The 143,751-nt window shown below is 39.7% G+C and overlaps 3 protein-coding genes across 10 annotated transcripts in view; 1 reads left to right on the top strand and 2 right to left on the bottom strand.

The window, feature by feature from the left end:
• The first annotated feature begins 22,229 nt into the window (after window positions 1-22,229).
• BRD7 (bromodomain containing 7) lies at window positions 22,230-35,162 on the top strand. 2 transcript variants are annotated; one of them, XM_038147931.1, is made up of 17 exons: window positions 22,230-22,362; window positions 22,710-22,918; window positions 23,298-23,427; window positions 23,810-23,867; window positions 24,996-25,140; window positions 26,312-26,422; window positions 26,755-26,939; window positions 27,686-27,809; window positions 28,424-28,499; window positions 29,035-29,142; window positions 29,761-29,893; window positions 30,654-30,765; window positions 31,190-31,246; window positions 32,070-32,181; window positions 32,326-32,469; window positions 33,551-33,694; window positions 34,648-35,162. In XM_038147931.1, the coding sequence occupies exons 1-17, from the start codon at window positions 22,314-22,316 to the stop codon at window positions 34,710-34,712; spliced, it is 1,962 nt and encodes a 653-aa protein (XP_038003859.1). In that variant the 5' UTR covers window positions 22,230-22,313; the 3' UTR covers window positions 34,713-35,162. The 2 variants fall into 2 exon arrangements, with proteins under 2 accessions (XP_038003859.1, XP_038003860.1); XM_038147932.1 differs by lacking the exon at window positions 22,230-22,362 and adding an exon at window positions 22,379-22,614.
• A 1,225-nt stretch (window positions 35,163-36,387) lies between these two features.
• On the bottom strand, window positions 36,388-96,845 carry ADCY7 (adenylate cyclase 7). 7 transcript variants are annotated; one of them, XM_038147925.1, is made up of 30 exons: window positions 96,415-96,845; window positions 94,797-94,960; window positions 90,188-90,374; window positions 78,329-78,480; window positions 68,794-69,329; window positions 67,319-67,519; window positions 65,102-65,263; window positions 64,183-64,332; window positions 61,788-61,936; window positions 61,348-61,459; window positions 58,922-59,049; window positions 58,551-58,709; window positions 54,877-55,009; window positions 53,465-53,650; window positions 52,563-52,606; window positions 51,844-51,924; window positions 50,905-50,977; window positions 49,997-50,094; window positions 49,277-49,361; window positions 47,588-47,725; window positions 46,396-46,458; window positions 45,681-45,719; window positions 44,151-44,308; window positions 42,903-42,984; window positions 42,172-42,327; window positions 41,359-41,505; window positions 40,809-40,916; window positions 39,930-40,044; window positions 39,280-39,404; window positions 36,388-39,162 (listed from the first exon to the last, which is right to left on the bottom strand). In XM_038147925.1, exons 5-30 carry the CDS (start codon window positions 68,962-68,964, stop codon window positions 39,016-39,018), a joined length of 3,210 nt encoding a protein of 1,069 aa, XP_038003853.1. In that variant the 5' UTR covers window positions 68,965-69,329; window positions 78,329-78,480; window positions 90,188-90,374; window positions 94,797-94,960; window positions 96,415-96,845; the 3' UTR covers window positions 36,388-39,015. The 7 variants fall into 7 exon arrangements, with proteins under 7 accessions (XP_038003853.1, XP_038003855.1, XP_038003851.1 ...); XM_038147927.1 differs by lacking the exon at window positions 90,188-90,374; XM_038147923.1 differs by lacking the exon at window positions 94,797-94,960.
• A 10,481-nt stretch (window positions 96,846-107,326) lies between these two features.
• TENT4B (terminal nucleotidyltransferase 4B) overlaps window positions 107,327-143,751 on the bottom strand; it is a 41,046-nt gene continuing 4,621 nt past the window's right edge. Inside the window, exons 2-12 of the mRNA XM_038148039.1 lie at window positions 127,115-127,238; window positions 121,988-122,034; window positions 119,092-119,212; window positions 117,968-118,075; window positions 115,916-116,044; window positions 114,421-114,634; window positions 113,816-113,942; window positions 113,600-113,703; window positions 111,942-112,129; window positions 111,199-111,363; window positions 107,327-110,002 (exon numbers count right to left, since the gene is read on the bottom strand). Of these exons, the coding sequence (XP_038003967.1) occupies window positions 109,823-110,002; window positions 111,199-111,363; window positions 111,942-112,129; window positions 113,600-113,703; window positions 113,816-113,942; window positions 114,421-114,634; window positions 115,916-116,044; window positions 117,968-118,075; window positions 119,092-119,212; window positions 121,988-122,034; window positions 127,115-127,238 (1,507 nt within the window). The 3' untranslated portion in view covers window positions 107,327-109,822. The remainder of the gene's footprint in view (window positions 110,003-111,198; window positions 111,364-111,941; window positions 112,130-113,599; window positions 113,704-113,815; window positions 113,943-114,420; window positions 114,635-115,915; window positions 116,045-117,967; window positions 118,076-119,091; window positions 119,213-121,987; window positions 122,035-127,114; window positions 127,239-143,751) is intronic.

The raw sequence follows: 143,751 nt of genomic DNA, 5'->3' as shown, positions 1-143,751 counted from the left end.
ATTTGAGTCAAGTGGCAGGCATGCACAGTAAATATGACAGCAGATTAGATGGGCTTTTGCTAGACTAAATCTCATGGACCCAGTTAAAAACATTGCTAAAGTCACCTGGCACTAACTGTATTGAGGACTACAAAATGAGATAAAACCCATTCAACAGACACACAGGTTGGCTGCTGCTCCTTGCTGGAACCCTACACATGACATCCTTGCCTCTGCTGCTACTGAAGATTAAAGCTAACTCCAGTACACATAGATGGGCTACAAAGGCACCAAAATTTTGATGTGTCCAAGTGGCTCAATCTCACTTTCCTAAGCAATGTAGGCATTCACAAGTGGAAATGTTTCCTTGAAAGCCACTGGGACTGGGGCATGTGAGCACTTCACCAAATTTCTGTTCATACAACCAGTCTGCATTTTTCATTTTCCTTAGACACAACATGTTTTACTGAACCTGTCCTACTTCTTTGTTGTAGTAAGCAGAAACAGTAGCTGTATATACTTGGAAGTTTGGAAATCAGCTAAACAGTGCTTCTATAAACACCACCCTTGTTAGAGTCACTGTTAAGTCAAAGTACATGGGAGTTCAGAATGCAGAAATGTATTTAGCACAATAGTACATCAGCATTTTTCAACTCTCAGTTAACAAAGCTGATACTGAAAATCTTTATACAATGCATGTTATTCTGACTTGTACTGCATACAATATATGTCACAAACAATTATGCAATTAAGTCTTACTTCTTTGTAGTGGCACTTGGGGACTATTTGGATTAAATATAAATTTCTTAATCACCACTTCAGTGAAAAGATTTAGCCACTGTTTTGACATGGTACAGCATATCACAAAGTATCTTGATCCTCACTTACTCGATTTACACAGCCATGTCTTGGGTAAGCAATCACAATACATAGACATCTGTTATCTTTCTTATTCAGACAGCTCCAGAGGGAAATATTATTATACAGTGAGATTTTCAAAGGTAGAAAGGGAGAGAAGTATTCAGTTAATACTGATTTTCAGTCAGATGTCTAAGTGCCTTTGTAGCTTCAGAAATTCTCTCATACATATTTAGGTAGTCCTGTGAGGAGCAGGGAGTTGGACTTGACGGTGCTTTTGGGTCACTTCAAAGTGAGATGGTGGTTTATGATTCTGTGATTCCATCCTCACCTGAGAGCCTGACCCCTTCTGGCCAGTATCAAAAAAGGTAACAGATACATCAGGGGATTCATCAGTGTAATGACAGGGTCAGCACAGAGGTGAAAGAAGAAATAAGATGATTTGTGATTTATCTTCAAAATGAAAGAAATACAAGCTAACAAGACAGAGATTTTAAAGTAACATGAATTATAAGTCAGATACTGTTTTTTACTCACCTCTTTAAACAAAAAACATTGTCTCACACAATAAGATGAAAGACAATATACCTAAATTTTCCAAAGGCCATATTATTTCCAGGCATTTTTTCCAGAATAATGAATTGATCAGTACTTGCCTCTGACAGTGAGAAAAGTGAAACTTGGAACCAAAGTCAGTAATATCATTTCATAGAAGTAAATGACATTATTCTTAGTACCAGTGTATCAACCACACATGAGGATTCCAATTATCAAGGAGCTTTAATTTTCTGTGCCATTTTGTAACTGTACCCAAAACCTTACACCCTTTAGACACATTCCTAATACAATCCCTGCAATCATGCCCAACATTGCTCAAAATTGGTTACTTTGGAAGCAGATAATCTACTAGCACAAAGCACAGTACAAGTTAATCCTGAAAATATTTACTTAAAACCTCAGCAAGTGTTACCCCTTCCCCAAAGTTCTGTGAGGGAATCAGTGTCCCAGGACAGTCAATTTGGACATACCCACCATACACTGAAGTCCCTATATAATGATTTATAATATAAATAATTATAAAAAAAATGACAACTGTATAACACTGCCTCATGCCTGATACTTTTATCATTATAACAAAAGAGCTTTCACTAGAACTTTAAAGATTTGAACGAAGAAAATTTTTAGAAGTTTACAGGGCATAAATATCTCTTAATCAAAGGCATCTTGGAAGAAATCTTATAGGCTGTATGAGATTTACTTAATGTCATTTTTTAATGAAAACTTGGCTGATAAAGGTGGAAGGCACAAACATAAAGAACTTCAATTGCTGTGAGATTTTTGATGCATAACTGTTCTTAATTCCAATTAATAATAGAACTAAACAGGCAAACACATGTGAATTAAAAACTGAGTCATTATTAAGATGAGATTAATCTGTGGTCAGTGGTTTTTCATGTTTTCAACACTAACAAAGAAAATGCACAAATACTGATAAAGTTTGCAGGTGGCAATACATGTAGAACTGAATCATAACAAGAACCAGTCATTTATAATAAAAGAACAGCTATAAAGAAAGCCAAATCACAGATCTTGAGCACCTCCTTTTTGACAGGATTAAATACTGTCTGGTGTCACACTTGTCTCTCTTCCTCCAGAGGATATCTGAGTGTCCTTCTTTTGAAGCAAGAAAATGGAAACTCAACAGAAAAGGAAAACAGTTCATAAAAGAGAAATACATGTGTTTATACTCCCAAAGGGATTGTGGAATTGTGTCTTTTTGACAGTTTCTTAAAAACAGAGAAACAAACATGCTTCTACAAGTAAAATTAGTAAAGTAGAATGTGGGATGTGCTTTCCTTAAAGAACAGCAAAACAATTGAACCAGCTTGTTTTTCACATCTTCAGTGCAGAACAAAGAAGTGTGACAGTTTGCTGGAGGTCACAGAACACCTGATAGACTCATCTATATAGGATACTGTTGGGCAGAGTGGCTACTACTATATACAGATCTAGAGGGCTCCCTGTTGTCAGGCAGATTGCTGTTGAGAATTTTAGGATGCTTAGAGTAGTTAATTAAAGAGAAGCATTGGGAGCATTGCGAGGCCATAAATTCCTCCCTCATAGCTTATGGGGCTCAGTGCTGGAACTTTCCATCTGGCTGTTTTTAACTGGCATAAACTTGTTTTGACCTTAACCAGCATTTTAGGCTAACGCTACACAAGGCAAAGAGAGAAAAGGTGGGGAGAAGTTATTAGTCAAAGGGGCTTGCATATACACTCAATTGTATATACACATATATAATGGGAAAATCAGCACTCCTGATTTATCCACTGATACGTTAAAAAATTCAAAGACAATATGGCAGTTTATAATCTAACTGTTCTACAAGCACATAAATTAACACACATTTTGCAATCAAACCAGCAAGCACTTGAAGAACAGGTTTGTTGTATCTGTAGATATCAAATATCATAAAACATAAATTAACGAGTCTGTAGATTATTAAATGACAGTTGAGATGCCAGCTTTCCTTTTTTTATCATGGAAGATATTCCCAGGATCTGTGACATCTGTGGTGGCTAATCCCCCATAGAGAAACTGACATTAAAAGGAATTCACACTGTGGTAAAGCCATACACCATTACAATGTTAGCTATGGGTTTCCAAAGCTCTCCTGGATTCTACACTGCAGAGCAGAACTGGAGTGAAAACTGACAAGGTTGGTTTCCACATTTGCATTGCAAACAATGGCTTTATAAGCTGGGACTTTGAACTACCCCACTGCGGTGAAGATTTCCAACATCTTTCACAGGAAAAAAGAAAAATTGCTACACACCACTGTTCTCATCTGGTATCCTGAATGTCTTGCATCTTTCAGGAAACATTTCTTTTCAATTGCTACCCGCTTCATTTTCAGCATTAAATGTGATTTTTTAAAGTTTGATAAAAATGGGAAGATATCACTATGAAATAACACTGTAATCTCTAGAAACAAACTGTGTAATTGACAAAAGTAGTCACAACAGCTTCTCAGACAAAAAAAAAAAAATCACTAAGAACAAGGAATGATGAAGTCAACTTTCTGTACCTCCTCATCTCAGGCAGTTAAGCTTGGCCTTGCTTCCAGTCCAAAGTCATGCCTCACTGGTCTTCTATTCCTAACAGGAATGCCTGTTCTTGCTTTCTCTCATAAAACCCTTCAATTTAACTACTTCCTTCATTTCATTTCTGATAATGACAGTGTCATTAGCTTTTGTTTTCCATCTTGTGCCTTTGGATTGCAAATCTTATCTCTGCATCTCCTCATTCTGATTTCATCAGAACCCTGCTGCACGAAAAGCCTTCCAGTAGAAACTAGCTCAAAGTGTGACCCTTCCTTTTGAATGGAAGGTTAATCTCCAGTGATTCTGTCATTCTTCCCAAAGGGAAGAAATCCAGAAACCAGCAGATCACTTCATAAAACACCACTGTTTAAACTGAAACTATTTGTCATTTCTCCACATCAGCTGTACACAGCCAGGTGGCTTGTAAGTAGCTGGGGCAGCAGTGGTAAACCAGCAACTAAACAGGGCAGGCATCAGGAAGAAGACAGGCAAGAACCCCCAGAGTAAACTGTGTCAATAAAAACAGAACAGCCACAGAACCCGGCCTCATCGGCATCCAGCATTTGCCTCTGCTAGAAAGACTTGAAATAGGAAGCTATTTCTGCTCCATTACTTTTAGAAATAAAACTTCTAAAAGGGACATGACCTTTAAGGATTTTATACAAGGGGCTGTAGAGCTCAAGCTCATTTACAACCCAGGACTAAGTCTTTATGGTGGTATGGCAGTAACTCCACACATAAAAACATCAAAATACTTCATTTCTACAGCATTAATCATACTTTCTGCTAGCCTTGAAACACAGCATTCTTTCATCCAAAACAGCATCCCCAAAGTAATTCTACATATTTTAACTTTGCTGCTATGATGAGAATAGCAATAACTGACTATGCACATACTTTCAACTTATTTAGTAAAAATTACCCACTCTTTCTAAAGTGATGTATTTTTGCTGGCTTATATGACAGCAGATATACAAATAAGACCATATTCACTTCTCATGTATGTGAAATCACCCACTATGTTTATCTGAATTGCAACACTCTCCCTTCATTAAATATTCATATCTCACTAGACCTTCACTCTTTTCTTCACTACATGAAATAATTTCTCAATGACTGCTTCACAGTGCAGTGTATTATATCAAGACTAAAGCATCAATAATTAGCACTGAGGAGACATAAAAAATTTCAACCAAAAGTCTGAAATAATTAAATAATTAAAATAAATGTTCAAATTACCTCAGTGGAATCACATCCAAAGAAAGGCTGAGACATGATATTCTAAAAGTATATAAACAATGTAAATAAAACACTGACATGATTTTGTTCTCCCAGAAACATCTAAGAAATTATACTCCAAGTCATCGGCTGGTAAACACTCTAACACCACCAGATCAGTCCTAGTCTGCCTCAACAAGGTTCTGCCTCATCACCCCAAACTCTTTAATCTGTATAAGCACAAAACAATATTAATTGTTCCTTAAAAATACTGGATCTGCTGGGCACAGTGACAGTCTCAGGGAACTGGTGGTCCCTGAAAGCACCTGTGTCACTGCACACAAACACAACAGCAATCCATGCAGGGCTGCACTTTCTATTTACTCTGTATTTCATTTATTTTTAACCCAGGCACATGACAGATCACACAAGCAGAAATCTATGGACAAAAGCCATTTAAGTGATAAAAGCTTTATATTTCTGCTGGGAGCTGATGTAAATCACATTTTGAATCACTGAAAATACAATCAGATAAAGTTACAGGAAAATATTCTGAGCAATAACAACTCAAAACATAAAAAGTTGTAGCTCCACTCTGGTTTGCTTTAAATGGCAGGATATTTTTGATAAGGACCATCTTTCTGTGGGTAATTATAACACCTAGAACATTGAGCCCTTGACTTATATAGTAACAAAGCAGTTACCAGAGCACACATCAGACAGACAACCTTTCAATTGTTATATTATAATGTTAGCTGAAGCAAAACAATAGAACTAGGGATATCAAAAGCCATAAAAAATATCTGAGAGTTGTCACATGGAGATGAGGTCCAACATGCTGCTAATTTGGTCCAATAATCACAAAGAATAAGAAATTGTAAATTCTAGATGACAGAATATAGATGGACAAAATATATTCTCCCAGCTACTAAGAAAATGTGCATCTGACTGTGAACTACAACAATGAAATATAGAACTTCAGTTCCATTTAAAGCAGTAGTTGGTATATTATCAAATTTGAAATAATGTCTGATATCCTTGCATTTATATCCAAATCTCAGCATTTCTGAAGAACCAATGCTGACCTAAATGCTGAATATTATTCTCAAACAAAATTGGTCAAAAACAGGATAGCACAATCCTGACATTCCCTGTACACAAAAGCCTCCCAGTCTTCTTCCCAAAGTCCTTGGGTGCATGAGCAGGTACTTGAGCTCTTCAATGGCCTCATGGATAAACTCTTGTTTTACTGAAGATTAGGCAGCTCTCTAGGAGGGGGAATTGACCTAGTGGTGGTTTTCTCAGATGTCTGCAGACTGGCAGGTACCAGAGATACGTGACATTATGAGAGCAGCTCAATAGACTTTTTTATGGTAACAGCCAAAAAAGGCAGACACCATTCCCAACAGCCCTAAAGTTCTAGGAGTTGGGCCAGGTGGACTAAGTTTTCCTTCACGTTTCAATGCTAAAATCAGCCTGAAGATTTTTGGCAGTCACATCCAACTATATAAAGGCAACTTGAAGCAGCCAGAGGCAAAAAAAATAGTAGGCGGCTGGAAAGTCAAGGGCACAGGAAGAAAGGCATCGTAATACATCCCTGCAAGAAAGTATGAGAGCTAGTGCACTCCCTGAAACAAAGGACTAGGAACTACAAGCCAAGAAAGTATTTGCTGTAGTTTGATCCCAGCCATGTTTAGATAAGCAGTACTACAGGTATTTTCTGTGAATAAGGAAATACTTTTTTATGTGTCTTAGCGTATGAAAATTTCTTCTTTTAGCAGAAACAGTCTATAAAACTCTGAACAAGTAATAAAGCTCTTTGGCTATTAATAACCTACATTTATGAAGTACCAGTTGTCATCGAGAATACTCAGTGTGCCAGTCACTCCCAGAGTCACAGACCCACCATTAAATATCCAGCAAGTGGTTGTGTGAACAGTAAAGGACAGTGAAACAAACATTTGGCTAAAAATAAATAGGGAAGAAAGAATATGACCAAATTTTTTATGGACACCCAAAATTTCTACATTTCTGTCTTAGAATATGTTCTTCCTAAGTACCCATATAAACCGTCAACAATATCTACATGTTCTAATAAACTTAGATAATGTATTTTAAAAGAGTAATGTGATTTGCCATAGCACATGCAGTAGATGTAACACAGAATTCACACTGAGAGGTCACTTCAGCATTTTCCTTCAGGAAAACTCTTTTATCCAAAAGATATAAATAATTCATTCTAATAAGTAATATATTTTAGGTACTACTCAGTAGCAGTGGAATTTACCAGAATTTCCCTTTCCTGCAAACACTTCCCAATCTTCCCTCTTGTGCCTTCACATTACACCAAGCTCTAAAGCAAAGGCCTCACAAAAAAATCCTTATTTGGTGGAGGATTCTCCATTCTCACAGCCTCTGCATCGTGAAAGCACCTGGAGCTGTTTGGAGCACCTGGAACTCTTCTTCTAAATTGCAGTGTTATCTTGCATTTAGATAAATTGTGTGAGTCTTTTGTATTCTTAGGAAGCCACATTCCCCTGGTCAAACAAACAAGATCCATCTCTTCCAGTTACATTGACCAGGAGAATTCTACGCACCCAGTGCTCTCTAATAAATATCCTTCCACTCAAAAGGGTAATCACTTAGCAGGACTAACCTGAGAAGAAAAGCTCGTGTTATTCTAAAGTATTAACTAGAATCTGTGCTGAAATGAAAAGGAACACAGCAACCCAGAAGTCCAATATAGTTGCCAACATTTTTCTCCTTTGGTGTGTCCTGAAGAGAATGACCCATAACTGAACCAGGAAACCAACATAATAGCATGAACTGAGGTTTCTTTCATCTAAAATGACCCAAAATGCCCTCCTGGAAAAAAAGAGAAAAAAAAATAAGGTTGGTGGAGGAACTTGTCTTCCCACAGTACTGCTAAATCTCTGGGTTAAAAATCCATGCAAATCTAATGCAATGAAGAAATGTGATGAAAATGAAATTAATGTACTTTTGTACATTTGAGGATTTGGAAGAATCCCCCTTTCTTTTGAACATATAAAATGAAAAGATCCACAACACCCAGAAGGCTGTGAATAATTATTTTTACTAACAGGACTGCCAGAAATTTTTAAACACTTACTAAGCACAAGATTTCAAGATTAAAAAAAATTAACTTTTAAGTTTTTTCCCCAGATTCCTTTCCTCAACAGACTTCACATAAAGAACTTATTTCAATTTTCCCCTCTATTAAAAATAGATGACATTAATAAAGCCAAAGAGGAGGCATTTCTATTCATCTAAATTCTGCAAGGAAGCATATTTACGCAGATGGATTTGGATGTGAGCACTACAAATCATTCAGAAGTGTGGCTGCAGTGCCTCAGGTTTGGCCTTCCTTGGGACGTAAACAATAAACTCAGTCCTGCTGTTGACTTACTGATTGCAGAGGTGTCACTCTAACAGCATATTCTCACAGCTGATACAAAACACATCATCTTATTTCTTGTGAACTTTCAGTAGCTGAAGCTCTGCATCATTCAGTGGCAAATGAAGGCTACAGCACAGAACTCAGAATTATTTATAATGAAAGCCAACAGAGAGCTCAAATTCTTCTGTTGTTTGCACTGAAGTAATCCTAAAGTAACTTGATTTCTAAAACAAAATTGAATTTTGATTGAATTTTGTCTAAAATACTCCAGGAGTTGTGTTAACAATTAACTAACTGTAAGAGTAAAATAGTCTTTTTTCCCCTTGTGCTTCCCCTCCTTCTTCCAAGGAGAAAGCAGTTAACCATTTATGAACTGCAGCATTCCTGAGGAGAAACAATCTAGCCTGTTTTGCTCTTCTCACTTGCTGATCAGCAAGTATTTCTATCAACTTATGATCTCTAGAACATGTTAGTGTGGGCTTGGAAATCCCCAACCACCAAGACTGACAAAGATTCAAGTATTTTTACCCTTTATAAAACGTGATCTCAGTTCTCTTATGTGGCAGCCAAGATGGTGGCATAACAAAAACAGAAGCTCATCCTCTCTGCAAAGTGCCTGTAATCTTACATTCACAGAACAAACTTTCTTGGTATAAGGAAAATAACAGAAAGCCTATGGTCAATGCTGATTCTAAAACAGAGGGCTTTGTAATCTATTAGCAGAGTCTTTCGAACTGAACAGGTTTAATCAGCTGTTGGCTAAAAGAGGTCATCACAGTTACACCCTTGCTCACTAATTTAGCCAAATCAAACCAGGTGCTCTTTTTCTTTGGTTATAATTGTAAAAACAGTGGGTATCTGTCACAGCACATGTCACAGATGAGAGCACCCCAATACACAGAGAATCACCATACAATTTCAAAAGGCTTTAAACATTCCCCCAAACAGAGAAACACCTTACTACATCAGAAGGCTTCGGGTGCCTGCTCCAACAGAGCAACAGCAAGTCACTTCAAAAGGCTGCAAGCATCTACCCTTCTTGCTCTTTAGCCCAATCTTTTATACCCTCATTGTTCATGCACTGCACCTGTGTGCCCTCTGTTCCCTTCGGTGGTTGGTCAGTGCCCCTGGGCACTCCAGGGCTCATTGCTGCCAGTGCTGCTCACCTGCTGCTCACAGCTGTGCCCACTGGGGATGAGGCTGGGCCAGCCCCACTCCAATCACCACAAACTGGGTACCTACAGGTATCTAGCAGCCTATACAGCAAGACAGGCAGAACTCTGTCAGTGAACAGCTGCCAAAAACTTAAGAAAAAAATGTTGTCAATATTTAAGAACAGCTCATACAACTTATTTACTAAAATATGAAATGTACTTGAAGCATACTCAAGGCGATTATTCACCTCTGTAAACCAGGTGAAAATACTGGGACTGTCATCTGGATTTCAATTCCAAATTTACTCTAGAAAAACAACTACTCTAGTTTATTAAATCAGTTTATAAAGTGTGTAAATCCTTGATAGAATGATAAAGTTCTGACAGTCTGCAATAGCCTGGGGAGACTATTTGATACATCATTGTGCTAAGGAAGTGCTGTACTTCTGTGAAATGCTTTAGTACAGTGATATTGACAGGACCAAGAGAGCCTAAGGTAAATAAATGTTGTCTCCCTTTTGAGAAAGCTGTTTACTTCATGGTATCTTCATCCTTAATAAATGCTCAGATTCACTTTATGAGTTACAGTTTTTTCACAAAATAAGGATTATTTTAATCACTTCAGTTAAATACACCATGACACCTCCAGGCGGGTAAAAAGGTGTTCAGGCATTGTTGAGTCAGGCATCAACAAGCAGCCATAGAACATCTGCATGTTAGTTTTGAAGACCAGAGCCTTTCATAATCTTTATATATCCAAAGAACAGGATAAACCAAGAAATGGTGATTTATCTACCCAGCAGTTTTTTCTGTATTATTTCTGTATTTGTCTACATGGGAAACTGTAGTAAAAGCAGAAAATAACTTCAAATCAAGTAGAATAAAGCTGTTCTACTTCACACCCTTCAGTTTTTAGCAGATATTATCATTTCACAGTACAAGCTGTTACTTTTTGTTTATATTTAGTGTTATACGTCTTTCAAGATCATGTACTGAGCAACAATCTAAAATAAATTAATACACTCAGCAAGAGATGAAAGAAAACAAAAATAATGAAGAGGCAACATGGTGTAATACTTGTTATAAAATAAAGAGTTTGTGAGATCAGAGGGAGGAAAAAAATCAGTGTAACTAAAGGTTTAGGTGAGATTTGGGGTCAGACTCTATGTCTCCTTTGATTGCTATTTCTCAACAGACCTGCAGCCCCAACATATGTGTGCCTAAGACAAGGCACCTGTATAATTGGAGATGTTCTACCTACCCTGGCTCCCTGTCCATAGTGGGCCTCTCTGCCTTAGCTCCGACATTAACTCCTCCTTCCACCACTCCTTGGCAAAGCTGATTAAATATAGAGCATCTTAATGGACTTAATGGACTACTGCTACATATATATACACACTAACTTCATCTTTATTGTACAGTATATAAAAATACAAATGAAAATAGCTAAGCCATATGTAGGAAATACCATTAAATATTCTAGTATATTAAAACCATAGAGAATTTTATGCAAGAAATTTCAAAAATTGCACAACAAAATTGCACATACTCCTTTTTCCTCCTACCCCAGCAGTGTAAAAGAAAATATCACAGCCAACATTGCATGTACAATTATGCCTTTGAATTCTGAACCCTGACTCTTAAAGTCAGGTTTAACTGCTATCTTGAGCTGCGAGTAGAGTTTCTAAATTAACTATTATTATTTTTGTCTGCACTCCTTTCCTGTTTATTCCCAAGGCACCATGGCAGCTTGCAGTTTACCACCGGGGGATTGGTAGAAAGCTGTTAAAACAGAAGATTTTGTAAATCTTAGGTAGAGTGGCTCCTACTGCTGCTGTGGTAATAGAGCAAACCAAGTATGTGACAGCAACACAAGAAAAAGTTCTGCAGAGACTGTGATTTAATAGTGTCCACATCATTTCTGTCTCCACTGCTGCTCTGTCAGATGCACCAATACAGGACCAAAACACCACTTTGGTACAAATCACTATAGGTATTTAATATCCCTTCACCCTGTCTCATCTGTGTGTACTCACATCAAGCGCAAAGCTCCTAATTTTTGTTCCTTCTCGGCTGTGAGGCTGGCTTAGCAATACACCTCAGGAAAATGTTCTAGTTTTCACCATGTTACGTACTGCTGTACTGGCATTATTCCCGTCCCTTGTTTGACATCACAAATTATGTCAGAATAATAATGAATCAAATCAAAACACAGAATGACAGTGTTTACCTGATGTGAACATGCTCTGAGAGTGAAATTAGACTTGCTAAAATGCCCATGCATAAAACTCTCATCTTTTATATACATCATCCAGTGTTCTTAAAAATATGTAAGTACATATTATGAACAGTGTAGTTGAGCACAAAATGAAACCATGCTGGACCTGCTACAAGTTCAGTGTCCAACAAAAATTAGCTTTTACATGTTTTGGGAACCTCTTGCAGTATAGTTGAAGCCTTATGGATTTTTTTTTCTATTTTGTCATATCCTTTGCTCCATGTACCAGGACATGCTCAGCTATGGCCTTCTTCCCAAGCAATGTTTTCTTAAAGCCTTGTTATGTTCATTCATTTCTTCCTCGAATAAAGTAAGTCTGTGAAACAAGGTCATTTTAAGTATATTACCTGTCAAGTTTCAGTCATTGCTATGTAAACATGTGTTTGTCTTCTCATGGTTGCTCAAATGAGTGGTAAATTGAGTCAAGTAGAACTGAGATCCTAGCACTTTCTAAAAACTACAATTAGACTGATAAGAAATTAATGATCTTGCAACCTACTGGTGAAAACTCTCATTTAAATTACAGTCTTGTTAACTTTTCTTTCTTCACTCTAGTAAAAGCCAAACATGTAAATGGGGGGAAGGAAATTAAGTAATAGAAATTATACAGAGATATGTTTAAATGGTATTCATCAGTACTTCAGTTAAATATCCCCAAACAATCATTCAGAGTGGTTTTGATGTTAACATCTTTAATCATTTTGCATATCCAGAATAGATTCTATGACATTTTGACTTCAGTATTTTGTTAAAAACAGCAACAAGCAAAAAAAATAGTGTTTCAGTAAATATTATCATAAAATATTGATTTGAACTTAAACAAAAAAAGCAACCTGACTGGCAATCAAAACATTAAGATTAAGAAAAACACTGTAAACTTTATCTTATTTCATCCTGCAATTCTTCTCAATAACGTTTGTTTATAGCAAAAAAATAACTATTACAATGTGCTAGATAAGAATATTTTAGGGTGATTAAATAAACCTAGTGTTATTTTATCTTGAAAAAGAGATCAGACTTGCAAAGAAATACTCATTAGTAATTTGAAAACCATGCTATGCTACACTTGCATTTAATAAGGTAATGATTTACATTTATGCAGTACCTTTTATCCCAAAGCAATTTACAATTTACAGCCAGAGATTATCACTTCATCTCCAGTGGAATTCAACAAATGTGAAGTGTACAAATTCCGGTAGGTAACAATAAATATAAGGTTTCAGTTGAATAACTGACTCTTATATTTATGCCTCCAATTAAGTCAAACAAAAAAAATATTGAATTATTTTTCTGAAGATGTATTGCCCTTTTTGTCTACCATCCACTTGCAACATGAGAAGCAGGTTCTACAAGAAGCAGAAAAACATTTTCCCATTACAGATTATCTAAAATACAGCAATATTGGTGGTCCAGCAAGGATTCTGAAAGCACCATCTAAGACATGGGTAACACTTCTTCCTGAACTGCTTCCTATGAACAATAGTATTTATGAGTAGCTTGGGATCAAAAACCACATTTAGAAATAACTCTGATATTCAGACATGTCAATGTAGACAATGTTTAAAAGAAAAAAAAGATAGATATACAAAGCATTCAAAATGTAACAAGTTCAACTTTATCCACTAGAACGACCACATTATTTTAAAACAAGTTGTATATTCCATTTTCTGTGAATTTACTCTCTGGAATGCACACTTTCACCTTTAGCCTGTATCCACAAGGATGAAAAATGGCTCCTTTAAAAACAAAGAAACAAAACAAAAACCACTGGAGGCAAGAAGTTAAATGACAAAAAAAACCCCATTGGTTTTAGGATAAAAACACTGGCTAGCTTGCTCTAAGGTTAAACAAAATCAGTTTTGGTTTTCCTAAAAATTTTGGCATGAGCGTAACTACGACTGATATTTAGGCTTTCCTGTAGAGAAAAACAAGGATGTGAATGAAATGGACAAAAGCACAGAACCCTGACAAATGTGAAAACACCCTCTTGTTCAATCAGCCTGTGGAACCACCTGACACAATATATGGTGAAAAACAAAACATGAGCTTAAAATTTCAGACACCAGTGGATCGTTTCATCCTCAGCATGCAAGACAAAATCCTTCAAGAAATAAATGCCCAACATTGGGATGTAACATCCAGACCTGACCACACTACCACACACTTAAATTGCCTGATGCAACTCTATGTAAACTTTCATAAAATGCTAAGCAATTTTTAGAATTTGTAGTCTCCTTTGGAGACACAATGACCACAGAAGGGAAAGAAGAGTTGACAAAAACCTACATAAAAACTCCATTCCAGTTCCAGGATCAGATTCTGATTCTTGCCCTGGGCCTCCAGAGGGCTGAGGTTCTGTTGACCTTCTACCAGAGCGGGGAGAAGGATTCACTGCAACAAGAGGCAGCTCTCTAAGAACCTGCTGGTGACAGAACCAGACAGATCACTGACCTGATTGATTTCATTTCACAGCACACACAAAAGTCCTACAAGAAGTGGCCATATTGTCATTTCTATGTTTTAAATTAATAGAAAGAACAAGTAAATCACTAATTGATCATCTACTGTGAAAAGATCTGGAGAAATACTTAAAGCAGCAACGTGAATACCCTGTCAGAATAAATTATAAAGCATGCATTTCCATAAATATCTCAGAGAGAATACTTCATGCAGTCTGACAAGGCCATTTTGAATTGATCACACCCAGTTCTTCTCAGACACTCATGCATAAACACTTGCTACAACAACATTAATGAGCAATGACATAAGGAATTTTGGTCTAACCAAACAGACTCCATCTGAACAGTTCCATGCTTAAACTCTTAAACTTTTTCCCCATCTCCCTTTAAGCAAATTAGGGTTTTTTCTTTAAAGGTGAAAAAAATTGATCATATAGCTGTCATTTCATACCCTTTTTTTTCAGCAAACCCTCTCAATAGAAGCACAGTATGATAAACAGAAACATAATTAGGCCTCAGCAGAGCCATGTTCCTCCTCACAGACTGCATCCACCTCCCCTCTCATTCCACATCAGGCTAGTTATTCACAGAGACTTTGAAAGAACTAAAATTGCTTCAGAGTTTTAGTAAATCAACCCAGCCAGACAAATCTCTCACAGTTTTAATTTTAATTCATTTTCTCTGCAACTGTCACTTTCTGACCTGAGCCAGTCTTTTCTAAAGACTGTATTCTGCCATGTGGGTTTAGAACAAAACAAAACAAAAAGCAGACAACACAAAAGTTCTTAGTAATTTTTATGAGATTTATGGTTTGCACCAGGTCCTAAACATCTGGATATTGAAATAATATTCTTTTGGTTACATGTAATGAGTAATCTAAAGGGTCAAGTAACCTTACAGTACATTCTTTTTATGCTGCTCTCCTCCAAACTTTCACTCAGAGAACAAAATTGCAGAGCATATCACAGGAGCTATAGAAGCATGTTAGAAAGTTCCCATCCACACTACATCTTCGGGTGTCAGTGCCACTGGGAAGTTTCAGGAGGTAATACACATACTTCTTATGTGTAACATAAGAAGATCAATTATCTGCCACTTGGCTTGTGGTGGGAAAGCTAAAAATATCCCAGCTCTAATTTATGCAAAACTTTGTGAAGTGCAGAAGGTATTCCAGGAGAATGTGATCCAGGAAGCCATTATCCTTAAGAACAAGCATTATAAGAAGCAGATCACCATCACTGGTGTTGTCTGTCTTCTGAAGCACCAGAGTACAGCCTGCATCAATTTAAAGAGTTGGCCCCTCCTTACAGACAACATGTGAAGGTCTCACTTCTACTACACATTCTGGATTGGCAGGGAAATGTAGCAAAACCTAGGACAAGGTACGTTGGTGCCTACTGGGACTGTGCTGGTTGCTGTTCTTAGCATGAGCAACTACTGCTACTTAACTACTACTGCGACTTCTTTTAGTACCTAAATATGGTACTGGCATCAAGGAGAAAGCTAGATCAAATCTTCAGTTTATTCAGCCCAAGCTGAAGTTGTTCCTAATGTGTTTTTTTTTTTTTTTTCCTAGGCTGTAGACTAAAAAGCCAAACCAAACTCAAGCCAAATACCAGTCAAAACATCTTTATTTTTTCCTTCCTCAATCTGAAAATAAAACATAACTGTTAGTTCAATGTTTCTGTCAAACAGGAATGGAAATTTCTTCCTTTTTCCCTCATTTTTTATTTCCCTCAGAACAATAGTTTGACTAACATTGACTTTCCTTAGTGGACTCCATTTAGCACAGAAACTGTTTACTTCTACTAGAATTTGCAGAGTGGCATCCTACTAACTTAACTTCATTAACTTAATTTTTCTCCCTTCAAGTGAACACCAATACATGCAATATAAAATTTAGTCTCTGCACACATCGTTCTGCAGACCCTGTGGCATCCTGCTGAGCTCAAACACCTTTCTTTCTTAAAGAAGTTTAAACTAAACAGAAGGCTGGAACTTTAATTCTTCTTATTGCATGGAGAAATACAAATAGGCCCCAACAACAAGCCCTTGCACACATCACCCTCCCCTTCGGTGCTCCCTGCACAAGTGTCCATGTGTTTCACCTGCATTTGCACAGGACTCTCTTGGCCATTCCCTCTGCTTTGTGGTCACAGGCTGTGCAGCTCAAGCCACCCCGAAGCGCTGCAATGCCACGGCTCCTCCCAGTTCCTCAGTCAGTGCATGAAATACAAACACCTGGGGAGAAGCTGCTGCACCTGTTGGCAACGTGAATGAAGGACACCAGACCCCAGCAGATGAAAGCCAAAGCTGTTACACAGCGGGGGGACACTGCAGATCCCATGTGGCCCTCTCCATTTTTAAATTATACATTTCCCACAGAGAACTGTATCAGGGTTTCTGAAACAACTAAGAGACCATTAATAGCTTGAATGCAAACACCTTCAGAAAGAGCTGAGCTAAACCCAAAATTTATCCTACAAAATCTGCTTGGCTACTTGCATGAAATTAAAGGTCTTCAAAAAGTACCCATTCATGTAATGTCTTGTACTGTGCTTAATCAGATAATAAGCAAACAAAAATTGTCTATTATGTAAATTTCCTTCCCTCGAACGTGACAAGTTGCTTTTCCTTTGCATATTACACCACCAAGTGGCATAATGCTCTTATTTTTTGTTCAATATATTTCCTCTAGAGACACCACTACACAAAACAAAATTTAATTTATAAAGATGAATTGATACCTAAACAAAAAAATTAGCTGAAGTATCATCTAAGACATTCATCTAGACACTTGTTTTAAACTTTCTCCTATTATAGCTTACAAGTGCAAATTTAATACAAGTACGAATTTCATCATTGCTTTTCCTCTTACAGCACTTAAAACTTATTAGGAAAAGGTTTCTTTCCATATTATTTGGGTAACACATATATCTAATGGAACATTGTGATGTGCCTGCTAGGAGCACAAGCATTTTCAGATATTTTATTTAATTTGAAACATGAAAAAGGTAATTAAAATGCATAGGGAAAACAAATGTTTAGGACTTTAACTAAAGTCTGGCCAAGTATGTAAATCGAGGAAGTTCAGAACTGGCTTTTAATATCTTGATTGAACAAACAAATCTTGTATGTATTTGAAACGAGCAGGACTACACACATGAGTGAGGGCAATGGGATCAGGCTTAGAATCATGAGTAAATATAATTTGGTTACAGCTCAAAGGATCCATCAGTTCAACCTAGAGTTCAGACTTTTCATCCTCAATTCCAATGCCCAGCCTTGCTGCTACCAGATGCTGTGGTTTTATCTGGAAATCCACTCCATATTTTGACAAAAATATATATATACATATTATCTAGTGGCCTCTGCCAGTAACATCTCTCCTCCCCAAGGAAATTACCTGCTGCAATTGCTAAGACAGGCTTCAGTTCCAACTTGCTTGCTGTTCAGGTTTCTCCCTTCTTTTGCTCCAAATACTCCAGTTGACTAGGGAAAAGCAGGGATGATGGATAAATCCCATTTGTCCATCAATCACCTCTCATGAGGATCCAGCTGAATCCTGTTTAATTTTCCCTACCTGTGCAGCAATAGCAGCCAAGAACCAAGGTCATAAATGTTTAAATTTCATGCAATTTATGCATGTCTAGCAAAAATTTTGCTATTTTAATTCAGAGGTGTGCAACAAGGTATTTCTTCAGGTTCAAAAAATCATTTCAAAAGAGAGTTATTAAAAGAGGTGCCAGCAGGATTTGGGCAAGCTCACAGGAAAGATATTTATAAAGCACAGACTTGTACAAATATACACACACAGAGATCTTAGAGCATGATCTATGTGAGTGCTTCATGGACAGTAAGATAATCATCCCTATGACTGAATTACAACCTTATTATAAAGTTTATTACAGTCATAAGGATCTTGGGGTAGAAACAGATAATTGCCTATTTTCTTGAGTAAATGAATGAGACACTTCAGTGCTAAACTGAAAAAAGAAGAAATGCATAATAATGATGAGACTGTCTATTCAAATTAAGGGAAAAAATTCCATCTGTCACAGTGGATTTTATCAGGACATGGAAAATGACAATGTCCCTTTAATACTCACAGAATCAAAAAAAATATTCATATTGGTCACATTTTCAGCTAATGATTAACTGATTCAAAAGTCATATTAATAACTCAAAAATCAATAAAATATTGACAGCATTCTTTACTTCAGCCACATGTGTTCAGGTATTTTTAGAAAGGTGTGTTGGGGTAAAACACTGGTTTAAAATTAATGTCTGTCACAAAAACTTTACTCCAATGTTTCCACGTGTCACAGCCTACAAACCAAACCCTCTTATGAAAACCTCCCAGTGACGTTAGCATCCCAGGTTTCTACATGCTTGTGCATTCACAGAAACCTGCTCCCAAAGACTTTGGCACACTCTCTTCCTGTGCCTTGCAGCATACTCTGCACCTTTCTGCTGTTACCAGGATCTACCTCTTCCTCCTGAAGCAGTGATTAAAGCAACAAGGTTTCACTAAGTTTTTATTATCTCTGTTAACACACTAAATTTTAATGCCTATGCTACATACTCACTGAGCAAAGACAAATCCACAAATAACCCTGCTTATTGCATCCTTTTTTTTTTTTTTTTTGGGGGGGTGGAACAAAACAAAACAAAAAAACCCCAACACATTACCAATTTAAATAATTATGGTATTTGATGTCTAGCTAAATGATATACACTAATAAGATCATATGCTTTCCACAGGTTTCAATAAAAGTTCTTTACGAGATGGAAAAGGTATGTGTGCAAACTTGGACATCTTGGAAGTGTTGAAGGCTACACTGGCTGGAGCTCTGAATAACCTGCTCTACTGAAAGGTGTCCCTGTCCATGGCAGAGGGGTTGGAACTAGGTGGTCTTTAAGGTCCTTTCCAACCAAACCATTCCTCACTCAATGATCTATTTTCAAACATTTTCTCTGTTAGGGGCTCACAGTGATAACAACACACACTATTTGTCTCTCACTCTTAAGTGCTAGTTGCTTTAGAAACTTGACACAGATTAAGAACATGACCCTCAGAAAATATGCAATGAGTTGAAATTCTTAATTCTGCACATTCAACCAACAAGAACGAGACCTCACCTTTCTATTATCAAACAGTGATAACTCTTCATAGGCTTACAAATGGTGTTAGACACTATGCCCAGCTAGGGTAGGAGGGGTTTGGGGCAGGAAGAAATGCTAATCTCCTGATGGGAAAGCACAGCTAGAGACATGGATGGCAAAGCCAGTGTGTGTCCCAGGTGTGTGTGAGGACTAACTGTTCAGAAATATCCTTCTCTGACCCAGAGGATGCTGTTGAAGGGCACATCTAGCAGCTCTCAATATTGGCCAGGTCTCACATTACTCACTTGTGTGTAATTCCCTGAGATTTTATTAAATTCAGGGGAAGATTAGTCAGGAAATTTCAGAATAACAATTGAACAAATGATCTTACCATATGATATCTAAAAGAAAAAACCTTAGAAACTCTGCCAATCTTCTTGTGGGAACAGAGGATATAGCAACATTTTTTCATTCTATAAAACATGTCTTTTAAATATTTACTAGTCTTGTATTTTCTACATGTGGCCATATCCCAAGCAAAAGCCCTCTCCCTCTCACTAAAGTATGCTTAAGAACATTCACTGCATATGCAATAAGAGTTTTAAAGGATCCAGATGTGAATTAGAAAAACAACTGCGTCCATTATAACTGAATTTCAAACTACTGGAGTAAGATCAAGCAGGAAAGCTGTGGTTTATTCCAGAGCACCACCCACACAATTCTCTGAGTAGGATACCAAATGACAGTAATGTAACCAGCAAAATGCAAAACAAAGCTGTCACATCTGATTACACTCCCAGTGACTGAATGGACAACAGACAAGAGATTTTCTCGATCTTCACAACCTTTCAAAATAAACCTCATATCGCTGTACAGCCATACATATCATAAATTTCTAATTAACAACTTTTTTTTTTCTTTTTGGCTATAAAACATCACTTATGATTCAACAAACTTGAGGAATACACAGGACTATTGTGTGGGAATAAATGAAATCTTCTCTTTTGAAATAGAAATAGTTTATTTTTGCACTCCAGGCTTCAGAGAAGTGAAATTTCAAGATGCACTACTGAAGAGGTCTTGGCAGAAAACAATGCCTACACAGTGCTGTTGAAACAGTAACGACTGCAGCTTAAGCAACAACAACAAATACACTATTAACTTTGAAAGACTATACAATCAGCATTGCTTTTAATTTTGAAAATCAGTTGCTTGCTTTGAGAGCACTCTCACACAAGGCAAATGGGCGACTTTCAGCATTTCCAGGAGATCAGAATTTCTTGGTTTTGACCTGTAACGGACAATATACATACTTTCCTTAGAGTTTTAACCTAATTGTAGAGTATCTGCTTTCAAAACTAGTGGGCAGGTTCGGGCACTCAGTCAGCAAGGCGGAGCCTGTCCCGGGCTGTGCAGGACAGGCACAACCATCACTGCCGTTTGCCAGGGCACAGGAGAGACGCGTCCCTGGGATGGGTACAGACTCGACATACCTCTGCCAAGCCTTCCTCGGGTACACGCATCCTCTGCTCTTCTCACTGGTACAAATTTAGGCACAGATTCTCGGACTCCAGGAACAGCAAGCCTTTGTCCGGACTGAGGGTCTGTGGTGAGCCGGAGCTCCCGCCGGACGTGCCCGGCCGGCAGCAGCGGCCAGGTCGATGCCACATCGCAGCCGAGAAGCCGGCGAACCTCGCAGGCCCCTTGGCACCCAGCCCGGTGCAGAGTAAACTCTGCTGTCAGAAGGACAGACTGCCACAGCACCCCGCCCGCTGCTGTCACCTTCGGCCCCTGGCACAGAGTCACGGCAGGGGACATTCTGTGGGTTCTGCCAACACAGCAGCACTCAGGCTGAGTTCTCGGGCGGTGGAGTCACCGTCCCTGGGGGTGTTTAGGGACAGACCGGACGCGGGCCTCAGTGCCAGGGTCTGGTTGGCACGGTGGGGATCGGTCACAGGAGTGACTCGATGGCCGCAGAGGTCCTTTCCAGCCTCAGTCATTCTGTCACTCCGTGAATCCTGCCCAAGTCTCTGAAGCGCTGCACTGGCCCGGCTTCCCAAGGGTGGGATAAGGCGGGCAGGGATGCGGGCACGGCGCGCCTCAGGCCGGGAGCAAGGAGCACCGCCGGGGGTGCAGCGAGGAGCTGCTGGCGGCTGCGTGAGGGGAGAGGGCGCGGGAGGCTGCGGGCAAGCGCAGGACAGGCGAGATCAGATAAGTTATTAGAAAAAAAAAAACATCACTATTCGGGTGATCTGGCATGGAACAGGCTGCCCAGGTAGGTGGTGGAGTCACCATCCCTAGAGGTGTTTAAGAGGTGCGTGCATCAAGGTGATGTGGTTTAGGGGTAGCGCTGGCTTGACAGCGGGACTTGATGCTTTTAAAGGTCTCTTCCAGCCTTGAGCATTCTCTGATTCGGTAGGATGCCGAGAGGGTTCTGGAGAGGCGACGCTGCCCGGGGAGCGGAGGGGGCTGCTCACCAGGGGAAATGCCCCGAGCTCGCCCGGTACAGGCGCGGGGCGGATCGCGGCTCGGGGATCGCGGCTCGGGGACCGCGGCTCGGGGACAGGGGATCCCGATGCCGCCGCTGCCCGGCCCCGCCGCCGCTCACCGCCCACGCTGCGCCAGACCTCCAGCGCGCCAGGGGGCGCTGCGGCGCCATCGCCCGCTGCGGGCCGCGCGGGGCCGGGCCGGGCTCCGCCTCAACAGCGCGGCCTCTCCCGGGCGGGCCGGGCCGGGGCCATGGGGAAGAAGCACAAGAAGCACAAGTCGGACAAACATCCCTACGAGGGTGGGTCCCTACGGGGGTGGGCGGGCAGAGACCGCCGGGCAGCGCGGCCCGAAGCGGACGCGGGCCCCGGAGCCCCCATCGGCGCCCGCCCCGCCCCGCCGGGCCCAGCGCCGGGGCGGTTCGGACGCTCCGGGCTGAGGCTGCGGGGAGCGGGGCCCTCGCTCCGCCGGCGGGCCCAGGGTCGGGAGATGGGCGGCGGGCTCGGCTCTGCGCGGGGGAGAAGCTGCTGCAGGGACTGGAAATGAGGAAATGGTGCGGTGAGGAAGAGGAGCAATCGCGCGGGGTTCTTGAGGACGGGAGTGTGTTTTATTTAGTACTCACACAGCCTGTTTCTCTGCTGGTTTAAGAATACGTAGAAAAGCCACTGAAGCTGGTGCTGAAAGTTGGAGGAAATGAAGTTGCTGAGCTTTCCACTGGAAATGCAGGACTTGATTCCAGCCTCTACGAAGACAAATCTGAACATGAAAAACACAAGGACAGAAAAAGGAAAAAGAGAAAGAAAGGAGAAAAACAAGTTCCTGGTGAAGAAAAGGAGAAAAGAAGGAGAAAAGTTAAGGTATGTGTTCATGCTACTGCATTTTAGAAAAAAAAATGTTTTGACTTTCTCTAGGTTTCACAGCAAAAAGTCAGCAGATATGACTGTAACTTGTATCCTTAAACTGGAATACATTCAGCCTCAGTGCGTGAGGCGTTCCTGTCTCATTTTTTAAGGATACACACCAGATAGCTGTCACATTTTCTAAAAAACTAATTCAGTGATATATTGCATTGTATGGTTGAACTATTTCAGTGTCCAGCAGATGGAGACAGTACATAAAGAATACAGAATTTTTAAGCACTCACAAACTAAATGTTTTGAAAAATACAGAGAGCATTATGTACATTAATAATGCAGGGTTTGCAGGTCTCTTACATTTCCATAACAATCTTTCCAGGAGGATAAAAGGAAACGAGATCGAGACCATGGAGACAGTGAGGGAGAACAGGACATGAAGTGTCAGACCCCCGTCAGAATGGAATTGTCACCAGAGAAACCACTGACGAGCACTTTATCCAAGCAGGAGGGTAGGGGGAAAAAAGACATTGCTTTTGCTAATTCATGTTTTCTGTAATTGGCTCATGTTTTATTGTTCTTTATTTCTGTAGCAAGTGACTTGGCATTTTGTGCCATCTCAGTGTTTTTCTCCATCTCGTGCAAAAGTTTGGAATTAGTTTGCTGTACACTTCCTTTGCAGAGTGGTATCTGGTACTTCTGTTGGAGTGAGCAGAATGTCAGATAAGGGCAATAAGAAAAGTAACCTGTAGGTATTGTGGGGTTTGCCGTGGTGTTCTTTCCTTTATACTGAATTCTTGAGGTGCATCAGTTTTGTTTGGCTGATTTCTAATATCTTGGAAGTGCAGTCAGTTCTGCCTCACACTGTTTCTCTCCCCCTTGTTTTTGGTCTAGAGGTGGAGCAGACACCACTTCAGGAAGCTCTGAATCAACTCATGAGACAGCTGCAGAGGTAATGTCTGTGCTACAGGCTTGCAGAGCTGTGAAGTGAAAATAGCATCCAGTAAGGGAAGGGGCACACACAAAGCTGAGTGAAAATATTGTTGGTAAATATATTGCTGAGAGAGCTGTTTTAGGAATTTAAGTGCTAGTTTAGGAAAGTGTACTTAGAACTTCTCTTCAGCTTAGGCTTCTTGTGAACACCTCCAGTTTCAAGTTCATAGTAGTTTTAAAAAGCTTTCAAAACCAGAAAAGTTTTCTGGTTTTGAAAACTTGTTAAAATAGTGTGAGGCTTTCTTTAGAGGAAGCTTTTGAAAGGAAAGCACAAGAGATTATAATTAACTTGCCAAAGTTTCTTTTACCTTGAGTCCTACTATTTTAGCATTATTTACTATGAAAAGGAAGTATGCGCTTGAAAACTTCAACCATGTTCTCTTACTATTTTACTAACCACATGTCTTTTGGTTAAAACAATCAAGTCTACAGTTCTTTCAAGTAGTTTCTTATTTAAGATAATATTTCTTGACTTTAAGAGTATCTGCATCTTGTACAAGAGTGGTTGAAAGATCTTTCCCTTCAGCTGTCTCACCAGACTGAGCTTGAAACTTTGTTTGCAAGTTTTCTCTTACCTGTAAATTTTCAAGACCTAGGTGTGGTGTCAGTTTCAAGAAACTTAAAATATCGAAAGGTGCCTGTGTTAGTTTTGGCTCCCTTTCTGTGCATACAAAAAGCAGCACCTTTGATTTTGAATCCTGTCTCTTCCCTTCTGATAATTTCTGAGTAAGTGAGGAAGGACAAGAATATTCTTATGTTCTGTATATTTATTTTTTAATTATTTCTAAAATGGTATAAAATGCCGTTGTTAAAATGTAAAACCTTAAAAAGAATTCGGTTTTCATCTTCTGGGCAACACAGATAGTTATCAAAATATAGAAGGAACTTCTGAAATACATTTTTGGTACATGGGTCTGCATAGGAGATCTTTTCAACCTTGAAAGGGAAAGATTATGCTGACACAAGCTATTTCTCTCTTTATAGTTCTGATTTCTTTTCAGCTTAGTTATTTCCTTTCTATTTAATTCCAAACTCAGTTCTTTGTTATAAGTTGAAACATAAAAAACCATCTTTCATGTCTTAACAGAAAGGATCCAAGTTCTTTCTTTTCATTTCCTGTGACTGACTTTATTGCCCCTGGCTATTCCATGATCATTAAAAACCCAATGGATTTTAGTACCATGAAAGAGAAGATCAAGAACAATGGATACCAGTCCATAGAAGAATTAAAGGTAATGCTTTGAATTTTGTTTTGACTACGGAGATGTATTGTGCTCAACTGATTGAAGGCTAGTATTTTATGGGAATAGAAAGATGCCAAAATGAATCAGTACTTCCGCCTCAAGGATACTGTTTCTTCTTGAATTTTTGTGAGCAAGGAAGTTCTGACTGTAAAAGAGCAAACACTTCTGGTTTGTAAATGTGCATCTCAAAAAGATGCAGATGGTTTCAGGTTTTGTGCAGGATTGCATGGAATCTGTGTGTTTGTCCTTCAGCATATTTTAGATCTATTACTTGTCCCAGGCTAGTCTGGTCATGGAGATCAAGTGAAGGCACTGTCAGCTTGGTCCTGTTGACAGCAGCCACTTGTCCTGGTGCTGTAGTGTGCCTAATGGATTCAAGGGCCTGGTTTGAAAGCCTCTTTGAACTTTTAAAGGATGTGGAGCCTGGTTTTGTTTTGTTTTCTTTGTCAGAAATACTCTAGTTCTTTACTGGGCTAGATGAGGACCTGAGAGGTGTAATTTGTGTGTAATCAACAATTAGGCACATGTTAGTTAATAGTATTGGTTGTATTTTCTTGCACGTTCTTCTTCAGATCTCCAAAACATAAGAAGAAGAGCATTCCCTGTTGTAACAGCTGTTTCTGGTTAGTTTTTAATTTTAACTTCATGAATAGATGAGAATGTGATAAAACATACTCACTTGCAGAGAGCTGCAGTGAGCATAGAAGTGCAATTTCTAGCTCACTTGAATTTCAAACAAGCATACATTTCTACATTGTAACTAAAACTTTGGAATAGTCTTTGTAATAATTTAACTTTGCACTGCAGCTTTTCTTTTTCTTTGTTATGTTGCTTCACTTTATTTTAGTGACTGTTGATTGGCCAGGAGGTGGGTAGTTGTAGTTAAGAGGGCTTCCTTAAAACTTCTACAACTACAAACAGTACTGAACACTTCAGAATACTTTAAGGTTGTTTGTTGGGTTGATAGATTCAAGTCTTAAAACAAAGTTACGTATTTATCCCTGTTTACATTTTTAATAGATTTCTTAAATTCATTAATTAAAAGTATTCTTCTAAGCTTTTTTTTCCTGAAGCTCAAGGCACCCCATTTGCAACAAGAATATCAGTAGAGTACACTGTAAAATTAACTTTTGTTCTAAAATTATTCATGTTTGAACAGGATAACTTCAAACTGATGTGTAATAATGCAATGATTTACAACAAACCAGACACCGTTTATTACAAAGCTGCAAAAAAACTGCTGCACTCAGGGATGAAGATACTTAGCCAGGTAACAAAAAACACCAACCAAAATATTAAAAAGTATACTGCTTCCTTTTTTTTGATCCCTGTTTTTCCCTTTTACAGGGATCTCTTGAAAATTAATAAAACCTTGCTTGGTATTTGTCAAATGCTTGTATATTGGAATATAAATAGTACATTGTTTTAGTAATGCTGCCATATCAGCCTTGTAGAAACAGTTGAATTTAGTATTTCACCTTCTAGACTCTGTTTGTGTTTGCTAGTGTAAGAAAGAAAGAACTCAAATAAAATGGGTTTCTACGGGTAGGTTACAAAAACATTAATTGAAGCAGCAAATAAAAGTATTTTGATGTTATTCAGGAGAGAATTCAGAGCCTGAAACAAAGTATAGAATTCATGGCTGACCTGCAGAAGACAAGGAAGCAGAAGGACAAGACAGAACAGCAGCAGACTGGGGAAGAGGAAAATGGTCCTGGGAAAGACAGAGGAGAACCTATGGATGGTGACACCAAAGCATTCAAAACACCTAGCAAAGAGCACAAAAAGTGAAGTATTATCTGAATCATTGTGGGATACCTTTTAAATGATACAGAAACACGATGACTTAGGGTTTCTCTCTGGTACTGCTTAGACATTTTCATCTTAAGGGATCAACATTTACATAGAGCATCCTCATCTACTAAAACCAAATAAGTTTAGAATCATTTATGATACAATCATTTTTGAGTGTAGGTAGCCATGTACTGTTCATCAACTCCATTCCTTCAATTATTTTCTGGTTTAGTGTCCATTTCACGGACACTAGTTTTGCAGAAAGCTTGCAAACATGTGCTTTTAAACATTTTGGTACAAAAAGCTACATAGCCAGTTTTGATTACTTTTTGTTTGTTTGTTTACATAGTAGTTGTATTTGAAATATGCAGCTACCTAGCTACAGAAAGTGTACTTTATGAAATAGCTATTCATATCTAGAAATACTAGATATGGGGATGGTAAATATTTAGGTAAATAAATGCTGGATGCTAAAATGAAGAGTATCTTAATTTTGTGGGAGACCTTTGCAGAGACTTTTACAGTTATTAACATAGCATTTACGGATGTAAAGCTTTGTCACATGCCTTTCCCAGCTGTATTAAATACAGTCATATTCAGTTGCACTTTTTTTTGTTGTTAGTTGTTTTGTCTACAAAACCAGGTACAGATTTGGCCAAAACGATTGTCACGGTATCCTGCTGTGTTATTTAGCCAGTTGGTGTCCAGCTGGTCCCTAAGTTGTGTGGTTCATTCACAGGAAGGATAAAGACCTGCTTGAAGACAAATTACGAAGCAATAGCTTGGAAAGGGAACAAGAACAGATTGATCGGATTGTTAAGGAGTCCGGAGGCAAGTTAACCAGGCGCCTTGCCAACAGCCAGGTAAGCACTGGGGGATTTGGTAGCTCCTTTCCCATTTCCATAAACCAGGTTTCCTTGGCCTCTTACACCAGTTGAAACCTCTTACCTGCTTCTACTGCAGCTTACACCATTTTACACCATTGATCATCTATGTAACATCATAAGGTTAAAAAAAAAGGGCTATTTGAATTCATGCTGAATTTCATCAGCAGAGCAAGTTGAGCTAGAATTTTCAATAAAGTAATAGAAAAGGATGAATAGTAGAAAGCTCAAGAAAATAAATCTGACCTGCCAAAATCTCATAGTTTTGAAATAGACACATACCTGATCAAAGGTTATTAATATTACAGGAGAAGAAATTCAGGTAATACTATGCCTGTTTCATTTTCTACTTTTTTTTTTCACTTGACCTCTGCAGAAACATTAATATTTATCATAATATCCTAATTCTTTGTGCTTATACTAATAATAAAATTATCTAGTGAAAGTAAAAATTTAGAGCAGCACTCAATTCTGAGTGACTGATTTCCTTTCTTATTCCTGCAGATAGGATAGTTTCATTAAATGTTTTCATTAGTTTAAGGACCAGGAATTTCAAGTACTATGTAAATTAAAATAGTCTAATCTTATTTCAGTGTGAATTTGAAAGAAGAAAACCAGATGGTACAACAACTCTGGGCCTTCTTAATCCTGTTGACCTTGCTGCAGGAGGTAAGTTGGCATGGTTCAGGTAACAAGTGACTGCCAGATACCTGGCATCTTACAGGGGCAGATGAGCAAATCCTGGCCAAGAACTGAATGCCTCTTTCCAGTCTGATAAAGATCTGGATTGGACAAGCTGCAGCTGAGGGATCACGTAGATGGGCCTCAGCTGTGGCTGTTGTTAGGAGCAGCTGGTGGGAGCCCTCAGTGCTGTTGCTTCTCTGATTTGTGTCAGCTGTTTGTGGAAGCTGCAAAAGAATACTTTTGCTGCTGGAGAAAAGTTTTGCTGGTGGAGAATTTCTTGGGATCTTCTTATTTCTGGTCCATGTACAGAGTGCAGTGTCTGCTGACCCAGAAAGTCACAGATGTTTTAGAGTTGGGAACTGTCTGGGTCCCAGATCATTAGCACAAAGCATTTGGATAGGAAAACACACTTTGAGAGCCATGTCCTGTTTATTTTGAGTTTTTAACTGTGACTATTAAATGAGTTTAGTCATCTTTGAATGCCTTCTCTGTTTCTGTATTTTAATATGTCTTATTGCAGAACCAGGTTACTGCCCTGTAAAGCTGGGAATGACAGCAGGAAGGCTTCAGTCAGGAGTCAATACATTACAGGGGTTCAAAGAAGATAAAAGAAACAAGGTTACTCCAGGTAAGTGCTGATTTTTTTTTTAATACAAGTCTTTCTTCTTATATAAACAAACTGTATTGATCTTGTTACTAAATAATACTACATAAATTTGGAACTATGGGTTTCTAAAGATAAAGCGCATTAGGTGTCCTTGCCCGTGGCAGAGGGGTTGGAACTAGATGATCTTTAAGATCCCTCCCAACCCAAACCATTCTGTGATTCTTTGGATCCATTGCACAATTAAACAGCACCTCACGGATTCCAGCTTAAGTTTCACATGCTAAAGGGGCAAGATGCTAACTTTTTATCTACATCAAAAAGAGAAACAAACAGATAGGGAAAGGTTTTTGGTGGCTTTAAAAGACATGGGGTGAGCCTGAGAACCTTTTTCCAGCATCAGACTCTTTCTGTTGTGCTAAGGTACACAGTGGTATTAATGACATATTTGCAAATACAAATGCCTTTGATTTAGAGCTTACTAAAAATTGTTACATTGTGAACAGATGGTGTTCTGTGAAGGCATGTTTTCACCTTAAATGCATTCCCTCAAAATTTTTTCTTGAGGATTGTTTTACAGCCCCTTGTCATTTCTGAAGCATACAAAGCAGGGTAATAATTAATACTATTGTTATTCATTAGTGACGTACTTGAATTACGGACCCTTCAGTTCCTATGCACCAACGTACGATTCGACGTTTGCCAACATAAGCAAAGAAGATTCTGACCTAATCTACTCAACATATGGGGAAGACTCTAATCAAGGATCTTCCAGGTAATCCAGCAAGCAGGATGCACAGTACAGCTCCCATGGACAGGCAGTTACATGCCACTCTGCAGCATGGGCTGGCTTTGCTGGGGAGTGATGGCCCCGCTGTCTTTAGAGCTCACAGGGATTTGTTTGTGTAAGAAACAAATGCTTCAGTTGAAGAACCTGCCTCTAAAGTGAAATTAGCCAAGATGGAAGAATTTTGATGCTGCTGATTCCTAGGAGTACACTGTCTAAACTTAGATGTATTTATAACTGAAGGACTCATGTTCAAAGCCAGAAGAATACTGAGTTGTACAAATGTTTATACAAACTGGTGGGGTTTTTTTCACATTAATTACTGCCTTGAATGAGATACAGCTTTGTAAAAATAATTCTAGTGGTTTATTATTCTTGATTGTAAAAATTTCAAAGCTCTTTTGTTTTATGAGAATTTCACAAGGAGCAGGCACAGTGATATAAATTTTTAGGAAAGGGAGGAATACTTTAGTACAGTGTAAACGTGAAGGGCCTGTGCAAGTTTGCTTCCATGTTGATGCAGCTGCTTGAGACACTACACTTTTCCAAGTTTTCCAGTGTCCCATTCAGAAGGGATTCCTCAGCTGCAGAAGGCAGGCATAATTAAACTAAAGCAATCCATTTTGATCCGATCCTGTGCTACTTTTTGTGTTTTCTGTGCTGTATGCATTGGTTTGACCTTATGTAACTTTTTTACATTAAATGTTTGATATGAAAGTAGTTACCTTAACTATCTTTATTCTTTCAGTATTCAAGATTTTTTTATGAAATCCCAGGATTATCCTCTCTTAATTGCTGATAGTTTGCTGGATGTTCTAACTAAAGGAGGACATTCTAGAGCTCTCAGAGAACTAGAAATGGTAAGAGTGGATTTGTGTACTATCTGGTCTTGGGTTTTAGCCCACAAGCTCTAAAGCAAGAGAAAGATGATGCTGATCCTATTGATGGGCTTCCTTTTAATTGATAGAATTGGAAAGTAAAGACTGCTCTTTGCCTCCAGTGGCAGGATTTTCTGCAAAGGAATTATTATATTGTTAATTAGTGAATTAATATTAACATATTGTACATAGAACTATAATTACCCATTCTTTGTCCATTATCCCATTCCCATTATCACTAACTCCTGTTTCAAGACCAATAAGCAGTTGTTTAAAAATGAGGTGATCATTGACAGGCTTTTTTTTCCATGAAAATTTTATCATATTCCTAAAATCTTGTAAGATTTTACTTTGAATTTAAAAGAGTAATTTTAACGCCTTCTTTAAAAATCCTTTCTTTATTCAGCCATGTGAGGAAGCTGAAGGCCCACAGGAAAGAAGTGATGCAATGAAAGATGTAAAGGTAAAAGTTTTCTTTATTAATAAACTTCTTCAACCAACCTGTCCAAGTTCACAGTTATAAAACGGCCTAAAACTTTCAGGGCTGTACTACAACACTGAGGCTTTGACAAGCTGCAGATGTTGTGAAAATGGTGTGTCCCTTTGTAGGCATGAGGAGAGTAAGGTTCTCCAAAACACTGAGTTAAGAGAGCTGGAAGAAAATGCTTATGTATTTTTGTTTGTGATTGTTCAAAGCTATAGCTTTGTTTCTGTCTTAATCTGGTTTCGTTTAACATGAATTTGTAATGTCAGTGTAAGATGCCACACAATATGTAGCAGTCTGGAAGAAGTTCTCACTTGGTGCCCCTTGTAGGCAGTACATTATAGATCTCAAATTATTCCACCCAAACTTTGCTCAATTAGAGAAAGCAGTTCTAGGGCCAGGGGTGCTCTCCTGAAGCATCTCTTCATCTGCAGCCAGTGCCCAGATTCGTTTTGAATTTTGGCCACAGATCTTTGATAAAATCTCCTTTAGGTGAGCTGAAGAAATTCTTGAACTGTTTTTTAATTGGAATGCTGGTCTTAAGTTACCACATCATTTGTGCATATCCCCAGTGGTTTTGGCAGATGCTGTTTTCTATTTGCATATGAAATAGAATTACTAAACAATAACTGTAGAACAGTAAGTTATACAGGGTGTCTTTTCAGCTTTCCCATTGTATGTTCACTTATTTTTGTAGAGCAGGCTAACCTTACCTTTGTTTCTGATCTTCCCCAGACAATTTTGTTGTTTCAAGGCTGAACTACGTATTATCTAAATTATTACTTGCTGGGTTTTTTTTCAGATTATGGAAATTGATATTGCTGCCAGGTTGGATGCTGCTAATAGTGACAGACTTACAGCTCTAAAAGCAGTTACAAACTTTGGCATGCCTATAGAAGAGTTTGATTCTGAAGGTGAGTCTTTTTGGTAGTCGAAGTTCTGATATGTCTGTAACTCCTTTAGTTTCTCAGTCCCTTACAATATTTTGTATCATAAAGTAAGTAAATAGACTTTACTTAGATCTTACTAGTCAGGGCTTTCTTTTTCTCTTTAAACAGAGGCTGAAATCTTCCAGAGGAAACTTGATGAAACAACAAAGCTGCTCAGAGAACTCCAGGATGCTCAAAATGAGCGACTGAGTACAAAACCACCCCCTAATATGATTTGTCTTCTGGGTCCATCTTACAGAGAAATGCACTTGGGTAAATACACTTTTTCTGATCATTCTTGCAGAATTGATGAAGTCCCAACTGGTATCAATTCCAAGAAAATCTACACTACAGCCCTTGAGATTTTTTTATGTGCTCTGTTAGGCCTAGAGGATTGACTTAAACTTACTCGGATGTAGAGCTAGATGAAAATCTTGAATAGTAATTACAAGTATTTCTCTTTATTCCTAAATGTCCCTAGAACTGATTGAAGCTTCTATATGTCATGGGGCAGACAATACCCAAATACCAATCACTCCATGAGTTCTGCAGTATCTTTGAACAGGTCTGCTCAAGTATTACCAAGTTATTATTGCAAGGCCAGCTTTGGTCCAGGATCGATCTGGTTATCAGTCTGTTGAGTTACACTAATTAATACCAGTCATACATTCTTTAGTCATTTGAGCAAACCTGCTTCTCTCACAGATCAACTACACAGCTTTTGTTAATGGCAGCCCTCTAAGATAGGACTATGTGCAGAGTGCCTGTTTGGCAAGTAAAACTGACCTGTGCAAGACTATTCATGGTCTGAACTAGACCACATTGATGTGATTAGATAAATTCCCCATTACTGAAGAAATATAACCAAGTTGGTACCAGACCAAGTCTAAACCAGATCAAATACTATCTTTTTTATGTTTCACTACTTAGGGCTTCCTTCTTGAAGGAAAACCACATTTGTAGCAGCAAGAATAGTCTCTCTTTATATCCAAAGCTTTGTGCTGAATCCCAAAAACCAGCTATTACTAACACCAGTGCTGTGTGGGTGCCACCAGCCCTCTCCCAGCTGCTGCATGTGTGGCCCAAGTTTCATTAACTTGCTCTTTAACTTCTGGTGTTTCCTGGTGGCAGCAAGCCTTGGGCAGCAGCTGTTCATTCCTCCTGCTCTTGTCACTTTGTTTCTTGGTTCCCAGGATGTCTTGCATGGCTGCTCACAGCACAACACAGCTCTTCTGGTCTAGAAATATTCTTTAACACAGTTGTCTTTGTACTAAATAATTGAACTGTTTGCAGGGTGATTCAGCAATTTGGTGACTATATATAGGATATAAATACATCCTCTTTTCTTTCCCAGCGGAGAGAGTAACCAATAACCTGAAGGAACTTGCCCAGCAAGTGACTCCAGGTGACATTGTCAGTACATACGGAATCCGGAAAGCAATGGGAATCTCAGTTCCTCTACCTGAGACAGAGGACAGCTGGGTCGATTTGACAGAGGGTGAGTATATGAAAACATCTTGTAGCATCTGTTCAGCTGGAACCAAACCACATCTGCAAATCCTTAGTCTGGCTTATGGTAAAACTTTGCAGTAGTGTGGTTCCAATTTTCAGTTCTTCTCTCCTTTTTAAATTCTGTTTCAAATGGAAAGTTGCTGCCTTTGGTCTCAGTCCAAAACGAATCTTTTGTGTGTATGGAACTTTGGTTCAGCTACATGGTTACTTTACAATCCATTTTACAGCACTGCCAGATTTTAAATCTTGGTAATTAGTGCAATTTTAGTTTTTCCATTTTGCGTGAGGTTGCAAGAGAGGAGTTAAAATTCCTCACTTGCTAAAACGAGAATATCGTGATTCCTTCTTCTCCAGGCTTTTGGCTGTGCACTCCTTTTGCTTAATTTGGCCATCTGTCATGCTTTGGACCTTGACAGTGTGAGTTCAGCTCACCCCATGCAGCCAAAAGTAGTGGCTGTTTTTGCTGGATTTGGGAGTCTGGTCAGTGAAGTCTCAATGCCAGACCCTGTCCTCCCCCATTTATAACATGCACAGCAAAAGAGCACCCAGAGTTAGGGTAGGGCAGGAAGAATTTCCTCTCACAAAACATAATTCACCCAACAAATTTATTCAATCTGTGGTTTATGAAAGTTTTAATTAAATAATATTTTAACGGACAGAGCGGGATTAATTCAGGAACTCATTCCTGTTTTTAAGGAAACTGCTCAAGAAATTTCAGTTTCAAAATTATTGAGCCTTTTCTTTTCCATAACATTACACAGAGGCTTTGTAACAGAACCAAATGAAACACAGGATTTTCTGGGACTGTTGAAGAGCAAACAGCTAACACAGGGCTATCTGCATCAGTAGCAAATGACCTGAGGCACGCTCTGCTCTATATGCATGTCTTCACTTCAGCATTCTATGGTCAGTGACCTGCTATCTGTTGTAAACTTTCAGACTTTGAAGAGCCTAAAAAGACCATCACTGTCCCTGAAAACGAGTGTGGTGCCGTTACAAGCTGAAGATTCTATTCAGTTTACAGCTGTTTGTTTGATTCTGTTTAAGAACCAGGTAAACGTCCTTCAGGTGCATTCACCATGTGTGTTTATTGTGTGTTAAACTACTTTAAATTTTGAAGCTGATGGCTTTTCAAGGGTTTGTATTAGTTACTTCTGCTATGTAAATGCACTAAATTATTCTTTTTTCATTCTCTAATATTTTTAAGCTCCTCTGCCGCATTTAAGTTTTCCTAAATTACCAAGTGTCTGGATAAGTCAAAGCATAATGACAATGTGCCTATATACGGTGCAGGGACTCAACCAAACGTTTCTAGAAGCAATGTATAGACTTGTCTCTGAGTCTGGTTAGTGCAAACATGATTAGTGTCTGAACATGCAACTCTCCCTTTTTAAAATTACTGTGCAACTCTCAAGGACATGAGGAAGAGAAATAAACTTTTTATACAAAACTGATGCAGTGTGATGAATTAACAAAAGCTCAGCTTTGTGAAGCTTTGAATGTGGATTAACCTCCTCTTAGAGAAACCTTGCTATGTACTTACAGTATCCTAAAACTGGAGGCCAAGCTGAGACCCATGACCAAAAGTGAGACTAAGACTTACTGTCAGCAAGTGAAAGTACCCTGTGGATGTGGTACAGTCATCTCTGAGACACTCAGGCAGACAGTTCTTATTATGCCTGGATAATGGTTCTAGGCTTATTTATCAGAAAGCCTTCTAACATTGAGACAGTTCCCTGTTCACCAAAGGTGCAGACCAACAGCACAGCTCTCAGGCATAGAGAACTCGAGCATTGCTTGGGTACAGGTGCAGCCAGTGGTGCAGCCAGTGGCACAGCCAAGTATGCTTTCCCTGTGCTCCCCCTTTGCTCTCACACCATCACACAGTGCTGCACACATGGCTAATGTAGGCATTCTTAATTGTCTTTAAATGTTGCTTTTTTTAATCCCTGATTCCAGTATAACCCTGGAGTCAAGAGGAATGAGCTGTAGGGTTCCAGCCATTGCTGATGTGTGCAGTGGCAGGGAACTGAGCTAAGAGGTAACTTACAGGCCAATCAGCATTGTGAAGTCCACCCTTTCCCCTCAGTCTTCTGGCCAACATCATCCTTGCGTCCTTCCTTCCTCTCTGAAAATGCTGCAGAAAGCTTTGTTTTTAAACTTTCACAATTACTAAAATACATTGCAAAATTTTTAACTGTCAGCCTGGGTTTTTCTCCACTAGTTTCAATTTTCCCAGAAGAATTAATAGTCATCACTGGAGTTTTTTCAGTTCTATGTAATAGCAGCTTAATTATTACTCCAGGCAATGAATTCTTCTAATACTATATAAATTATTTTCATTTATATATGAAAAAGAAAAAGACAAGAAAACGCAAGAAAAAGACAAGATTCAGGGCAGATGTGCCAGCCAAATCCTTAATGGCTCCTTCCATAGCATCCCATTGCCCATCACTCACCTTTTAGATGGTGCAGAAGGTGGCTGCCAGTGACAGAAGTATTTCCCATCAGCTGTTGAACATGTGGATGTCACTCTAAATATTTTCTACTGGCAACATTTTTTGAAAAGGTAAACAGTTTGGTTTATGAGTAAAAACAGTTCCATTAAGTCTGCAGCACTATAAAAAATATACCTCCTTTTCATGGGTATCTCCATCAAAATGATTGCAAAACCAGACATGTTTCAATAAGCTTTTTATTTCATAGTAAAAACAAAAATTTGTTCTTTAAACCAGATTCCTAGTTCCAGATGTTATTAGCTCTTCAAATTAGATACAGTGCCATTTTTTCCATTTAGAAAAAAAATAATGCTGCAAGGAATATTTTTTCCACCAAGATTGTTTCTTCAATGTTAAGTTTCACAGTTCAATCTCAGAAGGACTGCTGAAAACAATTATTTCAATACAGTTGCTTGTTAAGTTGAACTTTTTCTGCGGTTAAATATAGCTCTCATAGAGTTCCACTTCTGGTGAGAAATCAGTCATCCTCTTTTTCATTATACACAGTTTCTAACTTCCCCAAGAAGGCTGTGCACAGCACACCAAGTGAGCATTCTTTTTAAACCTGCAACCAAAACCCAACTCCTTCCCCTTTGGAAGCTGCAGCTATTCCTGCCACTTCTGCAAATGAGGTTGAGTTGAAGTTACACCCAAATAAGTTACCAGCCTGACAGGCAACATCATGTAAACAAAAGCATTTCAAAATGCTGTTACAGACAGCAAATGTTCTTTCATAGATAACTTACATCTATAGTCTACTAGTTCTGTGGACAGGAGCACTTCAGAGCCAGCTCTATTTATAGGCATTATGCACTTTTCAAAATAGATTCATGAGACAAATGGTCACTTTACCTAACATGACATCAAAGACTGCTGGAAGGAGCCTTTGACGCATGCATGGTCCTGTAAAACAATAAATATCTCTAAAGAAATGCTTGCTGAGCACCTGTAACTACAAATACACAAGAGTAGCACAAGCTGTTTGAAGGTTTATTCAACTACAACACTGACTTGCACTAACGTGACAGTGAGTATGTCACTTCCTTCTTCAGCAGAGCCCATGCATGAACTTGCAACCTCAAATGCAGGTTTTCTTACATGCTGTTTTCTGTTGGAGATCTACTACACACATAGATTTGATCTACAAAATTGACAAAGACTACAAGTACGATTTTTAATCCACATTTGGACAACATTTAGGTTTGTTCCTGTCTTGAAATATAGTCACTTCCTCTTCTAAAGAAATTACACAGTAATTAGAAAGCAGCAGTGATACACAGGACTGCTTAAACACTTGTCCAGGATGTGGGTACTAAACCCAGAAGCATTAGGAAGTGCTGTTTGTAGAGGAGTAAGGCTCAACCAAACATGTGTTGTACTCACTAACCACTGTGCTGTCCAGCCCTAACCGGGTATATGGGGAAAGGGGGAACCCATCCTTAGTAATGGACATAACTGGGCACAAGATGTTAGCCTTACAAACTACTATCATCTCCACCAACAGCAAACAGCTTAAGAGATTGCAGTAAGTAAAAAATGCCAATGTAGAAATTAGCAAAGGACGCTAACAGCTTAAAAACCTTACAAACTAAACTAATTTACACCATGTCCACAATGATCTTATGAATGCTTTACTCACACTTCCAGTATTGGGGCTCTGCTGAAACATTTCATTATGAACACATTTTTTTCCATACATCCTTTTGTAACCTTCAAAACCAGTTTATGAAAAAACTGCACTGCCTTTGAAAGGCATAGTAACCAGCCAGTGGCTAGTCAATTCATAGAAATAAGAACAGAAAAAAAAACAAATCCCACCACAGACACAGTTCTGTTTATACAGTATCTGCTACTGTTTCTAACACTATTTTAGTAATTCTGTTCTTCAGCTTCCCAGCAATTCAGAACAGATTTTTTTTTTCTCCTCTAAGTGCCCTCAAGAACACAGCACAGAATCAGAATTCCTGCTGGGATCAGCAACACCAGCTGCTGTCAGAGTCTGATCCTTGCGCTCCTCACCAGCACTTGTACTTTTTGAAATTTAAAGTAAAAAAACTTAAGATTTCCCATGACAGAACAAAATGCACATACAGATACTAATTGCAGAGAAATACAAAGAAGAACACTTAATATAATGTAAACACGCTGAACTACATTAAAGTTATTTCTGATCAGCTCTTGGTCATGAAAACATCTGCGTAACAAGGTACTGCTGTGGAGGAGGCGAGGGTGGTGAAGTGGCCCCATACTGTGCAATTCAGGCTTTTTCCCAAAAGAGCTCAGCACAGTTATCATGTGACACACTTGAGTTTCCTGGCATTCCTCTTCCCATTACTCAGCTTCTGCTGTGCAGCGTGTTCAGCATTCAAAGCAGGATACACGGTGCCCTCGGCATCAGCGCACACGTCGGGACAAACACAATACTGTAAGCAGGTGTGTGTCAAGCAGGCAATGGAATGCTTTAACATGGGAACGAGTTCTACAGTGCATCCACACTGGTTGTCACTGGAGTTAAGACTCCCAGCGCAGGTAAGGAAAGCAACTAACTGAAAATGCCTCTTGGCAATTCCAGGTAAATCCTCAAATTACTTCTGGAAAAAGTAGCCTTTTTCAGACTGATGGTTGTGTATCTTCTAGGAACTTCTCAGAATTCTTTATTAAAAAAAAATTCTCTCATCTTGAGATGTAGAAGAGATAGGAACAGTATATACATGTTTTTAGAATAAATCCTTCACATAAGGAGGGAAATTCTACGTCTTCACAGAAGGGAGGCAGATCTAATTCTATTTTGATTAACTTCATTGTAGCCTCAGTTCAGTCCCATGCCTTGGAATTTGGCTGTCTCAGTGCAAACAAAGTAAGTCCTCAGTTCTCCCTTGCCTTTGACATTAATGAGTCCCCTGCATTCACATGAGTATCCCAGCTCCTGCAGTATTTTGCTTGTTTCTTCTGTGACCTTTGTGTGAAAAGAATCAGAAACTCTTGTGAAATTCTTCTGATTATTCACATTAAAGCAAAATTCCACAACCAATTCGAAATAATGCCTTGGACATTGCAAGGCTCATAGTTTTACCTGGATCTTGCCAAGCTCCCCTGTGCTCTCCATTCGGCTGGCAACATTAACAGTGTTGCCCCAAATGTCATACTGAGGCTTCCGGGCACCAATCACACCAGCGATCACCGGGCCATGATTGATCCCTGCAGAAACACAAGCAGGTGTCATTACTGAGATAGAAAGGGATGTGATTGTGTTAGCTGTAGCTTCAGGGAAAAAAACACCCCAAAACCTAACTCTGCAACACCTTCCTAGCAATCAGTCTTAGTGCTGTTCTATAAGTATTCACACGGAGGCTCAGGAGACACGAAGTGACCCACTCATTGCAAAATAGGAAGTCTAGGGCACAAAGCAAAATTCTTCCTCTTCTACTTTTAATATACAGAAATGAGCATTGAAATGACAATGCTGTCTTTAGTCAACAGTCACTAACAGGGTACTTCACTCCTCATCTGTATCTTTCATTTCCTCCAAAGTCATCCAGCTGCACTCTTCCTGCTGCTCCCTCCAGTGATGAGAAAAAGCCCATCCGTGGAGGAGCTTGGCCTGTCTGAAAAGCTGACCAGACAATATTGCCTTTGGCTATTCAGCACTTGGACCTACCTCACCCTGCCCATTTCTCACTTGTCTGAGCTGTGGAGCTCACATTCCCCACAGACAGAACTTACCAACACGCAGGCGGAAGTTGTTAAAGGAATGTCGGTTGATGCCATCCAGTTTACTCATCAGGGCAATTCCATACTCCACCATAATCCCAATGTGAGCGTGCTGCCTTTCCCTATCCTGTGCAAGTCATAACACAGATTAATGACCAAATTACAACACAAAAGGCTGTGTCAGGCTGCTACTCCAAAGCAGTACTAGAAGAGACTGGAGTGTTTAGAAGGATGAGACCACTCATCCTTTTCAATGCAGAACTGCAGAATTTCAAAACTCCATTAAATACAGCTGGGATGTCTATGAGGCAAGACGTGTGATATGATGAAATTTTATAACATATTATTGTCTGTCTTTTAGGGTTTCACCTTTAATTTTACATATTTTGGGTATATTATTGTATGCATCTTAATGTCATACACAAACTTGCTATACTGAAATGAGCCAGAGAAATTGGTGTTAATTCTTCTGGGTAACAGTTTCAGACCTAATGTGGCACTTGAGGATTCTCTTTCCGCGCCAGTTCTCAGGTATCACAAAAAGCCTACTGTCCAGTTCTGAGAGGGCCTTTTCTTTGGCTCCCATCCTTTGACTCCCCCATTATTAGAGCCCTTCTGTTATGCATCTAGGAATGTTAAACTACTGGAATCAAAGATGAAAGATGTAAAAAGTATGCTGGGATTACAAACTGAATACCTTAATTCAGAAATAAAATGGAACTAGGAGATAAATAGTGAATTCAGCAGGAGAAAATACAATTTTGTCATCTTTTTCCACACTTCAGGAAGTCACTGTTCATTATTTACTTTTTTGTATCATGTTATATTTTGTTACTTTGAACACACCTATGCACCCACAGAATACAGAAGGCAGCTTCAGAGCCAACATACCTGGTTGTTCTCCTGGCCTGGTGTAACACTGAGACCAGCTGCTGCCATGTAAGTGCTTCCAATTGTTTTTATTTTTTCAACACCACTAAATTTAGGTTTTAACAAGAGCTGTTTGAATGGAAAGAAAACAAAAACGTGAGACTTTAATACCATATTTCAGTGTAGTATTTAACCAGAAATCTTTACTGTCTACCATAAGCATTAAACATCTCTAGCAACCCTATCACTCACATGAAGATTAGATAAAATACTGAGGATTAGTTTCACAGTTTTGCTCTACCCACTCACAGGAGAAATGAAAGCACTAAAGTACTGAAATAAAGTCCTTAAAGTCAGGACTTTCAAACCATACTTCTAATGGATTAGATGATGTATTTGAAAATCCCAACCAGATGGGAAAATATCTTTCAAGATTGCAAGGCTGAAGTCAGAATACTAGTACAGCACAAAAATGGTTTTTCCCCCTCCCTGTAATGCTCACAGATCTAGGGAAACATTTAGATTGCAGTAAATATGTAATCCAGTGCATTTTTGACAGAAGCTTAATTACCTCATCAAAATCAGCAATGATTTCATTTAACAGCCTCAAGCATTCCAAGCCTTCTTTATTGACATCACATTCAGTGTAAAACACCTTAAAATCTGGTACTGATGCAAACATGACACAGACACAGTCATAGGATTGATGGTACCAGTCCTAAAGGAAAGCAATAAACCCACACAGTGTCAGCAGCCACATTCCCCCACAGGTACTCACACTCATGATACTTGTTTGTAGCCAGTAATCAAACTACAGGTTCACAGTATGAAGTGAACCACATCTCTTATTCTATAAGAAACATTAACAAAGTGGATTTGCCTAAGGAAAAACTGAGATTCCTTAAAGATACCTTAAACATTTTCATCTACTTGGACATTGTCACTCTTCTGAGACACAGTATTGTTCTCTCTGATGACATGTTGGCAGAATGAGATTTCTTTAAAAAAATCATTAGCAATGAACTTATTTCTGGGAGATACTATCTGCTCCTCAACTCATTTCCCTAAAAACTATGACCTATCCTCTCTGGTAAAATACAGTCTTTGGAAAGTAGTAAATCTCTTTTAAATATTTGCCAAACTTAAACTGTGTCCTGAAGCTGAACTACTAATTCTGATAACAGATTTCAGGGACTGACACTAGAAGTTTTCATTTTTTTGAGGCCATCTGGTTAACAGGTTCTTGGGTTTACAAAGGTCTTGGAATACAAGCAAGAGGCAAAGATTGCAGAAGTTTACAGTCTGTGTTATATATTACATATGATGCAAAAAATATCACAGAAATCCAATTTGCTGCCCTTCACATAGGAAAGACTCAACACACCTCATTTCGCTTTTCTCCAATGAAATATGCAGCAACATGTGCTGGAAGTACATTTTCCAGCAAAAGCCTGTTAACATTCTCCATAGTTTCAAATTGTTCATGTTCCTTTTTAAACTTATTCTTCCACAGACAATCCAGTCGACAGTAATAGTCAATCTGCAAAGAGATCAAATATGATAAATTAAATCTATAAAATAACTCACTGAGAAATATTAGGCAATTTACTCAAGAAGTGTGGTAGCAATAGTTTATTCAAAGCCTTTTGAGTCTATATAGCTATGAAAAATGTGCTTTGAGAGCAAAGGTTTGTTGCTTTGAGAGCAAAATATGAAGCAGCCACTAAGATCAAATGTCATTTGATAGCATCAGGTGTATTTACCAAAATGACAGTTTAGTAATATAATTATTTTTATCTTGCATTGCTGTGTTGATTTAGAATGAATACTGGTATATAAATACAGATAGATCAAAACTGGAAGAGCCAGAAGTTCTCATGACTGTGATGCAAACACTGCTGAAAACTAGCAAAATGTTCCCATCCTTTCAGAGTAAAAATTCTTTCACTACCAAAACCTAATTACAATTGTGTTATCTGCAAGACCAGAATGTTAAAAAAAGATAAAAATATATACTAATTTAAAGCACAATTTCCAGGAACACCACTTTTGCATTTTATTTAAATCAACTTGCTGCAAGTAAAGGAACTAGGCGATTGCATTTTAAATACGTACCTGTTTTGCAAGTAAAACTAGGGTTACGTAAAACAGAACCAGATATAAATTAGTCATTATCCTTGGCTCTTTGATGAAAAACCTGAAAATAAGAAAGCAATACAAAGTCATCTGTATGCTTAAAGAAAATCTGCATGCTGGAGGGTTGGGGTGGGATGTGAGGAGAAGAGGGTGTCTGTCCAGACTTGCACCAGTGTCACTGTTCATTTGTGCCACTGGCTGGCTGGGGACAGGTCCTGTCCTAACAACAAGAAACAGTCAGTCAACACGTGGAATGATGCATTTCACATCACGACACGCTGGGTGTTGAAAGCTTGTTCAGCAGCTGTTGTAGTGAGATGCTTCAGAAAACAGGGCTTTATCTTAATGGAGCCATCTTGATATCCACCAGACTGAGTTTCAGCTCCCACCCCACACCACCCTACAAAAGCACAGCCAACAAAACCTTGAGGTAGTAAAAGAAACTTTCTTATCTGTGCAAGGAAAGACAGTAACAAATTAAAAACCTAAATTCCTAAGACAAAGACAGCAGTTACATCACATCTGTATCTGAATCACCATTCATATTTCATAGTAAGATCAGTCTTACCACATCTATTACTTTTTACAAATGCAAATTAAACTCTCATCATATGAATGATTAAGTTCATTCAAGCTTTTTTTTGAGGTGTGCTGACATATTACAGCCCCTGCAAAATAAATTTATTCTAATCTTCAGCTATGAGACTATGCTGAGGAATCTGAGAAAGACTAACAGTAAAGCTGTTAGTCAAAAAACTGACTAAAAGCTAACAGTAAACTAACTAAAAACTAACAGTAAAGCCATTGCATGTGATTTCTCTTCAGTATTTTGAGTTTCTGCAATTAGATCAGGTAAATTGCTGTTACTTTTCAAAATATTGCCTACCAAGCTTGAGCCCCAGACTTTTAGCAAGGTTTTCTTCGTAACTTAAGATCAACCTTACTATGACATTAATATTCTACTCTCTAGTCCTTAATGCAATCCAAGGGTTCTAGGGATCTCAGAAACCACGTTACAGAATTTTTTCAGAGAACATATACTTTGTTTAAAAAGTATATGTAAAAAAAGGTGACATGGTCTAATAGGATTTCCATGTTGTTAACTTTACAGAAAGGTTTGCAGTGTCTGGCTAACATGATTTTGATATTTCAATATTCCAGTAAGTGCACAAAAATCTAACACCTCCTTAAATAAAACGTAAAAGGATGAGAAACTTTACAGTGCACCTGGTACTGTTGCCATAGTTGTCTTTGTGCTGAAGGGTATTAAAAATGATGAGGTAGACAGTCACAGCAATGGACAGGAGGAGAACTTTGAGTTCGAAGCTCATTTGAAGAAATACCGAGCAGGCAATGAACGCCAATATACAGCAGTAGGCATAATACTGTAAAAGAGGAATGTGAAGGTAAAGGTAAAGAGCCTTTGCATCATTCAGAACTCATGTCTAAGAAATGTTCAAACCACAGCAAATGCTCTGAGTTCATGGGCACTGCAATTTATTGCAAGGAAATTACAATCACTTAAAGCTTTATTTTTATGATGCTAAAAGAATGAACTTAATACTGATTTTTGTTTACTTTTATAATTTATGGGTAAACAAAAATATTTAAACAAAAAAAATCAACATAAGGAAGCAATGCCAGATAAAAACTGAAGTGTCGAGAATTTATCTCCTAAAGTTTATTAATTTAAGCAATTATTTATTTAAAGTTTGAGAGTAATCTAAAGTAGGCTCATAGTCCATAGAACCAGCAAGTCCAGCGCTCTAATCCTGTTCTGACTGTGCTTTCCCATTGTAACCTAGAGCAGATACCCCCTTCCCAGCTCCCACACCAGTGACACGTGGAGACTGTGGCTGGTTATCCAGCCTGGGACACAGCCCCTAAGAACTGTGATGCTAACAAGCATGATCAGGCTATGGCCAGTGTCCCCACTATGGAAATACTGAGCACTTTGCCAGGGGAATGCCAGCTCAGGCAGGGTGTCCAAGGTGAGCCTGCAGCTGGCAGCACCAAACATGGTACCAAGAGTGTGGAGCAGACAGGACTGCTGCCTGCAGCCATGGGCACAGTGGGAGGTGCTCAGCTGGCATACTTCAGTCTACAAGCAGCTCCAAAATTACCTCAGCTTCTGCTCCTCAAGAATTTGTTTCTCTTTATGCACAAAGCAGTTTTTCCACCAGTAATAGCACAGGCCTACTACAGAACTGTGAAATTCTTGGCTCAATAATTAACATTTCTACTGAAATGAATGAAACCAAAATGATTTATGAGGCAACTCCTAATCAGAGCCTATATATTACACATTATACCAACTTTGTCATCCTAAAGAGTCTACCTCCAAAAGATATTGAACACTCTACCTCAAGCCAAACCTCTGAAAAAGGAACCACTACGTAGAGAATGCCAAGAGAGGTCTGTCAGCCACTTAAACCCTTTCACTCTGTAAACACACTTTACTGGGACACTTGCAAGTACAACTCTCATCTTTCAGACTCAAACATTATCATCACCCTGTTCTGCTGTTTTCTTTAAACATTTAGACCTACTTCTAAGTCTAAAATTTCTAAAAACTGCAAAGCCATACTTTACTTAGGACAACAACAGCAGCTGAATTATCTTGATTTCAGGAACGATTTTTCTGCTGTCAGATATCTAAAAAAAGCTTCCTTTTATACAGCAACAGAAGCTGCCATTTGCCACTAATGTACACCATATTCAAAGATCAGGCCCAAGGAAGATGCATTCACTACTTACAGTTTCCTCTACGCAGGAATGAGTTGTGTTTCCAAAAGCCTGATTTACAAACATGCAAGAAAAAAAATCACCAGGTGAGCACAATGTGCATTTCATAACTTATCCTTTTTCATAAGCACCTGAATGAAAGGCTCCTCATACAACTTGCTGCACATAATTCAAAAACATGTGCATCATCTAGAGGGGTGGCCAGGTGACAAAGAGGCATCCCAAACATTTGGATGAACTCAAAATAGAACACTACTTTGGCATTAAAGACATAAAAAGTGAAACCCCCAGAAATAATGCTTTTGTGTCTCTAGTAAGTGCTGAATTTACCCTTACAGAAATGCTGGAGAACACCTTTCAAGTCTGTTGAGAGACCAAAATAAACCAAAACTTCAGTTTTATACATGAATACTCCAGACTTCCAAAAATCCATAAAGAATGCACAAGAAAGCTACATATAAAAATACAAAATATCCCTTAAAACTGCCTTGTGCCACGAGCAAGTCTTCACGTTCAACAGTTAAAAAACCCCAAAACCCTATCTTTATAAATAAAAAGAAAAATATAAAAATGTTGCCATCCATCATGACATCATCCTACATGAGAGGAGTTGGACTTTGATGATTCTTGTGGGTGCCTTCCAATTCAGGATGTTCTATGATTCTATACCCACCATCCAAGACTCATTTCATTTCAATCCTAGAAATTAAGATGGTACTCTACTCACATAGGTGGTAGCACTCAGGTCATTTGATCCAGTAAAGTTGGCAGGTTTGTTCTTTTCAGTAGTCTTGATTTATTGGAGAAGAAAAAGAAACACAAAACAAAACATATCAATAAAACCACCATACAAACTTATTAGCAGGTAATCACTGGGGTTTTTTTCCCTATGTATTTTACAAAGAGTATTGATCTGGTGGTCTTTTCACTGCTACTGAATAAATGTTGACATACAACTGCATCCCATGTAGTTGTATTAAACATATATGCACACACAAGCTGCAAGAAGGTTAAAATTTACTTATTTTCTAATTGGGGGTAAAGGTTTACATTGTGGCTATGTTATTTTAGCAGCGATCTGGCACAAAAGTGGTTTTGTCTCACCCCCCCAGTTTCACAGCTGCTGTTCCTGTTTTCTTTCAATCTGTCTCTGGTGGTGTTCACATGACACCACTGTGAGTCAATTCAAGGACCTAAGCCAGCAGAAAACCACCCTACAAAAGAAAATTAAGCATTTTCTGCAGTATTGCTTTCAGAATGAACTCCCCATGGAATCAGAAGAATGGCAAGGCAAACAAACACAGGGGATCAGGAGGACATCAGTTTTAGTAGTTAACTATCATTTAAGTGGAAATGTTAACACACAGAGCTTGTGTAAAAAAACAGCACAGTTATTCAAATGTACATGCCCAGGTGCAATATAACATTCAAACTAAATTTAAAAGACAGATGCTGGTTTCACTTTACTCCAGCAGTACCTTCCCCCAGTGCCTTTGCTTTTAGAAGAGAGCCAAGCTATATTCTTCCCTCCCTCATCCACATCACTACCAGTGAGTGCAAATACCACACTGAACTGCTTAAAGTGCTGCCTGCCACTGCCAAACGTTTCAAACCACATTAAAACAGGAAAACATCTCAGTGAGGAGGCTTACGAACAAGAGCTGTTATAAGTGCTGTCTTAAAAACCAGAAAAGTTTGTAGAACTGAAGTCTATCAAGTGTACTTTCAGTTCCACAAACCAGGAGGTTTTATTTTTAATGCTTTTACTTGACATCACGCACTATCCCTGTGCAAATCAACTCATGATGTAAGCCAGGCATTAAAAAAGGAGCAAAATCAGGTACTTGATGACAAGAAAGCAGGAAGTTACTTAAACTGTGGATTTTACAATAAGTTCATTAATGAATGTGATTACTTACCAAGTTAAAAATGGCTATAATCAGCAAGGCAGCTATAGTGATGGCTGCTAAAGGCAGCCTAAGTAAAGGCATTGTTTCCACCTTTTCCGAGACAGCACACAGATGGCGCAGCAGAGGCCACTGCTCTGAGCAGCACTTCTGTAAACACAATTAATTACTTTCAGTAACAGGTAACACTCTGATACAGGGGAAGAAATATTTCTAAATATAAAGTTGACCTTTTTTTTTTTTGCAGGAGAGTGTCAAGAGCCTTCACTGGAATTCTAATTTAGAATCACCTCCTTCTGAGTCAATGTCTAACACCTTTCCCCAGCTGAATATAGAGACAATGCTTCCTTTCTTCAAAGGGGTTAGGTGCTAAAATTTTCTGAATTTGTGCTTTAAAAATACAGAATTATGATCTATTTGAAAGTTCTAGAGGAAAGTTAATAAAAATGCAGTAATTTTTTTTTTTTTAGTTATAGAGCTATAAAATTTGGAACTACATTTTCAGATTAATAAATCAAAACCAACCCTGGACAGTCCCCATTCTTGCCATCCCTATGTCCTCCAATTGTTGCTATAGACAAAAAAAATCCAGTAAAGCATACAATTTTAACGACTGCAAGCATTATTCCATTACTTGGCTACAGCAAAACTCAAGTCTGATGCATAAAACTCAAGCCTCATGCAACCGCAGTCCTGGAATTTTCTGTTTTCTCCGTGTGTTTCTACACATGCATTAAAAACACGTGAATGCATGTACACACCCCTCTCTCTCTCTACAGACACACATACAAAAATTCATGTTTATACAGATATAAATCCCATACATACATAAAATCCATGAATTTGTCTAACCATACAATTAACTGACTCATAATTCTTTATCTCATGTCCTGAGTGCAATGTTCTCTCATCTTTTTCTTTCCCCTTTACACAGCTTGACCACGGCTCTGAAGAGCCTCTTTCCCTGGAGAGCTCCATCCCTCACTGGGTGCTGCACTGCAGTGGTGCTGCACGTCCTTGCTCTGGCACAGTGCAGGTTTGATGAGTGCAAGGAACATTCTAGAATCCCTCCTCTAAAAGCCTTTCCCTCTCCCCACATTGCCCCCAGGCAGTTCTTGAGCTGAGGAGGACTTTCTTTTTTTTACTCTGTATCATTGAACTCTCTGTCACTATATATTTTTAAACAGTAATTGCATGTGTTTAATAATGCAAAGAAAAGGAACTGCAAGTGCAAAGTGTCCCAATTGATGTAATGGTGAATTTGGAATTCTAACAGCCATGAAATTGTTGCCAATAAATTATTCATATGTTTGCAATTTTCATTACACTTCATAAATTATTATGAAAACTGATCTTCTGTTCCAACTCATTTCAATATTGTTTCCAGCATAGAGAATAACAGTATTTACAATCAAAATTACTATTAATGACAAACATAAAAATACATTTTAGAAAACCAACCCCATGTCCTCCCTACTACCCATCTATTCTTGCACTCCAATAATTCTGAATTACTGTGAGAATTTTCAGACATGAAAATCTGTTTCAGGTAATGGAATCTTCTGGTAACCTGAGGCTCAAGGCTCCTGAAACTCCTATTGAAATTACCAAAATTTCATCAGCCTAAAAGACAGACCAAGTTGCTGCAATATATCCATCCACATTTGAAAACAGGAAGTGTTTTTTTTAAAGTAAACTTACCAGACATTTCTCAGCAAAGCACACAAACAAAATAAGCGCAATGATGACTGCAACAACTCCAAAGGAAATTCCCAGTTCTGCAGTTCTAAAGAGAAGAAGAAAGCACTAAAAAAACCAAGTTTATTTTTCTTCAAATAGCACTGAATAACCGTAACATCACACAGGTTATGGTTGCTCTGTTGCACAATCAGAGCTTTAAGAGATTCTGCTCCTGATGGCCTGAGCCACTGCCCTGTGCATAAAACCACATGGAAACTGCACTGCCACAGCCATGAAAAACAATTGTGCCATACGCTTCAGAATTACCCATCATCTGCTTTCTTGGAGCTGTGACTAGCAGCTCAAAGCTGCCTTCTTGTAGCTCTACAGAAAAGGATCACCGAGCACAGTTTAACCAGCTAAATCCCACTTTCCTACTGCTCAATGTCCTTACAGCCAACTGTTCTTATAAAATAGTATTTCTTACTTAACTGACCTCTTCCCTGTGTGTGCTAAGCAAACAAAATATTAAAGAAATATTTCTATTTTATTTTCATATTAACATCTTGGTTCTTATGCCAATAACACGAATGCAATCCTTCATCATGGGGTAAACTAATGTATGTTTCTTAAATTTAACCCCTTAGGAACTCCAAAAAGTTCTGAAAAGAACCTCCACATATGCTTCATTTTAGTTGTTAGTTAATAGTAATTATAAATAATTAAAATACCAGCACTTACTTTGGCATGATAAGCATCTGGATCACAAATATACAGAGGAACACAAAACTAGCACACGCAAAGTAACTCTTGAGTTTCAGAATAGGAATGGTGCGGTACTGAAACACAGAGAGCAAAGCATCAGGGTCATTTCAGGGGTGGTTCTTCTTAATTTTATTACATTCTTGTGATGACACATACATACCGGTTTATACTGTATTATTAAAAATACAGTACACAGAACAAAAGAAGACCACCACCAAAAAACCCAATCATGTGAACATCGTTCAAGAAAAACAGCCCAGTCCAAAGGATAATTTCTAAATTTCCAGCCTAGAGGGAAATCCAGGCAGTATGTAACACAGCACTCCACAGACGCCCATAGTCAAAAATCCTTATCAAGAAAGGACATACACAGGAGTAAACCTAAAGTGTACATGTACAGACTCACACCAGTAACTACAGCCACAGCACAGTAAATTGAACAGCAGTTATTCAAACAGAAAAACTACACTGCACCTAACAAATATCAGCATTATATCTACAATGAAACAGCCACAGCAAACAAAGTGTTTTCATTATGGATACAGAAATCTTTTTGTTTTTCCTTTCCTTCTTTAAATCTCATTACTTTAGAGGGAAGTTGTTTATATTAAAAAAAAAGTTATCAAACTCCCACTATCTCCCTTACGGCAAGAATTTGACCACAGATTAGAGACAATCTTATTTAAGCTCAGAATTTTCATTCTCAAGGAAGAATGACCAGTTCAAACACTCCTGAAATCTGCTTTCCGTTAGTTACCAGAAACCTCTTAGGATGTGCAGTCACCTCCAGAATCCAGTTTCAGAATGAAAAGTTTCAAACATATTCTTATGCTGCTCTGAAGGGCAAATCAAAGACCAGAAAGGATTATTTTGCTCTTACCAACCTCTTTTTCAAGACCAGGTTCTGCAAAGATCAGTGAGAATCCACAGAAGTCATCTGACCTGCCACACCACGGACTGCAGCCAGACAGAGACAGGGGTTACCAGGAGCACACAGGGCCCAGGACAGGACACACAATCACCCTGCACCTCAGACCCCACAGCCACTCCCAGCACACTGATGCTTCTGCAAGGCCTTCATGTTTCATAGCAGAACAGAGCAGCAAAAAACTAACGGTTTTACTCATCTGACAGGCAGATCCACAACACTCACAGACAGTAACATCTGCCAGCTACATGAAAAATCTAGCTCCAAACCTTCCTGAAGGCTTACAAACAGAAGATGTATGAGAGGGCTCACAGCCTCCAAAAATTTCCCCTAAATAATATCAGACTTCCATTCGGAATACCTGAGGTACAGCATTCCAAGAATTTAGATAGAAGAGTTTTTCTTCTGTAATTCAGTGTTTTAGGAATTTGTTAGGAATGTAAATATTGTATTTTAAATTAAAAGAAAACCCAAACCACCACCACTGCCTACATTTGTCTGCTTTTAAACGCAAATGCAGTGCCAAAGGAATTAGCTGCCCCTGACAGACCATTTGCCTTCAGTGGACCAGACAGCAAAGCAAATTTATTACCCCCAAAACTGTTTTGACGTTATATGTAGTTTTTTGTTCAGGACAGCACCCCATCTCATGACACTTCTTGTTTTAATAAAGAAAACTTTGAACAGCAAGACTGATCACTGGCTTTTTGCTAAATAATGCATTAACACGCTCATATTCAAATTAAATAATAAAAAAGAAATAAAAACAAAGACCAAAAAAAGGGCAAGACAAAAATCCTGATAATTTTATACATATATTTTATATCTAGGCTTAAACTGAGAATGCAGATTAATCTCAAAGAAAATACGAAGAATAAATTAAAGTACTGCATACGTAGTTGAACTGAGGCCTTCAATGGTTGACATCATTTCATCATAAATATCTTCCTCTATCCTTCCCTTCTGAGATGAATTTCTGAGGATAAAAAAAAGTCTGTGTGACAAATGCTACTCAGAAAGAAGTAATGCATACAAAGCACACTTTCTCAGCACATGGTGGGGCAAGCCTCCAGGCAAAACTTAAACCAGAATGCTCCAAACAGATTAAAAAATACACCCAGGAGCACTTTACTAAGCATTTCTCTAGTCACCCAAATCATACATTTTTTCAAGACAGCATTTTGACAAACTGAGGGAAGGTTCACAAGAGAAAATCAGCTCCTTATTTAGCTCAGTGCTACAGGTACCATTGACAATTCTTATCACATTGTAATGGCAAACATTAATAACACCAACCAAACCCAAATCCCTCCACTGCTCTTTAGGGCTCTCCCTTCCCAATTCCCTCCCACCCTGCTGCAGCCCAGCAAGCAAAATGCAATCTGAATGACCAGGGGGGACAGTAAGACAAGAAACTCCTTTTAGAGTCTGCTAACAATAACAAACATGAGCTGAGAAATCTTCCAAAGGCCAAAGATTTAGCTTAAACTTCCTAAGGCAGGACTACCATACACACAGTGATTAATCAATCAAAAGATCATATCCTTACAGCACACTGAATTGCAAGAGGAGCACAGGAGCACAAAAAAAAAGAAAATAAGGTACTTGACAAACCTATCAGAAGTTCTCTGGCGCCCAGTAGAACACAAAGGTATTTCCTAAATAAAATAGGAATTAAGAACAAGTTACACACCCTTTGAACAGCAAACAACTATGGGAAACAAACATCAAGAAACTGCCAAAATCATTTTTATTCAGAAATAAAAGAAATCAAGAACCATTCTCAAACAGAAATGTTTCTAAAAATCAATACTTTCCAGCAATGTTTGCTGCTTTAACAAGTGAGGAGTGTTTTCTGACAAAAAAGATTGTTAGACCTTCCCTCATTTTTCTCTACACACCAAAATAATTAAGCAAGCACCAGCAAAGGCAAGCAGACTGGAAATGACTTGCGCACATCTGAATGGATGGATAGATGCTTAGATTAAAAGTTACTACAGCTGTGGCTCCAGGACCACACCTGAAATCATGCACATCGTCTACTCCCAAATTTCAGAAAGGGGAGATGGAAGGAAAAATTAGTTTTCTTATATTTTAAAATCTTAAAACCTTAAGAATTCTTGATCTTAAAAATTCTTCACTGATAAAATCCAGTTGTCGGGAGAGCACGTGGAGGGACTATTTATTTTCCATACATTTCAATTAAGTATTGAGTGCATCTACCTGGTTTTTTTTTTGACAAAACCACATGCACCAGGCAGGACCTCAAGATGGAAAAATAATAGGGAAAATAGGTAGTTTTGCTTTGAGGATATACTGTGATTATAGCACACTAAGAGGTCGGCAGTGTGGGAAGGGTGAGGGTCTGGCAGAAGGAGGTGCTGCACAGACACCCCTCAGCTGCGCGCACACTGAACACGAGCAGACGCGCAGCGGCTCAGGCCCGTGCAGAGTTTCCCAGGGCAGGCAGCAGAGCAGCGTGCAGCTGCGGGCTGCCCACGCCCGGGACCGCTGACCTTCCTGCGGCGGCCCTGCGAGCCCGAGGAGTCGCTGCTGACGCTCTCGCGGTGGCTCAGGTGCGCGAAGGGCCGCGCCGCTCCCCAGGACTCCAGGTAGCGCGTCATCCGCACCGACGCGCGCATCTTCAGCCCGTCGTTCACTCGGGTTTTGGGGAGGTGGTTGTTGGATAGGCATTGCTTGGACTAACAGAAAGAAAACACGCTCGTGTACAACACAGAAATTCAGGCAAATTACAAACCGCTGAAGCTCTGTGTGTTAAGACTACACAAATGTCGCCGTTTTGTAGGGCTCTGGACACATCAGCAACACGTCAGCCAACCTTAATTCCTTTATCTCGTTTAATTAAGGTGAGCTAAAGCAAATCACAGCACACACAATTAATTGCTTCAGCTGCCTTTACCAGACTTGGCTTGCAACAGTCAAATCCAGGTTTATGTACAGTGATGCAAGGGCTCTTAAGAACAGATACAGTTCCCTTGCAGTCAGCACTACAGCAGGGGGAAAAGGTGCCAAACTCCTGAGCTGGGGTGTATCAAAACAGTGGTTAGAAGATCCCACAAATTACAGACTCTACATTAGATTATATCTCTGTCACAGGTGCTGACTCAGGCAGTACAGACAGTGTGCAATACCTTGCAGAACTACAGAGAAGCTAAAACTACAGAATCAACCAAGACATCAATGACTGATAATTCTCTAACATTTCACAAGTATCTTCAAGGGAGCAGAGACCATTTTAATAGACATAGGTCTTCATTCTGAGAATGTGTGCTGTGTGCAACTGGAAGAGGGGAGTTCTTGTTAATTAAAAGTGGCTCTATGCTGTTCCTTCCTGTAGAGATCAGGAAGGAAAGAAATTTCTCATCTGCATTCTTCTTCATTTGGAACATTTTACTCATCAACCACAAGCCAATTCAAAATAGCAATACTCCAGGTGTTAGTAGATACCAAGCTCTAAAGGAGCAACCCACGGTTGCTAACGTCACACCCTGAATAGAAGGTGAATCGTACTTCTCAGATAGCGAGGAAGATGTCTGATTCTATTTTACAGGGAATATTTTAGCTGGAAGTGGCCACATAATACAGGTATTCTTTCATTCCTTCGTCCTCATCTTTTGAGCTGGGATTTTGAGACACTTCACACAAATACAGAGTCGAATATGAGTGTTTACTCTAAGTGGGTCACTAAGATGTTTCAGCATAACACCTATTACCTTCAATGTAATAGGCACGTCATAAAAAAGCAGGATGTGCATTCAGATCAGAACTCCCAAATCCAAGCTACTCAGGTGACTCACACCATGCTCTAATTCTGTTCCTGAATGAAAAAGCTGTATGAACCACAGAAACCTATGTACTTGTGTGTATACACTTGAATAAATATATATGTTTAAAAACAAATACATACCCTTGGATCGACCACTAAATAGGTTTTGATATTCATGGATTCAAGGTAAGGATCCCTCAGGTGTCCATTCCCTTCTTCCACTTCATAAGCTTTGCCTAGGTGATTTAATGTTGCTTCAGTGATGTGCACACGGCTGAGAACAGAGAAAGAACAAGAGACCCAAACACTCACAGAAAGGTCACATCAAGCATTTCATTTACATTTCAATGGCCCCTGCTGACATTTCTGCTTTTCAGACATCCCCTGCTTTGGCAGCCAACTGAAAAATCCTGCCAGTACTTAAAATTATATTTGCAATCTTTTACTATAGTACATCATTCATAGCGAGCGTCCCAAAAAACACTTCCCATAATGAGACAGTATTGGTATAAAATTAAATTGAAATAAGCAGGGAAGTAAATGAAACAAGAAGAAATGTGATCAAAGGAGATCTGATGACTCACAAGACAGGCAGGCTCACAGGCAGGTTGTGAGAGCTGCAGGGAAAACTCATGAACAAAACCCAAGCAGGGACTGCTTTGTGCTAGAAATGCATGAGGGTGCGGGGAGACACGGAGTCTGGGAAAAGAAAGCTGGGGAAGGTTTTTTGTTAACTCTGAGGAGAATTCTGAAAGTCTGCCTTTTCTGACTGAAACAATCCGAGGAAAAGGCAACACAGCAATGACAGCAATGCTTCTGAGGAGACAAGCCAGTATTTTTCTGTACCTATTCACACTTCCCCTTAAATGTTACTTCACTCAGCATCTCAAATCACATATTTCCACATACTTTATGAGTAATATCTTTCCATATAATTTCTCAACAAGAGACTGGAGGGATTAATAAAATAGCATTTCTTAAGTTCTATTTCTCATTCATCTTCCCATGCTTTTCTCACTTTTCTTTGGCACAGAGGGGTTAGACACTGTCCTACAATCCATTAGCTCAGGGCTGGGAAAAGCACAATTCCAGAATGGAAACTGGCAGTGTGCAGCACTGCTGCCTAACTACAGAGAGCAAGGGAATCACTGTTCCATCCACCTCTCCTTCCTAAAGCCGGACATAGGTTTGCATGAAGGTAATGTGTCCAAGACCTGAAAACCACTGGCTGTAGCTTCTAAGAAGGAAGAATAAAAACTTCCTTAGTGCTTTTCAAGCCAACAGTAAGAGCTGAATTGCAGAGGGTGCCTGCTTTTATCTGTGTACTGGTAATCTTCTCCAAAAAAATGTTTAATTGTTACCTTGACTACACACTTCTGCAATTAAGGTGAACCTTCAAATCTGAAGTTTTGAAGTTTGCTCTGAAGCATAATTTTCTTCCACAGAGACTGGGGCATTCTGGGTGATGTCTGTACCCTGAGCCTTAAAACACAGCCACGTGCTGCAGCAAGTGTCCTGTGCTTTTGCCTTTACTCCAAAAAGCAGTACGTTTGTTCACTACCCACCATTTTGAATTTTATCAAGCTTCCTCTCCCTCAAATCATTCACTGCCTTAGGACATTTCCGATCTTACTGCAAACTTCTCTTCCAGTTAGATGCCAGTGATCTCTCAGCAGTTACTAATTGCCCACTGGATTCCAGGATAAGCACATAACCGAGAGCTGCTCTCCCAGGCAAGCTGGAGCACGCACTGCTGCCCTTGCTGTGCCAGGACAGAACACCCAGCACACTGTGCCCAGTTTCCTATGCTGACAGCAGAAAAACACATGCTGAGCTTTCAGGCATTTACACATTAGAGAGAATTGGTCATAAATGCATTTTGGTTTTATGCTACTCCTTTCTGCTTTAGTAGAGTATTAGTGCTGTTATGAATGTAAGTAATTTTTTAAATCACAAGGAAGAGGAACAAGGTTATTCTGACACTGGACAGAAAATACTTCAAAAGCTAGAAGCTTCCCTGCATCCCCTTTAGAATTCCTTCATTTACAGAAACTCAAAATAGATATGCTTCCTATTTTAACCAAAACCTCTGGCTGGCTCCTAATGACAAAACTGCTTCCAAAGGAGCAGGACTGGCTACCATTGGAATGAGGAATTCCCAACAAATAATTCCTTGCAGAGCAGGAAAAAAAATACCTCATAACACTTGCATAAAGAATAGTACCCCTTCCACCCCGTCAGGCTCAGTCTTCCACAGGGGGAAGGTGTTTCCTCTGGCCAGTTTTGAAGCACAAGATGCATGAGTACTACACAGCTATAGGTAGAGGAAGTAATAAGAAAAATGTTTCCGGATCAGCATGAGAGACTAAACCAGCTTAATTCCTTACCAGCTTATCAACTATAAACCTGACAAGCATACAGGAGCAATCAGGGTTTTCAAGATTAGGCAAAGGTCCTAAACGTGACTAACAAAGTGTGGTTTTGTGCCATATTCAGAGTCATGCTGTTTGTTTTACCAACAAAAGAAACTTTACAACTCCATATTCTTGTTTAATCACGCTGAATCAACACACTAAACCCTTCAGCCTGGCTGGTGGTGTCACTGTTAACCAAGCTCCAAGTAGTTTTCTTTTTGTTTCAGTCACCAATGCAACAAAGTATTTTGATATTCTTATCACTTAATCACCTCTTATCACTTAATAAACCCCTTTAATTTTTAAGCTACAAGCATATACCTAAAAGCTGTCTGAGGTATAGAAATAATAAGAAAAACTATAATGTCACTGGTTAGAAACACTTACTTAAAGAAAGCAATTTGCACAGACTACCACGACACAAAAAAGTCATGGTCTGATTTGGAAATGAAAAAAGAATAAGTCCTATAACGGCCTTTTTTTATTGTAAACTACCAAAATAAAAAATAAAAAAGAGGGTATCTTAGATGAATTCTAATCTTTAAATTTAACTTAGAAAACAGGAAAATAATATACTTTCCTAAACAAAGAAAATGCAAATGGTGGTGGTTTTGAAAAACATTTATATTTATTCTGTTCAATGAGTGTCTTAAAAGGCTACAAGAGACCAACCTCAGCCCTAATCCTTGTATCACTGAGCACCAGCACATGGCAAGTTATATCCTAGCTCAGCCACAATCCTCCCATTCAGCACCACTCCCTTCTCTTCCTTCTGCCCATGGCAAATGCACAACAAACAACAGCTCCAGACTCTCCTTGCTGGGATACTCCCCACCAGGATGCATTTTAATTTCTGAGTTGCTTGTGGGGTTTGAGTGCTGGGGGTGGTGAATGTAGAGCTGATATAGATCAAGTGGAGCTGATCGAGGCATTAGCAGAAACACTGGGTAAAGACAGCTTGGCCTTGTTGACCTAAGGAGCACAACTGTTCTCTAACTGAACTCACAAACCTAGAATTACCCCTGTGTACAGCATGGATTAACTAAGTCAACATAATGCACATGTTTCTCCCATGAAGGGAAGGTCAAGAAGCAGTCTCTTGCCTAAGAATAGAGTTTTATAGCTCATTGAAAACGCAATCAGAAAATACGAACATTTTACAGCTCTGCTAAGTACACATCTGTCCTATTTCCACCGCCCCAGGTGAGGATGTGTGTCATGGCACAGTGACAGACCCGGCCCCGGCCCCGCACGGAGGGCACCCCCGGGCCCGGGCCCGGCCCCGCACGGAGGGCACCCCCGGGCCCGGGCCCGGCCCCGCACGGAGGGCACCCCCGGGCCCGGGCCCGGCCCCGCACGGAGGGCACCCCCGGGCCCGGCCCCGTGCGCTCGCTCGCTCACCCCGGCACTCCGGCAGACTCCATGCGGTTGGCCAGGGACACGTCGTGAGACCACACGTCGTACTGCCACTTCCTCAGGCCGATCACCCCGCACAGCACGTTCCCGGAGTGGATCCCAACCCTCATGTTGATGTCCACGCCCGTGGCTTCTCTCACCTGCCTGGGGAGGCATGGGGGGTTAGAGCAGACTCGTCATTTTATCTCCTCCTCCTGTCTCATCATACACTTGGGGCAAAGGCGAGACAAACTTCTGATCAGAACTATGCAACTGCAGCTAATAAATACACTTTGAATGTTGACAAGAAAACTAATTCTTTAATTCAATATCTGCACAATATCTATATTTTGAACAGCCTTCTGTGTAACACTTACTTTATTGCTTCACACATGTCGAGCCCCATTTTAACACAGTTCCTGGCATGAACCGGGAGGGACACGGGCAGGCCTGACACACAGTAGTAACAGTCTCCCAGGATTTTTATTCTCATGCATTCATTCTCCTGCAAAATTACACCAAACATTTTTAACAGGAAAAAATTAACTGCAAGTAGGCTAACAGCTCCAAAGGTGCTGGTTTGAGAAAGTCAGGCTTTGTTTAATCCTTGTGTAAACAAAGTTTACTTCTTTTTCCCCACATCTGAATGCCGGGACATTGCTCACTGGAGAGAACAAAAATGACCACTTTAATCCTTTCTGAAATAAAACCGTCTTGCTAGTTTCTTGCTTTTTTCTTGGAACTGTGTGAAGCTGAAAAAACTATAAACAAAACCGTCACAGAATTTACCATCTAAAAGATGAAATCTACTTTTAATCTTCATCTGAATTATGGGCATTTTTCCCTCTGTTTTTACATGGCAGCCTCATAAGTAACAGTGGAGGTGTCATAAAACCTCCCAGCACTGAGGGAAAACTTAGAAATCCAGATGCCCAACCTGGTAGTAGTGCAGATGCAAAATGGGGTTTTTTTGCTATTTCAAACTGAAGAGGAAGCCGGCACACACTACAGTTTGCAATTGCTAATAAAAACCCCACAATACTAAATGGTAGCAAAAAAAAATTTTCCTGACTGTGCAACAGAGGATACTGCTGCCAATGGCTGGCAGGAGAGAGCAAAAAGTCTCTGATACTGTCTTTCGTTAACACTTTACTGAAGAATTTTAACGACAAAGGTTGCAAGCAAGCCAGGGCTGATTCAGCAAGGCTGTGTAGTGTTTGACTGATGAGCAGAGATGGCTTAATTTGGGCCAGCCAATAGCTCCAGCTGTTCAACACTACCTGCTGTGGGAACACAGTTCCTAAATCAACTCCAAAATCAGCCCAAATATGTGGCAATTTCCCAACCTGAGCTGTTCTCCCTCATCAGTTAAAGCCTTTAGGGAACATCCATCATTCTCCACATCTTAATCCACCCCGGTGGGTTCTGAGCAGTGCCACAAGTGACAAGCTCAGAGGGATCGGCAGGGAAAACCAGCCCTGGATTAGAGCTGCTGCACTTCAGCATCCAGCTCAGTGTCCAGCTTAGCCATCAATTTTTATTAGGTAAATTGGAGCTTGCAATATTTGTACATTATGGAAAAGATGACAGAATACTCCCTGGCAGAACAAAAATAGCACAAAAAGCAGGAACCTCTTCTCACAGCTCAACCACAGAGTTGCAAAAGACCTTGACTCACTAAATCCAGACGTTTCAGTGCAATTTGCATACAGCAGTGAGAAAACTCATCACTCAAAATCTAGATTTTTTTCCTATTTTCTGTCTGCAGAACAGTTACAAAACCTTACCAAATGTGTTTAACCTCAGCTTCTACTTCAGCATTAAAAGAAATTTTGCCATTTGGCAACTAACATGACATAACTCAGTCTGTCTTTATAGCTGCTTCACAACAATGCAATTGCAATAGGTATAGTATAACTTTTATTTGTCAGTACTTAAACACTTAACAGCAACTGAATTCAGATAAATGCAAAAATTAGCCACGTAATTTAGTAAAAAAATATTGCTAGCATCTTAGTCATGTTTTAATCAGTGGTATATATAAGAATTTATTCAATGATATCCACAGGGGTTTAATTACAGCAATTTCACTGCTCTGCTACATTAATAATTTTAGAGTTTTCTAACTTTTTATGGCAAATTTTTAGGATTTCACAAACACAACACATAAACATGTAGGAGATACAGTCCCTGTAATGTGAGAACTAAAAACCTGAGTTTGTGATTACTGCTGCAAAAAATTAACCTCAAGCAGCACCTGGAAGCGGTAACAATTCCTGCCAGGCTGAAGGGTCAGTATTGAGGGTATGTCTTAATAAGGACCATTTTAAACTACTCCCCAGTCTTAAACTTTTTGTAGGTTTCCATTAGTAACAGGAAGCTTTCTTTAGTTCACTCCTGGGCTAAAGAACTCTGATGACTCTGAATTTATGCCTTTAAGTGTGTGTCTGAGAGTTCTCCATTTGTGGAGCCAAACAAACCTTCGAGCTGAACACAGCAAAGCTCCTCAGTGGAGTTTGTACACAGAACCTCCTACAGCCCTGCTGCAATCACTTACCACCATCAGGCAATTTCCTAAATGATACAGATAAACCTCCACACCAAAGAACTGGAATTACAGTAGCAACTTGCTACATTTCCCATTTTTGATTTACATTTTGTTTTAATGTGATTTTGCCAGTTAGCTTTAAAGCAAAAGCAGTCTTGCCTTCCTGACTTGAGGACTAGCAGCCAGCTATCCTGTTGTCCAAAAAAACTTCTTTTTCCAAAGGCCTTTATCCTACAGCACAAACTGTAAACCTACCTTTGCAATCTGATCAAACTTTCCAAAGAGTTCATTCAGCATCACTACAAGTTCCTTAGGAGAGCAGTCACTGGCAAGGCGAGTGAATCCTACAATGTCTGCATAAAGAATGCTAGACAAGAGCAAAAGGAAAAAGCAGGGAAAGAGAAATATGAAGATATGTCAATCCCACAGTCAGCATAACTATTGAAATGCATTTAACAGAAAACACCTCTCTCCTCTTTGGGAAATGACTCCAGCAAAAAGGGTTCAAGTATCTCCCCTGATTTAAAAGACAGCACAGCAGTTGAACACACAGTTATCTTCCCATTGCAGGAAAGAAGCTCGCTCCAGCCTCAAAGTCTGCCTTCAAATTTTAATTTCACTGGACCATATGTATCTTCTTCTGATAAGAATCCGAAGTTTATATCAATAAAATTATTTCTAGGGCTTTCACTTACCTAACATTTTGGTGCCTTTTTACATATAGGCTGTGGAAGTTGTTGTCATGCATCTGCCTGTTATCATTAGTTTCCTTCAGTCGCTCAATGATTGCCAGCTTCATTTCCATAGAGATATGAGCAGGCAGGATGGATAAAAGCAAATTTTCCTAAAAAGTGGGGGGAGGAGTAATTGTGCAAAATTATTAACACAGTAAGTCTGAAACTGCAGAATTATACTGACTGCAAGAAGGCATTAAAAAAAAACCAAAACAAAGATATCTTTAGTCAAATAGTTTTTGAGTAATGCATGTCAGGTTTTCCAGAAGACATTTTTACATTGCTGTTCTCCAAATTATTGATTTCACAATTATGTTGCATATTTTTTCTTTTGTTCCTAGGTGTGACATTCCATTTTAACCATGAAATGCACACACAGAAGTGTCAGTATTCAGTACTACATTTTCTGGATAAATTACATTTTATTTTGTCCCCTGATGTCAGTGTTGTGTTGGCATTGTCTGATAAAGGTTCTGTAAAAGCTTATGTTTTGTGCCTAACAATCTATTCAGTATTAAAAATATTCGTAAATTCTCAAATGCTGGAAAAGCAGCAACAGATACAAAAGTGTCAGCTGCATGCTGCTGTAGCTAACCTGAAGCAATGCCCCTGAAATGAAGCCTTTGGAACGGAACTGGAAACAGACTCCTCCAAACCCACTCCCATTGTTTGACTACTCAGGGCACCCTTTTACACTGGCTCTCGCTCAAAAGCCCATCTTTCAAAGAAGACCCTGGTAAGCTGCTGGGCAGAAGAGGATGACAAAAAGAATACTTTGAGTGAGGAAGGGCTCTCCCACCACAGAGATGGAAGAGGAAATGTTGTGTGGAGCAGCTACGAGCAGGAACTTTTTCAGACAATATCAACAGCAAGATTAACACATTGTGCAGCCAAGTAAACCGCTACATGCTGTCCCCTGGGACCAAGTCCTTGTCCCCTTTCCCTGGCTACCCAACGCAGCCATGTGCTGGAAGCAGTGAGCTGCCAGGGTTATTTAACCAGTGCCTGCCCCCAAGAAGAAGTACCCTGGGATCACAGTGGGAAGAGACAGTTGTTGAGCATCAAGTACCCTTCTACACAAGGTATAGGCAGCAGTTTAGCTTGAGACTGATGCCAGAACTAGAAACACCTCCTTCCCCTCACCTACTGTTTGGGTACTGGGAGAGTCAGCCCTGGGAAAGAACTTAAACTGACAGCAGAATCCCAGGGAATATAAAAGGGCCATTTTTAGGCTGACGCATCACACAGTTTTCAAGGAAGCAGTGAGCAGCCCTGAACTGCAGTTCTCACATCTTTTTCACAGAAAAGCTGGTGGTAGAAAGGATAGGCAGAATTGCCTGACAAATTGCAACATGGTTGAAAACAAAGCCTTCCATAGACTTAAGCACATTTACACTTCGAACAAACAACCATTAAAAACAAAATCCTAAAACCAAAATCTTGAACACTCATGGAAGTGAGTACATTGCCCAGGAAATGAGAGCACACTGCCTGGTAAGGTGATCAGAGGCTTCCCCAGCAGCTGCGTGGGGAAATTCTGGCAGGGCTTTCATGGAGATTTGTTGTCTCATCTCACAAGATTAGCATCAGAGAACAGATCGCACTAGCAGTGTGGCATTTTCTTCTTCCCGCTTTGATCAGGTCAGTCACTTTTCAGCCCCTTCTTTTTATCTAATAACTGTTGGGCCAAGAACACGATACATATCAGCCTTGTAGAGCACTTCTTAACCCTATTTATACCAGGAAAGGTGCCACAGTTTCAGCTTTAGTATCTCTCTACAAACCTTCCTCAGTAAGAAATTCATGCTTTTTATTCTTTGAATACCACTGGAGTTTATGGGAATAAATATTTTAATCTAACATGTGATTTCTTTTTCTCCCTTCACATCCAATTTTCTCCTTCTAGCAAAGTAAAAATAGTTTGTGAGACAATAAAATATAAGAACAAATAATTCTTTAGAATTCAATGCAAAAAATGTGACCAAGGGAACTATAAAACTAACTGCTAAAATTACCTTACAAGTAATTTCAGGGCATTAAGGATATGTCCTCTTAAGTTATCTTAGCCAGTCCCAGGAACAGTTTATTCTAGGAAAAAAAAGGAACTAAAAATGACTGGCAATTACATTCCTGTTGCAAATACTGTGATTTTCATGTAGACAAGTCTCAGAAAACAGCTTCCTCCCTTTAACTTCCTTCTTTTGTTACAAATGGCACAACTTTTATTTTTGACATTAGGTGGGTATGTCAAAAACTGGACCAAGCCTTTCAACATGGATTAGTCACCAACCTTATGAATTTTTGCAGACTTTGGAAATGAAAACAAGCAATTCATAAGATGAACTAGCTCACTCACTTGTTGCCTCTTTTCAATCTTCAGTTTCATTCGGACCTGAATGCACTTTAAGGTGTATCTGTACAAATCCCACGAAGCCACCTGCATTTGGCGTTTGTGAAATGCACCCATGAAGTTGCCACAAAGGAAAATTACAGCATTGGCAAGGAGCTGCACAAGAAGAAAAATATTTACCTACTGCAGGGCAGTCATTGATACTTCACTAACACACATATTAGTCCCATAAAACGCAGTAAATCCCAGACCATGTCTCATTTCCTCTTACCCCATCCCATAACAAATCATTGCTGTTACCCAGGATGGACCTGGCAGATGTAATCTGACTTTCACAGTCACAATAATGAAACAGAAAATGCTATGCTCTCATTTAACATTTATTTGCAGGCACCGGTGTTTGGTTTGTGGGAAAGCACTGCACAAACTCCTGCATCAGCATGCTGTGTGGAGCCTGGCACACGCCTGCCCGGAATGAGCTGGGGTGCTCCTGTGAACACACCCTGCTCAGGAGTGCTGGGAGCCCTGAACGCAGCAGGCTGCGCTCCCAGGCCCTCTGACACCCCAGGGCAGCAGTGGCCCTTTTGATCCACCCTGTGGGCAGTGCCTGATGAATGTAGGTAGACCCACCTGAAAGAGCACAGGTTGGGAAGAGTGACTGTGACTAAGCTAGGCATATTTTTAACAGCTTAGTTTAAAAATTAATTTAACAACCCTGCTTTTTCCACTTAGGTCAGAAAAACAAAAATTGCTCTGCAGATTTAAAAATTTGCAATTTTACAAAAAGCCCTAGAGTTTTTGGGCCCAAGCTCCAAATCCATAAACTTGAAATATCAATGAAACTTTTCTCAATAGAATAGTTATGCCAAAAGCAAAGGGTAGCTTGACTTGAGTATTTCATTATGTAAGCAAGTTATTTCCTTACCTGAAATGGAATGCGTTCCTTATTTCCTTGAGATGTTACACTTACCACAGTTAAAACAACAATATGGGAGAGAGCAGAAACAACACTAATTATGACAGCACCTCTCATCCCAAAGGGTAGCATGGTGTAAACTGTGAAGATTATGAACAGAAAGAATGGCACCTTTGGAAATAAAAAGAAAAAAGAAAAAATAATCACACATACATGTTATTAGGTAAATGCCAAAAATCCTTCCAGAAACAGGAGCAAAGCAGTGGGATTCTTGCTCAATTTCAGGCTGAACAATTAGATATTTATGTTTCAAAAGACAGGTAAAGCCATAAGGACAGTGGTAGTTCTAAGTGTTTTGAGGGATTAACAACTATAGGTTCATAGACAAGATGGGTTAACGTGACATATCACCTATAATTTTTTCCCTTGTCCTTGCCCTTTATCCTGATCTTATCCTTTACAGCTGGAGATGCACTTCGGATGCACTGTGTACTCACACATCAGGAACAGTGTGTTGCAAGGCTAGCAATACTGAATAGAATCAGATTTCTCACCTGTTGGAAGATATTTTTTTAATTTTAACAGCACCCAGTCACATGTGTATGTTTGCTTTATGTTTGATAAAAACAAAAAATCCAACCAATACTTCCTGGTCCTCCCACAAAAGAATAACCTTTATTACCACTAACCACATATTTAGCCATATTTAGCTGCACACATTTTATAAAATGCAGAACTGAACTGCTCCAGATAAGTGGGAAGGTCTGTAAAATTTAAATTCATATTTATAGACTTGTTACAATTGTCAGCTTACATATATATACATATATATGGAAACTAACAGCCCTGATCAGAGGAATATATTGCAGCATTCCTGGCTCAGCTCCATCTCATCACAGCGACTAAATTGTGCCATTCCAGACAAGAGCTTCCTTCGAGGAAGTCTCAAGGTCCAGTCTGCCCTTCAATATTTTCCCAGAATAGATAGTTTGACTGGGACAGCAATAATCAGAAAAACAGGCAAAGAAAAGTTTTCATTCAATGAAAATATTTTTCTGTGTCTATCTGACTGGTTTAACTGAAGTAAAACCGTTTTTTCTGCCACATTTGCAACCCCAGTCACACAGCGTTCTGAATGCTGTGTGATAGTTTTATAAGCACATGAAAAGGATGGACAAGCAAGGGGCACACCTGCCTTTAAACAGTAGCTTCAATTAGTGATAAATTCATAACTTGAGGTGAAAGTCTGAAATAAATCTATTCACTTTCCAAGTAGGGCGTCCTTATATTTTAGACTTAAAATCAATATGAATGAATTATTACCACATGACAACACCACATTGGCTTGCAGCACTGAAAGCACCAAAACCAAATCATGCTTTGTTACATATTTGCATTTATAGTTAAGATCAATACATTTGGGGGGTGGTTCCTAAGGTAATAGGCGCTTCCTTATGTTAAAAAAAACTGAACAGCAACTCTAAACGTACAGTGCTGGATCCAGGCCATAATACAAACCAGATTTGGGTTGTTTAACTGATAATTTATATCTTTCTTCAGTCAAATAAAGAAGGGAAGGGGCGGAGTTCATAAAACAAGATTAAAAGTCATTTTTATTTAATTAAAACTCTTCTGCTTGCATTATGAGATCTTAGGAGGAGTTTCCTACAAATTATGATATTTTTGGCTTCATGAAATCACCCATCTTCTGATCAGAGATAGCAAGCAATGAAGTTTAGCCACACCCAGCAATGCCAGGATGTGTCATTAATCCTTATTGTTCACTTCACCTCTCCCACTTACTTAAAAACCTGCTCCCTAGGGCACACCCAGCTCTGGAGTCTTTTATACATTTCTTGAACACCTCTTTGACCCAAATAAATTAACAAAGCAAGTATTACTAACAAAAAAAATCAGAGATTAATTAATAGTAATTAAGATTTAGTAAAAATCCTACATAAAAATCCAATTCGATTACATCTTAAAGATGCAATTCCCACATAGGTTTATGCAATTATCCAATTTTTTCACGGAACTGTATTTTCACTATAATCCAGAATACCAACTAAAATTTGCAACAAATCAGTGAAGCCAATTTTAAAAGTTAACCTAAATCTGAGAGGAGTTGTTACACAGCTACAACATCCTGAAAGACTAAAGCACACAAAGACATCCACAACTGACCCCCAGTCCTGCGCAATACCTGAATGAGCACAGCGTACCCACCTGCTCCCACAGCTGATAGTCAGCTCCTGTTTCAAAAAGGGAAACGTATCCCACAGTGAGGAAGCAGAGCCAGGCCATCACCCCGAAGAGCGCCAGCCACCTGCGGAACAGGGACTCCATGCACAGCAGCAGGTACATGACCGCGAACACGGCCAGCGCCGCGCACGCCGCCACGACGAACGCCAGGTGGGAGTGAGCTTCCTGCAAAGGCAGAACAAAGGGTCACGGCTGGAACAAATGTCCCCTTCAGAAAAATGAAAAATGCATCTATACTGCCCTGGAAACAGCTTAGACCCCTTTGAAATAAGTTAACCTGGGTTTTTAAGTAGACAGCTGTGGCAGCATGGACGCTTTCTGATATTCACACATGCAGAGCTAATACAATAAATACTATTATAGATACTCATTCTACCCCAGTTCCACCGTTATTATTTTCCAAACTAGCTTAAAAGGCAAACCCCAAACCACTAACTTCTAAGTACACTGCATCTATAATGCAGATGTACCCAAAGAAATGGATTTAGAGTGCAAATTTTGCTCAAGAGGAGTGTAACGGTGCTCTAAGATTCACAGAAGATAAATTGTTAAAAAGAGTGTTGCTACTTTTCTTCCCTTCCTAAGAAATAAAAGGTAAAAGAGATACAAGTGCAATTGGTAAGATTTGATTTGCTGCTAAAGAGAGACTTGAAGACCCTTTATCATGAAGCACAGTGTTTGGAAAGCAGAGTTAAAAGGCAATGAAGGATTATAACAGCTACTTTACTACCTTTTTACAACATTATCTTTAAATCAACTCCTCTTCTTACCAGCTGTCAGCTGGGCTTGTACAACACCAAATTTCTTTACAAAAAAAATCAAATTACACTACACAACAAAAAAATCTTTAAGCTGCATCTTTTCTATGCCTATAGGATCACCGCTCTTTGCTAACTAAATATTGATTCCACTGATCACCCATTGTACTGGGAGGTTCTTCTTGTGTTTTTATTAACAAAAATAAGATTTTTAAAAAAAGGAAATTAACATCTACAAATATTTTAAGAAAAAAATCCCCTCAGGAATAACCTGATGAAAAAGTCACCAACAAGTGACTTTTTGGTGACAACAAGTCACCATAATATGAGAAATGCAGGACATTTTAACGTCTGTTCTTGTTCCTTCCTTGGCCCTTTTAGTACTTATGATCATAGCTAGCATTCAGTACAGATCAGGATTTGTTCCTAATGTGTAGAAAGGAAAAACAATCCTTACAGTAATTGTGCAGGTGCCACAATCTCTCCTCTCTTCCCATCCTTTCAAAATCATGCACAGTAATACATGGACAGTCACTTGATACCTTTCAGCACTGCAACTTTGACACCATGTGGCTCAAAATATTATATAGCCAAAAAGGTTTAGTGTGCTGTCAGAGTGACTCCTTATCCTCTCTGCAAACACTGAACACACACACACACACACAAAAGAAGTTTACTCACAGCAGTAATAAAGAAGATGATGATTAGAGTAGTCCATAAGAGGATGGCAATGAAGAGCAGCAGCAGCAGGAGGGGATGCTGCTGGCTGGTGTAGCGGTACTTCTCGTAGAGCGGGTCTGATATCCTGCCCTCATCGCTGTCGTTGAAGAAGTATTTCCCTTTAGCTGGCATCTTCTCCCAGGCTGGCTGCTATTTCTCTCAGTTCCCAGCACACACAATGACACAGCTGAAGCCACTGCTTCAAAGAGAAGTTTTGTCGTTTCGCTGCTGCCTCTGTGATCTTCAGGCACACTGAGTAACCCACGTTCTCTGATTTTACTTCTCATGAGCATCAACTTCAGATTTCCAATGCAATCAAAAGCAGGAATTAGCCTCCCCAAAACCACAGGCAATTCATCATCAGCACTAAGCATGAAGCTCCAGATCAGCTTGCATTGGTGCAGACAGGTGCTTTTGGCATGAGGTTTTTTTAATTATTACTTTGCAAGTCTCAAACTCCTTTCCATAGGCTTGAATCTCACTTCCTGGGATGAATCCTGTAGAGAGACAGGATTAGTAAATTCATAGTGAATCATACACAGTGTTCCCCAGGGGGGAGGGAACTTTCCTTGAACTTTCTACCTGCATGCTGTGACCAGTGAGCAAGAGCTGCTGGTGGGTGGGAGCCCAGGAGCCTCGTGCGTGGGCAGAGCTCGCCAGGGGCTGCTCTGCTCACCTTGCTCTGGCAGCTCAAACATTTTCATATACAACTGTGCTACATGGGGTTTTTTCCTTCTGAGCAAAGGACACAGCTCCTGTGAGCCTGTTGTGTAACTGAATGCTCACAACTCTTTGGAAGTTGTGTGCATCTGTGTGTTTGTGTATGTAATCTTCAATCACAATACCCTTGGGCACTCTTTCTGAAAACATGCATCTTAAAAATTAAGAAATCCTCTTATTAATTTCAGACTTTAATTAAGGCATAGAAAAATGAGAAAATAATACAAAAATAAAACAGAATACAAGCCAAAATTCATCCAACTTTTTTTAAAGATATTTAACATCTAGTTCTGTACATTTCATTCCACATTAAGTAATACTGTTTCTGAGGCAATACATGTGTTCTGCTAACAATGAAGATTAGGGAATAAACTGTATTGTTTATTTCTAACGGCCAGTGTTTTTCAAATAGGTTCATTAATATAGTTCATCCAATGCCAAGAGCCATAAAAAAGAAGCACAGGGATGTGATGGAGAGAAGCATGAAAAACAGGATTTTGTAAGTCTTATGAAAACTTGATAACAGGACCACAGCTTCTTTGCCACTTGACTGCCATCACCATGGAGCCCAAGGCCATTGCTCCAGGGAGAAATAACCCACTAAACCCCACTTCTTTTTTTCCTCAGAAAAGCCAAATCCCAGCCAGTTATTTTCAAAAACCAAATGCTTAACTGCACACACACACATTCAGACTGCTTTCACACTAAAAGCAGGAAAAAGTTTCAGAAACCATAGTGAGCAATTCTGCCTCTGGTAAATAGAGCCAAACATGAACATCCTGTCCAATTACTAATGATCAAGCAGGCAAAACCAGATATATCAACACTGAGACTGGACCAAAAAAAAAGTGTACTTTTGCAAAATGAGAAACTAGAACTTTTTTCCAGGGTACCCCACAAACTTGGATTAATCACAAAAAAACTCCATATTGCATCACTGTTATTCAGTAATACCCAGAATAAACTGACACGGTAATATTAACATATTAATATGCATGTGTGCATAATAAGCCAATAAAATTGAATCTTTCCCATTTATGGTTAATGGTATACCTAATGTCTCACCTGTACTGGTTATTACTGAGCTTTTCATCATAATTAAAGTCCTCCCATTTTTCACTTAAAAATTTCTTTTGGTACTCACACCATTTGCATGTGCATAATAATGCTCTCGAAAAGAAGCGTGCGTCTCAGAAACCACTGACACTTAAAGGAGAGATGAAGAAGAAATTGAAACATTTGCATCATGTTTTACTGTGTTTTCCAAGTCAAAGGTAACTGCACAATTACTTCACTTGGGCCTAAGCCAGTTTTTCCTGAAGAAGAAATTCTCAGAAGATGTGCACAGGGGCAAGTATTTCAATCTGAATTTGTGTTTCAGTAACAAAGACAACACACTCCAGACAGTGGGAAGGTTTGGCCTCTGATGCAGCAGAGAGGCAGTCAGCTCATGAAACAGCCTGAGGAATTCCTTTACCTTGGGGCTGGGGGTACAGGAACTCACTCTGCCTGATGTCAATGATACATGAAAGAGATGACAGGCTTGCTGTCCCAGTTACTTCTAAAAGTGTAATTCAGAACAAAAACAATGAAGATCTTCTCTAATATACTTACAGAAATATGATTTTGATGGCAATTTTTATGGTCTAGATATATTTTGACAGGGAACTTTATTTTTCCAATTAGAAGAATCCATTTTCAAAAATTAACTATTAATTGCTAAGCAGCAATACATTCACAATTATGTGGAACAAATTACCCTGTCTTGGGCTACTTAATATTAAAATCCAGGAAAAATTACTTTACAGCTTGCTTTCTGTAACTTCTCCTGACTATGTCAATGAAAAAACAGTACCAAGAACTACATCTATTCTACAGGATTATATTGTGTGGCTGTGGTTCAGTTATCTGATGCTCAAAAAATGAAAAATGGGTTCAGTGTCAGCTTGGAACTCTCTCTGAATATTATTGAAGAGTTTTACAGGACATCAGACTGAAGAGACATGTCTTTTCAATAGCCTAAACCGTTTTAATTAAAAAGAGATTGATATCTCATTGATTTGTTTCTTCCTGGCTGATCTTTGTAGATATGCACTGCAAGTAATTATGAATGACCCCTGGGTCATACAATTTTCTCAGAACTCTACCAGGCAAAGAAACTCCCCAACAGTACTTTATTGATTTAGCAAGGATCCATAATGCGCCACATAAATGCTACTTCAAGGTGAATAATTCCACTCTAAATTAGTTTCAGTTTGCATCCCATGTCCCACTGCCACTACCACCTCCCTTTCTAAAAGTCCCCACTTTTTGTGTCTTTCCTCCTTTGAATTTTTTCCAACAACCTTCTGGAATTGTAGAAGGTAGATTTGAGAGAGAGAAAAAGATTCTGTCATGGGTGGTATCACACACTGGGAAAAAGATCAACTCAACATGCTTCTGTTTATACATTTAAGGATCCTGTGAGCACTGTGCACCACAGCATCACTTTTACTCTTTTTGGTCATTGCTCCTTGAAGATTTGTTGTTATGACACACCAAGAGAGGTGTAACCCTGAAACAGCAACAGGCCACAAAAACCAAAGAACACTCCCAGAAGCACCAGTGGCAAACACACTGAGCCAAATAGGGACTGGATCTGGGCTGCTGCCATAAGCCACAGAGCTCTGATCAGGAGCTTATCAAGAAAAAGCATCATTTCTTTAGAAGCCTTCAATGTGTTTGGATGAAAAAGAGTCACCCAGAATTGTCACCCAGGTCAGGATCTATAAGAAGCAATCCTGGCAGTGTGGGTTAGAAACTGCACTGAGAGCCTATGGGAGCAGCCACCCAGCACACTAATATGATTTAGTCACATCTGTGTGAGCTCCATAGTCATTTGCAAGCCAATTAACAGGAAGATTTTTTGCCCAGTGAATATATAAGAACACTGGACATGTGAGAGGTATAAAAAAACCTGGACAACAGAATACCTACCAGAAAATGAACCACAAAACACCTACTGCCTTTCAAACCTACTGTGTTTTATTGGGAACAAGGATGTGCTCAGATTCAGCACCAGAACCACTTTTAGGTAAGCACTGGGCAAGACCTGACAAAAGCACAGCCCCCTTTCACCTGCAAGCAAAAAAGGACAACATTTCTATCTCCCACAAATATGGGTATTGCTCTATGCTTTCCTCCCCTTACATGGGAATTTTCAAGCACTGCTAAACTCTCCAGTCTCCTGCTGACACATCAACAGAATTTTGTCACAAAAAATACAAAAACAATTAGAAATTAAAAAGACTGAAGCTCTTTTGTTTTCCCAGGCTAGTTAAAACTGCCCACCAGGCTTTGTGTCAATCCACCACGTTTTCTGAAGACCTGGCTGAAGACACACACATTTTCTGAAGACAACAGCTGCAGAATAGCTATGGCCTGTACAGAGCCTGTAGAGCCCAAGTGTTTTAAAGAAACCCACACCAGCCCAAGGGTGTTGATGCATGGGGTAATTTCAGCCCCTTGCTCCCCAGAAATTGTCTGCATGGAGCAGTGTGAGGGCAGATGGGGGAGGGAAAAAGGGGAGAGCATCCCAGACATGGAGAGAGCAGAGCACAAAGTCACATCCCAGGGAGCTCTCTGGAGCTCTGGCACAAAGAGCAGCAGCATTGCACGGTGAAGCAACAGAATGAATGACAGAAGACAGACTGATAACAACATAACAGCTCTTGGGATGGCTTCCTTCACTCTCTGCACCCTCCTGCCCACCCTCTCTCTCACACACCAGGATAGACAGACAGCCAGTGATCACATCCTATTCCCTCTCTCTTGGGAGAATTATTCACAGCAGCTCCTGACCAAATTAAAGCCATTCCAAACAGAATCCAAGCATGTTGGAGTTCTGTTTTTAATTTCAAAGCTCCTGATATATTCACAAGTGAACACGACCACAGTAACCACCTGGATAATTTATAAAGTATTTTTTCTCTTAGTTGTTCATTTGCCAAGAATGCAAGACTTGATCACCCAGAGCTGCCTGGTTACCAAAGAGCAGTGTCTGAAGTATTGAAACAAGCCCTAATAGCAACAACCAAATGAATCAATATAAATCAATATAAATCAATATAAATCGCCTTATTCCTCTCAATAACTTCTGTATAAAAGCAAGCAGAGCCACTTTTTCCATCTTTAACTACTACAGCACCAGACAGTACAGTTTTGATTTCCATTCCATCTTTTGTTTCACACAAATAACAACAGTGTTTCTGAAATTACTTTAGCAATTTCCATGACAAGAATGATTGCTGACTGTAATTACCCATTAGCAGATACTAAAAGGGAATCAGGAATCTATAAACATGCAATAGAATAATTGAAGGAGATTAGTGGATGAATTATGAATCTCAAGCAAAAATATTCTCCAGTCTAGTGGACTCCACGACTAGTTCAGTCTAGGAAATGAACTTTAGCAATCCAAACATACACCACAGGAAATTCCATTCATGTTGAAGACAACACTTCTTCCTTTTAGACTTTGCTTTCAAATGCTACCCTGCAGCCACCTTAGCTTCTTCTACCCATACAAAAGTACTGAGTGGAGAACAGGTGTGTTTTAATGATCTGTCTGCTAGCAGTGAGTTTCTTTACAAAGATGAACCATTTTTTGTACATATTTTGAAGTTTTTCATGTGAAATTTCACCTTCTTTAGTTACATTTAATTTTCAAAGGGCATCTTCTGCAATACAGAAAAAAAAATCTTACTTATATTCACCTTCTATTTTCTCACCAAAAGTGAGCATACTCACTTCAACACATCAGCACTCAGAACTATATTTACATTAAAATGCAAAATCAATACAAAAAGTAGCCTGTCATTAAAAAAAAAAAAGACCTATCAGAGCAATCAGTGACACTACATCACTTAGGGTTTGCCCTTGAATGTTGAAAGCCACAGCAATGATAGTGCTAAATGTGCTGCAAAGAATGCAATGAAACTGAACTTTTTAATTCACTTTCTTATTTCAGTAGATTGCTTCTTCTCATAATGTTTGTTCTCCAATGCTATTTAAAGTAGGAATAAGTAACGAGTTGTTTAATTTGGAAACAGATTTTCAGTCTCTCATACAAGTGGAAGATGTGAAATAACAGAGGCTGTGGTGTCAGAAGCACCGCCAGCCAGCTCTGGCCAGCCAAAGGAGGAGTCTCACCCACCCAGGGCCCCGTCCTGTCCCAGGCCCTGCACCAGGCTCCTGCTGGGCTCTCTGCAGAGCCCACTCACCAAATACAGCACAGACAGCCACCTTGGGCAGGCCAGCTCCCTGTCAGGGTGGGGGAGTGCAGCAGGTAGCAGAGGTACAGAGGAGCTCCACAGCTGGCCCGGGGCTTGGAAAGGAAAAGCAGACCACAAGTAGGAAAGCAAGCACAGCAGAGAGCTCTTAAACTGACTCATCACTTCTCACAGGTCCACAGCCTAAGGAAAAGAATACAAAGAATACCACTGCTGGAGCTGGGGGCAGGGGGAGGGTGCTTGTTGCTCATTTTTAAATACCACTATTATTACAGGATGTGCTTTGAAACAAAAAGATTACAGTCACAGAAAGAAATCTCTGTACTACAGACCCAGGTAGGACAGAAAATGGTGACAGAATATAGTTCAGAAAACTGATTGGTAATTTAAGACAAGCTCACAAACTAAGTCAGTAAAAAAGAAAGAAGAATCCATATAACCAGACTGCTGGAACTGAACTACACAAGAGAGTTTACTACTGTTCTAAGGTACTTTTTGTTGAGAAAACACATAATGGTTCAACCAACAAATCTATTAAGCCTTATAATTAAGTGCTGGGTCTGGCTCAGCAGGGCAGGGGAGGAAGCAGCCCTTTTATAATACTAGTTTTCATAAGCAGCAAACTCCAGGGTGTAAAAAGATAGATCACACCAGAAGGGAATTGAGCTGTGCTTTGCATCTTTCAAAACCAAGGTGTGTGATTATTTCTTGACTTCCTGACCCCCCGTCACATCTTACAGATAGACTCTTTGACTTTAGCTGATCTAAAATTGAACTTACCACTGCAAAAGTCAATATTCCCCTTACACTTGCAGTCCTATTTAAAATTCATGTCTTTGAACACAGTGTCCTCAGAAGCCAGAATAGCTTTTCACTGAGTAATTTCAGTTTAGTTATATCAAAAGCAGAGTGCTTGTGCCATTACTGAAAGTACTAAAACCTGTAATATTGAGCTATATAAACTGCAGAAAAAAGCCCTGAAACACAGACCATTAAACTTCAACACCATGCAGAAAAATATTTTCAGCTAAGATGGGAATAGGGACAGAGTCTCTGTGTGTCTAAGCCCCAGTAATTTCTACAAGAATATCCCTGATTTTCACAAAAAGTAAAATTCCTGACAGTTTCAGAGGATCTGGTTTTTAAGAAAAAAACCAAAAAAAGCATCACACTAAGTAATACTGAGCCTTTGCTGAAATCAGCAATAAAACAAAAATTCAAGAAAGGTGTGCTTGAATGGTCTTTTTTTTCAGGCATTATCTCATTTAGATTACAGAATTATAACAAATAGCAAACAAAAAGCTCAGGCTGACAAGGTTTCTAAGCTCAATATAATTAATTACACCCAGAATGAATTCTGTCACCTGTATTGCAAAATTTTGAATATGCCTCAGAGAATCTATTTCAATTAGGAAGTCAAGAAGCAGAGATGTGGCAGAGTCAGACCACCAGGGTGTAACTGGACTCTTCTATCACTAGATACAACAAATATGCAAAAAAAGGAAAAAAATACAAAAAAATTAAAAATCACTGCAAACAAGAGTGTAATGGGCATCACACCTTGCTCTCATTTTTTTTTCCTGTCCCACAAAGTTATTTAAGGGGAATGTACAGCTCAACACAGAAATGAGTCTTGCCCACATCTAGGGTAAATAGTGTATTTGCTCAGAGCAGGTGCACTCACAATATGGCAGGAACAAGGCAGGAAAGAGATAACACCTGCCCTGAGTAAGATAAGAAATCACTTCCCATTTCAGTCAGGTCCATCTAAATCCAGTAAAACAAAGGAGGCTCTTCTCTCTCCTACCTACAATATTCCCACCCCACTGAAGTGAACAAAAATACAAACTGGCGTCTGAAATTCAACCAATGCATTGATATCAACAACAACTTCGGTTTCCTTGATTTTTTTTTTTTTGTCCCAGTCTCTAATTTTTACAAAGCCAAACATTTTTTAAAATGTTTTTGTCAAACATGGTTGTTTCTAGCTGAATTTCTGCTTACTCACCTCTTCCCTAAGCAATCTCACTTTGGAAGCAAAACTCAACCCAAGGGCAAGAGCTGGCCACAGAAAGAATGTGACTGTGCCTCGGTACCTGGAGCAGTGCACTGCAGGATAGTACTGCAGCACAAATATTTTTGTTAATTTATAAAATGCCCTTTACTAAAGCAAAGTCTTCATAATATTTAAGAAAGGAGGGGGAAAGTAAGGAGACAGATTAAATCCAATCCTCCTTTATTTAATGACTAATACTTCAAGACTAAGTCCTACCAAATACCTGCTTTAAAAATCTTATTTCTCTATGCTATTCATTACAGGGGAATTTTAACGTTCCCCAAACTAACCATGCAACATTTGTTACACCACCACATCCGTACTTCACAGCCAAAAAAACTAAAAGTAACACTTGCAATAAGGAAGTTCCCTCCCTTGGAGGTTAAATACTAAAAACACCACCGAAGAGACAGACATTTCTGATCGAAGCATTGTTTCTAGACTCGTACCCTATATCAGAACTCAAAGCTGTCAAACACCCACAATTCTTTTTAAAAAAGTTTTTCAAAATGCAATACCTGGTTTCGGGAAGGTCCTTTGTGGACTCATTCTGAAATAAAACAATTATAAAGGACTGAAAACCTCAAATCTTCTCTTTTCAGTCTTACTTTATAGCAACATTCTAAAAAATTGTTAGGAGCTGTATACATATTTTTCGTTGATCCAGACAAAGGGCCACAGGAGCCAAACATTCACAAGGGCCTGGTAAGGTGCTTTGGATCACAGAGAGGGAACCATGCAGAAGCAGTGAGCACTTTCCAGGGACAGCCAAATGCCTCATGGAATTTTATTTCCACACTAAGTTTTGATTGTCTACTAAGATACTAAAATGTCTGAACACAGATCTGATCACTATCACTCTTCTTGTTTCATCTTATCTTTCATCTTGCCATTTCCAAAGCTTGGATTGACAGCCAGCCCTGCCAAACTGTTCCCAATGCCAACAGCCCCCTGGAAACTTGCACCATGCAAAGCACTGACTCACCAGGGGAAACAGGGATATCTCACCTGGCACAGCTAAAACAAAGCAGACATTTTTAAATTAAATTCTCCTGAAGCAGCTTTATCCTCTGGATTTGCTGATACTAAAGCCAGCTAATGAGCACTAAAGCAGAACTAGTTAATTCCAAACCTGAAATAATACCACAGACACGGCCAATCTTCAGGATGCGGCAAAAGTCACTTCTCAAAAGAGCCTGCAGTCAGTGCCTCACAGCTCCATGAGGTTTACAGGAGAACCTTCCAAACTGAGGCATCACTAGCACCAAGCGAAGGTTGCACTGCTCGGTGCCCAGCCAGCCCCGGGGCTGGGTGTTCACCCAGCAGCACTGGGCAGCACTGAGGAAGCATTTTCATCTGCACTGCAGTGCTGGGCTGTGCACAGCAGGTTACTCCAGGCTTTCATTTACTGGGACCACTGATAAGAAACACATGCTTGTTGTTTGCTTACCATTACAGGCCACAGGATTCATTGGCAAAATCCATATTTCTCCACTCCACCATGGTCTGTTCCATCATTTTGAAATTCCTACAGGAGAGTGAGTGCGGCCACTCAGGTTAAATCCTTGACACTGAATCTTCTGATGCCCCACACACAGGAACCTGCAACAAGACAGGGAATCTTTACTCCAAGGACCACTGTAGGCATTAACAGTGCTTTATTTCTTCCCTTGATAGTTCAAGGAAGAAAAATCTACTCAATCTCCATCACACATCTTATGAACCTTTACTCAGACAATCAGTAGAAGAAACAGTATTTAACTGTATTGTGACATGCTGCAGCATGAATATAACCTGATTGAAACAATCACAGCTGGAGATGTCTGAGGAGAAGGCTCAAGACTGATGAGAGGCATTGTTTTATGCTAACTGATCCCAACATTTTTCAAGCAAGGCCTGCATGATAGCAAAGGAAACTCTGCTAAAAATAGGATAAGAATGTTTTACTAACTTTCACAGCATCATAGATAATGAAAGTCCTACTTTTCCAGTAACTTTTTTTACACATAAGACCAAATATAAGCAATTAAAAAAAAAAAAAAACACTCCATGAAGGGTAACTTAAATTAAAATTATATTATTCAAAACAACTTAAAATATTGCAGATCAGCAAATATAACAATATGGCAGGAAAGCATCTGGGAAAAAAACAACCCAAACACACACCAACAAAACATTCCTTCCCTGGACCTTGTCACTTGGGATAAAGACTTGTCTACAGCTAGTGTGGAAATGAAGGGATTCTGACACAAAGTTTGCTTGTCTTGGAGTACCAAAGGGCAGAAGTGCATATTCCTAGGGTGCTGTGAACACAAAATTGTGTCTCCAGTAAGGCAGATGACAAAGACACGGTTAGGTATCATCCTTGAACCCAGTGCATCAGGTATCTAGTAGGGGAATTCATATCACACACAACAGCTCCTGGCTTTGTCTCACTCTCTTCCTGCTTTATCCTCTTCATACACCTTCTGGGAACAGCTCTTCGGATGTGAGAAGATGCCAAAGATGTTCAACACCTCAGCACAGTACCAGGCACTGGCAGGAGCCCTGGCTCCTCACTGTTCCTTGTCGGAATCCAGTGCACACTCACCAGGGGCACCAACCAAGAAGAGGAGTAAATGGTTACGAAGAAATGTTGAAACAACGACCCAAAGAGAGACCCAGGGCAGGAAATCAGAATTAAGGTGGCACTGAGGAGCCTGATTCCAGTTAGTTATTCACAGCCTGATAGCTGTGCTGGGAAGAGACAGTGTCAGCATCTACGTCACTGCTCATCCCAAAGCATCCCAAAGCACTGCTCATCCCAAAGTCCCCAGGGACTCACTCTGGAAAGCAGAAGGCAAAGGAAACTGCCGAACAATCTGGCACAAAATCAGAGTGGATGCAAGGTATTTTATCACAACAAGAATTGAAGTAAATCTACTGCCACTTTCTGTTAATTTTTTGCTGAAATATACAAACTACTTGAACCACCACTCAAAATAGGGACTCCACTCTGTCACAGTGAGTTAAATGCCCAGCTCATACCTAAGTCCTGAGACAGCTGTGGCCATTTCCATTCAATTTTGGCCAGGAGTTAGCTGTACCTAGCCAAGCCCTACATGCATCAGCATTCATAAAAGTTGGGTGAAAGATGGAAAAGATTGTTATGTAAAAGGTCAAAACCCTGACAAAGGCTTTTGGGAGCCTTGGACAGAGATGAGAAGAAAAGCCACATGATATCTCAGAGAGTTCATCTGAAAAGGCAGATATGAATCTGCTGTGTCTGTGCGTGCGTAAAAGCAGATAAAAATAAGACTTTGTTAAACCTGTTACATGTACAATTTGGAATGCCTAAATAAGCTGCTGCTTTACTTTCACTGTGTCACGTATCCAGTATTAAGGATGAGTCTCTGATAATCACAAGAGGTGCCTCGTGTTCCTTTGAAATGGACCAGTCTCATCTGGAGAGCAGCACATGAGGAGGATGCTGAATAGTCAGAGCATCCCAGAAATGTCACAGTGCCTTTTAAAAAAATAAACTGTGACAGTTTTTAAAAATCACCCCATGTTTATGTAGGTGCTTAGTTGTAATTCATATTTATAACACACCTTAGAGAATTACAATGCGATTTAGAGAATTAATGTAATGACTATACCACGTTGACAAAGTTTCACTGATTTTACTTTTTTATTTTTAAAAGCTATGCCTAAAAACATTATTTTTGTCCAGAGCCCCTAATAAACAGTTAAATGCAAGATCCCTTTTAGTTACAGAGGGATGAAGGTGCTGATCCCTAGAAGTGTCCTCAGGATCAGGTCCTAGGAGTATTCCTGTCCTACACAGACATTATAAACAAAGATAATGCACAGGAGAAATTCTTCACATCAAAATGTAAAGGGAAGAGAGTTAAAAAAGAAAAAGGTTCTCTCTGTATTTGTAACTGAAGTTCCTCAGAGGCAGAGACCAGTCTGCTGATAAGCAGCAAGTTTCCGGCAGTAAAGTGATACACAAAGTACTTGGAGCCAATTTTTGATCTGCAAGACAGACAAGCCTCTCTGCATTCAACACTCACCACAGGCACCTATTTCCCTAGCAACAGCTTGTGGGGCGCTTTCATTTTGACTGAAGAACATTTAACCAGTTACATTATGAGCCCTGCACCTTGCTGCTACAGCAGCAGTTGCTTTTCACACCTACCAAATTGTTATTTGTGTGGCATTGAGCTGCTGGATCAATGCTGCACCTGCAGCACAGATTTACTTTACCGTGCTTTGGTGGTTTGGGGTGTTTTTTGGTTTTTTTTTAAACTATCTGAACTTTATCAAGCTAAAACTGGTCAAAAGTGAAAAAAACCAAAAACCCAAACCTTACAGTATAAAAAAAAAAAAGGTAACTTAGTTACTTTGTAACACCCCTATTATTTTCCACACGTTTCCTTTGTTTGAAGTTTGGAGTATTAGAGTACAGAGAAGTACACAACAACAGTTGTGTATGTAACAAGTACAGTCCTTGATTAATGTTAGGGAGACTTAAATCAACCAAAGGAGACAGAAAACATATGAAAATAATAATGCAACATCAACTCTTCACCATCAGATCAAATGGCATAATGAGATTTTTTTTTAAAGTGCCAAAAATTGAGAAATTGCAATCTAGGAAGTAACCATTCAAAACTAAGAAAAAGCAATATCTTTCAATGAAAATGTAATTGAACTGCACAACTCTTCCATCCCAAGTTTATCTTCAGATGCTGAGAAAGGAAAAAACAAATTTTCATGAATACTATGCCCCAACAAAATACAAACTACTAATGGATATAAGCCATAGCCTGAAGATCCAACCTGCTGGTAGTTTCTTAAAGGTAACCATGATTCCAAGAGCTCACATTCTGCACGGAACCCCAAGGAGAAAGCCAGCAGTTACACACAAGGAAAGTGCTCAACCAACACCCGTGTTATGAAGCACCTCAGGAGCAGATCTGGGAAGAGCAGCCAAAGTTGAGAGTTCACTGGTCAATTCTTCCCTGGTAGATCAGAGAGCTCCTGCAGAAGCACAAATCACCCATTTAATTAGTGTCAGCTGTTCAAAATTCTGATTGCTTCTAACTCTCACTGAAGTTGTTCAGCACAATTTAAGAGCAGGCCTGAGAGTCAACTATTGCCAAAAGCACAAGAACATTATTTCAATAACCACATCCTGTAGTTAAAACACAATAAATTCCAGAGCTGTTTTCCTCCCTTGTAATCCCATATTTCCATCTTGTGAACATTCTCAAAACCTTCTGAAGCCCTTAGACCCTGTGTAAAAAGGACAACTAATGTGTTTAAAGGAAAGAACTCAAATTCCTTTCTTTCCTCCCTCCTATGGATTTTCTGCTGACAGACTCCAAGTGTGTGGTATCCTTTTTCTTCTCTCCTAAAGGGACTGACCCAATACCAATATCTACCCACAAAAGGTGCAAACAAAATAAATGAATACTCACAAGACATGTTAGGAATACAGCAGTTCCAAGCTTATAAGACGCAGAAAATTTTGGACTATAACAATTTATTACAGCAAACATCTTTGCTGGCACTTAAATATTTGCTGGCCTTTATTCTCATGCTTCCAGAAACATATAATTCCTGGAGGAGAATGTCTGTTCAGCTGTGGCAGGAAGCACAATGCTGGGCTTTAAATATCACATGAAATAATAATTAAGTTATTGTGTAATAGCATTATATTTTCAAAAATAAATATATAATTAGATAAGAATGCATAATGTTAAGGATAGCAGAATGCCCGTGCTTCAGCTTCCACTGTCAGACATGGTGGTTACAAAAACAACACAGCAGCCAGTGCTGTAAATTCACTTACAGAAACTCGGGGGATCCCTTAACGCAGGCTTTTCAGCAGCAAACGGAATCAGCGCCTTTGAGCAACGGTGTGACAGAGCAGGGGATGGAATCACCTGTTCCTTTCATTCCTTTCACGTGGCTGAAACACCAGCATGTACCATGTTTCTGAGGTACAGCTGAAGCTGACACTGCCTTACTGCCGAGGTGCAGCTCTGAACCTGCCCGAGCAGCAAACCTGACACCACAGGGGAGGCCCACGAGTGGAACGGGAGGTGTCAGGGATGTGCTCAGCTGCAAACAGCTTCACACTTATTCATAAATCACCATCCTCCCTACACACAGGGTTTAGGTCAGTTTAATGAACAGAAACAGGAAGTTTTGCTGTTCATTTTAAAGAAATAAAGCCACAGATCCTGGCTCTGGTTCCACAGCAGGGGTGTCTACAGTAATATTTGCTCAACAAGTTTCTCCTCCTCTTCCCTCTTCCTCCCCACCACTTATTCCTACCTTGTTGCCACACCATTCTTTCAGTATGTGCATGTCACTGTTTCTAGGACTACAGATCAACACAAAAATAACCATTTGTCTCTCCTAGGTTTTGTTCCTTTCTGCCCAGGAGGCAGACAGGATCAGTGATGGTGAGCAGCAGCTTGGAGGGCAGCTCAGCCAGCACAGCTGAGAGCAGTTAGCTGCACAGCAGAGGCAGAACAACAAGGTGACAGCAGGAATGTACTCCTTAACCTAAAAATGCTGCTACAGCCATCAGAGGGAGGAACTGTGCTCCCACGTGTGCCCCAGAATGAGGAACAGCCCAGAGAGGCAAGAGCCAGGAACAGAAGCGATCAGCTCCTCAGGGGAAAACAGACCTCTCAATGCCTTTGGCACCAAGCAAGTAGTCAGGGTGGTCTGAAATTCTCTGTTTTAACACATGACAAAAGCCATTAACAGTTCTGCACAGTCTGTTACCTGCATGAAATAGTCAAGACTGTAAAAAGCAGGGATAGATAAATATATGCACATAGGGAAGACTCACTGAAGTCAGATTAGCTCACCCCACCTCTGAAAACTGAATGAGGAGATCCAAGATGCTTTCCCAGAGCAGGGAGGAGAGTTGTAATTGTATCATTTTTCTAGATGAGCAGTGTCAACAGTTTGGGCTCTGAGTCAGTGCTGAGCCCGTCAATGCCCCGTGGAGGTCCCTGGGGCACCGTGCTGTTAGAAGTGATGACTTTCACAACAGGCTGCTGAGCAGGATCCAAACACAAATACGCTTATGAAAGAAAGAAGAGCTGCTACTTTATTTTTCAGTAAGAGCAAGAACACACTGCCAGTACTTTGGGCAACTTCCAGCAGCCAAATTACTGTTAATGTCCAGAACACTTTCCACTTTTGTCTGGGAGCTTCCAGGATGAGTAAATAAGACCTCATGTACTCTTATTTCTATCAACATTTCACCGAATGAAAAAGCCAGAAATAAATCCGACTCGCTAGAATCACCCTGTGAGCATCACTCACATCTTTTGACTGCCAGGTTTATGCTTCCACCACTAAACACACTTCTTTTTGCTACCTAAAACCCCAGTCATTTCACACAGAGAAAAAAAAAAAGACGCTCTTCCCTTCCAACTTACAATTTTTGCATGGCAAGATATACACCAAAAGGAAAAGCTTCACTCACTCTTTAAGACAGAAGGGAGTTAAGCACACAAACAGAAAAAATATCAATCATTTGTGGCCAATTTGCAGCTTCTAATATGTTTTTTATCTTGCACACCTTCCAGAAACTAATCTCCAAACCAAGTATTTTTTGCATTTGATTACCAGCCTCAAAAGACATATGAGTTCACAGTTAGAAAGAAAAAGCCAAACATTTACATTTTTAGAGGGTTTCTGATGTAACACAATCTGCAAATATTTACAAATCCAAACCCTACACACTAGCACTTCATTCATTTTTGTTGGTTTTAAATTAATTGCAACAAGTTAAGCAAAAACCACTGAAGTACAATATAATGCACAATATGACAAACCCCATACTCATATTTATCACTGAGTCAGCCCACTTCATCCAGGAACTAACATCCAAGGGTTTCAGGGAAGGGAACATCACAAGCCATATGCAACCCTTCAGTGACCTTACCTGCGCATGAAACAGGCAAATCTACATTTCTAGGTACTCTGTGTACTACCCACTGACATAAAAATGCTGTAACATTCATTTAAATCATAAAACAATGGTTTACACCCAAACTTCTACTACTTGATCACCATGCTAAGCCTAAGCATACAGACCTAAAATGAGGAAGAAAAGGAATAAAATGTAAGTGAAAATGTCTGGTAGGAATTTAGTTTAAATCCACTCCTTAAAATGACTGTTAGCAGTTTCTCTATCCAGGCATATATACATTGGACTATACCAATAATTTCATCACTGTCTAATTGTTTAATATACCTATGGGCGTAAATAAGCACAAAGAAACCCCAAATGATAAAATAAGTTGACATTAATTATAAGCAAAGAGTCAAAACTTAAGTCTCAAAACACCAGTTGCTCCACAGCATTTTTCAAAAAGGCACTGAAAGTGTCTTTTGAAACAAAACACTGAAAGTGTTCAGTGACAAGCACAGAAAAAGGGTTTCTATGTCTTTCACACAAGCTCCCAGCTTTAGGTGGAGTTCAAAAAAAGGTGTGTGGGGGAGACAGCAGATCTGCAAGAAATGTGCAAAAGTTCAAGTGACGTTCAAAGAAAACCAGTGGGGTACAAGAAAAAAGTGTCCCATTAGGAAACATACTGTACACTGTCAGTTGCAGACGTCAAGCACAAATTCAGAAAGCATTAAGACTAGCTAGTGTCTAAATATAAAAACTTATGTCTAAATACGATGAACATGGAAACCAGCACTCGCTGAACTCTCCACCCACACCACTGACTTATGAAATCCTGATTTCCTAGACAGGATGACAAACAAAAGAAGTAAAAGTAAAATCAAAGCTGCACATCAAACAAACTACATACAAGAGAAATTTTACATATTCTATGAATACTAGATGTCCACTTTACCAACATCATGGCTGGAAACAAATCTGTACTGTGAGCATAAAGCAAGGGCTAAAATCAGCTACAATAAACAAAACTTAAGATTTTGCAAAAAAATACATTCATGGCAGCAATTATAGTAAGTAATACATCAATTTTTCTAAGTGGTCTTAGATTTTATCAATTTCCTTTAACGTTTCCTCCTTTGGCTGAGATGAATCTGGATGTTAGCGCTAACTGTGGTTCCCAGGGGACGCTGCCAGGGCCGTGCATGAGTGACCTCCCCAGAGCCAGACCAGACACCAGAGGGGCTCCCCCCTGCAGCCAGGGAGCAGCCCTTGGCTCCTCCTCTGAGCCCTTGGGTGATTCTCCCAGTTTGCCCTGGTTTTATGACCCCAAGAAAGGATCAAGAGAAGGTCAGTCTGAGGAACGGGGATGATTCAGTGAATGACGCAGCAACGAACTCAGTCTGAGAGTCAAGAAATCCCAAAGAAGAAAAGGCAGATCCTCATTCTGGCAGAAGTCAAACAAAAGAACAGCCAGGAAGTTCCTCAATAAAGGCAGATTTTTGTGTCAGTACTCTGACTTTGAGCAGGCAGTATGAATAGTTCTGGCCTGAAATTAGTCTCTTGCACAAGCAAGCTACAATACAAACCCAAGGTAACTGCATCAATACAAAACCCTGTGGCACAGTCCAGAAACAGAGCATATAATCTTCACCATATATTTCTTCAACTACTTTCCTTGAAATTACTGGGAAATAGATGTCAAAAACAAAAGGTCCTAAGAAAATGTTTAAAAGTTTGCTGACTTCACCATTAAGACAGGAAGGAAGCTATAAGAGTGTTTAAGCCCATTGACACAACATTAGTGTTTTATCAGAATATTAATGTTAGCAGACTTTTTTAGGGAACGCTGCATTACAAAATTGTGTTTTAAACAAAGCTTTTAACATTTAACTGCAGAGAAGAACTCGCCTTAGATCAAAAGGTGATAAAAATTCATAAGACAAGTGAGAAACCAGCATTCAGTTCTGAAAACCTTTTTTCCTTTTTTAAACAATTCATAACCAAAAGCTATGCTTGGCAAGGAAGGTGCAGTGCCCCCTCAGGTTGCCATCATTACCATCACTGCCTATGTTCATGCTGTTAGCTATATAGCAACATAGAAAGGAAAAAAGAATTAATGAATAGTTTATAGGAATACAAGCAATCACCCCAAGCAGGTCATTCTGACTCAAATTTTCCTTCCAATAAAAAGGCACACAATATGGTCTGCATGCTAAAAATGATCTGTCCAAATTACCAAAGACTTTTTTAAAGGCTACCATAGCAAAGAAAACTGCCTGCCTAGTTACACAAACAAATTATCAGCAGATCAATTAAAACATGAGGGTTAATAGCATGTAAAATTTCCCATAGTAACTGCCAATATACAAACACACAGCCTCCTGTAAAGAAAAGCAGAATAATTTGTCTCACATTTACTTTATGCTGGATAACAGTATACACAGGTAATAACTAAGGCATTTTAATTTACCCCCTGAAAACATTTTGCACAGCCTCCCTCTCAGGTTATTGTCTAAAAATGAGTGTGGTTGTAATTACTGTGTTGCCTCTCTGGTGTAAGAACACACATTTATGTTAGAAGATATTTGTGCAGCCTGTGTGCACTGCTGGGGGAGGTGAGGAAGCTCTGCTCTGCAATCACAAATTCCTCCTGTCTGTCACAGGAGCTGACACATATCTGGAGTTTGCCTGGACATTACTAAAGCTCCTCAAGCTAACAGTCCTTCATGTGACACCGGGACACAGGGAGGGCTGGCTGTGGCACTGCACTGAGGAAGGAGCAGCACTCAGCCTCCTCTGCTGAATAAGACACCAACAAAGATCATCCACAATCACCTGGCCATTCCCTAGCTGAACAGGTGGTTGGTGCATTTAAAAACCAGTTTTTCAGGTTTGAGCTCAAATTGTATGGTAACCATGCAACAGACCACCCGAGGGTCTGTGACTGGCCAGAGGGTCACACAGCAGCAGAGGAACAGGAATCAAAGGCTGCTTGCAGCCTTCTCACAGAGCAAAGAAAAGCCCGTGCTGGGGATGTCAAGTACAGGAACAGGGATATGGGAACCCTGGGAAGCGTTGACCAAATCCCAAAGAACACTTCAAAGAAGGGAGATTCAGCAAACAGCATGCTGTACAGCTTGTTTTGCACTGACAGGCAATTACTAGCATCACCTGGAAAACTTCTTAAAAAATCCCCCCACTACTAGCTCTGTGTCTTCGTGACTGTCAGCTGTCTCATGTCTCCAAGAGTTAAGTATTTCTAGCTCATGGGACTCCAGAAAAATTTGTTCACTTCAAAAAGACAGAGTCAGAGCTGATGTTAATGTCCAGGGCGTTTGTTCCCATGGTCCAGGCTCAGTGAGTGGGTGCAGGGGGGCAGCACCCAGAACCCTGAGGTGTTTAAAGCACTTGCGCCTGGGGTGGACACAAATACAGCTGGCTGGTGTCTTGCAGAGATGGCACAAATCAAGGTGATAGCATCACTAAGCTGCATACAAAGAGAGAACTTATTAAAATTCAACCACAAGGCTGGAAAGAGCTGTGGATTTGTTCCCCACTCAGAACTGGCACACTTCCCCTGCCCACTGCCAGGCCACTGCTCTGACAGCACAGTTCAGGTTACAGCAATTTGTAAGTATTTCTGGATAACCTGATTTCCAATGTGTTAGGCAGCTGCTTCAGAAGTGCTTGTAAAATACACGAGGTTTCAGAAGACATACACTGCCTTCTGATCTCTCCAGAGTCCCCTCCCATCAAGGACACTGACCCAAGCCTGACTCTGGATCAGGGCAAGTTCTTCCCAAATCCACTGCAGTACCATTATGCAATAATAATACAATATAATTAGGTCTCCTCTGCCTGCAACCCACCCCATTTCTGTGGGGACAGTGCACAGTTAAAGAAATGCTTCCTTCTCTCCCCCCGATCTCACTTTTTTCACCTCTTGAAAATCCTTCTGGTTTTAATGAAAACATTTCTATAGCATGTAAAAACTGCAACAACTGATTCATGGCTTTCTAATTCCCAGACTTCCCATACATTCAACAACCAACATTCCTCAGAATTAACAGCAAGCAGTAAGTTTGTTTTTCGGGGGGGTGGTTTTGGCCATTGCTTCTTAAAAAATTGGCTGTTTGTAAATGCACAAGCCTGAAGAATGATGCCTGGGATACTGACACACAGAATATGATGGAGCTGCCATTCAGAAAGATAAATATAAACAAGCACAATATTTTGGATTCTGTGGCCTTCAGAACTGATACTTTACTTTTCTTCATTTATACCAATAGATGTTTATGTATCTTTACATATATACATTTTTATTTTCATTGGCAGCAGAGAGCTCCAGGAAAAGCTTAACCCTGAACAATCCAGTTTAAAAAAAGTACAGGAGAATCTATTTCCAAGTACAGCTGTCTGCACAAAAGTAGGACAGAAATTAATTCAACATGTAAAACAAGTGTCTAATGCTACTCTGATAAACCAGTTTAGCTACAACTACATCCAAATTCCCTATGTAAACATGCTTGGCAAATGGTTATGGAATACAGAATTAATATAAGAAAAGAGCAACTCTCATTTCTTGCTGAAATTTGTCCAGAATTTTGAAAAGCAAAACTTTCCCCTTTGCACTCCCAATATACTATTCATGAATTGCAATTTAATCTCCTTTATCTAAAAAGATCGTTAAATAATTGGTCTGCACCTGACCAGAAGCAATTAACACCCACATGCAGCTCTGCTCAGACTGACAGCCTGTGTCACTGAATCGTGTTCTACAGTCTCACAAGTGAGCTCTGAACATGCAAGCAATCAACACATCAGCTCACTGGGGAAAATAAAACAGCCTGTGTGGAATCTTGCCTTTTGTGGCACTGTAAAAACTGCATCAAACTGTTCTTACCAACTAACTACACTGGGGTTTTCCTATTTCTTGGAAAGCTAATCATGGTGTTTGTACTGTTTTCAAATCAAGTTGTCACTTTCTCAGAGTAACTCCTAGCTTTGAGTACCTTCCAATGTGAATTTCGTGTTATTATCCAATGTGCAACAGCACTGCACAGTCCCAAGCAAACCACAATGTACATCGGCTCAGCTGTAGCTGTCCTGTTGCAAAGCTTCTACCTTATTTTAAAAGTGCAGCATCCTGAGGGAGGAGGGGGCTTGTAATTGTTACAATTAACAATCTAAAAATAATAAGTAAAAACTACTACATTCAAAACAGGATACTTCTCAGGAACTTGACCAAAAAAATAGATGATTTTTAAAAAGTACTACAGGGAAATATTTTCATGTTCATTTCCTGCTGTACAAGTAAAACAGAGGAACAGAGCTCACTCTCAAGAAATACTGAAATTGAGATAACAATTCAACTGGCAATACCTTCGATCAAAACAGAGTCCAAGTCACTTTTCCAGCATGTTTCAGAAGTATGACTTACTACTTGGATAACCAGGAGCCCAATTACACAGCACAGCCACCACTGACGAGGAGGGAATTGTCCCTGCCTGCCTCTCTAGAAGTTCAACAATATGTTCTGGCCACTTCCTCCAGCCTGGTTGTTCTGTTCCTACAGAGGGGAAAAAAAAATCATACTTAAAAAATGCTTATCCTATGAAAAAAAACTGCGTTTTGTCCATTTGGCTTCATGAATCATCTCAGCAGCAGGTCAGATGAGCAGCAGTGGTGACTCCAGGGCGGGGTGGAAGCAGAGGGGCAGGAAGTGAACAGAGCTGCTGGCTTTTAGTGACAGCTGCTCCTTGAGCCAGCTTAGCTGGCCCCTAAAAATCACAGCCTTCTGTGCACTTACTTCTGTGCTCATACTCAAAGTCATATATTGCCAGGAAAAAACCACTTTTTTTACCCAATCATTAGTCACTGTTACATAACAAGTGAGCAGAGAGGGATTTAAAGTTCCCAGGATGTTCCCAAAAGAGGCTGGGCTCTCCTTTATATACACGAGACCTTACTGGGAAAAAAAATAAAAATCATGAGCAAGGTGAATACTTCATAACAGAGCAAAACTGGGCCCAAAAGCCCCAAAGCTCCATCTGCTCACAAGAATACAAAGTGACTGGTAGTTATGTCAAATCGAGAGGAAGATAAATTTTAACCTCAAAACCCAGTTCCTGATTAAAATGTATTAATATTGCAGACATATATTTAACACATTTTCTGTTATCTTAGTTTATTGCAACAAACATGTTTCTCACAAATACATAATGTTTGTTTCCTCAGCATTGACATACCTGTCATCTTCACGGCTGAAATTGCCAGCAAAGGAGGAGCAGCAGGTCAGGCAAAGAGTGTCAGGAAGTGAGAATGTTCTGATAGCAGTACTTCCTTTCAAATGAGAAAATTAAAACCAAAACTCTCTCCTGCTACTACAACTTATTATTTTGATTTATTCCCACATGTGCTCAGTAGCAATAACAGGGAAAAAGAGAAAGACACCCAGAAAAGCTCCAGCACAAAGTTCAGCCTCCTTCAACTTAACCCAGTCTGGGTTTTCCCCACAGCCTTACTAAGTCTGAGCTTGTTTGAGCAAGCAGGTCCTGCCTGAAATACCGCAGCAGATGGGCTCAGGTCGACCTGAGCCAGGTGCTAAGAATATCTGGCATTTAAGTGATCAGGACTTTATCACCCATTTCCATTAATTTCAGCTGGCTTTAAATAAACCTCTGTGAGCTCAGTCTGTCCTACCCCACCTTTGTGAGCTCCTTCTCAGCTGCACTCCTTGCCCAGCCCTTCCATGTGCTCTGTCATCCTACTGGAATGCTGCTCCCTCACCATTTTGGTTACTTGGATGGAAAACAGTATTCAAGTAATTAGTCACTGCTAGATGGTTAGACCAGTAACTAGTTCTTTCAAAGAACCCCCTGAATGAATGTCTATTTTTATATAAATACAGCAGAAAATGTCCCAGGCTGGACATTAGGTAAATAAGTAAATATTGAAACCTAGGCTATATTATAAATGAGGAGCATCTTACTGCAATATTTTATTCAACTCATTGAAATGCTAACTTATCATTATTAGTCATAACAAAAATTCAAGGAGTGAAAAGAACAGCCTAAACCCAAAATTATACAGTCACAGGTAAACTATTTCTACATTTGTCTACTATAAAACACTTACTGTGTTGTCTCTTTCCTTGAAATAAAGCATGCAGTCTCAAGACCTGACAACTTCATTAAAGCCCTTTAAAGCATTTTTGTGTTGATTCTGAGACTAAGCTTGTGGCTTTATAACAAGCCATTCCCAAGGCAGCATTATTAAAAAAAAAAAAAAAAAGAGAGAGAGAATTTACTGCTATTCTTGCTGAACACCTCAAAAATATACATTCCTTTTGTTGTGGGCTGAACGACAACTTGCATGACAAGCAGTACTTGTCTGAGCATCCCACAGAACGGAAGGTGGGACAAAGTTCTACCACTGCCCTTAAGCGGGTCAGGACACTGGGGAATGAGCCTGAAATTCACCTCCTTCACTCCACTCTGCCAGAAGGCGCCAGCAGCAACCTGAGCAGAGCAAACACCCAGACACGGCGTGAACGCAGCACACAGGAGCACTTGAGGGAGAAAGTGCCAGAAACAGCCAGCTCTGCTCAAAGGAACTTGTCCCCTTTCTCTGGCTTACACTAGTTGCAGCCTTGGCAATCTTTGTTATTTCGCGTTTAACTAGAATCATTGCTTATTCACTTCAGTTTTGTGCCCACAGACAGAAGTTAAACACACCCTGTCGGTTCCTTCTCTCTAATTACAGACCAGAAGCCACTTCGACATGCTGAAAAGAGGATTACAGAACAGCTGTTAAGAGAGGAACGTTTTGGCCATTAGCTGTGAAGGAAGCTCTTAGGAAAAGCTGTGCATACAGCCCTGCTGTCACAGGAGAGCCAGCTTTGACTTTGTTTCTTCTTTAAAGCACCAACAGACCTGCAGCCTCCGAACTGCAGGGCCTGTGCTGGAGAAATCAAACCAGCAGCTTGGCTGCTACAGAGGAGAAGGTTTGTTTATTTTTATAAAAGTGCTACTGAAAAGAGACTGTGCTAAACAAAGCTGTTTGAAGGGCACATGTCATAATTTCAAGGTACTGAGGTAAAGCAATTCTTTGGCTGGAAAAGGAACAGCAGCCCAGTTTCTACTTAAATTCTGCTGTTTATCTTTGAGTAACCTAGACAGACTCATTCCACCTTTTACATCCTCATTTTATTGACTGAAGAGGTAACGTTCAGCAGCAGCAACCTACACATGGTGTGCAGGAAATATCATATCATTACAGCACATTTATGCTATCATATGCATTATTATTAAGCAAAGAAAGAAAAACACTTCCAAAGGAAAGAGCCAATGTATGGCTTGTCCCTCTGCCTGCAAATATGGACCACCCTGCTGCTCAGCACCACAAGACAGAGCCTGGATCCTATTTGAGGAGACTTAGGAAGATAGGATGGTGTCAGAGGTGAAAGGCAAACAACAAGAGTTATTTAAAGCTATTTCCAAGTCTCTGGAGATAACAATGATTCTTATTGTGAGATAAGAGTGTTGTAAAACTCCTAATTTTTTAAGGCAGCCTTTTTTTCCGGATGAAAATATTCTGGTTTTTTAAGAGTAGGAGGAAATACAAGATCTACATCTTTACTGTTCTCAAAATGCAAAATTTATAGAACTCAATTTTTTTTTTGCAAACACAAGAGAGACTCTCGGTGAAGTCTGCTGTAACGGCCTGAGGAAGAAGTTACACTTCCTTATTGTAACACAAGATGATCTGAGCACAGTGCTTACCAACTATTTCACACTGTAACGTCCTGTCAGTTTGGCAAACAATCATCTTGAAACTTTGCAGATGCTAGTTTAACAGATTATCCTCCTCTTTATATATGGTATTCAGCCTTTGGAAGAACCGGTCAGCTCCTCAAATGGCGCTTTAGACCCTGCACTTCCCAAGTTGGATATTGACCGGGTTTTACTGGGGAAGGAAAGAGACATCTTCGGCTCAGGCAGGTCCCGGCTTCCACCTGCAGAGCCCCGCTGCTTTAAGGAAGGTCTGTAGCGCTTTGGCGGCGCCCGAGGCTCCGAGCTGCCCGTGGGCTCGGCTGGGGGGGGCGGAGAGCGAGGAGCGGCGGGGGGAGAGGGGCGGCGGAGAGCGAGGGGCGGCGGGGGGAGAGGGGCGGCGGGGGGAGAGGGGCGGCGGAGAGCGAGGGGCGGCGGGGGGAGAGGGGCGGCGGAGGGCAGCGGGACAGCGGCCCCCGAGCACCTCAGCCCCAGCCGGGCCTGCGGGACAGGAAAACTCTCCTCGATTCACACAAAAAGAGTGTTTCTACACAGAAAAAATCCCAAGCGAGGCTTGCAATACAGAAGCTTTGCAGATGCTGAGTGCATTGTATTAGTCTGGAAGGAATCCAAGTAGTCTGGATCCTTTTTCAGAAATATAAAACGTAGCTTCAGGACAAACTGTAAAACTGAAGGAACAATAACTGGGTGAAGTATTTCACCCTGTATTTTACAGACTTCATAATAATTTAGAACAAGTAATTTTGATAAGTTCTCTAACGTCAAACCCGAGTCAGAGGTGAAACACAATAATAAGTCTAAGATTTCAATTTGGAGATTTTGTGATAATTCCGTGGGGAATACTGTCTTTTTCTATTTTTTTAATCTAAGAGCAACTGGCAATTACACGAACACCCACCTTGACATGAAACAGTGATCATCATCCCTAGGCTTACACCTTAAACTAATTAGCCCTGCACTAGCACCTGCTCTTTCACTTAGCACAAGCCGTGAGGACTCAAATACCCACATGCATTAGGGAATGAACACTCTCCCTGGCTTACTCTTAACGGCGTTGACATTAGCTTCATTAAGAAAAATTTAAGAAGTATAATGGCTGCTTTACAAGAACCCCCAATGACCCTAATTGCTGTTACTAATGGCTTCTGGAAGCAAAACTAACATGCCATAATGGCCATCAGAAATTCCTATTGGCTTACTGGTTTCAGCGGTATTCCACGTGCCCCTCCTTCTGTTCCACACTTCTGCATAGGGGAAACTGTCAAGGTGTGGTGACTTTGGCAAATACACCTCAACACATTCTTTTTCCTCCTACAGGGGATCATAAAAATCCTTCCAGATCAGGATCTAAGCATTTGAATACCTAAACAAACAAACAAACAATTTATTTACTTTTGACCTAGACACAAGCATTAAACCGTCCTGGAGTTTTTCTCTTGCTCTCCTGGAATCCTGCATGCTTTAAAATAGTATTGGAAATTATTTTAATTAATCTTCAAAATATATAATAACTACAGAATTTCTTTATGGTAATTTTCCTTTTTAGGCATAAAGACATCACGTAAACAAGTTCACCTTCTTTTTCCTTTTGGTATTTCTTTTTTTTTTTCCTGAGATGAGTTCCTTATAGATGTTCCCAGGTCACTCTTTTCTATTAAAAAAAAAATAAAAACAAAAAAAAAAACAAACAAACAAAAAAAAACCACCACCCCCTGAACTCTTCCAACTCCTCCATCATGAATTTCAGCTGAAAGCAGTAAGGTCACTAGTGCATGTACATTTACAGCCTATTCCCCACTATGAAGAAATTTTCATATTGCAGTGCCCAGATGCTTTATTTCCTATACTAAATCTCAACCACTTCAGAATCAAATCCAAAGTTTTTAGGTACATTTGTGTGGATTTTCCCCACCTTGTTTTTGCACAGCACTTATCACAGCATGGTCTTGGGCCACAACCAAGTGTGTCAGGCCCTCAGTAATACAAATAAAATACAAGACATATGACAGGAGAAAAACAGACTTCTGTGCTGAACCAAATTCAAACACTACACTGCATATTTACTTTGCGTGTCCAAAAGGGGTTTCAAAGTGTCTCTGCCCAGTTCTCAGCACTTGTGCTGACCACATCCTTACTGCTCATGACAGAAGTCTCAGGCTTAACAGACGAGTATAGTCCTGGGTGGCTGGTGATGACATGTCCCTGTCCCAGATATCCTTCACCTGCCACTGGCAAACATCAGATCCCAGCAACAGTGATCCAACGCTGAGCAACATGTTTTAAAGTGTTTTAACCCCTTTATTAACACTTGTTATAGAAATGCTGTAACATATCCCATGGAGATTAGAAATAACTTACCTATTCAGCAGTTAAACAAGACACAAACCAAACTTCTGCACAAATACACAAACCAAACTTGTGCTGATATTTCAAACTCTCACTGCTATTTAAGTACCTCCTTCAGCAGTTTAAAGCCCTATTGTATTAAAAAAGTGCAATCCAAAAAGGATCTGAAAGGCCCTCTACTAAAACCAAGCCAGCTTTTGGCTTTAGAGCATCTAAGACCACCCCCAACTTCTCCATGCATGTGCCAATACTCGGGCTGGCAGCTTTACCAAATCCACCTTTTCTGAGAGAAATAAACTTAGAGAAGAGGTTTATGGGCCTCAACATTTGTTCGCCGTTCCCAAGTGCATCAAGTGGTGTCATACGAGGCAGTCAATAACAATTACACGGGGAAACCTATCGAGCCTTCGGCTCCTCCTGCCGCGGTCCCCGCAGCGCGACCCCGAGCGCTCCCTCCCCGGGCAGTCTCACCTGCGGCGGCGGAAAGCAGCAGGCAGCGGGTCGGGGCTGGGGCTGGGACCGGCCTCTGCTCTTTCTCCTCCTCCTCTTCTTCTTCTTCTTCTTCTTCCTCCTCCTCCTCCTGCCGCCGCCCGAGGTGTCTCTGGGGCCCGCGGAGCCTCCCCGGCGCGGCGAGGGCGGGACCGCGGCGGCATCGCCCCTCCTGCCTCTGCCTCTCCTCCCGCGCCGGGAGCGCCGCCGGCACCGCCGGGGATGGCCCCAGGGGCTCCCCCCGTCCTGAGGGGCTCCCCCCATCGTCAGGGGCTCCCCCCGTCCTGAGGGGCTCCCCCCTCAGCTCTGCCCCGCTCCGGGTCTGCAGCGACCTGTCCCGCACGGCTCCGTGCCGTGTCCCGCACGGTGTCCGTGTCCCACACGGTGTCCCACACGGTGTCCGTGTGTCCCCCCAGCAGCGTTCACGATGCGCAGCGGTGGAAACAAAATTCTGCCCGAGACGCTGGAAAACACCAAAGTTTACAGCCACTTTTTTTACATCTGGCCACTGCGGCGGTGGCTCTGGCAGGGCTCCCCACCTCGGCACAGGCAGGATGCGCCGGGAGCCAGGGACCTGAGCCGGCTGCACACCAGGGACCGGCCCGTGCCATCCCACAGCGCCCGGCTCCCCTTGCTCCATCGGGCCCCCAGGCTGTTCCTGGGGCTCTCACCGGGCTGGCAGTGATTCCTCAGAATCAAGCCTCGAACATATGGCCGCTAATTCAGACGGAGCCCGGCTCTACCACACCTCAAGTCCAATGCAAAGCTCACTGCAGGCAGCAGAAAGAAATGCTGATTTCCATGGATTTTTGGATTAAGCTTATCTGGTGAGCTGTTAGTCACTGGCAACCACACACAGCCCATGGCAGGCAGGTGTGTGCCCGGCTACCTGCAGCTACAGCCGTGTGTTAGTCATCCAGGGACTACCACGACTGCAGAAATACCTCGGTAACTAAATACAGTTTGTATTCGTGCCCTGCCAGCCAGCTGGTGCTTTCCCCTCTCCGCAGGCCCGAGTGATGTGCTTCAGGTGACTCTCAGAGGGAGCAGCAGCTCACTGCACACATCACAAGCACAGCAGCTTTCTGTGGCTCTCTGAGCTCCTGTCCCAATATTGCTGGGAAAATGGGAAAAGCTGTGTTGTCTGAGACTGCCCAGCTATTAGGGTGATTTCAGGCTGAATTTTGGGAAGGAATTTAAACCCAGTTTCAGCTATGCGAGACAATAGATAAGGAATACACCTGGAGAAGTGGTTACGTACCTGAGGCACCCGACTGAGCAGCAAGAGGGCTGGACTCTGCTCCTCTGAACCCTGCCCTACAACACTTCTACGTGCAGTCTTGGGCAAGGTACCTAATCATACCTCGGTCATCCCGCTCCTGTTTTGGACACAGTGTCCAAAAGCACTTGGAAATTAGAGGAGCATTCAGATGGAAGCAGTGCACAGGCTGTTCAGACCATTTCTTAGGGGAAAGGAGAAGGATCTTCCAGTAAAATGATTGTTCAAAAGAATTGTCTTCACTGGAAGTTGGATTAGATAATAAGATTTTAAAAACTGCAGGAAATGGAAAATACATTGTTCTGCTGAGATCATAAATGGAGTAGTTTCAGAACAGATGGACTCAATTTATCACTTCATCAGAATTTTGTGGACCTTCCGAGTACACGGATTGCTTAACATCACTTCTGTATACCCACAAAAAGTATTTGCTATCCCAGACTAAGATCTAAAATTCCTGCATGATTCAACACGACTGACGTTGTAGGGGCTTTTTAACGGCAGCAGCTCCAAAGCATTCCAAGTGCTTTATGTACACTCTCTTGTGCAGATTACTCTTAAACTATCAGCAATTACTGGAACATATTTTTAGCAAAACAAAAAACAAAATAAGCCCCAAAAAACCCCGTAACAAACAAATAAACAAAAAAACCAAAATATGGAAATTAATATCCAGTTCACTGCCTCCTGCACGTGTCAGATACAGACTTCCCCCGCTCTTTTTGTGCTGCCGAGGTTTCTCTCAGCGCCGGCGGCCAGGCACAGCCAGGGCTGGCTCTCACCAGCAGATGCTACCACCCCTTACTGGAGAGCAGCTGGCACTGCTGGGAGCCTGCTAACGCCACCACCCAGGCACAAGGCTCTGTCCTCACCTGGGGACACCTCAGCATCTCACCTGAGCTTTTAGTGGCTTATCTTTTTGCCCTTGTAAATTAATCCAAATTGGATTTCCTATGCGTATGTGGTAGCTGTAAATGTCGGATACTGCGGACATTCAGCCCTTCAGTGGAGGTCCTTCTGAAATGTCCAAATTTGAGTACAGCAATCCCTAGGGTTGCATTTGCTTCTGTGAAAGTTTTCTTCACAGACAACCAACCATCATTATTTTCAAGTTCTTGCTTAGAAAAATATCCAACAGCCCTACAATGATATGTACATGTTGAGTGTGTGAAGTCAGAGTATTGAACACACAAATCTAATCTTCCTCAAGATTGTACTGGATAACAATATCATAAATAGTTTTAGAGATTTTGTTAAAATGCAACACATTTGCTGATAAAAAATCTAATAAAACAAAATTTTTAGTTTCCTGTGTAAGTTATTTGTAGACAGGATGTTTAAAACAACCGTAGCTGCAGAGTGAGTTACAGAGCATCACAGGAGCCTGTTTTGCACAATTCAGATGTGTACCTCAGTGTGAACTCCTACAGTACCCAGGGCCATGAATCATTAGGAGACACAGAGAGATCACTATTTTAAGGAGAAGCAGAGGTAGAAAAACATAGTAAACTTCAAGTACGATTCTCATGTGAGGGGTTTGCATTTTTTTCTTGGTAAGTCACCGTGGGTTGAACCTGCCTTCAGTTTGTGCATGTTCTATTCATAGTAGTAAAGAGGATAGCAGCATTTGGTTCTACATAATTTTACTTGCAAAATGTTTCAACACTCAGATTTACAGTGGCTCCCATAAATGAGTCAGTTAGGACTCGTAGAGTGGTTGCTGACCAAATAAATATGTGACAAAAGCAAATCAGAAATACATTTATAATCTCAGAAAATAATATTTTAAACCTTTAGGAAAAATTTGAAAATTAATATAGAGCAAACTCTTTTGTGGGTTAGACATTATATAAAGTATCACAATATGTGGAGTTATGTTTGTAAAATTAGCAGGTAGACTTACAATATATTCACTCCTTTTAAATATTCCTTTGAGGTCCTGCACCACTGCAGCACAGGTAGGGTAGCATGCTTTACCATGCTGCCTTTTTGTAGTTCCTCAAATACCCAGAAACAGTGACCAAGACAACCATAATTTCTGCTTTTCATCACTAGTTTCATGATTCTGATTCAGAAAGGCAGAAATGAAATGTTTTTAATGAACTCTACAGTAGGAAGTATTTATTAGAATATTGTTTGTTTGTTTGTTTTGGATGAGATTTAGCATCTATTTACCAGTGTGCATCCGCACACACTCTACTCTCTTCGGCCACTGATCAATTTAGAGAATGAGACAAACAGCTTGAGTAAATGATTTGCTATTTCCTGTAAAGATATCTAATAATAGAACAATCCCAACCTGCTAGACACGACATGCTTAGGGAGGATGTAGTCAGACACTGTTTTGAGCTGCTACATTGCTGTCACCCTTATTTTCAGGGCAATATTAGAATGGATTGCTGAAGACTCTTAGGTTTATGCTGCTAAATGCATGAACATCTCACTGCCTCAGCCTGGCCAAAGAGAAGGCAGAGTTTCATTGCTGTTATGTGGTTTGCACTTTTGGCTTTTGGATCAATTGACCAAACTTTGGGGAATAATTTGCTCTTTCTCTGAGCAGAGCAATGGATGTTATACATGTTTCTCTGGGGACATGAACAGCTATTCAGGTCTCTTGTTTTGTTTTAAAGTTGTCAAAGACTCTTGGCTGACTCGGAAAGATGATCATGCTTTCTAGCACTCCAGCCTTCATTAAAGTTAGTGGGACAACTAAGAAAGAAAGACTCGAGCTAAGAGTTTAGCTCAAGCTCCCAGCACTGGGAAATGATAATTAGGGAAGGTACCAAGAGTGCAAAATAGTGTGTAACTGAGGAGCCTATGCAGAGTTTCCTAGAGGAACTGAAGGGTTTAGGAATACAGGTCCCACCACTTGCAGCTCCATAACCTGGGCTAGGAAGTTTTCTTTGAATTCTTGGATTAACAACCAAAAAACCACCTCCATCTCCTCTCCCATTCATGTTTAAGATTCTATCTCCAGAACAAGAAAATGCAGTGAAAAATCAGTGCCTGGTTAATTGCTTAAACCTTTTTACCTGACTTGCAGGTGTGATTTGTACTGAACCAAGGGCTATAGATCAGCCTGGGCTTTAAATCTTTCTGTATACTCAAGCTGACCTGTAATAAATGGGAACATTTTCTTCTAGAAATTTAATTACTCTCAACAATGACAGAGGACCCGATCTGTGGCTTCCTAGAAAACTGTTAGATGGTCTTTATTGAGGACTCACTATTTTTATTAATTGGTAAGTTACACAAGAAAGGAAAATAAATGAAAAGAAGGCCGTTTCCCTATTAGGGGCCCTAGCGCTGCAGGTGGAGCTTGTCACAAAATGGAAGATGTTATTGATTGAAAGAACACAGAAAAGAACAAATCGTTTTATGTTCACAGTAAATGATAAAACTATTCAGCTAACTGTTTTCAATTTGCACTTTCAACATCTCTTCATTAGTGACCTGCATTAGTATAACTTCTATACTGGAAAGAAAAGAAGAATACTTTGGAAAAATCAGTAAGGAACAAATGGACCATGCATGTTATTAGGAGAAAATGCTCCTACATAAATTGGAATACAATTGTAGAACACAAAGTTCTAAAAGAATCCACTAGGAAACATGGATTTACCAAAAAAAACCCCAACCAACCAACCAAAAAACAACAAACCCAAACCCACCCAACCCTGTTACAAATCAATTTTAAAAGTGTGTAGACAAACTTTATCTGATTAAATCAATGTAGCTGTATTATAGTGAAACCAATGAAGTAAAAATTATTTCTATTACCTGAGGATGTAGCCTTTCATATTATCTCACTGAGCTTTCAGAAGTAGCTTACTTCCTGAAGATTAGTTTATTTAGATCGCAATGGGGATTTTAAAAGAGAGAATACAAAGAATACCCTTTATTGCCTCTATGCTGAGAAACAGAATGTGTTTTCCTCCAAGGAGCTGGTATTTTCAAACAAACCAATATAATAACTGCCCCAAACCTGAGAGGGGCTAAAGTGGAAAATACTTTACTTTCTTACTATCCTGAAATCACAGAGTCCTGCTTGCTGTCAGTGAAACCAATGGAAGAGCTCCCCTTAAATTCAACAAAACCAGGCTGTGGTAATTCCTAGAGCAAGGCAGAAGTGTAACCTCAGATTTCCAACAGCAGAGGTTTCTCTCCTTTGCAATAAAATCTTAAAATTTATTGATACAGTAACATTAAAATGATGTTCATACTGCATCTTCACTACATTTGTTTTCAGTACAACACATTATTAACTGAAACCAGCTGGGCAGTGATTAATTTCATGAGGTAAAGATTGTCTGGTGCTTAAGAATGTCCACATGATAGTTGGTTGTGCTGGCATTACAATAAATTTTTTCAATGTGGATAAACTACTGAACTGGGAAAAAAACCTGGCCAGCTTCTAACAGGACTGTACCCAAAATGAATACTCTTTGTTCATTAAAAAGAATCCATCCAGCTCTTAAAATTTAATCTCAAGCGAGGCCAGCAGCCAGTCTGGGATACAGGACAGCTGTGATGTGCTGTGCTGTGCAGGCCAGAGGAGGCACAACGGTAGGAAAAGCCTGTAAAAACTGAGACACGGATAAAGATGCTAAAAAAGAAATGAAAATAAATAACTTTCCAATAATGACGTCTGAGAAACAAACATCAGTCCTAATTTATGTCCTTTTAATGTTTCACCAGCTCATCACAATTTAGTGAGTTTTCCCTCACTAAACAGAACCAGAATATGAAGACTTTCACAAGCGTCCAAAGACAGTAATTATAGTTCACAACTACTGGGTTTTTGTGGACAGTTTTTTATGTCTAAGTGTGATAATTAGCAAAATAATTACATAATACAGAAACTATGGAACTGCATTGTTTCATAACTTGTTATTCTTTTCTATAGCTTTTACTTTAAAAATATTCCTCTAAAATTGTAACATAAAATATCACTTTATTCAATAGAAATAAAGTGCAGTAATGCATTTGAGAATTTAGGCGTTGTTTTGGTTTGTTTTTTAAAATCAGACTGTCCATGCAAGGTAAAGTCACCAGACCAGTGCTCTCTGCAACTGCAAAGGTTGGATTTATTCTTTTTCACATTAGTGCCTCAGCTTCCGGATTCCCAGGATCTGTATTTGCCCGTACTCCCCAAGAAATGTGTTCTGCTTCTGACAGACCATCGTGTGACTTCGCTCTGAAGAGCTCAGAGTGCTGACTCGTTACAAAGCACTTGGTGTAGGAGAGCAGGTCCAGGGCAGTGTGGTCTCTGCCCGTGTGCGCAGCAGAAAAGGCCAGGGCAGCCTCTCCCTTGGAGCCAGTGTTGCTCTTACCCCCTTGGCTTTCCACCCTAATAACACTGCCCCAGTACTTTTTTGCAACAAATTTCAGTTTTCTCAGTTCTGCCCTTAGATTAGTGGGATTCTGTGGGTAGTTGCCACTACCTGGAGGTGCTACTGGCTGCATTTATGAAATATTATAAAGCCAAAGCCTTCAAACTACTTTTTGAAGTGGAGTTGGTGGCTTAAACACTGCACAGAAGCCATTCAGTAGGTGGCACACACTGCAGGTCAGACATACTTAAAATTGTCAGCAATCATGCTTTATGACATTATCCTGATGGATAAAAGTTGCTAACATAACATTGGGTTAGTAAGACACTTTGGGATGAAAAGAATCTTATAGAAATAAGCACATTATTTTATAAGTTATTCCTCCCATGCACTGTGAAAAATTTTGAAAAGGAAAAGCAAACATGCATTGAAGGAAGACAATAGGAAAGATTTCTACCTGCCGTCGGGTTAGCCATTGATTTTTCTGACTGAGAATGTCTTTTCATAGTTACTGATTACCAGGCAACCACAAATTCAAGATCCACTTTAGTGAAGAGGGACAAAACCCCAACCCAGCCTTCATCAGTCTCCTATTTATTTTAAGAATGAACAGTCCTGTTTGGAAATAGGTCACAGAAGGAGGGAAATGCAAACAGCAACCATTAATGCACATTTCACCTAAACCACATCATGTTGTTTGTTTTTTTTTTAAATATTTCTTCATGCTTCTGGTGCAAAAATATGTTGTGTACAAACCAGGAAGATTGTTTGGGGATTTAGTTTTTTTTTTCAAGATGGAAGCTTTAAGTTCAGAACAGATATTTTTGTTTTACTTTGCCAGGCAGCATAAATGAGCAATTTGAACCAGGATTATTTTCAGATTTCGTGTCACCAAATCTAGCACAACAAATGAACTTTAGACCTGGGAAAACACGGCCGAGAGTGCAGATTAGTTTCACTAGCAGCTATTCAGAAGCATTTGATTGCTTAATGATCTTTAAGCTCAAGAGTCAAACATTGCTTCATACAGAAGCAAAGGTCTTTTCATATACCCGCACAAGAGCATTTTATTTATTTTAAACAAGCAAAGCACTCACCAAATCTGCACTCATGGTTGCTCAGATTTCTCTACCACCACACAAATGCATTCTTTACAAGCCAGCTCTTGCATACAGTCAAGTGGTTTTTTTCTGGCAGAGTTTTGCACCATGGGAAAGTTAGACTTCATTATACAGACTCACTAAAAAAATCAGCCTCACATCCCAATATTAGACTGTCGAATAATTTACACGGAAACTAGCTTCAAATATGGGTATGTGAGGGCTAAGGGGACATATTCCTACTTCAGCCTGCTCAATCAAAGGATTTTTGGTCTATTTTCCTTTAAAGAGCTGCAGGAAATACCCTTCTTAAAACATTAATGATCTGCATTCCCTTTGTGCTTCACCATTACCTGTTGGACAGCATTTGAAAAATGTCACATTTAGCACCAAAAAACAAAGGGTGTGCTCGGAGTTGGAGAAGGATTAGGAAACTCAATGCAGCAAGTTTCAAATGCCAAGAGCTATTCAGACCTGCCACAGATCAGAGACACCTTCAAGAGATTCACTGCTGAGGTCATTCGGTATCCCAAGGCAATGCCTGAGCCAAGGGACCCACCAGAATCCCACAGCACCTCACTTCCAGGCACCTTTGAGCAGAAAGATGGCATTCCTCCAAATGGCTTTTATGCAGAGGATACCCAAGATGTTTCATCTTCCCCTGCTTATAGGTGTACTTAAATGATTTTCAGGATCCCATCAGCTTTCAACAATTAACTTACAGCAAAATAAAATTCCCATTCTTTTTCTTGCCCAGTTTCATCCATATCCTGCTCTGCTGCAGGAAGGAGCAAATGGGAACAGGCCAGCTCTGAGCCGGCTATTGCCAAGAGAAAGGCCCACTGAAGAGCACGGCCAAGATGCCCAACAAAGGCACCACACTTCTCTCTTACAAATTTTTGCAGTCCACAGCCTAATAAAATGATCATGGTGGCCAGCCACTAAATACACAAAGAATTAAAATCAAAGATTTTCAAAAAGAACTGATCTAAATTTTAGAGCTATCTGAAATGCACATTAATTCGATCTAGCCCTACCATGCCCAAGTAACAGCCACTTTCTGGCTCTTTCCTTTCTATTTTCTTTTCAAGCAGGTATTTGACAGAAACTTTGGGCTTGTAAAGGCTCAATAAAGCCATTTCAATTCAAATTCCTGTGTTACTCAGGACATTAAGTAACTTGCAAAGGATTCTTGGTGTTGGACATTTCTTTCCCTGGGATCATCTCAAACAACCTAACAATCAACTTTGAAGGTTAGTTCATTAGGCTTCAGAGCAAATTAGGGAAGAGCCTAAGAGATCTTTGGCACAGGAAAATCTACAACCATGAGGAAATTAAGCACCACGAGAAAAGCAAATCTGTTTTCAGTCTGTAGATGAAATCATGAATAATGTATCTGAAAGAACTGCTAGCAAATAACTTGTGGAAGGAAATACAGTCAACACACACTTTTCTGCACCCAGAAAACATTTTTGAGGAAAACTTTTGAAACCACTACAGATTAGGTAGAATATAAAGCTCTCAAAATCTGCACTTTCAAGACAAACAGTTTCAAGACATACTAAACTTGATTCTTAGAAACGTATTTTGCATTGTTAAGCAAAAGAATCAAGTTCTAGGAGTCAGCAGAATAATCACTTTTTGCCCTTTAACAATAGCTGGAGTAATTAATTTATTTTTTGTTGCAACCTCCAAATAGGTAAATATACTCCCTTCTTGAGTAATTACACACTTTATCTCCTGTGGCTTTTACTCTTTATGAAATAAAGTTGGAGTCAAACATTCTGTTTTAAGATCTATCATGAGTTTTAACATCCGTCAAGATGTCAAATGGCTGGCTGCATTTATTTACAATACATTTTCCAGGTAAGACTATTTTCTAACCAGCTGCTCACATTACATTTAGGATATACTCATGATGACTCCAGACATAAAATGGAAAAGGTATATTTTGAAAGGACATTTAAAATGTTGTCACCAGCCACTGGACTACAATTATTTTCTAAAGATTTAGTTCTAGGAAAAAAAGTTTGGTTTTAATATTTAAAAACCTGAGCTGTAAAATCTGACAAAACAGAAATCAAGTTATGTCTCACAAACAGGAAGATTTACTTACATTTCAGCTCACTTTCTGCCACAAGGGAGAAGACTGTCAATTAAAAATTACATACATTTTTAACCATAAACACCAATTTGATCAATTTGATCAATTTTGATCAAATTTCTTTTCAATTAAAAGAGTCTCAGCAAACCAATTTAATGCCAAACAGGAAGACATACACACATTTCAGATTATTTATGTATTTCCAATGGTGTGTAGTGGACTACTAGAGGGAAAACTACCAGAACCTGCCGTATGTGCACGTCTCCCAGAGAAGGACAACAAGAACACACTTCAGTAACATCAGCTGTGCTTCAGGAACTGCTGAACATGGATTTTAGCTGCAAGTAAATCCAATTAACTCTTGAATAGTTCTACACAACCCCCTCAGCATGGCAGCTTTGAGCAGCTGCTGCCCTGCAGCTGCAACACCACCCCACAGCCAATTTCAGAAGGCAAGGAAAATGGATCCTTCCCTAAGTTTCCTATGCATTTGAGGATGAAAATTGGACAAAAATCATACATTAAGAAATCTTCACACATATATTATCTTCCATTTATTCTCAGGCTTACGGACTCTGCTCCAGCCTTCCTGAAAGGAAAAGCAGCAGACCAGGGCCACCTGAACAAAATCAGCTTCCCAACTCCAGGCAGAAGGGCCCAGGACTCAGCTGGGGAAGGACCCTGATCCTCAAAAAATGTTACTCGAGTAACTCTTTCCACAGCGCTCTGAAGGGGAAGACAGGGTGTCAAGAATGGTGATAAACTGCAGTAGTTAGATTAAACATTTATTTTTTTTTTTTCATATATTCACAAAATCTTCACAAAAGTATTGAAACTCAAAAAGGAATTAGACTTGAGTCAAATACAGAGATGAAATGTACAAGACAAATGAGCAGGCAAACTAAAAGGTCTTGAAAGTATTTTACTTCAGATTGAAAAACGAACAGTTCAACTGTTCCGTTTAAATAAAGTTTTGCAAGATATACAGTATTTTATGAATACAATGCTGGTCATTTGAGGCAATGTAAAATACCTCAATTTTTCCTTCATGCTTTTTTTTTTTTGCTTTTTTTTTTGCTTTTTTTTTTTCTTTTAGAAAGATACTGTTTACCAAAAAGAAACTTGAGCAGTCCAGGAAAAGCTTTTTTCCATTAAATTTATGAAAACCATAAATTGAGGCAAACCTAAGATTCCCAATGGAATCAAGATTATCTTCCCGCTACCACCACCTTAAAATTATCACATGCTTATTGGAACACTAATATCTGCACCCTAGGAGTACATTTGCTTTCAACAATGAGGGTGATTCTTTTAAAAACACTTCAGTGTGGTAAATGCGATACAGATCTTTGCAAGTATTAAGTTTTGGAACAGTTTTGCTAATAGCAGCTAACAATACTGGATTAATATAATTTATAAATAATTGTTCCCTAAGCGGTGAACATAAGTCTACACATTCACAATAATCTAAAACAAAATAAATAGTGACTATGCATAATGTGGTACAACTTTCACTAGTTTCTATGAAGAAAAGCTGAACATCTTGATAAAATTATCTGATCAAATTAAAACATGACTCTAAAAATTAAAAAAAATTGTCAAATTAACATCATGTAAGCTTAGTGTTGGAGTAAATGTTATGACTTGCTGTATTTTTGGAATATATATATATTTTTTTTTCCTTTTTGAAGTAAAACACTTTAACACATTGAAAATGTTTATTAATTTAAGTGATAACATTGGTTCTGGTCTCATTTTACTTTAAAAATCATTGCACTCATTAGTGCCCATAAAGGTCAGGTTGGTCTGTAGTATTCTGTAAATGTATATAAAAAGTTTCTCAAGGCTAACAGCACTTTTATAAAAGCATCATCTCAGAACTGCTGCATTTAATACAGCCCGGTACGCCAAGTACACAGACTCTCCTCTTTACAGAAATATGTGAAAGTAAATGCCACTTAACTCTCGAGCACTGAAGTGTCCCCACTCCTGTTCCAAACTATGCCTGTGAGTGCAATTTTCCATTTCATTCGCATTCATGGCACCAAAGGTACTGCAGCCTAGACTTGTGATGTGACTGAACCACACACACGTGGAGTTTCAATGACATGAGAACTGGGTCAATGAAGAAATATTATGAGATATGAAGGTTTGGGTCTTTAAGGCAATATAAAGTATATTCCATTATTTGAAATTGTTTTGTTTTTAATAATTAAGTGTATATATAAAAATGCCTAAGAGGGGAGTGAGAAAAAAATATTTTAATTGTAAAATTTACTTAAAGCTTCAACAGTTATCATCTCCTACAGGAGTTAGCAAAAATATAAAAGACAAAAAAACCCAGACCTGGAAGGGGGAGGAAAGGCACAAACAAGGAGGCATGGGATTAAAGCAGCCCAGGAATGCAAACGTCTGTAACAAACTGAGTTCTGTTGTTTTGTTGTTTTAAACAAAAAAAAAAAAGAAAAAAACAAAACAAAAACAAACAAAAAAACCAACAAACCAATCACCACCATCAATCAAACAAAACAAAACAAAACAAAAAAAAACAAACCCAAAAACAAACCCCAAGTGGCTCTTTGTTGTTTCTTTAAAATAAAAAAAAAAGGGTTGAGGAGAGACCACTAAGGGGAAGAAAAAAAGGATACAACTATAAAACCCCATTGCCTGAAATGATGGCACTCTAGAAAACAAGGTGAAGGTTACTTCTCAGAGATGACAAGCTCAGTGTCTACACAAAGTACATGTACACTTTATACAAATGAAAATCTTCATTTGTCACCATAAACCTTTCTTTCAGAGGAACAGCTTTTGCAGATCAAACGTTCTATGAGATCTTCCAAATGCCAAGAAAAGAAATTCTGAGCAATATAACTAGTAATGTCTCTTTATATGGATGTTAAGATGACAATTCAGATTATTTTCCAAACTAATCCTGAGAAAAATTTATGTTTACAATTTAAACAGTAATGTTATGTAAAAAGTATTAACAAATCCACTATTACAAATGTCAGTTTTCCTATATGGTCATCTATATATACACAATAAAATGGTAAGTATATGCAAAAATAATTAAAAAATCATGCACAAATTACTTTCACCTTTAAAGGCTGGGTTTCCCTCAAAATACAATTTTTTGCCTTTTTTTTTCCTATTTTTTGTGTTTTATTTGTTTGTTACCACCCCCTAGACACACTGAGTACTATCTCTACAGGTCAGCATGAGCTGATGGGAAATACATTTATTTTACATTCAAGCTTTTATATCCTAAATGACCCTGTTGTAGCATATGACTTATCAAATGAGCAGCCTTTTTCCTCATTTTAAAAAATTATTTTTTCCTTTTTTTTCCATTTTTTTCTTTTTTTTTATTCTTTTTTTGGGTTTTTTTTTGTTTTTTTTTTGCAGTGATCAATCTTCATGTTCCGTTCCGTGGCGAGCTGGGAAAAAAAAATGCAGTTGCTAATCTATGTCTGAACAGTCTGAAGCTCCAGAAGAGATCCAAGGAGTCACTATCAAACTATCCTGTAGCATGAGATCATTGCACACAGAAGAACAGTCATAAAGTAGGCAACTATCTACAAAGGTCTGACAGGGCTGCATCCCTCTTGTGTTTCCTCTTTTTGCCGTGGAAAAACTGATGGTGTGATTTGCTGCCTTGGTGCTGTTTGTTTGTGACTGAGGTACCATGGCTTGAGTTTGTTGGGCCTTGGAAGCCTTTGTTAGAAGAGCGAAATAACCGTGCGGATCCATGCTGCGGAGGAAAGAGAAGGTGGTGAATCCCTGCAGTGGGATAAAGCACGGCAATCACACAGCCCTGCCTCTGCACAGCGAGCACGGTGACTCCTGGGGACAACACACCCGAAAAACTCCCTATGGCAGAAGAAAGCTGGCCACTGCTGAGACAGCAGCACCGCAGCGCCAATCTCCCGCTTGGGTGGCTGCAGACAAATGTTCATCTCTAGCCCCAAACAAGTGCAGAGAGGAGCAGAGCACTTGGAGTTTTGGAAAGTATAAAGGTATTTTACAGAAATGTCCATTGTCCAAGACAACACAGGAAGATTGCTCAAATCTGATCCAGGACTGATCTTATGCCACATCTTTTCAGAGATGGGGTATGTCAGATCATGGGCACGCACAGTCTGGAATTAGTTCTGCCCAATAACACAAACACACGCTCACAGCATAGCCGAGGCCAGGTGTGTGAACTGTTTTGTTAGAAGACAGATCATCAGCAAATATGAGGCATGTCTTCAGAGTAATTTTCAAGGAAAGTATTCCAGAAGGTTCTGGATTATGTTTCAAACATTAAAAACCTAATTTCTGAAAAAGTGTAAGAATTTAAACTGCATCTATCCAGGGTATACTGTATATAGAGGCATAGAACATTTCCAGAATACTGATGCATTCCTCAGTTTGGGAAATCTCCTAAACGCATAAGCTCTCAGAGGTGTCATCATAAGGATGCTTGGCTATAGAGGAAAATGAGGGTGAATGCCATGTATTACAAAGAATCTTCACCTCCCTTAGTGGAAGACAGATCAAAGAGCAGCCAGTCAGAGTTTTAAACACACATTTTTGCTAACTGTTTTCACTGTGTGTAGGCAGGCCTCATTTCTCAAATTTTGCAATCAAAACTGGACTGATGTGCTTTTTGCAAAGGAGGAAATGGGTGCAACACAGTTGAATACCTCTGGCAAATTTGGTGTACAAGTCAGACCAACTTCATCTGTTTTAAAGTTGGGAAAGCCACGGCTGCAAATTCATCTGTGCAAGCTTAACAAAGAACCAGGTGGCTTTACATACAATCAGTGCTGGAAGCTTTTTAATGGGGCTAAAGGGAGGTGAAAAATGCAGTGTTCCCTTTCCAGAACAAGCTACCCTACCATGGAGGATATGTGTAATATTCAAATAATCTACACAGTTGTTGTTTTGAAACATTTCACAAACCTGAGATTTGTTCGTGTTGCTGGATGTATTGGCTGTTTGGCTATTTTGTGTTTTCCCACTTGACTGGGAGGATTCCAGTGACACTTCTTGTGACCCCACTCTGTTTGTGGTAGACTGACGACAACTCAACTGTTTAGAGGTTTTGCAAGGTGTTCCATCAGAATCCTTCAGGAAAATGTAAAGGATTAGTGAGCTTTTCTTAAGAGTGAGTATTTCTAAAAGTGAATTTTCTTTTAAAAATAAAGTTAACAGTGGACAAAACTGAAAACTTTTTTATTTTACTAGATATTACAATTCTTTCAATCCAGAATTCTTACCGACTAAAACAGATTTAAAGATGTATTGATCTGTGATTCTGGCTTTGAGAATCTGCCTTTTATTTTTTAAGTAAAATTCTCAAGCAGATCTTTTTCAAAGCTTTTGGCCTGTTTGTTTTTTAAAGCATGTGGCTTAGGACTACTGGTCTATTTTACTTTTGAAATACAGTTTTCCCAGAGAAAAGAGGGCTGTGGAACTTTGTGTCTATATATTCACTTTCTACGTGTACTGTGTCAAAAACACACTGCAACTTGTATGTGTAGAAATTGCATAAGAGTTAACATCTTATGCAAGTTAGGATTCTGGATGAATTAATTGACTAGGATTGTGAGCTCCCAAAATGTATTTTGTGACAATATAAATCAGAGGGAAAAAAAACCCGAAGAAATATTAAAAAGCAAAGTGAGAAAACTTCCAGTACTTACTACATCACTAGAGCTGGACAGTGTGGATGATGATGATGATAAAGGACCTGATGAAGAATTTGAAGAATGTTTACTAAGTGTTTCTGAAGTTTTATTTCTAGGTTTTCCCAGTGCTTCATTCTCTTCAGCAAGATTATTGTTGCATTTGTCCAGCTGCTGAGTATCTACTATCAAGGTTACTCCATTGCCTAGTAAAAACAAAACAGAATCATCGCCACACATTTAAATGCAAAAATATGTTGCCTTGGGGTTTTTTAATATAGCCCCTAAGATACAAAATACATGTTACATCCCCAGTAACGTGTGGACATAAACATTAATGCTCTGAGCATTGCCCATGGTTTGAGATGGAAATTAGGGACCGAAGATGTGGAAGAAGGCAGCAACAACGTTGCTGCTGTAGATTGTTTCATGCCACGCTTCAACAGCACTCAAATACAAAGAATTAAATTCTATTCCTATATGCCCAATACTCAGCAACTCCAATTTTTCCTCTGCTGGAGCTGCTAGCATCAGAACTCCAAATAAGCCTCATTGCTTTGTAGGATTTTCTACACTGAAAATTCAAGATACAGAACTCTCATATCTCACTAAGCTCTGCCTTAAAAAAAATAAATTGGAACTTAGATCTGAACTAAATCAACAAGACAACCCCTGTTACTGTCACCATTACTTCCTTAATACAGGGTTATTTTTCTTTTTTGATTGCTGTTTTATTTGAAATAAGACACTTAGGAGGTAGAGATTTACATGATGAGCATGCACGTAGGCAGCTAAAAGGGAGGTGATGGGAGCTCAGGGCCTGCAGGCTGACAGCTCCAATGGCACAGAGCATATCCAGCTGACAAATCACTCACACAAGTTCTAAAAACAAGTCAAAAAATCCCAGCCTAGCCAAAAGAACGGGTCCTTGAAACATCTTCTCTGATTAATCGCTAACAAGAGAACACTTCTGACAGGAAACATTCTAAAATTAACTGGAGAGTATGAAAATTAATTCTAGTTTGAAAACTTCCAGACAGCAGACACACCTGCACCAAAAGAGGGTGGCAACTGGCTGCTGAAGTCAGAAGATGGGCAAGGGATTAAAGGTGATTCCAAAGGGCATTGTCACCAAGTTCTCTGGCTAGATTTTGTGTGTTTCCATTTGTTAAAAACAAGATCATGATTGATATTTCAGGACTTTTCTGTTTAAAAGACTTATTCCACTTACAGAGTGAATCCTGGCTTAAGTATTGCTTCCTTACACATACAGTATGTTAGACCTTAAAATGACTATTAAAAATGCAGAATTTAAGGATTTAGATTTAAACCAGCATGCTCATCAATTCTTGTTAAAACCTTGTCTACATTTGAAGGACAAAGGAAGTGTGACACTGACAATGTGGTAACTTAAACTGGAAGTTTTTACAAAGTCTTTTTGGAAGGCAGCACCCTTTACAGACCTCTCTACTAACTAAATCTATTGTAGTACAATAAAGATGGGGACATTTTACTCTTGTACAAATCTAACTTTTCTGGATGACAAGACAGGAATACCGAACAAAAAAAGGAAATTGCTTTAAGAGGCACACTTTGATTTATGTGAGGCAAAAGCAATCTATACAAGCAAAACGTGCAGGAAGTTTCCCCCTCAGCCCTGCTGAGTCAGAACTCACCATTACATGAAGATTCTGTTCTGCTTTGCATTCCCCACTGCTTGGATATCCAGTCTCTGTATGTGGCCACTTCTTGTGTTACTCTAATTATTCTCCCTAATATACTGCAAACCAGGAGAAAAAAACAAAACCAACCAAAACCATCACCACAATTAATTTTTAGACACAGAAAAATATAAGCAATGAATGACTGAGATTTAGACTTGGAGACTTTACCTTTCTGTTTCGTTGTTAGGATAATATTTAGCTATTGGGGAAACAGCATGGCTGAGAACAACATAGGCATAATCAAAAGCCTGCTTCACTTGCATGGCACCATAGGAACTCCTCCCAACGTCATTACCTTAAAAAAAGAATATAAATAAATAAGATTGAAACTGTTGTTATCACCTTTCAGGCATGAGACAGCAATCTGTTTTAAAAATTGCCCTTAAGTCCCAACTAACTGTAGCCACCTCTTGTAGAACAGGATTAGCATAAATATTTATTATATTTGTTATATACATATATGTATATATATATATATATATATATGTGTGTGTGTGTGTGTGTATATATGTGTATATATGTGTGTATATATATATGTATATATATACATATATATAATATACATACATACACATATATATACATACATATATTTCTTTTTTTTTTTCTTTAGCATAAACAGCTTAAAAGATCTACAGGGATTTAGATGTAAAGAAGTCCAGACCAGCAATTTTCTGGGTACAAGTACAATATATGAAGAGAAAAAACCCCCCTGCAGCGCATCTATTAAACATTTAATAGTACTGCTATTCCATTTTGGTTTCTGAGGATACCTGGCTGTAATGGATCCTCGATGTACAGCATTGATGGTCTGTAGCCATCCAACATGCTTTTCTGCACTTCATCCTTGGCAACATAAGAGCCACCATCCTTTATTCGGATTCCAGTCTTCAGATAATTGAAGTGACGTCCATATAATTCAAAAAACTCTATTAAAAGAACACCATAGTTGGCATTGGGCATACAGGCATCTTCCCTGGGATGCAGCTATTAAGAAGAGAGAAAAAAAATTCATTCTTTTAAGACTTCAAGCTCTTCCCTTTTTCACAGAAAACATGTCTAAATACAGTAATAAAAATAATAAAATAGATATGCCTAAATAAAGTATTTTCCCTTGATTAAGCAGTTTTGCATCTTAAAAAAGATGCTATGACAACTTTTATAAAATAATTACCTCTTCAAAAAAAAGGCTGGCAAGCACTAATCTTTTTGTATTTGAACTCTTAGTCCAATAAGTGAACTTCCAGCACTAATGGCAGGGTTCTTGTGAAAAAGCAGATATTTGCACCTCACAAACCTGGGTCTGCAATACAAATACAGACTTCTCATGTGCACAGCTATACACAGGATCCCCTCTACTGTTAAGTAAGTAGCCTGAGAGGCAGCCTGAGTGAACAAAACCAGCTCAGAGTTGTAACAGATATGAAATTTAACTTTTTTTAAAATTATTTTTAATGAGCAAATGAAAGTGCTGTTATTCAACACAAGAAAAAAAATAGATTGGGAGAGATTTTGGTTTTAATCCATATGCATGTTGCCCTTATTTCTTTTGTGCTCAGCAGGGAACAGCAAAGGCACTCAGCAAACACCAAGCTCCAGTTCCAGGCTCAGGTTTTAGAGTAATTACAGTCTGGAAAAGTATGGACATACACTTGCAAACATAGTTATACAATTTAGTTCAAGAAAAAGAACAGGGCTGATATAGCCAGAAATCAGCTACTTCATATTTGTCCAGTATTTCCCTCTCTGAGGCACAACAAGATAGATTTAGCTCATGCATTTTGTTCTATTAGAGTCAAGAGAAAGTTGTATAATATGTTTGTTTGATATCAGCTTAGAAACCCAGAGAACCAAGATTACACTGCATTTGTGAAAGCAAGATGCAGGGTGTGTGACCTGGAGACCAATCAGGACTGCTATAAAGGACAGCTGCAGCTAACACCAACCTTATGGAACTTGTTCCAAGCAAGTTATACCATATTCAGGTTGTTTTACTATGAATGACATATTTCATGTGTATCAAAATCTTATGTATCAGTGCCTGGCATTGGTACACCAACAGATCTTCCAAACACCTTTGTACCAAAAGTATCAGCATCAGAAAAGGAACAGAAGACAGATGGGACATATCTAATTTTAAATGAAAAGGGGGTGCAACCCCAAAAGAATGATAGCCTCAGTGATGAAATTTGAGGGTTGAGGGTCAAATTCCTCCTTAAAGTGATGTCCGCAGGCACCAATGGCATTGATAGATTCCACTGAACTTACCTGAAGGAAACTGACAGCCATTAAAAAGAGACTATAAGAACCAATTCCACCTGTAAATACTTCATTAAGGTCCCTCTGCAACAGGAACTGTTTCAGTACTAAAACTAGAAATGGTAACACAGGATATTTCTGAAAGAGAAAAACAAAGTTGTTACAATACTGCGATGCATGCATACAGTGGAGAGCATACTGAAACCATCTGTTTATTATATTTTGTCTTTAAGCTAACTATAAATCTAATCTATCATTTTTAGTAACAGTGGAGAAGAGCCAATGCCCTACCTGTGATTAACAAAGGTATTTTACCTGTTTGACTCTGGTGGCAGATATTAACAACAGAAAAAAAGTTATTACATCATAAAAACAGAAGTATTTGGGTTGAATATACATCAAAGGAACAACTGTGGAGATACTGACATCTGTAACAAAACCTTCTTGCTACAATTGAGAGGTAGCTCAAAGTGCACTGAGATTTCTGTCCTGCAAGTACTTCGGATGCCCAGAGCTAAAGAAAGCCCTTCAAAATTACCACACCCCGGTAACATTTTCAAACAAGCAAAATATCTTTGGGTAACTGATCCTTTAAAGGGTTCATCTGCATGGATTCCCCTGAGGGGTGGCGAACACAGACCTCTGGGACAGCAGTGGAGGCTGGGCTACACCTGCACTCTGTATACCCCTCACAGGGGAGGGGCAAAAGAGGCTTAATAAGATCACTGCTTTTATCAACACAGAGCCAAAAAGTTCCTTGGTGTCACAGATCATGAAATGTGGATCAATATGTCCATGACTGCAAAAAGTTTAAAGGGAAAGAAGAAATTGTCCAAGAACCTCTCTGCATGAGCCTTACGGTGAGTACTGGGAGCCCTATCCAACTGAAGATCCCTAACTACCTAACTGAAGATTTTGAACTATTAAGAACATCCAGTCACAAGCTGAAGTGTTGAATATCAGTATATACCAAAATATAAAGATAGGATTTTTCTTGGAAAACTGCATACCCTTAATAAAGGCTCCAACTGCCTCGGATTTCCTAAATAACCTGGATGAAGAGAAAGAGGCACTTCCAAGCCAAATGCCAAATATGACATCTCAGTTAGGTACTGAAGTTATGTGGGACAAAATAAGACCCAAGAGAATGCCCTGGAAGTGTTACACACAGAGTGCCTCGAGAACACTAACGAAGTTGCTTGGCAAGAACACACCAAGTTTTCTCCAAGCCAAACAAAGGACCCTCCACAGCAGCACAGCTGCCCGTGCTCAAGGCCAGCTGTGGTGTGGCACAGCTGCACAGCCTTGGCTCAGCCTGCTGGGAACACAGCCCTGTGGGAAAGCACCATGTGGGAAGCCTTGCTGGGAGTGCCTCCACTCTGCTCGAGAGCTGCTCCCTGCACTGTCAGCCTGGTCCACGCTGCCCCACACTGGTGCTGATCCACCCTAATCCTGACCCCACCCACAGCCTGGACATCCCCACTGGACACCTCTCTGCCAGGCACTGGCCACTCTGGGAGCTGACCCCAGCTACTGGCACCAGACCTGCTCTGCTCTTTGGGCTCTTTGGCTGGGGGGGGCTGCAGCCTTGTCCCTGCTGCCACGCACAGCTCCTGCTCCATCCCCAGAGGCATAGACTGCTCTTGCCCCGACCCAAGGTCAAAGGGTCACAAGTAACCCACGCAACTTCATTTTCCATGCTTTCACACACAAAGACACCTTCAGGCTTTCATAAGGAGACTATCTCCCATCTTGAAATTCAGAAGTGTGGAGCTCAATGAACTGCAGTTAAAAGAGCAGAACACTTAAAACAGGGAATAGTGCATTTTTCTTAATCATTGTACCATTAACTCTACTCCACATTTTATTCTTGTATTTTAGTATCTTCATGCCCTTTAAGGCAATCTATCTACAACTTAAGACCATCCCTCAACATTACTGGACAACAAAAAACAACAGAGTAAAAGTGTATCTCTAGTAAGGATACAGTCCAAGTAAAACGGAAAATAAAATTAAGTTGTCAAATACTCAGAGTGTAGTTCCATGAGAGTGTTGCCTAACCTTGATAAAATCTTTGATGAGCTGGGCTGCTTTAACCCCATTCTGTACATTAAAGCTTATATCAACTTTTACTTCAGTGAAGGAATCTGTCAGTTTAATAATAGGTACCTGCAAAAGAAAGATATAATAAGTCAATACAGATTTCCAAAACACACTTGGTTTCATTTATGACTTACTTGAACCAGCAAACCTGAAGTTTATTATGAATTTACAGAAAGGAGGTAGGCAGTGAAATCAGGACTCCTATTTGTGAACTCACTTGCCTTGCCACTCTGTTTACATAACCTCGGCTTTTCTAACTCATAAACATTATTTTCAATTTACTGTCCTGCTGAACAGGACTTAATGCTTCACCTTCCAGGTGATTTATTTTGGAGTGGTTTGGGTGAGTTGCTGTTGCAGCAGCTCAGCTCTGGTGGAGACCACAGACACCAGAGGGAGACAAACACTGGAGAAACACAGAGAAGTGGTCCTGGAGTCATCAGAAATGACACAGCTTATGTCACTGGGGTCATCACTTCCTCACCAAAATGAACTTCAATTAAGAAGTACAAGATATGGAGAGTACTCTGATGTGTCTCCACCTGAGTGACCACCAAATTTACCTCTCTCTACTAATAACAGCCATGACTCAGATATCCCAATACTCTTAGAATTAGCAAGAGGTAGGAAATTATAATGGAATTAATATGTTTTTTGTGAGACAATACCACTACCTATTTAGACAAGGCTGTACTTAGTACTTCTATGTGAAAACTGATTATACCTGCTTACTTGCAAGAAGAAAAATTACTTACTTCTGTAAAAAATCAGTCCAGAAATGCACTGTTTCAAAAACATCAATGCACAACATTGACTAGTCCAATCTCTATTAAAAGCAACATGTTGTGCATATGAAATATCAGACAATTTTCACAACACAAAAAATGCTTTTGTTATTGCAGTATCAATTATTTTGTCAGTAATAAAAATCATACTAAATAAAGAAGTTCTTTATGTTCTATTTCAAATTTAATATACAAAATAAGTTTCTGCTTATAAAAAAATCATTCTTTTAACCAACATCTTTCTTTGATTAGAAATTAAGCTTAAAACAAGGGAATACCCTCTTCCCCCAAACTTACAGTTGCTTTATCTAAAACCTTTACTGAGTTTTCATCTGCTACATTGTGCTTTCTAAGAGCTTCTTCCAGGGTCCAAAGAGGTAATGTCTCCCATTTTCCAAACACAACTAAATCAATATCACTGAAATGGAAAAAAATATATTTATTCAAATTAAAAGACCAATACACTTAAAATACAAACAACTGACATCCATACATAACTCGAATAAAGCTGACAGAACATAGCTGAACCAAATAATTCATTCTGATTCTTCCGAGGAAATGGTTGGAGATGAACTCCTACACAGAGTTCAGAAATACAGACCATTTCAGGTTACCCAGAGGAGGGGACAGATAAACATAAATCAATTAGACTGCAACGCCTTAAATTATCCTCAGGCCACACTGTGAGCAGAGAGGGATCAGCTTCTCCGAGTGATTCAGAGCAAGAAATTAACTTGCTGTGAATCACCACCTTTGGGCTGTATTCATCAGCAATGTCGATTTAACAGCCTGACACCAAAAGGAAAAGTCCTGTTTCCCATCCTCTATCTCCACATGCATGACCCTGTCTCCTCCTTTGCTCCAGGTCTGGTGTTTGCCTAATCCACAGCAAATCAGTTCAATCTATTAATGGGTCTGGCAGAAACCTTCTTCACTCCCCCTTTAAAGGACCCACAGAACATTCTGGGGTAATTTCCTGCCCCTCTGCATCTCTGAGTTGGTTTTTTGGATGATCAGAGCACCAGAGGACACAGGGTAAGCTGCTGGCCTGTAGTATACCAAGAACAGGGAGCAAGGCAAGGGAGAAGAAAACACGGCAACTTGGACTTCAGGAGGCAATAAGCTATTAAATAACACCAAGCCACTAATTAACTTCACTCATTAACTCAGCTCTTTGAAGGGGTGTCTCCATCTTACTACACTTCCTCCCTATGCACACACAAAATCATTTCATTACCCAGGAAGCTGACACCCTAATCCAATCCCTGAACTCAAATTAAAAAGGTGGCTGGTGTCACATTTGGGCCAGTGAGGGCTACTGTGATTTCCTGAGCTTCTCCCTCCTTGCTGCCCAAGTCCTTTGATTTCCCTGCTTGGCCAGGAACACGAAGGAGATGAGCATGTAACCCTATAGTTATGCTAGCAGTGTGCTTCAGTGCTATGGAAAACTGTGTAACAGAAAACACAAAAAAGTTTAGAAATACCTCCCCCTGCAACAGATTCTATAGATCTGCTGATTGACAAACACCACTGCTTTAAAAACCCCAAAGAAACTGCATCTGCATTAGATGAGCTGTCTCCTGAAGCAGCATTCAGCCACAGACCACTGGGCTGACCAGGACAGGCAGCACCCGGCCGCTTTCAGAAATGGGTTCAAAACTGGCTTGGAGAGCAGGAAATGTGCTGGACATGTCTCTTCTAAACTAAATTAGTGTTAAACTCACTGCTGACAGTTAAAAACAGGAGACATTTTCCTGATGCACATCAAGAGAGAAAAAGCAGCTCTGTTGCCACCTTGAGCACAGACACTGCCTGCAAAGGGACACAGAGATCCAGGAGCAAAGCCACTGTGTGCCCAAACCTTCACCAGCAGCTTAAGTTAACAGATATAGAGCAAATCCCAACAGAGACACACAGCATTAAAAACACACTTCAGGCCTTTCTGAATCCCAGAGCCTGAGATTTAAACAAACTGAGAGGTAGGGAAAACCTAGGGCAGAGGGAAGCTTGGTAAAAGGCAACAGTGAATTAATGACCAACACAGAAATTATGACTATTTTGAAAGTTTGGCTAGCACTGACACAGGAAGGTTTTTTGTGGGTTTATGTACTGCATTTGAAGTATCTGCCTTTGCTCTCCCACAAAACCTCACCTGAAAAAATACTCAAGAAAGGCAGTATATGACAACAGAAAAGCATTTTTGTTATATCTGTTTTAAAACAATCAAGCAAATACAGTTAAGTATCCATCAAGTGGCCAGGAATATCTCTCTAGCATTACCAGCATCAAATAATATTTAATTAAGCCCATTTAAAATAAATTTTAATAAGGCCAGGAATGAAGCCAAATGTGAAAACAACAAGTATTTGTACACCTCATTTCTGGCTTTACAAACAAAAACTGAGAAATTAGACTTCCTTACAACTCCTGAAACTAAAGCAGGAACTAAAGCATTTGTCTGGTTCTTTCTTTTACAAATAGAGATGAAACAATGATGAGGATATCCCTCACCTGCAGGCAGTACTAGATGTCCTCCTGTTCCCAAACTATGGAATTCAGTTCAAAAGTTATCCTCAGATTTATGCTATTTAAATGTGTTTATCCCCTGCAGCCATTGAAGCCTTTCATTCTATTTCTATTTAGTTGTCATAAATACTCATAATTTCTACACAGAAGATACCAGTGTCACTGCTTAAAGACTCTTTATGAAAACTAGCAATAAATTTGAAAAAGGTAGATGTTGACTTTGTACAGATTTCACAAAAGAAGACTGAAGGAAAAAACACTCAATTCTGTTGTAACATTTTCTTTTCAGTGCTAATATTAACAACGTTATGTTAAAGGTTTCAATTTAGTCATCTGTGGAGATAAAATTTAGCTTTTCTTTTAGGGCCAACATCTTCTTTTTGGAATAAAGAAGCCAATCCCAACATAAGCCTTTTCTGACCACATGGTAATTCAGAACCTTCTACTGATACATGCAAGATCTATATAGACACGTGTTACAGTCAATAGTCTTATTTATTGCATTTCTGCACACTTTGCAGAGAACTAATAGCTTAACACTTCCTTAGCATAACAAGCATTGACAGAAGCAACACAGATCCTGGGAGAGTAGATAAATGACCTCAGGGTTACAGGTCCAACAAGTTACTTTTCTTTTGTGTGGAATTTACACTGAAAAATTACTAACCTTGTAGGTAAATATAAACCAGTTTTAAAACTTCCAAATATCTGCACCTGAAACACAAGAAAAGCATATATAAGAAAACATATAGGATGAATTCAGAAATTTTTCAGGCTTCAGATGACAAAAGTTTATTAAGCTGCTTGTAAAGGCTGGCTATTGCTACCCTCCATTGGTAGGTTTTGGTATTGCTAACAGGCACTGAACACTTCTGTTAAAGCATACACATCTTCAATGTACTACAAACAGCTGATCCTCATTGTTTTTACTCATAAAACATTAATAACTTTGGCTTTTCTAATAAACAACTGCTTTGCAATGTAAAAATTGTTCCCATGACCAAATTTGTCAAAAACCCAGAACCCAAGATTTTGAAATGCTTAATGATGGCAGAATATTTAAGAAAAACAGCATCAGTTTAATTTGATTTTTGTTTTCACTTCTCAAAGTATACCTCTCAGTATTGAAGCACTTCAAAGTTTATCGTATTTCCATTGCTTTGCATACTTTAAAAAAAATCAATTCTATCATGATCCATTTTTTTTTTTGCATTACAAAGCAAGTAGCACAACTCCATCTATTTCTGCTTAAACAACAAACAAAAGTTTCAGAAAGCTTCACATCCCACAGAATTACTTTATTATGCTGGATTTTTACTAGCACTGGAGGTGCAAATCATCAGGTTTCCCCTGAAAGCTGTCCAAAACCACGCTCTCATTACTTAGGCAAGCCTTGCAGGGAGGTCAAACTCATGTGCTGAGTCTCAAAGGGGGGTTGGGGAGACTTCAAAGTAAAAAATATCTACACATTTGGGCTAATTTTCAGCCATTCTTCTGATGTGTTTCCTGGAGCCACCTTATACAGACTTGAGTATTCTGCTTTAATGAGTCTCATACACCAGCTTGATTGCCACCTATTTGTATGTCAAGTGACCCACTTTTTATGTTTTTCCCCTTCAGGATAAGAAAAAGGGGGAGACAGGAAAAGATGGCATTGCAAGTGCCTTAATACTTTAGCAGACTAAGAAGCAGTTTGAGTGCTTCGTCCTGATTATTTTTTATCACTTCACTCCTCTTAGCCCCTCACCCCAAGCCCAGTAAAGAGTACATACACAACTTAAATGTTGAAACTTCACAGCTTCTCAAACATGCAAAGACTGTGAGAGGTGCCACAGCACAAACATCAATATTGTACAAAAGCATAAAGGCATCACAAAGCTAAGAAGGTAATAATAATCACTATGTTTATCCAGGGTAGTAATAAAAGTATCCTCTATGAAACTGGGTTCAGTCAAACCAGGATTCATTTGGGCACCAAAAACACCAGGAAAGTGCTTTTGCACAATAAAACAGCCCTGATGGGTTCAGAAAAAACTAAACGTGCTTTCACATTATCAAACAAAATACTGTGTTCAGCTGAACAGCAAAGAGAGCCCTGACTGAATAAACAACCCTGAAAGTATTCATAAACTTACTGATACAACATATATGACCTTTACCAAAAGGAATGAGACAACATCTGCTCTTGTACAATAATTTGGAGTATGAGAAACACTGAACTATTAAAAAAGAAACCCACACCCACACTTCAACACTCTCTCACAAAAACTGGAAAGACAAAAGTGGAAGAATGGAGAAATCAGAACACAAATTTTAAAGGATTTTGATTTATTATCAATTTGGAATTGAAATTGTTGAAGCTCTGTAGCCATGCATGTACTGAAAGCATCCCAAAACAGAACACTACAATGGCTTGAGACGTGAGCATTAGTTTTTGAGGTGTGCCAATGCTGCTGATAATGTTTTTATTGTTTGTGGACAGAGATCTGTATTTGCACTCATACGAAAACTTCAGTCTTCATGGTAGTGTAATGGCTCCTACTCCTCTATGTTATTGTTACTGTTTATCTCACTCCTGTGAACTTGTTCATATTACATTCCACAGTCCCTGAAGGAGCTTTAATTACTGTATGTGTCCAATACATGCTCACTAAGCACAACAGAACCTGGAAACCCACAAAAGCATGGTAAATTTCTGGTATCATAATCCCTTTTGTGGTCAAAACAACAAAAAATACATCCACAGCCAATTTAATTTCTCTTTCTTCTACATCTTTCAGTAGAATTTTCTGAAGTTCGTCGAAATAAACAGAGTTCATCTTTCTACCTTCATTCCCAATCACAGTATTTTCATAACTGAAGTGTGTGAAGTATGCAACATTCTTTTCAGATCTATGTGGTCACATGGACATGAAGCTCAGGATATCATGACAAACGTATCCTAAATTCGACTGCGTAAGTACTTATTTGTTTAGTAGCCAAATTTTCCTACTAAACAGGTCAAAAATCTTCACCTTAAAAAGTTTTCATTTAAATGTTTTGAGTTGTTTGGTTTCAGCGTAATTAAAGTGTTTCTTATGGTCAGAGCTCTGCTGATGCCAAGAACAGTTCTCATTTACTAGGAATGTTTCCTTCTAAGCACATTCCCTTGAGTAAGAGAGCAAACGACACAATTGCTAACTTCTATAAATAAAGTAACAGTTCAGGATACCTAGTTTTACCCCCCACTCCATCTGCTTTTTCAGCCTTTCCCTAAGTGGAACAGGGGAGGGAAAAAAAAAAGGACATGCTCAGTCACATTCCACATGTACATTCTCTGTACATTTAAATTCATGAAGCCCTATCTTTCTTTTCTTAGTATCTGATTTTTATGTATTTATACATTTTTTTTATGTCTTACCTATGCGTTGAGTGAAAAACTACAAGCTAAATGTGTATGTTTAACTTCCAAGTTTATTTAAGCTGGTTTGGCTGTATCAACGACTCAAAATGAACAGCTTAAACATTAACTCATCACTTTACACTACAGCTAGAGCTGAGGACATTGGACCAGATAACACTCCACCTTCTCAGAGCATGTACTCAAAACTTGAATCTTAGAAGTAGCTAAACCAACATAGATTGTCAAAAGGTTAGTGATTAACTCAAAGGACTGAAAAATTACAAGAGACTGTCCAAGTCGAACACAGTTGAGTTCAGCAGTTCCCAAGCTGATCTGGCAAAATAAGTTTTAGAAAACCAACACCACAGTAATGCTGTTGTAGTTCCCTTTTAGCCTCCAGAAAACGGAAGGACATACAAAAGGAGAATTTTTCCTCAACGCAACAACTGCAGACAAAATGCAGTTGGGCTTTGAAGAACACTTACTGACTTGAGAAAAAGGAACTGGCATGCTCTCACTCTCTAACATTTTCAAGCACAGCAGAGAAAGACAGTCCTGGCAGATTTAACTGGCACTAATTGAAAAGTGAACTTTGGTTTTTCAACTACACAGTGTGTGCTTCCTCTCAGTCACGTTACAGCTAAGCCCAGCGGTCAGCTGTTGCCTGCGGCAGGACTTGTAATTTGCTTCCCCTCCTTAAATACCTGGTGGCTACAAAGACCTTTCAGCAACTTAAAGAAAGACTATTTTCTCAAGGATATACACCCACATTTGTATGTAAAAAGTTACTTTTAATACAAAAGACTTTTACAGATCAAGCCTGTCCCACAGAGTATCTCTGGAAGCAGTATGTTCTTGCGCCCTATTCAAAGTGCTGGTGGTAACAAAGAGAGATTCCCTGGTAATAAATCCATTCACCCCATTAGACTAGTTAAGTTTGCAGCACACAAACTTGCCTAGGAAATTGCAACATCTCTAGGCTGAAGCCTCAGTAGTTTTGGTGAAATCCTCTCCTCCAAGGCACTGGCAGGGTGTGGCACCCACACTGTTGCCTGTCAGACCACCACTCCTGCTCTTGATTAGGGTCCACCTGACTGTTTCACTGGGTTAGAGGAGAGCTGTGCAACACCTGTGGCACATGCAGCTCTCTTACACAGTTCCCATGGAAAGGTTACTGCCTTTGCTCAAAGAGAAAATTGCCAGAGACGTGGAGAAATGACTCAAACACCTCCCTCCAGCTGTGCAAAGCAGCAATCACCGAGGGGAGAGTGCTCCTTCCTTAGGATGCTCTCTGATACACCGTCCGTAACAATAACCTCTTGGGAAATGGGAGTATATTTTACACACAAAGCCATACACCACATACACAGAGCTTATACAGAATTCACATTCCGTCGTATTCTGCCGATTTCTAAAAAGGCATTCCAAAAAACAGGTTAAGAAGATTTAAAACGAACAGTGAATTTAAGTTACTCATGTCAAAACACTGTCTTTTACTGTGGCAGGATCAAAGAGCATCCTTTATACTAGAGATTCTGCTGTCTGAATCTGGTTTGCTATTCTGGCTAAGAAGCCCTTATTTTCAGCTACAAATAGATGACTACAGCTAGAAATTTACATTCTGGCAATGAACACAATATTAGTAGAAGAATATAATTAAACTAGATTCAATTATGCCAGAAACCCAACTGTGTCCCCATAAAACCATGTTGACTTATAAATGCAACTTCTCTGTCTTCTTCTTAATCTAACCTTTATCAAAAAACCACACAGCTCTGCATAGGAGAAACTCTCATTTTGAATGAGTACATACTAGCAAAAACCCATCTTCAGTGGAAAGAGGCATTACACAGCTAAGCACATGGATCTACAGATTTGTTTCTTCCTGAACACAGACTCCTGAGTTTTTTTTTAATTTGTAAAGTATAGTATAACTATATTTTATATAACTAAATTTAGTAGATAGAAAAAACTTAAATAATATTAAAAATACCATGGTCTATATAATGTGACACTGCTGCTACACCATCTTAACAGATTTATTCAAGATCACAGATCTTTGGACTAAAAGCCCTACTACTAAAGTTTCAGAAGATTTTTTTAAACACAATACATGCATACATGTCTGATATGTTCCCATTCATCTTATCAAATGAATATTCATGAGACTGAACATTACCACACCTTATGCCTTTTCTGTGACTACAGCAGGACTAATTTGTCTTTGATCTTATGTGATATAGAAAATATTACCCTGTATTATTTGAGTAAGAAAGATGACCCCTCTCATTTCACAACAAGTCTTTTTATGTTTAACATGGAAAAATAAACATCATTTGCAATATTCCATAAAGTAAACAGGCACAAAATGTTGCTTTTACATATTAACAAATAAAATAGTGTCCTACTCACATCTGCATTGGGCCAGAGCTCTTTGATAACATTTTCTATTCTGGACACCACTTCCATCCGCATTCTCTCTTCTTCAGGTCTGGGAGACATGTACTTATAAAAGTCAATGATTTCTTCATGAAGACTGAAGAAAAAAAAAACAAAAAAGAAAGAACAAAGAGTCAGAAAAAACCCCACATGCAAATGAAATATCAACTATTCTAACCAAAAATATTTTAAGCTCCTAGTTTTCAATTTCATTAAGGGACAATTTTAGAGCAGCATGCAATTTAAAAAAATCCACATTCACAACATTTTGTAGCACTTAGTTCCAATTAGCTTCTTATGCCAACAGGTCAATATTGCACTTGATTTGCTAAAAGCATGGAACAAATCTAAATCCAAGTGCCTTCAATTCACATTAAAAGTCACACTCTATTTCAATGCCAGCATAACACAGAAATGGTTCAGTCTTCAACTAGGAACGCAGCTGTAGCTCTGAGTACACACTTCACAAAAACACTTCCTAGTCAGCCCCTTGGCACCAGGCAGGGAGTTTCAGGCAGCAGTCTGTATTCAGTACCACGCTTGCAGAAGTTAACAGTAATTGTGCCAGTACTAGAGCTAGAAAAACTGCTTCTTTTACTGCTTATAGAAGTCACATAAACTAAAAATGTACTCTCCCCCCATAACCCCAGAAAATACATAATACCCATGCAGCAGCAGTTGCTCAGAGAATAAATGACAGACAGTTAACCCATATATAATTTACCATATTACATGTGTTTTTCATTGTCAGTGGGTTATGTTTAGCTTGCCTGTAATGAGAGCTGAAATAAAAATGTCTTCATACAGTACTACAAATTTCTGTGCTTCTGTAGTACCAGAAACACATCATCAGCTTGACTAATAATGTAATTCCAGCCGCTGAGTAACTAAATTAATTTCATTTGTTTCCTGCAATGACCATTATAGTAATAGCTAGTTATCTTTTAAGAATGTATTGTTTCTAGTTACCACGTACAACTGCATCTTTCATTAAAGCTCTGAGGGACCACTAGAAGAGAGCAATTTATTAAGACCAAGCCCTTAGCTGAGATGGGGAATCTAATACTTCCCTACTGCACACACACTTATAAAACTTATAAATCAAATGTTAATAACTGGAAGCTGTATACAGGTGTCAACAAAACTGATTAAAATATCCAACAGTTGTGTTTAACAGAGTCAGAGCAGGCAAAGAACTCAAACCACCTGTGTTAAGTTCTTCCAATACTGCAGTGTTATGAACAACAGAAGCTTCCCTCCTTCCGACCCCAAGTGAGGGGAACAGTCACAACAGCCTGGCAGCTTGGGGTGGCCATTGCCACGACTCTCTATATAGATAAGGTTAAGAGAAAAACTCCTCTGACAGAGGACATCTCTTACCTCCTCCTACAGCTGCTTTCTTGCTTTCCCTTTGAAGCTTACATCCTGGAGTTAATGTGCACATTCCAAACCACCACTTACACCAGACTGACTACTCTGCCTTCAGCTTCTCAGCCAGTTCTACTCTTCACTGCTATTCCATGTGTTGGCATTTCAACTTTCTCAGTTTTCTTCCCAGTGCAAGTACTGGATTCCGGTGAGAAGTAGGGGATGAAGGAGAAGTTGAGCACTTCAATGACCAAGTTCACTCTGTCCTCACCGCCTTCAGTCACGTGTACTGAATTGCTAATTTGTTTCCACATGCTTGACCCTTAATCTAGCTTTCAAAACCAGAAGTAACAAGGAAAATGGCCAAACCCCCAATAACTGAACTCCTGAAAATAGAAATTATATTTCAACTGCAATTGGTAAACCAACTTACAGGAAGACCTGGGAGTCAGGTCTGTATTTAGGGGCTAGGCAGTGGGGACCTGATGAAGAAAGACAGCCCCATTTCTGCCTCTGCTCCTCTGGACCAGCTGGAGCAGACTGGTTACATCCACAAGGCACACGAAACACTGCTCTGGGGCAGTGTTTTCAGCAAGGACTGAATGCCCACAGGCACGGCGAACCACGAGGAGCAACACCAGGCTGTCTGAGGGCACTGAATGGCATGAGACATGCTGGGATGATACCAAGGGAGTATCCCTGGGGAGAAATTCATGCATGGCCCAGCACAAATCCATACTGCCCATCATCAGTGGGCTCAGCTGCTCCTGGGCTCACACTTTATGGGAGTTAATTGTTGCCCCGTTCCATCAGGGAACTTTGAAAGAACAAGGCAATCAGAAAAGAGGTCCCCAAAGTGCACAGAGAGCCAAGCCATACACACACTGCAGCTCTCAGGGCACTGCTCTTTATTAACTCCACTGACACTCTGAATCCAGATAATTCTATCAATTGCTGCATTCTTTAGAAGCACATAAAATAATGATGCATTGTCAGAACCAGATGTATTTCTTTTACTAAATATAAATAACAGATGTCTGCATTTCTTTGAATAGGATCCTTCTTATTCTGAGGTAGTCATGAAAAGCTTTGTGGCTAAACAAAAAACTAAGCTACCTGCAAACACACAAATCTACATTACACATGCACAGAATGTTAGTAAACACTGCACATGTAGAAAAGAATGAAATCTGAACTTTTTCAATGAGAGAAGAAAGGCTTAAAGACTACTAGAGAGAGTTCTCATCAGCACTTCAGTTGGAAATAGTACAGACATATCTGTGTTTCATCTGCTGCAAGACTCCTGCTGCCAGGACCTCCTGTGCTGCACAGAGCCATGGTGTGCAGAAGGCAGGCAGAAGCTACAGGGGCTCAAGACTACACCTGGATCCATATTTCCCTGCCCAATAACAGGCTGCTGCCAAGAAATAAGGGAATGATTAATTAAAGCCAAGACAAACAGAAGTAGGCACACGTGGATTTCAGAGCAGTACAACATGACTTAGAGGCGTGACTCCAATTAATGTGGAGTTAACTCATGCTGTATTGAAAATTAAAACTCAAGGTTATTCACTGTCTTAATCAACATCTATTATAGCTGCTGTTTTTCAAAACAATTTGTTAGGATTAATGGAGTCTGTTTACAAAAGTCTCTAGTGAAATTTTCTATATTTAGCCAAAATGAATATCAAAGAGACTGAGATGTTCCTTTTGGCATCATAACAGTATTTTATTATTTAATACCATTAAATTCATCAGTAATTTCAGATAAAAGTCCTTAAAAGGAAGCTTGTTTATAGAAGGAAATTACACTGCAATAAACCTGATTTCACTGTTGAAAGATACTTCATTTGGCTTTATAGTCATACTGAAGCATACCCAAAACATACTTAGGATGTATGGACAGAATTCTCTGCCATGCATAAGAGCATTAGTTTGCCATTTTTGTTACAGCAAATAGGAGCAAAGTGGATCTTTGTCCTGTACTTCATGAAATCTTAACCTATGGGGAGAAGTAAAATAAAAAGCTCTCTTACACTTTCTCCGACAGGTTTTGAAACAAAATTCTACCTGCATCATACCTGTTTTCAAGTCTGTAAGCTTATTCCATCAGAATTTCACAGCGTGAACAGAATTACAGAGAAGCCACTCAATTTAATTTCATGTCCCACTGAGGGGGACAGTGATGCATCATTAAAAAACAAACTATGGCTGCAAAAGTTGTAATCACAAGAATGACTTCCCACGGTAACATCACTGAATAGCCCCACCAGGAACACAAGACTGTGAGACTCAAGTGTTCTGTGAAAAGCTGTAGCTTTTGGAGGAGCAAGTACTATGGAACATTACATTGCTTTCTTAGTTTGATCACAACTTACTTTATTTTGTAGCACAATTTGTGGGCTCTAAATGTAAAACACAAGAATCTCAAGCTCCTTTACATAAGACGTTGCTCTGGAGTATGAATCTTGCTGCACGTCTGGCAATCAATTAAAAAATAATCACGTATGAACAAAATGTCATTTCTGTTTGATATGCAGAGCACACAGATAACGTGGCCTAGCACATACACTTGATGTGTGCACTTCAGCTACCTGACACCTAAACCAGCACAACTCTCCTGCTTCAAGTCCAGAACTGGAACCAACAGTGACCCTGGGAGGGACGTCACACTATGAAACACAACTGGAGATACTACAAGGGTCACTTCAAGTGCCTGTCTGCACACAGATCCAGATGCAGAATAAATGAGCAGCCCACTGTCCTCACAGATTTTGGCAGCTTGGAGGAAGCCAGCCTGAGTGAACCAGTGCCCAGGGCTTGACAGCCACAGCAGTAGCTGACAGAGACCATTCCCTTGGTCCCCACTGTCCCAAGGAGCTGAGCAGCAGAGCCCAGCCCTGCTAAAGCAGAGCAGTCAGCAAGGTGAAGATCATTCTGACCCGTTTTGCTTAATCACAGGATAGCAGATAAGTGTTGCTTTGTGTGTCAACACACTGTATTATACTAACCAGAATAATTGGCTTTATTTTAAAAAATTACTGCTTTGGTCATTCTGGAATTGTGCTATACTTCCACTCTCATCTGGTTTTTCTTTATTCTTCATTTCACAGGAGAAATTATGCAGGCATGCATGTTCTAATTTCTCTCATCAGGGCGTTACCCATGGCTTCTGCTCCAACTGTTCAAAATTCTGCTCATCCATCCCAAAGAGCTTCTCTGCCTTGGGCTTATATATTCTTTTGCACACAAAAGGCTATTTGCAATGTCACTGAAGATAATTTAACACAGTGGATATCAACTATACTCGAAAAAAAACATCTAGTGCTTGTGCACTATGGTTTGGTTTTGGCAGGATTTCTGAAGGAAATTTTATTTGCAGAATGATGAAAATCTAAATTATTTAGAAACTACGTGGATGGTGGGCTGAAGCAAGCAATGAACACAGAGGTGACTTTCATCTTCCTAAACTCTATGCTTTAAACTTTAAGAGTTTAAGGGATATTTTCAACACAGTCCTGCAGCACTAAATGAGCCTTTAGTATCTAAGTTTTCTTTGGATAAATAAGTCCTAAAGGACAGTGTTTAATTGCCCCTATAATTTAAAGTCTTAAAAACTGAAGGAAACAAGGAGAAATACTGTAGTATTTCAGGATTGTAATTGTCTTTGGAGAAGAATGTGAAGGAGGAACCTGAGGTATTTTAGCTACTGAAAGCATCAATACTTAAGAATCCAAACTGCATCCATCCCTTCACTCCAAAGGGAAAGCTAGCATTGCACAGGAGAGAGAATAACTTCAGTTTGAAGCCTCCAAAGGTATTTTACTAAGAAAAAGATGGTACTGGTAAAGTCTGCCAAAACTTTGTAAGTTTCATGAACTAAACAAAGCTTTACCCCTACTATTCATCACCTGCTTGGTTCTGAAATAGTTTTGAAAACAATTGTACTAAGGCTAAGATGCAGAAAGCCCAATCCTCACTCTCCCTCTCACAATCATATTAGGGAATTCAACACATTCCTAAATTAACCTTCCATTTTAACACTGCTCTTCCACAAGCTTAATAAAATATTTTCTAGATTACTATTACCATCTACATGTGCTGAATAATGAAGTAGGAACAACAGCAGACGCTGTAAAGATCACAAATTATTTTCCCACCTACAAACTCAGGCAAAACCAAACATTAGAGTCCTGAAGGGAACTGTAAATATGAAGCATCTGCTGAGGTCCTCTCCCTACCACCTGGGTCTCCATAGCAGACAAATCCTTTTAATATTTGCTGGCTTAAGCTACTGAAAAAAACCACTTAACTGCATTTGCAGGTGATTTAATAGGCACTTAAGTTTCATGGTGACTGACACATCAGTCCTCATAAGAAAATAAAATTATGCATAATAAAGGAAACAATTTTCAAAAGCCTCAGAGACTTTGACTATCAATTTTTATATCCTTAGTTACTCCACCATATCAATATATTATAGGTCACACAGTAACCATATTTTGAGATACATATGCCCTACAGGAGCTTTAAAATCAAACATTCCAAAACATGTCCATAATAGCAACTTGACAAAACCAGGAAAGCTTAAGGAGCTAGGTTTTTCATATCACACATTCTTCACGTCTCCCATTTGAATTACAGCTTCACAGACCATCTATTCACAGTTCACCTAAAAACAGACATGCAGAAAAAAGTAGGTATTCCACTGCATAAGGTCGCTAAACATCATTAAAAATCAGGATATTCACTGCATAAATAGTTTCTAAGGTGCAAATGGAGAATTTCCCCTTGCAGACAGGTAGGCAAATGAGGTTTCTATCTGTCCCTGTCCATTTTAGCCCAGGTGTTTGTTACCACTGCCTGGCTTCCCAGACACAGGGTCTGTTATAACAGGATTACACAAACCACCCTAATCTATCCAGGGCAAAGTTAGCCAAGTTCAACCCCACCACCTTTATCAGCTCAGGTAAAGCAGCCAGCTCTTCTTCCCAGAGCTGTGCGGAGCCCAAGGAGGAGCCTTCACCCTCTGACCCCCCAAGGTGGCAAAGGGTGAAAAGATGCAAGCAGAACTTCAAATGGCACAGCTGCACCCAAAAAACCACCTCTGGTAGCTTTCAGGAGTTGCCCAAAACCAGCTTGCCCTTTCTAACTAGCATTTGTTGTCTGCTGCGAAATGCACAGAATTGCCTTTTAGGATCAAGGGAGAGCAAAATTTCCACAAATATGTAAATGACTTAGGAACCCTGATCTTATTTCCAGGACTAAAGTCCTTTGGGATAAATCTGATCATGCTGATACTGAGTTTTGAAAACATGGAGATAGTTGTTCACTTCCACCAATGATGGTGGACTGATTATGCATGTTTCTTCAAATACTGTGGGGGAAAAAAAAGTCACTAAATTTACACGACAAGACCTACACTTTCTATCCTGTGCAAATACTTGAAAGCCTATTTCCTCCTCCAATCAACATCCACTGCCCCCAAATCCTTCAAATGATTGTTGTTTTTTTTGCCTATGTTCTGTATTTTACATTAACTTATGGGTTTAACTGCATCATAAAAGGCACTAAAATAGCACTGCTTTATGGAAACTGCATAGTGTAGTAGAGACATTAAAATCCTGCACAAAGAAAAAATGTGGACAGTTCTTTTTAATTACTTAAATTGGTATCTCTATCTTTCCAGTTTTTTATTTATTTTATAGACCATTTGTTTCAGTCAGCATGAGTGCTCTCTTCTTTAAACTGATTTGAGCTACTTCTACCTAAAATTCCCAAGCATATTCTTTAGTCAAGAAGTAATGTAACAGACTCTTTTCCTACCTAGGTAAAAGTGAGCATTTTTTGTCTGTTTATGAATTTCATTGTGTGCTTTGCCTTCCTAAAGTATACTTGGATGTACTAAAACTCTTCCTACAGAAATTTGTCTTTCAAGAGGGGGAAAAATCCTACTGAACTTTAATTATAGATCAGATGCTTGAATTAGTCCTACCACTAAGTGATTTGAAGTGTAACTCAGCAACTAATCCACTGGCTTTTAAATCCATGCCATATGCATTCTCAGTCTTGCTCTTTATTTTTGCAGCATTTCCAGCAAAAACATCAAATGCCAACTGGAAAGACTGTTTTGAGAAATACCCTTACTTCCCACTGCCTTTTTTTTTTTTTTTTCAATCACACTGTACATAAAAACAATCTAGCTGAATCACTGCATGTGTGGGAATAACCTTCTATTTCTTCCCTGGAAAGTATCTCCATATCATCCCTCCTTCCCATCTCTGTAAGCAAGTGCTGTGAGAGTCTGTTGCTTCTCTTCCCTCAGGTGATGGAAGATGCATTTTGCTAACAGAGGAGTGAAAAAAAAAAAAAGAGAGAAACTGTTACCTCAACTGATCTGAAAGGAAAAGTACTTACAAAACGAAAAGATGAAGCAGGAGAAAAAGGTTTTGTGCAGGAAAAACAAAGTAGGAAGAGCAGCAATGGGAAGAAGCTGATTTATTTCATAATGACAAGGAGTTCAACTCTAGTAATATCTAATTATCTTGAAACACACCAGTAATTTTAACATCTCCTATAAAATACAGCCACACTGTTTTTCTTTAGCTCACTTGCAAAACAGTGTTAGTCTGCTGGAACAGCTGCACATACAGACTATGCAGTTTGCAAACTCATCATTTAAAATACAGATATATATTTTTTCAAAGCCTTAAAGTGCAACTATTAGCATGCACTTTGTATATTCTGGAATTACAGCTTCAGGTAAATTTACAAACATTTAACATCACAGAGAAGTTAAAGGTATCTTTTTCCTACAGTGGGGAATTAGGATTTCCTCAGCCTGCCAATTCCCTTTGCTTAAAAAAGCACTCAGAAAGACCAAACAACAGTTTATAAGTTTGCTTCAAAACAAGAACTTAACAAGTAAAAGTAACTATGGGTATCAACAGTAATTCAATTAATAATAATTAGTTAACCTTTCCCAGTAAAACAGCAACATTTGGGTTTGTGTTACAGCTCTAACAAAAGCTACAACTACTAAATTACTGTAACATGCCAATAGCTCTGAGCCCCTCTGAACCTGCACAACAGGTACGAGCAGGGAGTTTTGAAACAAATAAAGGTCTATCACATCAGTTCTGCAAATCACACCACTGGTGTTACCATTAAACCAAACCAGAAGAAAACTGCAGGTCAGGTAATCTGCCTTTGTGTCTGTCTCCATAAAGCCAGGTAGCGCAGATCTTTATACAGCTCTAGTATATTGCTTCTATTTTGTTAGTGTAGTAAATATTATCACATAAACAAACAATCTGTGACCTTCTGATAACTGGCACCACATGCTATCTGGGCAGAGGCGAGACTAACACACTCCTAGCAGACTGATGAGTATTGCTGGAGGATAACAGGCTTGGGAAAAAACCTCCACCTGAAAACTCTTGATGGGAGCAAAAAACATGCAGCAGACCTTTGCCACCACACGCACAGCAGCAGGTGACCCAACAGGAAGCCTGGCAAGCCTTGCACAGAGTTTCTCACATAGAACAGAGTACAGAAAACTCTACTTCCACACACACAGTGGGTTCTGCCTGGCAAATATTCTTTTTTATGACTTGATAAATTATTTGACTCGAAAGATTAGTTAAATGAAAGAATGGAGAGCAATGTAATTATTAACTCCTGTCTCCTTCCATCAGAGTAGTACACTCTCAAATGTCTACTCCAAACGAGCCCACAGCAGTCCCTAAGAAGGAAGGGACACCACCACGATGCCAGGCTCACCCTGCTCTCCTGGGAAGCCAAGACAAAAGGCAGTTTGAGGTCGGGGCTCCCACCAGCAGCGCTGCAGCCACACTTGGCCGCAGAGATCAGTTACGCACCCCGCGCGCGCTCCAGAAACCCTCTGCACGTCCATCTGTGCAGCAAACCTGCTCTCTAACTGCTTAGCAGGCAGGGGAACCAAGAACAGAATAAAACTCTTAACACCTCTCCTTAAGGAGCATGGGATCAAACAGAAAATAATATAATATAAAAATATTAAGTCAAATAACTAGCCACAGTTGCAGTTCATTAATAACTTTACAGCTCCAGAATAAGAACATTTTCAAATTAAATCTGAAGTGCCAGTATGCCATCTGGAAAGTCAATGCAGATTCCTAAATCGTTCCAGCATCTTCTTATATTCACAGTCTTTTGGATGGTGGGGTTTTTTTTAGTTTTGTTTTTTTTTTAAGAGGAGGGATTTTTGCACAGCATTTTGGAACATTCAAGGAATACAAAACTGAGCCCCAAGTTACTCTGCTACATTTCCTATATCAGAAGTGTTCAAAACTTCTTATGAAAATATCTAAAGCTATTATTACAATTAAAATTAAAACCATAAGATGGAGTTAGTAGGTTAAATTTCTATTCCCTGAGCAAAATGTAGAATGACCCCAAGTTACTTGTTTTGAAACGAGTTCATCACGCGTTTATTACTTGTTACTTTGGTGACACTCTCCTACAGTACTAATACTAATTTAGATGCCCTGCTGTCATAGACAGGCAAAATTAAAATCACAGATGTAGCTCCCCCTCTCCTTTCTAAATGCTTAAAAGCAACTGCAGTGGGTGCACTTTGAAAGAGGAGGAACAATCACATCCACTATGGCAAAGGAAGGAACACTTCAGGTAACTTTTTATTTTGATGAATTGTTATTTTTACAGTAGGGGTGTGCACAGTGAACTATGCAGCGCTCGTTTTGGGATTCATGGTGTAGCATTATGCTCCCTTAAAGGGGCATATTAGAAACTATTTGTTCATATTCTGATTTGTTCTCTTGTCCTCAGATACTCTTCTTTGGAAGGCAGGATGCACAGGTACCAGAAACACCATGGGCTGGGAGCAGTAACACTGCATAGTATTTTGGAGTCAACAGCCTCCATTTGCTCTGCTTATTGTCACAGGATAGAAAGCTACAAACAATAACAACCAAAAAAGGACACTACCTAAGCAGATCACTCACTGAAAAATGTTTCCCATGGTCACCTCTATCAGTGCAGTGATAAACATGCATGCTTAAGAGCTTCCACTGCAAAAAATGCTTCTTCTTCTTCTTCTAACATAGGTAACAGATCTCATCCTTCCAAGTACCTGGAGAAGTTGGTCCCTGACTAACCCTGTGGATCAAATTGTGGGGTTTTATCTTCTTTATTTCCCCTGAAGCTTCAGCTAGTATATCTGTCAGAAAACTATCAAGAAGTATTTTAGTATAGAAGAAAATACTGCATTGGAATACTTCCCATGAGTCCAAAATGTTAAAAGAGCAATCTATACTGAAAGATGACTTAGTAAAGATTTCACACAGCTACCTCAAGTGCTGGGTTTTGCTTGGATATGAAGACAGAAGAATCAGCACATGATGGAAAAAGGGGGACTTTTAATGGTCTGACTCGGACCTAGTATCACAAAGATGACTACTGGGACTCACTCCAGGATGGGGCATCCCTCACTTGGCACACCTGCTCACACCATCCACATGTGCATTGACACATTTGTGCACAGAACAACAGAAGCAGCAAATGCACTTCCAACAGAAGTAGCAAATGTAGAGTGAAAGGCTGTGCAGAGCTCTCAGAAACACCCTCAAGATTCATCCTCACTTGCTGGAAACAGTCTCTAAAAATAATTTGAAGATTATGTAAAAGTGTCCTGTGTACCCAAAAAACGAGTAGAAGATGCAGCAGCGACCAGCTGTAAGAGAGGTATAAGAGCTGTGAGCTCCACAAAGTGCACAATCAATAGCAACTGAAAGAGCACATTTCAGCATGCCTGCAGCAGGATTGCTTCACAGCATCAAAGACTGGAGTGAACTATTACAGCATACAATGTTCAGTGACTTGCTGCCTACAGGCAAATACCACACTGCACAAAAAACAAGGGAGGAAGTTTGTTAATACAGTTATTCTCTTCTTTACTCCTAAGTACTTCTATGCCAGGAGCTGACACTGTTACTTACTGCCATTGAAACTTTATCTTTTACCAACTGTATGTGCCCTGTCACCTTTGTCCAGGTTGTAACAACAGCAGCTTCAGAAGATCACTGGTTAGTTCAAATTTAGATAGAAAACAATGTACATTATGTACAAAGTAATTACAAGAGAGCAAAAGAAGCAGGACTGTACTGTCCTTTCTGCCTCATCTCAGAAACCATCCCATAAGAAGCAATCTAACAGCTTGATGAGGCAAACTTCTCTTCGACCTGATGCTGGAAGCAGAGGTACATGTAAAGAAGCTGCTTAGCTCAGTAACAAACTAGTTCTTCAAGGCAAAAATCAACATGAAAATTTTCTCATGTGAGTACCTGCCAAGTATGACTACTACAGTAGTCATTCCCCATGGATGAATGAGTGTAAGATACTGAGTCTGAAGCACAACCCGAAGGCTGAGTATATAGAAGATCCTCAAACATATGACTTGAATCACCCAACTGGAGAGTGCGACAGAACAAAGCAAAAATTAAATAAAATTAACCTTAGGACCTAATTTTTTCAGCCTGACTCAGTACTGTGACCTAAGACTGTGATCTGCAATCATGACCATTATTCAGATCAAGACAGTTCCTTCACCACACTATGTTTAACTCAACACTTTAACTGGCAGCTGCGGAAAGCTTGCCAACCAGGAGCGCCTCTGAATCCATAAGAGATAAAGCCAGATGCAAGGCACAAGTCCTTCACACCACTTACAGAAATGATATGCATGCTTTAGATTAAAGCCAAAATCTTACTGAGGGATAAGGGGGAGGAATGCAAATGCAAAGAAAGGAGTATACTTTTTATAACAACCCCGTTGAAATGAAACAAACAAAACAATCCCTCAAAACCAGAACAAAAACCACTTGCTTTTGGCAGCACACAGGAAAATATAGCTGTTCCTGAAGTAACATAGGAAGTGAACAGCTCTAAAATTAACAGTGAGAATTAAGAAAGCTTAAGAAAGTAAGTTATCACACTTCCTCAGTCTAGCTTAAACACAGCATCAAGAGGTCAGGCAGGGTCAACAAGCTTTGATTAAGGACTCCTGTCCTGAGACCATACACCGTGACTCATAACAGAAAGATCATCACCTCAGTCATCACTCAAACTACAGCACAACATTGCTGCATGCTGTATTTTAGAAGACACTTAAAGAAAGGCTTATCTATACTTAATATTTGTGACAGGTTAATGCAAGTTCTTTCAGGTGTTGCTGCATCCATAAACAAAGTAATTGTAAGAAATCGTATGACACTTTCAATGGGTGTACTTAAATGCAACTGAAAGTAAATCTACACTGAGTGAAGGTGATGAGCCAATGTTGCTACTCACCTATAGATCTCTCACTTATCATAGAGTTTCCCTCATTTCCCTGATTTAGAAGCTCTAGGGGATTTAAATATTTGAATTTGTCCCTTGTTATATTCTATTACTTGCAGAATCACAATACTATTTCCTCCACACTGCCTTAACATCTTCAATACATCTTCAATACAGTGTTGGATACTTCTCCAGTAAGAGATCACATGGACAAGACAGAAGAGTGGAGGTGCACAAGCACTGACTTTGATTTTATGTCTCTGCTACCACTGCTGTCCAGTAAAAATCCTACAAAATGCAATGCAAAACAAAAAAATTGCACAATGTATGCAATACAGTATGGTGATGCAAACTACCACACCATAAAGCCTTCTCAAGCAATTGCAGCAACACTGTGCCTCTTTCACTGAACATCATTTTTGAATATGTCATACCATGGAGGATGTGATCAGACTGTCAGAGAGGCTGATCTGGAATGAGGGCTGCCAAATAATCTCAATTGTTGTCATGGGAGGAAGAAAATTAACAAATGCTGTTGCATCCCAGCACAAGACAATCGCAGCCTCAGTCAGGCAGCCAGTTCACCCTCACTCTGAGCTGCTGTGCTAGAGCTGCCCTCCCACCCACGACCCACCCTGAGAGCTTGGCAGCCCCAAGGGACACGATCTGTGGGGCTCAGTGTCACACAGATTTTGTGACACAGCTTCAAGGGTCAGGAAGACACCCATCAGGGACAGGCAGGATCAGAAGACCTGTACTGAATGTAGCAATACTGACACCTCGACTGCACTACTATGAGAGAATACACCAGTATCACCAACACAAAGATACTGGGAAGATTGATACCAGCTCTAGTGATGTGTAGGAGAGTTTTGTACAAACTCATAAACAAAAGCTCTGTTCCCTTGATTTACGTCTGCCTCCTGTTTCGATATCTTAAGTTCATAGTATTGTTGGAAAAAAATTCCTGCTGTGTTATCTATTGCTTAAAGTTACAAAATGATTAAAGTTCAAACTGCTCCTGCTATAGCTATTTGCAGCCTAGGAAAAACATCTGCAGCTCATATTGACTTCACCAGTTTTCTTCTCTTTTTCTTGCTTATATAAATATTTCCTTTAGCCCCCATTTCTAGGCAAAGGCACAGAAAGTAATACTCAAATACTCATGACATTTTGACTCTTTGGCAGTTCATCCAAAAAGACAATTCAAAAAGAGAAACACTCATAATTTAAGAATTCCCAGCATGTTCAAATAATAAATTAGCATTCCAACTGCCCACTAAGAACAGCAATAGCATTTATTTGCTTATATGCAAATCTTATGTATTATGCAAGATTTTCACTGGTTGTGTTGCTCTATCACTACCAGCACAACTACCTCCCTCAACACAACACCTAAGCTGGCTCCAGGCTGCATTCTGCTCCTGCTGCCAATTCCAACATCCAGCAAGGAGAGCACAGGAACCACTGTTTTACATCACGTACAACATAAACAAAAAGCTTTGAAGCAACAGTCATATCTGAAATTTTGGCGTAAGCACGATTTTGGGAGTGCATACACCATATTGAAAGATGTGTTCAGAACCCCCACATGATGAGATCAATAAAAAAGAAATGTAAGTATTCCTATTTTAGCCTATTCTATCATTTTAATAGCAAAGTTATGAACACAGCTTCTGAAAAACAGATTTAAATTTTCCAAAGTGAATCCCCAAAAACAGATTTAACATTCTAATTTTAAATAAATTATTTGAAACAGACAGGAACAAAGTATAATATGGAGATAGCAGAAAAAATTGAAGGGGAGAAAAAAGCAATAATGTGCTCTCATGATACAGGTCTCCATTTATCTGTGCTTCCTAGGACTGACAACATGATACCAGGCTTTCTAAAACTGACCTTATGCTAACAGCTTGACAATTAAACAGTAAGAGCTACAAACCCAACACGGTTTAATATGATACTAATAAAGATTCAGGGTGAACAGATCCTCCTTCTTCAATGTACACTGCTGCATAAAACACACAGCAGCTCTTGGGAATCAGCAAGCACACAAGAGGGAACGACACACTCTTCCTATTACTTAATATAGACATCTCCATCTACCAAAAAAAAGTCTGCCAAACTTGTGTTCCTTATATAGCCACTCCAAGGTAAATAGGTATCCAAGTTCCAAACAGAAGATATGAATTGGAGAAAACAGAACAGTTCACAAGAATACATCCACATGCTGTTCCCTTGCACATGCAGAAATCAGCAGCCTCTGAAGTCCTCCTTAAACTGTTTAAACAAAACATGCTGAAATGTTGGCCCTATTCCAAAATCCTGCAAGCCCAAGTAAGACTGTTATATAATATTCACCATATATTTCTCAAAAGATTTCATCAAACTGCCTTTAGTCCACATCTTCATCCCTAGTAAACCTGTTTCTCTCTCCCAGCCCTTCCAAAAGAAGTAATTTCTTACTACAGGAGGCTGTGGGGAAATATCCGGTTTCACTTCCATAAAGCACAGCTGACTGCCTCCAAGAGCTGCACAAGCTGTCACAAGGCTACTGCCAGGACGGTGCTGTGGCATGACTCAGGACGAGACAGAGAGTGACAGTGGCTCTCATCAGACGGGTACAAGAAAGGATCTGCACTCCAGTCACATCCCTGCACTTGCACCTCACAGCCGGCACACGGAGCGAGCCCAGAGTACTGCTCTAGCAGGCTCTTTCAGGAAGCAAGCAGATCTGTGTCTATGGATTTTTCCAAATAACTCCTTCTTACATGTGATGTGCACAGTGCAGCCTATGTTTTAATGTACATGAGTTCACCAAATCCAAAACACGTGCAATTATTTCAACAGAGGGTGCATGCACACACCTTGCTGTTTCACCAGAAGTCAGAGGTCTGTTTGTTTCACCTACATTAAGCTTTTGTGTCAAGTCATGTAACAGTAAATCAGGCAACAACCCTGCATTTGATCTAAGCACTTAAGAGTATTTGATGAAAACCAACATAAATTATTATATTTCCCCCAAGTCAGGCATTCCAGCTGTTTTTACACTTTGCTGGAGGTTCACAGACTTGCTCTGCTCACATCAGCCTCAGCTCTTTCTGTCTGTGCTCCAGCCCACATGGAAATCATGCTCCCATGGCTGACACCATGCAGGGGCCTGAGCAAACAGAGCCAGGGACACGCAGGGTAGTCAGACAGCTGCTTTAACGTGGCTCCATGTCCTCTGGTCAGCTCACACCTGGGACAATGGGTTTGTGCCTGCCTTAATGCACTTTGCTTCTTCCAAAAATGAGACTAAAAGATCCGAGAAGCTGACAAACTTCACATGAAAAACTCATAATAGAATTTCTGTAGCAAAGACTTATGGCATTAAGCTATTTTCTTCCCTAAAGTTGTTATGGTTTTATTTCATGGTACCCTCTGCAATCCTGGGCAACATGCTGAGAACCCTTACATTAAACAAGCAGAGGTCTGCTCAAATCTGTGCCAACTAGTTCAGCAGCATGGGAGCGTGTGCATGTCTGTGTGCAACCCCCTCCTGCGGGGCTCACAGGATTCTCTCCCTTTCATGGCAAAGTTTCCATCAGTACTTCAAAAAGTGCATTCAGCATTCAAAACGCAGTTTTCTATCAATGTTTCTTCTCAGCAGAACACAACACAAATTTATCTCCTTAAACTCACACATTAACTGAGCTCTTGCCTTCAGCTGCAGATTACTGTGAAAACAGCTCCCTACAGAGTCCCAAATCCACATCTCCTTCCTGGGAACTGTGTAGCACTGGGCTCTTTCCTTTGGCACAAGAATCACAGAAACCTACAATAAATAGGCCAAACTTAAGTGCAAGTCTTTATTTTTGGGTTTTGTTGCACTTAAGGCTTCTTGTTTCAGCAGTTCTTTTCTC

This window comes from Motacilla alba, chromosome 11, assembly GCF_015832195.1.
Source record: "Motacilla alba alba isolate MOTALB_02 chromosome 11, Motacilla_alba_V1.0_pri, whole genome shotgun sequence".
NCBI lineage: Eukaryota > Metazoa > Chordata > Aves > Passeriformes > Motacillidae > Motacilla > Motacilla alba.
Note: the sequence above shows the minus strand (reverse complement) of the source record. Positions and strands in the feature narration are given on the sequence as shown.

What these genes read in the sequence shown, in the direction of transcription:
- BRD7 (XM_038147931.1), top strand. Translation starts at nt 22,314, where the DNA reads ATGGGGAAGAAGCACAAGAAGCACAAGTCGGACAAACATCCCTACGAG. An exon ending in CACTTTATCCAAGCAGGAGG is followed by an intron (nt 23,428 to 23,809) that starts GTAGGGGGAAAA and finishes TTTTTGGTCTAG; the next exon opens with AGGTGGAGCAGACACCACTT. An exon ending in AGTCCATAGAAGAATTAAAG is followed by an intron (nt 25,141 to 26,311) that starts GTAATGCTTTGA and finishes ATGTTTGAACAG; the next exon opens with GATAACTTCAAACTGATGTG.
- ADCY7 (XM_038147925.1), bottom strand. Translation starts at nt 68,964, where the DNA reads ATGCCAGCTAAAGGGAAATACTTCTTCAACGACAGCGATGAGGGCAGG. An exon ending in AACCTGGTCTTGAAAAAGAG is followed by an intron (nt 50,095 to 50,904) that starts GTTGGTAAGAGC and finishes TCTGTGTTTCAG; the next exon opens with TACCGCACCATTCCTATTCT. An exon ending in AACTATGGCAACAGTACCAG is followed by an intron (nt 42,985 to 44,150) that starts GTGCACTGTAAA and finishes TCTTATTTTCAG; the next exon opens with GTTTTTCATCAAAGAGCCAA.